The sequence below is a fragment of the Chiloscyllium plagiosum genome, unplaced genomic scaffold (genome assembly GCF_037043375.1).
Source record: "Chiloscyllium plagiosum isolate Xiang-an unplaced genomic scaffold, Cpla_swu_hap1 HiC_scaffold_28, whole genome shotgun sequence".
Lineage (NCBI taxonomy): Eukaryota > Metazoa > Chordata > Chondrichthyes > Orectolobiformes > Hemiscylliidae > Chiloscyllium > Chiloscyllium plagiosum.
The window spans coordinates 14505756-14628176 of record NW_028270166.1 but is presented as its reverse complement, the minus strand read 5'-3'; the positions used below and the strand labels follow the sequence as shown (position 1 = coordinate 14628176).

The window sequence follows — 122421 nt, the reverse complement described above, 5'->3', positions numbered from 1 at the left end:
AGTGGGTTTGCTTGTTGGGACTTGTATATATTTGGGAGAGCGTAATTAAGACTAGTTTGGATAGACTTAATTCTGTTCTTTGTGTTTCATTGTGTAATTGGACCGAAGGGTCTGTTTCCATGCTGTACATCTCTATGACTCAATGAAAACCTCGTAGTCAACCTAGCTAACTTATTTAGGGTAATTTTCACTGTACACTTACCAAAACAAATTGCAAAGTTATGGTCTGGGCTGCCTGATTAAGAATGTTTTGAATAGTCTGGCCTCGTCCGTAACAGTTTGTTCTCACGTTTTGAATATAACTAGTTCCTTTAGACTTCCAAAAGGGCATCCATAACTTGCTTGTAAGGCAAATATTGGTGACAGTACGAGTGTGTGCGTGATGAACATTCACCTAAAGAATGCAGAGTTTGAAGATATGGACAGCAATCAGTGTCTAATGCTGATTTGTTGCCAGTGTTGGCATTTTCAAGTTCCAGTTCCAACTCATGCCTTCTCTTAACCTGACACAGCTGAAAATGTGCTTAGCGTCTGCAAGGACCCCTCCCAATAGCAATCCTTAACATCATCATCAAATGCAAACAGTATCATTACTGGTTGATTTTTTTCTACTTTTTCGATTCCACAAGTGTTAATAATTTTTTCATTGTTTCAAATTGGATCTTCCTTTTACTGTAAATGTTCGAATAAAGATATATTAATTGCACCAACATCCAGTTGTAGACTAAATCATCTCCCCAAACTCCTTTGTGAAAATGATTAGCTAAATTGTCAAACCCTTTTAGAAACACATTGGTAGATTTACCCAGTTTCTGACTTCACTGGTTGATCCTCAATCATTCTGTAATTAAAACATTTCTTTGGATTAAAGTAACTATCAAATGCTTTTGATATCTCTTTGATTCTTTACCTTGCTAGAACATTGTCAGCCTTTGTTCCTAGAGGTAATAATATACCAACCTGATACTAATGAGCCTTGACAGCAATACTGAGGTTGTTCTGTGCCTCTCAACTGGTGTCTCCAAAGGTCCTGTCTCTGGTCTTGTAGAGTGTTCCTCAATGAGCTGCTGACATTATGTTATGGTTGCTCCGCGGGTGTGATCATCTTGTGAGGGGTCAGCTCCTCTTAAAGTCTTTTCTGTTCCCAAATGTTTCATTACACCCAGGAAGTCTTATTTATTTATCCCTATTTCTCTTCGAGGTTATGCTACTTTTTTTTTCTCTCTTATTCTACTCTGTTCTTTTTTCAATCCTTGCCATTGGTTGCTTCTAATTGTTGCCTGCTGCAGTATGGGTGACCATAGAATGGAAGTCTGTTTTTAATCAAAGGCTTGGTTTGCATTGATCCCTTAGTGCTGAGCCAGTTGCCCTGATCTGCTCTGCTTGACCAGTAATGTGGACATAGGCATACTAAAGTAATTCCAACTCCTTACTCACACTATCCTTATTTTTAATCAACCTGTTTGGATATGTTGTGACACACCTCGAGAACCTTCTAACCAGGGGTAGGTACACAACCATTGAGCTACAAAGTGCCCTCTCAATCACATCATGCACTGTTGCATGATGAATCCTCACCACTACTCACCATATTGTATGCATTAGCTGGTCTCTTGGTCACCTATCAGGTAGATTTACTGGCACCTTTCTACTTTTAGGTTGGGATCTTCACAGAATCCCTGCAATGTGGAAACAGGCGCTTCAGCCCAACAAGTCCTCACTGACCCTTCGAAGAGCAACTCCACCCAGACCCATTCCCCCTACCCTATTACTCTATATTTACCCCTGACTAATGCACCTAACCTACACAATACTGAACACAATGGGCAGTTTGGCATAGCCAATTCACCTAACCTGCACATCTTTGGACTGTGGGAGGAAACTGGAGCACCCCAAACAAATCCATACAGACTCGGGGCTGGAATTGAACCCGGGTCCCTGGCGCTGTGAGGAAGCAGTGCTAACCACTGAGCCACCATGCCGTTCCATTGTCTGATGTGATAGAAAAAAACTACTTGGTAGTCTACCAAGATCAAACTCTTGTCCTAAACAAAATGTGGCCATTGCAATCCAGCAATTGGCTACGCAAAATATTCGGCTGATAGACATTGTTCCAAAGACCGTGAGGGAGACCTCAAGGGGTTGGTCTGTTTCATTGAGACCCACAGCCATTCTCTTACTCAAGTCCATATGTCCTCATCATATTGGATCGTTCTCAATGCACTCCTCAGCATTAGCCCTTTCAGAACCGAACCATTATACAACATATATATGCACTGCAGACAAGTACAAAGTGTTGCTTTTCTCACAGTTTCCATCTCAGACTCTTCTCTGTGAGTGTCCTGCATGTGACATCATCAGTTCCATGATTGACTTATTGATATTAACTGCTTACATCACAGAGATTGAGCTTTAATCACGGTCATGGACTCAAAATGTTTAGTTATAAAACAGTTTAATATTAAAAAAAGTCACACTATAGTATGTCCAACTACAACAATAAACAAACTAATCTGTGACCCCTAAAAAGGTGAAACTGCTGCAATAGCCAGCCTCATTTTTTTTTTCAAAAGACCTTTCTCTTCCCCATCCTTCCTGCTTACCTCTTCCGTCACTGATCCCTTCTGTTCTCTTTCTGATCACTCCTTCCCCTTCTCTCTTCCTTTTTCCCTTCATTGCTCCTCTTCCTCCTCTCTCCCCATCCCCTCTTCATCCTTTTACCCTTTTACCTTTTCTCCCTTGTTCTTCCTCCCTTTTCCCTCCTTACCGTCTTTCTTGAGCTAAAACCACTGGGGCAATCAGGACAATAAATGTAACCTCATCAGTGAGGCCTATAACCTGAAAGACATATGTAAGTGAAGGGTTAGGAGCCTCATACTGCGAACTAATTTGGAAAAGCTGAACTTCAAGTTGTATTGATCAAGATAGCGCTGGTACTCTACAATCCTAATTCTCTGACCCATACTCGTTTCAAGCACAACTTCCTGAGCGGAAGATGGGATTAGTGAACCTTTTTTTGTTGTTGCTGTAATTGTTATAAATGTGTATAAATGGGATTGGAGAGTGTGGGGGAATAGGGGATTATTACAGATGGGCAGGATGGCCTGATTACCCCAGTTTGCTATGTGTTAATGCCATTAAGACAAAGGTGAAGACAATTTTTGCTGGCCAATAATGTCACAAAACCATTCTAAACAAAACCAAAATTCTTATATAGCTGCCAATTATTGTCACTATGTTTACAGGGATGCTAACATAGCTATTTGTCTTGTTCTTTTTATAAATTACTTGGCATCTGCTTGGCAAACTCTCAGCCAATCTGCATTAACTTGCCAATCAGTTAGCATCCTTTTCTCCCATGGGACAAATTATTGTTATTATTTGACATTTGGCATTCTTGCATTTGTCCTGATCATTTCAGACAAAACGAAATCAGCAACATGTCTTTCATTCTGCAAGAGAGATAGCTAATACAATATTTGTGACTTGTATTTCGAAAGTGCCCTCAGTATAATAAAATATTTCACAGCAATATCACAAAATTAAAACTTGGCATGAAGAACATATTACGGCAGATGATCAAAGGCTTGGTCAAAGTGACAGGTTTTAAAGAACACGTTCATGGAGAAAAGGCAGAGATAGAAAGATTCATATATAAAAAGATAAAGCAATTAATCGTGGGGATGTGCAAGATGCGAGACATACAGTAGCATAGATATCTCAAAGGTTTGTAGGGCTAGAGGGGTTTACAGAGATAGGAGGGGTAAACCAAAACAAGGATTTGAAATCAAGAATGATAATTTTCAAATCGAGTCATTGATCAAGTAGCAGATGTTGGTCAGTAAGCAGAGGGATGTTGGTGATCATTGCAAGTGATTTGCTGGCTTTTTTTTCATTGTTGGGATGTGGGCAATGCTAGCTAAGCCAGTATTTATTGCCCATCCTCATTGCCCAGAGGGCAGTTTAAGAGTAAACAACATTGCTGTGGGTCTGGAGTCACACGTAGGCTAGACCGAATAAGGATGACAGTTTCTTTCCCTAATGGACATTAGTGAACCAGATGGGTTTTTACAACAGTTGACAGTAGTTACATGGTCACCATTAGGCTTGCTTTCTCCTCAAGATGTTTGTTGAATTCAAATTTTGTCATCTGTCATGGTGGGATTTGAACTAATGCTCCCAGATTTGCTTTGATTCCTAAGAATGAAACCAATGGAGTGCACTCCACCCAGTTGAAGGACATTGGAGAGACATTTCAGGAGGATGGGATGGTCAACCATGTCAAAGGCTGTAGCCAAGCTGCGAAGATTATTTATTTTTCTCACAGTCACATAGGATGCCACTTGTGATATTCATGTGAGCCATTTGGGTGCCACGCAGGGGCAGCAACATAATCAAAGGGATTCCAATATGGAATCTGGGAAAGGTGGACATGGATTAGGGAGACAGTACCATATGGGAGTCATCCTTGAAGACAGGATTTGGTTTGGCTATAAAGCAATCCACAATCCCTTTGCTTTTTACCATGGACACTCACATCTACTTGTACCAGCTACAGGGAGAAATGTACTTCAGCAAGCAGGAGAGACAAAGAGGAAATCCAGGTGGAAACAACTGCTTCAAATTAACAGCAACATAGAGGCAGCAATTAAGAGGGCAGCAGCCTGAATTCGAGTCAATAACTTCAGGTTGAAGATCATGGTCCTAAATAATGCATTGGTATTGACACTTTGTTAGATTCCCTACAGAATGGCAACAGTTAGAATCCAACAACTTTGGAAGAAGGGATTAAAACTGGGACATCAAGGAGTCGGCAAGTTCACTGCTTCACAGGGACGTCTGGTCAACTTAACCTACATGAAAGAGATTTGGCAACAGGTTGCAAGAAAGTTGCCCAGATCATATTTCAGAGAAGAGTCAAACATTAAGTTTTATGGACTTATTTTGGTATCTATAGCTGCGCCAAAATCAGTTACAGTGTCTGCTCACTGTAGAGTTTCTGAAGCTTCGGCTGCGAACTAGTTACCGTAAACCAGCAGAGGGTGACATCACAATCGTAAACCTTTCACTGCAAATGTCACAATATGTTATTGCAGTCTACGTTTGTACAGAGAGCAGCTGCCAGCACAAAACGTCAATGTTTGCATGAACTGGATATTAACTAGGCAGTTAAAAAAAAGTAGGTAAATTGACCAATATCCTGGGCTAATTTCAAGGAAGCAGTCTAATATCGAGGATGACAATCGCAGATTGCTCAGGTTTTCTCCTCTTTGCTTTTCATATCGATTGCACGTCCTCTTCCTCAATTAGATCATTTCTGAACAAACCTTTCTCTGCAATCTACATCAGTGTCATACATTGTGGTGCAGGGCATGTAGCCTCCACCTGAAAGAAGGGATAGAAGAGTTGTAGTTTATGTATCATTGTTCAATGGTGATTACATTAACAACTAACTATTAACAACTTTCTGATATCTAGCATCTTCAGTACGAAAAAAATTTTCATGCGCTTCACAGGAACTCACTCAGACAAATTTAATATGCAGTCAAAGAAAGAAATATCTGGACAGAAAATAAAATGATAGGTTTTAAGCGGCCTCTTAAGGAAGTACAAAAAGGCTGAGGTTTACAGAGTGAATTCCTTTAATGTCCCAGGCAGCATCCAATATTAGGTCATCACCCATCTTTTCATAAAATAGAGAACTTTATGTACTTCTTAAATTTAAATTAGAAGCATGTTTCTTTAAGACCCTTACAGCCTAACAAAGTAATCATGACTTTTATAATAAAACCCAAGTATTCATGCACCCAGCAATCTTCCCTGTGGCTCACATCGCCCACCTCCTGCTGTTGGCAGAGAATCATTACAAAAATATCAAGGTGCAACCTCCAAATGAAAAAAAGAGACTGGTTGCTGTTGGATAAAATCCAATCAATATGTTTCTGCCAGAATCATACTCATTATTTTGACAAGGTTAATGCTGGGGGCTTGTGTGTGTGTGTGTTTGTGTGTGTGTGTGTACAGAGTGAGGAAATATAGTGTGTCAGTATTTGTAAGGGTAGGTGGGTGGAGCACATAAAACCCAGTGAGTACCACACATGCTGCAGACACATCCACCCACAGAATTGGAACAGTGGTGGTGTTGGTGGGGGGGAGAGTCTGTCAGACATCTTGCCCACATGCTAACTGAGACCCCGAAGTGGCCAATTACTGCCCACTGAGGACTTTGCTTCCCGGTGCTGATGAGATTTACCCAGTGGTTTACTGAGCTAACCGACCCTGCAAGTTGCTGTTAGCAACATTAGTCTTTCATGCATGTTGTATTCCAAAGCTGTAGTGTTGGTAGATGCTCCATCATATGCCTTAGCAGGAATTCATTCCACTCTAAAGGTAACCTGGGCTGATTTATACGTTGACACTCAACTAACGTGAGACACCTTCCTTGGCCATCAATAATGAAGCAGGACTTGGACAGAATCAGGGACATTAATAAGGCACCATCATATGGAGGTTACATGGATATTAAAAGCTCTTTAAGGGCATTGTATTTTAAAGTTGTTGATCAAAGCTTGTTGCTCAGTTGGTTATAGTCACTCAGCACACTTGCAGCTGTGCAGGTATGACTCACCTGAAGGTGTCACTTGGACAGTTGATAAATCCCTTGCAGTATCGCCAGCCTGATGCTGTGTAGAATACATGATGCTCTGGGTTCCGAAACAAGTTGGAAACATTCCAGAGACTGAAGTTGAAATTGAGTTATCACCAAGTAGGAAGACATTGAGGTACCATTTGCTCAATCTTCTCAGGTTTCCTTGCTCTCTTCCAATTACAAACATTAAAGCACCATGTGAAAGCCCAATTGAATCATTTTTATGTGCTGCGACCTCAAGTTTTTTATTAACAGAGAATTAGAATGAATCAATATTTTAAAAAACCTGGAGTAATTGAAACTGTTGAGTTGCGTTATATCATTTTATGTGCTTTCAGATAAAGCAGTCTGTTTTGAAATTTATGACAGTGAACATAACTGAGTCATAAGGGTCAGCTTTGCCTTTGTTTCGCACTCTCATTTGTGAGTTTATTGTAACCCAACGTCCAAATTCAGCTTTATTCAGATATGGTCCCCACGGACACTCCACAATCAGTGAACTTACCTTGATGTCAGAGAGGAAAATAAGATACAAAGCTGTCTAGAAATGGACATTTCTGCTGTAAGTCTCCCCTGTTTTAATCAAATGAATTACACCATCGGACTATGAGATTTACAGGCAAAAGAAGAATTACATCAGAAATTATCTCATAATTTTGACGTGTTAAGACATGCAAAGTTGCATTAAACACTAGATAATGATGTCCAGGGTCCCAATTTTAACAGAGATAAGCAGGAGCTGGAACAGACTTTGTAATAAATCTACAACTTCAGAATGTAGTAAAGGTGTCTGATTTTAATGGGCGGGTCTTACATTTAAATGAGGCTTCGATGTTCCATACCAAGTAATCTGTCTGCTGTTATACAGGTCATTTTGCTGTAACACAATTGTTGCATTCCTCTGCAACCTCATGCTATATAAAATTTCATTATTGGAAACCCCTCTAGAAAATCGCGCTATACAAGATCACTAATAGACAATCACTATCTCTGTTCAGTAGAAAGTTCACATTGTCTAAACAGGGTCCACAATTTATCAGTTGCGTTATAGGCAATTTGTGTTGACAGAACGCGCACTAAACCAGAACGCACGCTAATTCCTCACAATGCAATCTGCAGTGAGACTCCTGCCCATTGTGGTAAGGATTGGTGCACCAAGGGAGGCTACATTTAGTCAGGGTTCAAATCTGAGCCATTGTCCATCTCTGTCATAAATTCTTAATGTGGTCTAATTAAGTGTCTTCTCTGCGCTCCCTCTGGTGGAAGCTTTGGATCTTTGAGAAACTTGGTGGTTGAATTATTTATGCTTCCTGAAATCCCAATGGATTTGGGGTTGAGATGTCGACATTGAGATGTCAAATATGAGTCTCAACTGTGATGGTACAATGCCTTTAAGAGAGAACTGTTCTGTCTTTTTGCCACAGTAGTGTCAAAATGTCTCCTTCGGCCAGGCAGTTGGTAAACAGCTTTGCAGTTCCACTTGGATGTACTTTTTAAATTAGACAAAAGAATCATGAGTAAGTAGGATCAGGGCCCACACAGACCTAGGAAGAATTTTAGTTTTGCTTTCAGTTAGTTGAAAGTCTGTGGGCTACTGAAGCTAAAAGTATGAGCATTCTTCTGTTGGAGTCTTAGATAGTGAGGCTTTCTCTTCAAAAATCCAAAGACACAGACTGTTGCTTTCTTCCTGACTGGAGAGACACAGCATGTGTGAACCAGAAATGTTTTGCTGAATTCCGTTTTTGCCAAAGTATGTGTTCACGGGATGCTGCCTGTATTGGAATAGTTGATGGCTCAAGGTTAAATAATACATTATATTGTTAAGTATTTCAACAGAGTTAAAGTTATGTCAATTTTTATTTTGTATTTTAACTGTGTTGTAAGTAAACTGTGTTTTCTTTAAAGCCTAGTCGTGGACCAATTGAATTCCATCTAGAACATAGCACCTTACATTTGCTTTAAATATATATAAAAGTTAAGGTCTAGGCTATCTCCCTACTACATTTTGGGATATCTGACCTGGTCCATAGCATATCCGCACCCCCCTCCCCCCCACCCCCTTCACTGTGCAGACAGTAATCATCCAATAAAGTTTTTGTCAGAGTGGCCAGTTTATGGTCAGAGGGCGCGCTTGCAGTCCAATTAAAAATAGCAGGTGGAGATTCACAATGCTTGAGGGCAACGAGAAAAGGGAGACAGAGTTGAAAGCATGCTCTCTGCACTTTCACTGTTTCATTGGTTATGGGTTTGCAGGCTAAGCCAGCATTTATTGCCCATCCCTAGTTGCCCTCCCACTGACTGACTTGTTAAGTCATTTCAGAAGGCAGTTAAGAGTTGCTACATTGATGTGGGTCATGTCAGCCTAGATTGGCAGATTTCCTTCCCAAATGGGTAAAACATCAATAATGATTGGCCCTCAATTATAGATTTGCTAATTGGAGTTAAATTTCATTACATACCATGGCCTATAATTTTGCTCACAAGTCCATTGTGAAACACTGCATCAAATTCCTTCTGGAAATCCACACAGACCACATTGTAAGCATTGCCCTTATCAATGGGTGGCACGATGGCTCAGTGGTTAGCGCTGCTGCCTCACAACACCAGGGTCCTAGGTTCAATTCCAGCCTCAGGCAACTGTCTGTGTGGAGTTTGCACATTCTCCCTGTGTCTGCGTGGGTTTCCTCCCACAATCCAAAGATGTGCAGGTCAGGTGAATTGGCCATGCTAAATTGCACATAGTGTTAGGTGCATCAGTCAGAGGGAAATGGGCCTGGGTGGGTTATTCTTCGGAGGGTCGGTGTGGACTGGTTGGGCCGAAGGATCTGTTTCCACATTGTAGGGAATCTAATCTAATCAATCCTTCCCATTACCTCTTCAAATAAGCTCCAGCAAGTTAGTTAAGAATGATTTCCCCCCTTAGAAATCTATGTTAAATCGTCCTAATTAACCATTTTCTATCCTGAATAATTGCTTCCAAATGTTTCCCCACTCCTGAAGTTAAACTAACTGGTCTGTAATTGCTGGGATTATCCTTACAGCCTTTTATGAACACGGCTGTAATGTTCACAATTCTCCAGTCTTCTGGCACCTCACCAGAGTTTACAGAAGATTGAAATATTGCAATGTGACCTCCACAAGTTCCATTCTCACTTCCTGCAAAATCCTTGGATGCATCTCACCTGCTCCTGATGCCTTACTAACTTTAAGTGCCAACTATGTGCCCTTTTCATATAATGTAGATAAATAAGAGATAAAAATTATAAATTATGAGGATGCGCTCAAAAGAACAGGGTATGATGCTCAACTCAATGACTGCCAGTTCTGATGTGCCACAGCAAGAAACCATAATGACCTCCTCAGGAGACAGACACAGGCTGCAGCAGACAGGGTACCCTTCGTTGTCCAGTACTTCCCAGGCACTGAATGACTACACCATGTTCTTTGCAGCCTGCAACACACTATCGATGAGGATGAGCACCTCGCCAAGATCTTCCCTGCGCCTCCACTTCTCGCCTTAAACAACTACCAAACCTTAAACAGATCATGATTCATAGCAAACTGCCCAGCCTTCAGGACAACAACACCATATAACCCTGCCATAGCAGCCGCTACAAGACATGTCAGAGTATCGACACGCGTAACACCATTATACGTGGAGACACCTCCCACCATGTATGCTCATGTGACTCGGCCAATGTGGTCTATCTTATACGCTGCAGGCAAGGATGCCCTGAGGCATGGTACATTGGCGAGACCAAGCAGATGCTCTGACATGAATGAATGGACACCGTACAACAATCGCCAGACAGGGGTGTTCTCTCCCAGTGGGGGAAAACCTCAGTGGTCAGGGACATTCGGCCTCGGACATTTGGGTGACCATCCTCCAAGGTGGACTTCAGGACAAGCGACAATGTTTAAGCAGAAGCTGATAGCAAAGTTTGGTAAGCATGGGAACGGTCTCAACCGGGATCTTGGGTTCATGTCATACTAAAGGTGACCCCACTGCACAAAACACACACACACACACACTCACTCACTCACTCACTCACTCTCCTACATACTCAGACCTTCCCTCACACACAAGCTCTCTCTCATATGCACACACAGACACCCTCTGCACTCAGACCAACACACTCACCCTCTTGCACACACCCCATCACACTGACACACACATATGACCAAGCTTACACACACACATATATACACACACACTCTATCACGTGCACTCACACCCACACACTAACACTCACATGCAAACTCAATCTGTTGCTCCTACATGCACATACATATAAGCTTGTGGGTTGAATTTGTTTTTTCAGAATTACATTTATTTCGCTCACAAGCTGCACGAATCCATGTAAAACTCTGTAAAACTACACAGAAGGTTTTGTCAGTTTGACATAGCATTGGGACACAGACAGACTTCATACCTATTGTGTAAAAAGCTGAGCTATAATGAGAATGTAATTTAAAAGAAGTTCTGAGATCTACCTGTCAAAGAACAGAAACTAGTATATCCCATTCTAAAAGATGAAAGTTTTAATCTAAGATTGTTTGCTTTATCACATCTCCATGACACTAGACTCCTTTGGCTATACATTCCGTGAACATGATCTTAACGTCCACAACCACCTGATAAAGGACCATAAGACCAAAAGACATTGGAGTGGAAGCAAGGCCATTTGGCCCATTGAGTCCATTTAATCATGGCTGATGGTTGTTTCAACTCCACTCTCCCTGTAGCCCTTAATTCCTTGTGAGATCAAGAACTTATCAATCTCTGCCCTGAAGACACCCAATATCCTGGCCTCCACTGCACACCGTGGCAATGAATTCCACAGGCCCACCACTTTCTGGCTGAAGAAATGTCTCCTCATTTTTGTTCTAAGTGGACCCACTCTAATTTTAGGGCTATGCCCACGAGTCCTAGTCTCCACGCCTAACGGAAACAACTTCCCAGCATCCATCCTTTCTCAACCATGCATCATCTTGTAAGTTTCTATTAGATCTCCCCTCAACCTTCTAAACTCTAATGAAAACAATCCCAGGATCCTCAGCCAATCATCATATGTTAGGCCTACCATTCCAGGGATCATCCATGTGAATCTCTGCTGGACACGCTCCAGTGCCAGTATGTCCTTCCTGAGACCAGCACTCTGAAAGCTAGTGCTTTCAATTAAACCTGTTGGACTATAACCTGGTGTTGTGTGATTTTTAACTTTGTCCACCCCAGTCCAACACCGGCACCTCCAAATCATGATAAATATGAGGTTATACACATTGACAACAGAAACAGGAAGGCAGATCTGAATGGTGACAGATTTGGAAAAGGCGAGGTGCAACAAGACCTGGATGTTATTGTACACAAGTCGCTGAAAGAAAGCATGCAGGGGGAAGCAGGTGGAGAAGAAGTCAATGCTCTATTGGCCTTCAGAATGAGAGGATTGAAGTAGAGCAGCAGGAATGCCTAGATGCAATTGTACAGGGCCTCGGAGAGACCACATTTCAAGTATTTTGTGCGGGTTTGGTCACCTTTGAGGAAGGATGTTCTGACAATGGAGGGAGTGAAGTGAAAGTTTATCAGTCAGATTCCTGGGATGGCAGGACTGACATATGAAGAGAGACTGAACCAGTGAGGGCTATGTTCACTGGAGTTTAGGAGAATGAGTGGGAAACTCACAGAAACTTATAAAATGCTAACAGGACTACCAGGGTAATTGCAGGTTATTGTGACTCAATGACTGGAGATTCCAGTACCAGGGCCACAGACTAAGGATCCAGGGTAGGCCACTTTGGAGTGAGAGGAGGAGAAATGTTTTTGCCCATAGAGTGGTGAGCCTGTGGAATTCACTGAAAAGAAAGCGGTTGAGACCAAAATATTGAGTGCTTTCGAGAAGGTGTTAACTATAGTTCTTTGGGCTAAAGAGATCAAAGGGAATAGGGAGAAAGTAGCAACAGAGTTGGATGATCAGCCATGATCATATTGAATGGTGGAGCAGGATCAAAGAGCTCAAAGGGCCGAATGGCCTACTCCTGTGGCTGTTTCTTTGTTTCTACATTTTCAACATTCTCCAGAAAGAGAGCAGAATTGAAGTCAACCAGCATTAGTAAGAAAATGATGCTGGGGAAATTAATGGGGTTAATAGCTGAAAGAAATCTACATCCTAGAGTACAAAGGAAATGTCCCTGGAAATACTGGATGCAATAGTGGTCATTTTACAAAACTATATAGACTCTGGAGCAGTTCCTACAGATCAGAGGATGACAAATGTAACACACTAATTAAAAAGAGAGGGAATGAAAACAGGAAATAACAGACCCGTTAGTCTAACATCAGTGGTGGGGAAGATGCTAGAGCTTTATAAAAGATATGATAATGGAACATTTTGAAAGCTGTAGTTGATTTGGACAGAGCCAACATGGATTTCTGAGATGCAAATCATGGAGTTCCTCAAAGATGAAATAGAAGAGGGAGAATGTGGTGCATTTAGATTTTCAGAAAGGCTTTTGAGAAGATCTTTCCTAAGAGGTTCGTTGGTAAAGTTAAAGGACACGGTATGGGGGGGGGGGGTAATATATTAGCATGGGTCAACAATTGGTTAACAGACAGGAAACAAAGAGCGGGATTAAATGGGTCTTTTTCTGAGTGGCAGACAATGACTAGTGAGGTACCGCAAGGATAGGTGTTTAGGCCCTAGGGTATTGACAATAGACATATACGTCCTGGATGAAGGAGCTAACAGCAACATTTGCACATCTGCTGATGTCACAAAGCTAGATGGGATTGTGAGTTGTGAGGAGGATACAAAGAGGCTTCAAGGTGATTTAGACAAGTTGAGTGAGTTGGCAAACACATGGCAGTTGCACGACAATGTGGTGAAAGATGAAGTCATACATTCAATGTGAGAAACTGAAAGAAAGAGTAATATTTAAACGGTGATATACAAAGAACAAAGAGTACAAAGAACAAAGAAAATTTACAGCCCAGGAACAGGCCCTTCAGCCCTCCAAACCTGAGCCAATCCAGATCCACATTTATTAGGAAAGTATGAATGTACAAAAAGATCTGGATATCCTTGTACACCAGGCAATGAAAAGAGACAGGCAGATGCAGCAAGTAACAAAGGAGACAAATGGAATATTGGCCATTATTGTGTAAAAACATATGAACTAGAAGCATGGGTGGGCAGTTTAGCCCCTCAAGCCTATTCCATCATTTGATATAATAATGGCCGATCTTATCTCAGCCTGAACTCTACTTTCCTACCCACTGTCCATGACCCTTTAACCCATTACTAATCTGTCTATGTCCTCCTTAAATTTACTCAATCCCAGCATTCACCACACTCTGGGGTAGGGAATTCCATGAGTTCATGAATCTTTGAGAGAAGTAATTTCTCCTCATCTCTGATTATTCCAAAATCCCCTTATCCCAAAATTCTCATTCTAGGTTGCCTTATATAAAAAAAAATCCTTTCTATGTCTACTTTGTCAATTTGTTTTAGCATCTTCTATACCCCAATTAGATCTCCTCCCATTCATCTAAACACGCTGACTCCAATACATTCCTCCTTCAGTAAGGGGACCAAAATTTCACACAGTCTTCCTAATGGTTGCAGCAACACGTCCCAACTTTTATACTCCATTGTTTTAGCAATAAATGCAAGAATTCACTTTTCTTTCTCCTTTATGACACTATTCCTGCATATTCATTTTCTGAGATTTATGAACAAGGGCACCTAATTTCCTCCACACTGAAGCATTAACCTCAGATGTAGGAACACCTTATTGCAATTTTACAGGGTCTTGGTGAGACCACAGTTGGAGTATCAAAGGCAATTTTGGACTCCCTGTGTAAGAAAGGATACACTTACCATAGAGGGACTACAGCGGAAGTTCATTCAGCTGAATGAACTTAGGTTTGGCAGGATTCTCCAATGACAATATCCTCCTGTATCCACTAGAGTTTATAACAATGAGAGGGTATCTGATTGAAATGTATTATGTTCCATCAGGGCTGGACAGACTAAATCCAGGGAAGATGTTTCCCCCGGTTGAGGGAGTCTAGACCACGGGGCACAGTCTCAGGATATGTGGTAGGACTCTCAACTCATATCCCTCTAAACCTTCCTATTGATTTACCCATCTAGATGTCTTTTAAGTGTTGTAATTGTATCCGCCTTCTCCACTTCTCTGGCAGTTTGTTCCATACACACATTTCCCCCGTATGAAAAGATTGCCCGTTAGGTCCCTTTTAAATCTTTCCTCTCTCACCTTAAACCTATGTCGTCTAGTTCTGGATTCCCCCACACCAGGGAAAAGACCTTGACTATTTATCCTGTCCATGCCCCTCATAATTTTATAGACATCTATAAGGTCACCCCTCAGCCTCTGATGTTCCAGGGAAAATAAGCCTCTCCCTGTAGCTCAAACCCTCCAACCCTGGCAACATCCTTGTAAACCTTGTCTGAACTCTTTCAAGTTTCACAACATCCACCCTACAGCAGGGAGACCAGAATTATAATTAAAGTTCCTTAAAAAGAAACTATTAATCACCGGACATTTTTATACCTGTATACGGCTGTAACTTAGTTTACATTGAACATATTGTCTGCAATTATCTGATGAATTTTACAGAAATATGTAATGATCACCAGTTTGTCCAATAAACTGTTGGAAATGGTGCACAATATTGAGATAACGAGGTGTTTCATTTCAGAGGTGTGACAAGAGACTACAAATGAACAGTTGAGAATAATTGCTCACAAACATTTCTTATTGACAGAAGTTCTCCAGGGGTACTGGCTGATGAATATTCGTCAGCCCACACAGTTTGTTATGTCATTAGGACCACACTCTCAACTCTGATCTCCAGCATCTGCAATCCTTACTTTCTCCTTAGAGGGATATGGACTCCCTGTGTAAGAAAGGATACACTTACCATAGAGGGACTACAGCGGAAGTTCATTCAGCTGATATTAGGTTTGGCAGGATTCTCCAATGACAATATCCTCCTGTATCCACTAGAGTTTATAACAATGAGAGGGTATCTGATTGAAAGTAATTTAGAATGTCTGGTCGGCATGGATGAGTTGGACCAAAGGGTCTGTTTCCATACTGTACATCTCTGTGACTCTACAATTGTTTCTCTTTCCACAGGCGCTGCCTGATCTGCTGAATACTTCCAGCGTTTTCTGTTTTTATTCCAGATAGATTGCAGCAAACCCTCACTGTATGGGGGGAGATGCTGGTGTCAAGGTAATATCATTGGAATCCTTTTCTAGAGGCCCAGATAAATGCTGCAAGTTCATAGATTTGAATCTCATCATGCCATCTGATAAGTTTTGGTTTCCCACTCAACTGACTTTCTGTCAATGTATTATGCAGTAATGCCTAGATCATCATCTCTTTGGGATCTTCTAGGCCCCACCATTAATTCTCGTTCACGTCCAAACTGATACACTGAAGCTTATCAGCAACATTTACATTCTATCAAGGCTATTGGTAGATGATTTAGCAGCAACTTTGCAAATAAATTCTGATGGACTATTCAGCTGCAAACAGAGAACATTTTCTCTTTTGGGAAGAGTCCATCAGCATAAGATAATGGCCAAAAGTTCAAAAAGGGGATTTGAAGGAGACTTCTTCCATCTAAAAAGTGGGAAGACTGTGGAACTAAGTACAAGAGGGAGTGGTTGGAAGTATAGATACATTAAAAGGCAACTAGACAGGTGTATTGGGAAGAAAGGAATGGATGGTGGTTTACTTACGTGAGAAAAGATGGAAGGAGACTCAAGTGGACTATAAATGTCAGCATAATCCGGTTGAGCCGAACAGCCCGTTTCTATGCTGTATGTCCAAAAGAATCTTATGCAACACAGCCAAGCTTCTAAAAAGGAAGCCTGCTTAAAGGTATATATCTGTGTGTTCCTGAGAGTATACGAAATCAGTAGGGAAATATAATGTTCTTTTAATATTCAGTTAGTGTAGAGCAGCAAATTAAATCCATGTAATTATATGGCTACAAGTTTCACAGTATCAATTTGGTAACAACGCCTTTATCTGACAATATCATTACAGTTCCCTTTTTGGATTTTCTAAGTTTTGGTAGTTTAAATTGTATAGTGCTGGTGTAATTTTACACATAATGTATTCTAAGTCATTTTTTGTACACCATTTGTACCAATAAAGAATTTGCATTTATACAAAACATTCACATCTTCAAATTAACCAAATAAATCAAGTACTTTCATAATGTAGTTGTTACATATTGTATAAGCAACAAATGTTTACGAAATGAGGTCCTAATGATATAACAAACTGTGTGGGCTGACGAATATTCATCAGCCAGTACCCCTGGAGAACTTCCTGCTCCAATCACCATTTACATCTCGTTAATACACCAGGTAGGATCGGATCTGAAACATAGCACTTCCAACAGTACAGCACTCCTCAGTACTTCATTGAATTGTAGTTACTGTTTTGGTATTTAAAGCTACAATTTTCAGAGGAAACAGAGGAAACAGCACAATGACTGAGTCAAGGCTAAGACATTATTTTCGTGTCAAACATATGGTTCCAAACAAAAGGAGTTAAAGACAAAAATTATGAAGGATTATAAACACACACAGTAAATATATTGAAAAGTAAACTGTCTGTGTTAACTGTTCATTACCAACACAAAGACACATTTCAGCCAACTTAGTAACTACCTTTCTTCTTAAAACAACTTTAATTATTTTTCTGTATTTTGTTGGCAGTGTCAGAAACATAGTGAAATACACTGAGACCCAGATGGCTGTCTTTACTAGTGGCTGGTGATTGTTTAATGTTTATTTGGATGGAGATAACATATTCTAACTTATCTCACTTCATAATTCTGAACAGTTCCACCAATGATGTGCTGTGGTCCCCTGTAATTGCTTATGTCATAAACACTGGTGCCACTCCACAAAAAGTGAAGAACAAACAATTTAGAACGAACACCTCCATGGTTGGAACAGAAACCTTCTCAATGGCTCCATTTTTCTTGCCGATGAGTAGTATCCTCACCAGCTGACTGTGCATATAGGAAATTCACTGGCATGCTACAGTTCCCCTGCCTATTAGTGTAAATGTAAAAGAAAATGAGCAAAAATCCAGCTCAGAAAACTCAACAACTCAATGACAGGTTCAGATCAAGCACCCTTTCTGATCTTACTCTATAACAAAGTCAATGAAAAGTGAAGTTGTGCACTGAACAATAGGAGCAGCTGACCCAAATCCATTTCTCCCACCCATCACACACTCATCCCCATGTACAGGGAGGTGATGGCCTGGTAGAAATATCATTAAACTCTTCATCCAGAAATTCAACTCATGTTCTGGGGACCTGGGTTCTCATCCCACCATGGAGAATGGTGAAATTTGAATTCCATTTAGTTTTAAAAATTGAAATTAAGAACCCACTGATGATCATGAAACCAGTGCTGATTGTCAGGGGGAAAAAAAAAACATCTGGCTCACTGATGCCCCGTAAGGAAATCTGGCATTCTCACCTAGTCTGGCCTACATGTGACTCCAGACCTGCAGCAATGTGGGTGACTCTCAACTGCCCTTTGAAATGAACTACCAAGCCACTCAGTTCAAGGACATCCAGGGATGGGCAATAAATGCTGGCCAGCCACTGATGCCCACGTCCCAAGAGTGAATTTTAAAAATCTTCCCAACTCTTCTGTTTCCTGCTTGAGTTGGTTGACTTAAAATCATCCCTGCATAAAAATATATTTCTGAGAGAATCACTGCCTGAATCAAGGGGCTGTTACCAATAGGGTTTATAATAGAACATGCTATACTGAGACATTACTGCATTAAAATAGGTGTTAGCCAAGAGGTTGGTGTAGCAGTGAGTCAGATAATGACAACGAGTTGGAATGTTCACTAAAATTATAAATCACACAACACCAGATTATAATCCAACAGGTATATTTGGAAGCATTAGCTTTTGGAGCACTACTCTTTCATCATACCTAACCGGGTGTTCTTCATCATACCTAACTTTGCCCAACCAGTCCAACAGCGACTCCTCCACATCATCACTAAAATTATAGCAGACGAACAAGCGATCTCTGATGCTAGTCTGGACTGAGTAGCAACTGGAAGCTCAAGTTGAGAAATTAATGAAGTGGAAAAATGTCACCTTGCTACAGTAGAGGATTCTTTGTCTTGTAATTTGATGCCCACATCTGAGAGCTTGGGCTTAAGACAAACTAGTTGCAGAGAAGGCAAAGTCAAGAATGTCCTCAGCCTTAGGCTGCTTTAGAACATCTCTGTGTTGCATATTAAAACTTGGCACAACTATATACGGTAATCTGAGGTCCTGTATACCAGTCTCCAATCTTTACGTTGCATTATTAAGACAATTCTCCACAAGTGCTTCAGTCTTCACTCACACTAATCTTCTAATTGATTAACTCTGCTCACACTGTGCTATTTATGTCAGTAGGCAGCAGCTCTGTAATGTCAGTAGAAAGTTGCTCCTAATGCCCTGGCTCAAATGAGGGCAATCTTCTCGCTCTGGCAAAATAGAGTGATCCCAGCAATCAACTACATTGCACTTAACGTGGAAGTGCATTCCTATGGACTTCTAAATGTCTGAAATTGACTTTTATTTTGCTTTTCTACAACCTTAATAATATTTTTCTACTTCATCATTCACACACAGGATGTGGGTATCGATGTTTAGGCCATCCCTAATTTCCTTTGAGAAAATGGTGGTCAGCTACTTTCTAACTGACTTGCTGGGGAATTTCAGAGAGTGGTTAGGAATCAACCATGTTGCTGTGGATCTGGAAGTTACATATTGACCAGACTGGTTAAGGCTAACAAGCTTCCTTCCTTAAAGCACACACTACCAAACCAAATACGTTTTTATGATAACCTGGTTGATACATGGACACCATTACTGATGCTAATTTATCATTTCAGGTTTCTTAATGGAATCTAAGTTCCATAGCCACAGCAGTGGGGTCTAGGTTTCAAGGTCTTGGGACCATTAGTCTTGTCTTTTAGATTTACTGTGCTCTTTTGATGGCACAATAACTTCAACTCAGTGTCACTGTTCCTGTCATTGTTCCCCCTGTGACTGAACAAGCCAATGTCTGGAGTATTCTAACCTCTAGATTACTGGGTCCACTAATATAATTGTAACCTTAGCTCTCATCATCATTTTGATAAAACTTCCAATAAAAACATGACACAGCAGTTCAATAATCAAGAATATGTAATTTCTTTCAAAACATGAATCTTTTGGTTTGAACATCACCACATCATATTGTGGGAATGTTGACATGGTGCGATCTTAGCACTAAGATGATGGGACTTAAAAAAGAATGCTTTTCCATATTCGTTTCAACACATCAGTCTTTGATGTTATGATGCACTTTCTGTGTAGCTCCTTATCAAATGCTTTTTTGGAAAGAAAAGTGCTCTATATCTACAGGTTCCCCTTTATCTACCTTAGCAGTTACATACTCAAAAAACTCAATAAATTTGTCAAACACCATTTCCCTTTTGTAAAACCATGTTGACCTTGTTTGATCACATTGATACTCTAAGTGCATTGTTAAGACTTCCTTAATAACAAATTCCAGCATTTTCCTGATGATTGATATCTGGTTAAGTGGGTTCTAATTCCTTCTTTGATGTGAAATTGCCAAGGTAAAATGGGAGTAATAGTCAATTTGTGTTACTATTGTGGCATTCACTGGTAAGGTACATTCTTGTCGGGCAATGGCAAAAAAAATCATTGAGTATTACACTAATCTATTATGCACACTGAATATTGGCAGATAAAATTAGCCATTCAGGATCCAGAACAAATTTGGATGGAAGATAATTAACATAATGAATTACCCTTAACAAGTAAGAGTCATTACCTTTCCCTTGATGAACAACAGATTAATGGCAACAAAGGAAAACTGTGATTATGTTGAATATATTTATTGTATTTGTAGGTTTGCCTGTGTTGAAATTGCATTGATGCTGACTACAATACATGCCTTCACAAACTCACTTTTCTTTGTTGACTTTGCCTGTATGATCAAATGTGATTACTGGACCAAGCAGCAATCCTGAGATAATGTTGTACTGAGGGAATTCTCCAGGTGAGACGTTAAAACCAACGATCCACAGTTCATTGTAGCAGAGCTCCTACCACAACAGGAAGTAAAACAGGAAGGTCCTCTGCTGTTCTGGCCAATAACCAACAAGGCATCAACATCAGTCGTGTTGGTGTCGTTGCTATTTGTGGGATCTTGCTGTTAGCACATTGGCTGCCATGTTTCCCCATTTTACAACAGTGATTATATGACTAAAGTACTTCATCTGCTGTAATGTGTTTACGAACGTGGTGCAGATATGAAAGGCACTATACAAATGCAACTTTTCTTTTAGTCCTCTTTCTCTTAAAATCTGAAATTAGGTTTTACCTGAAATCTCTTAATTGACCTCATCTTCCTTCCCACTCTTTTCCTGCTTCTGTTTTGCCAACATAGAATTGTTGCAATTATTTACTGAATGAAAATAAATGGAGCAAACCTCAGCACCACTGAATGCATAACATTTAATACAAATAAGTGCAGTGACACACCTGGTGAATCCTTTATGAGATAGGGCAAGACCAACTCGTAGAGAGTCTGCACAAGGTTAAGCCTCAGGTTCAAGTCCTCACATGTCCTGCTCAATCAGTTATGGAGCAAAGCTTGAAAATTAAGGTTTACATTTGTTTTTCCCTTCCTTTGATATCTTTGGTTAGGAACGTGAAACCATGAAAATTCTGCTGGGATGGCATATGAATAAATCATTGGTAGGCTTCTCATGAATGTACCCATTATTATATACAAAAGAGAAGACTGAGTGAATTCTAGGCCTGTGCGCAGATTAAGCAAATACAGGTACAATGCAATGCATGTGAGGGAACATTATGAGCTGCATTGGACAGTTCACGATATGCATTTCTAAAATTTTCCTATGTATGTTATATCTTTCTTTGAATTCATTTATTGCTTATTCCTAAATTAAATGTAAATACCCTGCAGCTGATTTACTCACTTACAGTGCCATAGTCAACAGAATAAAAATAGAGCATATAGCACACACATATAGCATGATGAGGGTGTCAGTTCCTGGGTTGGGGAGGTGGGACGTTGGGGAGTTGTTGGACCCCAGTGGGTTAGTTCAGGACTGGGGAAGGTGATGAAGCTGGAGGAAATGTACTTGTCTAAGTGTGAGGTAAATATGAGATCAGTTAAATAAAGATTTTTGTTTATTCATTCATGGGATGTGGGTGTTACTAGCATTTATTGCCCATCCAAATTAGACTATGTATTTAGTGAACTAACTTGAGTAATTATTCTACTTAATTTCATTGGAACATTCCAAAGTTTCTGATTTAAATGGATACTTTTGGATTGTTCTAGGCATAAAGATATTCAAAACAATATTCCATGGCAATTTGTTCGAAGTGCGCCATGATAGGAATCCCAATGGAATGACAAGTGTCTGGAAATCTCAAAATGTGGGCCAAAGTTTCATATTGATGACCTTTGATCAGAAATGCTCCTCTGTATCTTTTATCAAATATCTGAGATTTTTTTTTTAAATTACAGAACTTTCTAGCTTTGGAAATGTTATCCTTACCTGATGGTATCAAAGCTCTGCATGATTTTGAATACCTCTATCAATCCTTTCTTTAGCCGTCTTTGCTCTCAGGAGAACAATCCAAGATGTTTGAACACTCTACATAAATACATTTCACAGTGCATCCTGAAAAATATGCAACGCACAGTAGAACAGGATCTATGAAGTTTTAACTTGTATTCTATAAATCAGTAGCCATCCCCTGCCTTTCCATCTTTACAACAGCGTTCCATTCTCAACGAAGCTATTTATCCATCTCCAAAGCATCAGTACTTGCACGTAAAAAAAGATAGAAGTCATGCCGTGTATCATAATAAATATCTCTAGATGTCAGGCTGACCAGATCTATCATAAAACAAAGAAAAGGAACAAGTCCCCTCGAAGTTGATCTCAGATACGCCTGTTGGATTAATATATTTGCTGTTGTTACTCCACACAAATATTGTCTGGACACAGCACTTCTCAATTGTCAACAATATGATTGTAAATCATACTAAAGTAACAGAATGTGCATGTGAATATTGTGTACCAACAATGTGGAGGTCAGTTCAGATTGGACTGTTACAAAGTCAAATTAAAACCAATAAAGGCATGCTATAAAATACGCATTAATTAATAATGGATATTTGGAAATAACCAACCTCATTATTCTCTTATTGAGTGATTCTCTTGACACTGGAAGGAGTGGGATTGTGCACTCTTATCATTGGATGTTTAAAACAAATAAAAATCCAGGAGGCACTTTGTCTACCAATTACAAACAAAAGGGATAGAATTATATTTTGGAAAATCCCTCTTGACTTGTTCAGTTAGTAGATGCCTGGAAGAGAAATGTTTCATATTCCATCATGAGTATATGCAATGTTAATGAATCACTGATGAATAGAAATGTCATCACAAACCTTGAATTTGTGAGAAACCCTTTATTGTCAATGATGATGATGATGCCAACACAATACACTTACATAAATGTTGGGTGGGAATAGCTTCAGATTCATCAGGGAAGTTCCAACAAAGGAATATTTTTGGGAATCTCATCTTCTTTGCCACATTTTACCTGCTTCCTTCCTCCTCTGCTATTCTGCTGCAGGGGGGAACACTTCCTCCAGACCCAAGTACTTGTCTCATAACCACCTCCTTGTTCCATCATCACCTTTATTATTCAATGAATCCTGCCATCCATTCTCTGATCGTAAAAGCTGTTCATCTCTAACCTCTCTCTGTCCTGATAAGAGGTTGGCACCCTGAAATAATATCCCCCGTTTTGCTCTCCATGGATGCTTTCTGGTCTGGTGTATGTTTCTAGAATGCTCTGCACTGCATTCAGTTAACCTGTAATATATCTTCACTTCAAGCATAAGCAAGAAGCAGAAACAAGTCTGTCCCCACATTGCTAGTCCTGTTACATTCAAAAGAAATCAAAACAAAGATTTTCCTTGTCACAATTATTTTTTATTTATGCAGCACTCCCCTTCAATGTAATCTACTGATAGCTACATACAGGAAACAAGGTAGTTCACATACGACAATAAAGAAGTCAACATTGTCATCATATTGAATAGTAAATGCAACTGCTCAAACACTGCCTGCCCATTTTTATCAATAAAAAGTATATTTATATAACTCCTCCAACATAATAAAATGTCCTGAAGCACCATACTGAGGCATTATAAAACAATGTTTAATACCAAGGAGATATAAAGGTCAGATGACCCATAGCTTGGTCTAAGATGGATCTTAAGGAGTGTCTTAAAGGGAGGAAGTGAGGCAAAAACGGTGGAGAGACCTACTGTCGGAATACTGGACCTTGGGGCCTAGGCTTCTGAAGACATGGCAACCAATGGCCTAGAGGCCAGAATCAGAAGAGCACAGATACCTCAAAGAATTATGGGATTGCAGAGGATTGCAGAGATAGTGAGAAAGGTGAACTCATGAAAGGATTTGAAGTCAAAGATGAGAACTGTAGAATCAAGACATTGTTTGGCTGAGAGCCAACGTAGGCAAGCACAAGGCTGTTAGGGAGCACGTCTTAGTGCGAATTAAGATATGGGCAGTGGAGTTTTGGAATAAGCTCGAATTTAAGAGAATGCTGACAGAATATTAAAGTCGTCAAGTCTCAATGTAACAAATGCATGAATATAGGTTTCAGCAGTAGGCGAGCTGTGAACAGGAAGAAACTCGGATGATGTTACTGAAATGGAAAGAGGCTATCTTAGTAATGACACAAATAGGAGGCCATCAGCTCATCCTAGGATTAAATGTGGTACCAAGATAGCAAACAGACTGACTAAATCATACGTAATCTGATTTAATTATAAGTCTTAGGTAAGTGTTTTCAGCGTGGCTGTGGTGTTCTGGTGCAATGGAAGGTTTTGGCTTTTGCGCAGTGGACCTAAGATGGATCCTCTGCTGTTTCACTGTGAATCTTTTTAGATCCTGGTTGTAACCAACTCATACAAGTCAGACACAGGTTTCGGTTCACAAAAATCTTGGTTTGCATTTGGGACTTGTAGCTACTGTTTGGATATAAGAAATATTTTAGGGAGAAAGGCCAGCCTAGAACAATCACATCAAAATGTCTCCAGCCCTGTCACACAACAGGTTTAGAATTTAGTCGCTGTTTATCGAGGGCTATGCTGTGAGATCTATAAACAGCATTGATGGAAGGGACCAACTTGTCTGATTTTGTTTTAGGTGGTACTAATTAATGTGTGTCATGGCACTTGGCAAATTTTAACAGAACATAGAACATAGGACAGTACAGCACACAGGCCCTTCAGCCCTTGATGTTGTGCCAACCTTTTATCCTACTCTAAGATCAAACTAACCTACATCTCCTTCATTTTGGCAGTTTTCTAAGATCTCTCAATTGCTCTCAACGGGCCCACCTGATTGATATCCCCACCTTCCTCCTCCTGTCTCTCTTTCCCTCTTCTGCTCATTATTCTGCCTTCTCTCACTTTGCTCCTTTCCTGTGGGGAGGTTTAGAAGACTGAGGGAAGATCAAATTGATGTGTTCAAGCTGTTAAAAGGTGTGGATAAAATAGACATGGAGTGGATGCTTCCTCTTGTGGGGCATTCGAGGAAGAGAGGGCACTGTCTTAGGATAAGGGGAAGCAAATTTAATACAGAGTTGAGGGGAAACTACTTCTCCCAAAGGGTTGTGAATCCGTGGAATTCGCTCTCCCAAGGTGTGGTGGATGCTCGGACAGTGAGTAAATTTAAGGAGGAGTTAGACAGATTTTTAATTGTTGATGGACTGAAGAGATATGGAGAGAAGGCAGGAACATGGGAATGAGGAGCATATCAGCCATGATTGAATGGTGGAGCCAACTCGATGGGCCGAATAGCCTAATTCTGCTCCGATATCTAATCAACTTATAAATTTTGGACTAGGTGACACTACTTTAATATAAGGGCATATTCCATTTAAGACGCAGATCATATCAAATTGATTCTCAATGAATATTGAGAGACTTCAGAAATCTCTCCGCTCAAGTGCACTGGAGAGGACCTGGGTCATTGAATATTTTCAAGGCACTGGTAGATAGATGCTTGACCAATAAAATTCGCCAATAATTACTGGGGGGAGGTGCAAATGTGACTTTGAGGCCAGAATAAGATCAGCCATGATCTCAGTGAATGGTAAAGCAGCTGAGAGGGGCCGAATGGCCTACTCTTGCTACTAATTCATACGTTTGCGTTTACTCTTCCCTACCACCTCTTCCTCCTCTCATCCTTCCCCCTTCTCTCCCTCACACACACACATTTATTTCTAACCATTATCGAGGAGAGGAGCACTTGATGTACTTCTCATTGCCTTACCAAGTGTCACAGTCACTGAGTTACAGGAAAACATTGCACAACGGGCTGGAGATACTTACCAAATTCTGGCAACATTTCATTTGGATCTTTAACCAACCACCACCCCTCGCGAAACAAAAGTTCTCAGTTTCTCAATCCCGTTTTAATACCGTTGGCAAAGACTTTAATATTTGGAATTTTATGGCATTCATTTCTCACAACCCTCTCTGGGTATTGATTTCCACTGTATTGCAATGGTGTTCTTTGATTTCCAAACAATGTACTTTCAGGCACTACAGGGCTGAATAAAATCACATCATTCAACACAAGCTAAATATGATTTCACCGTGGGCGTGACCCTGACTCCTGGCCCCTGCTAGTTCGTGTGAAATATTTGAGGTTTGCTTCCAATCCGCGAGTTTTAAAGGAGTTAGATTCGGCCTCCCTCTCTCTCTCTCTCTCGGTGCTTCGCTTCTTGTGAAAGGAGTGAAGTTTTGAGCCATTCTGGGAGATGTGAAGCATTGCTCTCTCTCTCTGACAGCTCTGCTGCCTGAGTTCAGGGAAGTTTCGCCAGGAGGTGTTTGCTGAGTTTCAGCTGTATGTGAACACACCAGGGATGGCTTCGTGTTGGCGCTGTCTATCCTGTCGCCGCTGTTTCTGCTGTCTCTCCGAGGACGAGAAAGTGGCGTTTGACATCAACAAAAAAATCAACAAGGCGTTAAAACAACAGAAACAGAGACGGAAGCGAGAACTCAAACTCCTGCTGCTGGGTAAGTGCAGAGAGAGACTTCGTGAAATTTACCCTCTGCCCAGACCCCAAGCGCTTCCTTTCACTTATTCATTAATAACGTTACTTCATGTTGTACACTGAGGTCTGAAACGTCCACTGAACTATCCCTTTTCGGGGCAAAGGGACGAGTTTGCCAAGGATTTCGCTGAAAAAGTCGAAAGTAAGACAGAATCTCCACCTTGCAGTTTAGGGTTTACGAATTTGAGTTCCTAATCGCCAGAACTTTGCACGTGGGTGGGGATCTCAGGCGCGAAAAGGCTGAAAGCTTTGCTGTTCCTGGGTGATCCCTGTGTATCCATGTCCAACATACAACCCTAAAGGGAACAGAAACGACAACATAAAACACAGTTATGTTTTGAAAGGTATCACATGTACGAAACATGGGAGCAAATGACTGCAGATGCTGGAATTTGTACAGAAAACAGCAAACGCTGGAGATCACAGGCTGACTGGCCAGCTGTGATTTCCAGCATTTTTTTTGTGTTGTGAGAGTTAGCACGTGTTTTGCTGATTTTTCTCTCTCTCTGCTGCGTAAAGTAAACTGGAACATTGGTCTTGAATCAGCTCTGAATAAAGATGTCACACATGTTGTGGGGGCGGGTGGGGGGGGTGCAGAGAGAATTGCATTTCTGTGAACTTCACAAAATGCTTTAAAGGCGCTGAAATGCTCCTTGATGTGTAGTTACCGCAGGAGCCAACTCGCCCAGAGGAAGCTCCAACCAGCAGCCATTCCCTGATGGTGAGAGAAGCAACTTTTGGTTGTCAGTTGTGGGATGAATATTATTAAAAATCACACAACACTAGGTTATAGTCCAACAGGTTTATTTAGAAGCACTAGCTTTCGGAGCGCTGCTCCTTCATCAGGTGAGCAGTACTTAGTGGGCGGCATGGTGGCACAGTGGTAAGCACTGCTGCCTCACAGCGCCAGACACCTAGGTTCAATTCCCGCCTCAGGCGACTCTCTGTGTGGAGTTTGTACATTCTCCCCATGTCTGTGTGGGTTTCCTCCGGGTGCTCCAGTTTCCTCCCACAGTCCAAAGCTGTGCAGGCTAGGTGAATTGGCCATGCTAAATTGCCTGTAGTGTTAGGTGTAGGGGAATGGGTCTGGGTGGATTGTGCTTCGGCAGGTCGGTGTGGACTTGTTGGGCTGAAGGGCCTGTTTCCACACTGTAAGTAATCTACTCCGAAAGCTAGTGCTTCCAAATAAACCTATTGGACTATAACCTGGTGTTGTGTGATTTTTAAGTTTGTACTCCCCAGTCCAACACCGGCGTCTCCAAACCAAGAGATGAATATTGGCCTTGGACACCAGGGAGACTTCCTTAGGAACAGACCTTTCATGTATCTGAGCAGGGAAAAGGAGCTTGGTTTAATATCTCATCCAAAAGAAGGCACGCCACTCCATCAGTACTGTACTAGCAGTATCAGCCTGGATTACAGACTGATGACCCATGAGTAGATCTTGAATCCACAATCTATGACTCAGAGGAAATCAGGGCTCCTTCTGAGCCACTGATGACATGTCATCACACGCATGTTGATGTGAAAAACATTTTTGTCAATCCAAAGTGCCCCAAACTGCAGTCAAATAGCACCAGATCTCAGCAGAGGTTCTGTTGTCTTTAACATGTCTCTGGCCATGTGTGAAGCCACAATACAAAGTTACTTTGGATATCTGTGTATGGTTGATGCATTGCCTGGGAATATCTTTCAATGTTTGGATCAGATGGGATACGCCCACCCTCACCTTATGTCAAAAATTAGATCACTGGCAAAATGAACCAAAACAGACATTGCTAGTCAGCTTCAGGCCTGTTTACCTTCTATAGAAGGCTGCCCCACACAATTCACAAACCAATAGCTGGAACATAATTGCAACCAGAGTTTCTCTTCCCTTTACCCGTGGAAGGACCCAGATTGGAACATCACAAACTCAGAAAGGAAGCAGCTCCTACAGCACTACCAGCTGCAGAGGCCGAGTCTCACCCAGTGCCAGAGTAGGGTGCCACACAGCTGGATAACTAGGGGTGTGCGGACGGGGACATTTTCAGTTATCACTTATTTTATAGGCTGAGAAAAGGACTCAAGTCCTCAATCCAGCAATAATAATTATTTCTTTTAATCTATTCAGATTTTAAATAAACCTTATTTCGCATTCATACATTTTGCCACAACATTCTGTTCACCTTTAAAACTTGCTGGAAAGTACCTGTAACTGCTGTAATGAACGTAAAGGTTTACTTTTAAAAAGACAGCGTGCTTGGCTTCTTTCCACCCCTTCACACAGCTTTTGACTCATTATAGGGTGTGGTTTTCAATGAGACCTCTTTCTGGTCAGTGAACCTTGGCAGGAATTCAGCTTCAGGGAGTCACAGAATTAAGCTAAATCCTGCTCTCACCCAATACTCACATACACATTTCCCAGCAGGGGAGTGAAGTGGGTCAGAGATAACAATGGGAAACAGACACCTGGACCCCTCCTGCTTGCCCTAGCATCAGCGGCTGAGGCAATTTGAGACAGTCTAGCTGCTGCTTTAATTAGGATTAGCTAACTGGACTCCAGACTTGGGTGAAAACCTGGCACCTTCCTGGCATTTTTAACCTAATAAGGGTTATGAACCCCTACAGGTTAATAGCCCAGTCACAGGAGTGAATTAATTGAGGTGAGAATATTGTGCCTCACTTTCTGATTTGAATGCGGATGATTGGGGTGTTCATATCAATACAGTTACAACAATATGGTTTACATGGCTTCAAGGCTCCTTTCTGTGCACCAAAATTGAACAAAGCACAGGGCCGCATTGCACCCAGGATGCACTGCTGAGCTGGAATAGACATAGTTTAACTATGGGGAGATAGTGAGGACTGTAGATGCTGGAGGTCAGAGTCGAGAGTGTGGTGCTGGAAAAGCACAGCAGGTCAGCCAGCATCCGAGGAGCAGGAGAATCAACGTTTCAGGCATAAGTCCTTCACCAGGAATGAGTGGCTCTTGAAGGGCTTATGCCCGAAACATCGATTCTCCTCCTCCTCGGATGCTGGCTGACCTGCTGTGCCTTTCCAGCACCACACTCTTGACCATAACTTAACTACAGCCTGGATAGAGTGGTTTTTCACATGTGACAGAGTCTGCGTCTTTTCGTTCCATTTTATTCTTGGGATAGGAGTGTTGCAGGCAATGCCAGTATTTAAAGCCCGTCCCTGATTGCTCTTGATCTTTGATGAGCTGCCTTTTTGAACAGCTGCGGTAAATGTAATGTTGGTCCAATATGACTCTTTTTTGGAACTCGTATTTGAACTCATGTCGGACTGGAAACATTAACTCCCTCTCTCTCTTTCTTGCTTTTCTCTCCACAGGCTTGCTGAGTTTCTCCAGTACTTTCCGTTTTTATAATGCAATGTTCTTGAATGTACTTCCTCTAAACAACATCTCAGCATCAAGCTCATCATCTAATTATATTCAGCAATGAGAGGTTGCTGTTCTGGTGCTGTAGATAATGATGAAACTCACGAAAATACAAGTTAGGGCTTGTTATTTCAGTATAATCACCCTTTAATAGCACGGTAAATCTTAATTGCCAAATATTCTTCCTGGCACTGAAAATTACCTTCTACAAACGTGGAGTTTCAAACCTGCAACATCTAATTATGGTTGGAGATTCAAATAATTGCAAATAATACTTGTTTTTAAAAACTCTGCTTTCTGTCTCTTTTATCTCTTTCAACTTTAATATAATTTTCTATGCATTTCTTTATGCCACGTTCCATCTCTGATTTGATAATGAATGCACTAATTTACCTGGCACCAACTGTTTCTCATGCTGTTTCTTAGCTCTTTAGTCTGATTATGTATGGAGATGTAGAAAATTTCACATAAGTCCCACAGGCCCGTGTTTAATGTTGGGATGACAGTAAGCTGCCATCCAAATCCCCATAGAAAATGTCTAAGTACAAGTCTAACAAGGAACTAGCACTGTTTGTTCATCTGTGATAATTCCAGACAACATCTCAGTTTTGTATCAGTGGTGCGTGTTACGACATGGCCAGGAAGAAATTAATTTGATGTTGCAGAATGCAGCTGCCTCCAAAGACTGTCTATGTTCATTTATAATTGAAAAGGCAAAGGAACGAAGTCAAGAAATCTGACTATGCTTCTGTACATTTGGAATTTGTAGCAGTCTGAACTTGCTCCAGCAGCCAACTTGGCTTTGTTTAGCAGAGTGTCTTCAGAGAAGGCTGTTCCTCAGCTGCAGTTGCTTCACACTTTCCAATACAATAATGATGCTCCTTTTAAACATCTCTGGCATATGCGAACTAACATGTCCAAAACATTTGGTGCTAATAAGCAAACGTACGTAACATCTACAGCACAGTTTTACATCAGACACCCCATTTGTTTCTCTGATCTCTATGGTAAAACAATGGGTAAATTGAATTTCTTCTTGAAATGTTTTTATAATGATGGTGGACTTGCAGCTGTGTTTCATAGTAAACTGCGCCTCAGCTAAGAGATGGTAATCTTACCTCTGAGCTAGGGAGTCATGAGTTATCACAGAACAATTGCATTTACATAGCACCCTTCAGATTAACAGGGCATCTCAATGCAGTGTCGTCACTGTGATGCAGGAATCACAGCAGTCAAAATGCACACAGCCAGCTTTCACAGTGTAATATTGATGAAAGTAATTGAAATGACAGTGTATCTAATACATTTTCACTTGCATATTATGACTGCAACTATCCCTGCTGTGCTATGCGAACATGTATAAGACACAGTAGCATTAAGAAAGTGACCTTTACTGAACTTGCTAGCTTGACTCTGTGAGAACATGTGAAAAAAGTGGAAAGTAAAGACCTACTTCCCTGTGTAAGCAAGTACTTAACAGGAAAGCAGTCTGAAGTAACTGTGTGCTGCAGTCCAACAGACTGGATGCAAAGAAAAATGATTTTGAGCAAGTAATTATAAATTCAGGTATGGGTCAGGGTCTTTATTCCTTTCTAATAGTAACAGTGTCTACAAAACTCCAAAACTCTGGTCAAGACTGATTTTTAGGACAAAACTGAAACTCATAAGTCATCACTGGGTGAGAAGAGAACAATGCGTAACAGAAACAGCTCAGTGTTGTATATCATACAATTGGAATTTAAAGCTTCTTTGGGAGTTGCACAAATGGACAGTTAATGTCCAAAGGTTTGCAAGTGAAGGAAACCAGGATATAGATAATAAAATGAAGACTGTAATTACAAGGAACTAGGATGTGGGTAATAAAATAAGTTTATCATTGCTAGAAATGAATATCAAAGCGACTTGGTATGGTGGACATAATTGAAATATGTATGGGGTCATATGGGCAGCAGTTTGAAGAAATCGGAAGAGAAAAATCTTGCACAGTTTGTGCACAATCTTTTCTGAGTACAGAGGAAAAGACCCTATCGCTGACATGGTGCTCAAGGTAAGGATGAGGGTTACTTCTGGATATAAGGCACTGTCCTCTTTACCAGACACTGCAGTTGGGATAATGTGACCACATTTGGAAAATGATCCAGCCTGAGTGATTGATCATTGATCAATGGGAATTTAGTGAGATTACAGACAAGGATTTGCTAGGAGTCTCTTGGTACCATTTGCTATATTGATTTTACAGTAATGTTCATCCAGATTTTGATGCTATTTTGCCAGAATTCTATGTGACATAATTTATGTGTAAACTTTCATGTTTAATGTATTTTTATTTCAATTTGAAAGCCCACACAAAGTGAAGACATAAGATACTGCCCCAAACTAGGAAAAGGTGAAGGGTTTGGTATAATAGAGACAGGAGACCTTGAAACTGGGGAAACAAACATAAACTGGGTGGCTGCCTTCCAGAACAGATACATTATATTCACAAAAAAGACCCTGAGCTTCCAGTTGCCTGCCACTTTAAGAGATCACCTTGTTCTCTGGCCAACATCTCTGTCACAAGCTTTCTGCGGTGCTCCAGTGAAGCTCAGTGTAAGCTGGAAGAACAGGAACTGTTTTTCCTCTTGGGAACTCTACAGCCTTCTGGACTCAATATTGAGTTCAGCAATTTTAGGGCTTGACGCACCTTGTCCCATGCCCCTACCCCCAACCTCCACACACCAAGCTTTGTTATCACGTGGTTTGCTATTACACACAAACCATTGTTGGCTACAAATCATCTCTATTACCAGTTATTCATTCTCCTAGGAAGACTGTTATTTGCTCCTTTATTTATGTATTGTTTACTCCTTACCCCCTCCATCCACCTCATCATCTGCATAAAAAAACAACTTTTTCCTAGTTACCATCAGTTCTGAAGAAGGGTCATTGGGCCTGAAACGTTAACTCTGATTTCTCTCCACAGTTGCTGCCAGACTTGCTGACATTTTCCAGCAATTTCTGTTTTAGTTTCTCATTTACAGCATCTGCAGTTCTTTTGGGGGTTTTTTTGTGCTAGATCTGGTATCGTGGAATGAGACAGGATTATTTAATTATCTCAAAATGAAATACTCCACCACCACCCACTAAATGACAGTGATCATAATATGATTGAATTTCATATTGACTGTAAGGGAAAGAAGCGCAGATCGAAAACTAGACTTTTAAACTTAAATAAGTACAATTATCACACAGTTGGGAAAAATTCCAGAATATGTGTCCTGCAATAGTTCAGTTGCCTGAATTTCCACTGGCTTTTTAATCACAGTAGGCAGCACTCCTACCAGTGAATCAGCTATGTCATTAACAAGAAAAATTGTATTCCTGGAGCTGACAGTTTGTCCAGTACTCCTATCACAAATTCTCTACTCTTCCCTGGACACTCTAACCTCACTTTACATAATTGAGCGCTTCTTGTCTCACCTTGAATTCCTGTTACTAGTACCTTTTCTGGCAATAGTCCTTCAGAAGTACATATCTCCTCATCTTTCAACGTCACAGATTGAGAGGACCCTGTACCACTTAATATTGTAACCTCTTTATCTGCTACTCCTGGCGTTTGCTAATAAACTCTACCTACCAGGTATATGGTTTAAGAAGATCTGGCACTTCCTTCTTAACCAACCTCCGACCAGGTTGTACATTCTGGTGCAGCTTTCTAGCCTCCATGTGCTTTCCATTACCATTCCAACAAAATTCGCTGGTTTATCCTATTTTCAGACATCTGGCTTCCCAGTGCTTCTCCTAGCCCACCAATACTGTGATTTCATGTAACTTACTTTATTGCAGTAAAAACACCGGAGTTTTTTAACTTCTCTGTCCCCTTCAAGGGTTTCATCTTTACCCTGTGGTAAGGTATCCTTATGATCTTCACCGAGATCTACCTTTCCCTTTCCAAGTGATGATTTCTCTTTTCCTCAATCTCGATGCCTCATGGAATGAAATTGATTCTGGAAGCCAAACTTAACTTTATTGGCCAACTCATAACCATCAGGCATTTCAGCTGCTAATCTTGCTGTTTTAACTCTCTGCTCTTCCACATGAATTCTCCCTACTTCACAAAGTGAATTTTTGAACTCCTGTCAAAGTGCCAATTTGTGAAGTTCAAACTCTCTCTTTCTCTCTTTTCTGCTGAAGCAATTCGTTCTTTTTCTCTTTTCTCTACTTTGAATCGTAATTCCTTGTCTCTCGCCTCTAACTCAAGCTGCTTCATTTTCAGTTGAACTATAGCCATCTCTAAAGGTTCTGATGGTGTTTCCAGCAACTTTAAATGCTGAGCGACTGCCGTAATTATCTCTCCTTTCCTCATGGAAGGAGGCAGCTCCACCCCCAGCTTGTCTGCTAATTCCAGCAGCTTGGCCTTAATCACCTCCAGTATCCCTGATGAAGGGCTTTTGCCCGAAACGTTGATTTTACTGCTCCTTGGATGCTGCCTGAACTGCTGTGCTTTTCCAGCACCACGCTAATCTAGACCCTTAATCACCTTTTATAAAACTCTCAAGGTCACTTCTTCCACCCCTAGAAAACTCTTGGTGATTGAAAGAGCCATTGCTATCCCAAGCACTGTTTAAACCAACCAAACCAACACCCATAACAAAAGGCACTAACACATACCACTCACTGCTTTCGAGTCTAACAACTCTAATCCCAATTTGGAACTAAAAAGAAAATCCCAGACAAGCTCCCAATTGGTTATGGACCAGGCCAGACCGCCTCAAAACATTTCAAGAAGGTAGCCCAGATCCTAACTTTGCAAGGTGTTTTAGGTAGGTGTAACGTGGGTATTCCAGGAGAGAATCAGTTGGTCAAACCACTTAGTTTTAAACAAAACAGAACTTATTTACAAGATTACTGAATGAAACACAAAGAACAGAAAACAGAATACCGAATAACGTATCCTAACCAATAATCCAACAAACGAGCCCAACTAATGATGCTGTTCCAAATACTTGCAACAATCCCCATAAACACCCCTTTGACACAAAAGGTAAAATCAAACACAGGGTCTTACAGGAGAGAAGTCAGAGAGTGAGAGATTACCAGCTTGGATCTGTTTCTTTGGGTCCAATAGCTATTCTTCACACCACTGCTAAAAAAAAAACAAACCAGAGAAAAGTTGAGCTGGGAGAACTGGCCACACACCTTTCATTGTACAAGTGTTTTATTTTTAACTTCAAAGCCTCTGCCTGAGGCAGTATCTGTTAGCTATTATCAAATTTGCCCTAAAACACTACACCCCAGACTTTTCAGAGTCTGTGCCATTTATGACCTCTAAAAAAAATGCCTAGGACAGCGTAATCTTGTTAAAGGAGCAGCTTTGTCACAAGACTGAGCAGCTAACATGAACTAGGAAATTAGATTAAGGGTTGGCAATAATACAATAGCACTTATTTTGAGGAGATATTTCAGAATACACAGAAAAAAATACATCCCTAGCTTTTTAAGGAGGTTAAAGGAGCAGAAAGCAAAAATGCATCCTTTTACAAAGATGAGTGGCAAGTCAAAAACTGGACTTGATACACACAATAGCAGAGAGTAACTAAAAGATTAAAAAGAAAGGGGAAATTAGAGTACAACAGAAAACCAGCTAGAAATATAAAAAGAAGATAGTTTCTATGGTATTCCAAAAAGAAAAAGCATAACCAAAGTGAGCTTTGGTCTTTTAGAGTGAGGTTGGGGAATTAATAATGGAAAATGAGGGAATGGCAACTAAATATTCACATCCTTTCCTCACTTTTGTGGGACTCTCTGTTCTTTCCAGTCTGGCATTTAGAAATACCATTGTTCTGCTATTCTCACATTCCATTCACTTAATCTGAACAATCATGATCCTATCTCCCCCAGCAGTCTACACCCTGCTGGGAGAAAGTGAGGATTGCAGAGGCTGGAGTTCAGAGTATGGCACTGGAAAAGCACAGCAGGTAAGGCAGCATCTGAGGAGCCGGAGAATGGATGTTTTGGGCATAAGCCCTTCATCAGGAATGAGGCATGTGGGCCAAGGTGGCTGAGAGAATGGGAGGGGGTAGGGGTGGGGGGCGGAAAGATAGCTGAGAATGCAATAGATAGATGAAGTTGGGAGGTCAGGTGATAGGAGAGGAGAGGAGTGTGGAGCGGATAGATGGGAAAGACGATGGAGAGGTCAGCAGGGCAGTGCTGAGTTGGATGCTTGGGCTGGGATAAGGTGGGTGGAGGGGAAATGAGGAAACTGGTGAAATCCACATTGATCCCGTGTGATTGGAGGGTTCTAAGGCAGAAGATGAGGCGTTCTTACTCCATGTGTTGGGTGGTAAGGGTTTGGAAATGGAGGAGGCCCAGGAGCTGCATGTCCTTGGCAGATTGAAGTGGTCAGCCAAGAGGTGGTGGGGTTGGTTGGTGCAGGTGTCCCAGAGATACCCCCTTAGTCCAGGAACTCCCCACCTATATTCGGGACACCACCAACACTCTTCACCTCCTCCAAGACTTACGTTTTCCTGGCCCCCAATGCCTCATCTTCACTATGGATGTCCAATCCCTGTACACATCCATCCAGCACGATAAAGGCCTCCAAGCCCTCTGTTTCCTCTTCTCACGCCGTCCCAACCAGTACCCTTCCACTGACACCCTCATCCACCTGGCTGAACTGGTCCCCACCCTTAACAACTTCTCCTTCCAATCCTTTCACTTCCTCCAAACCAAAGAGGTAGCCATGGGCACCTGCGTGGGACCCAGCTATGCCTGCTTCTTTGTCGGGTACGTGGAAAATCTATCTTCCACAACTACAGCGGCACCATCTCCCACCTGTTCCACTGCTACATCGATGACTGTATTGGCGCAACCACGTGCTCCCACAAGGATGTTGAACAGTTTATCAACTTCACCAACACACTCCACCCCAACCTTAAATTCATCTGGACCATCTCAGAACCTCCCTCCCCTTCCTGGACTTCTGCATCTCCATCCCCAGCGACTGACTAACCACGAACATCTACTACAAGCCCACCGACACCCACAGCTACCTAGACTATACCTGCTCCCACCCTACTTCTGTAAAACACCATCCGTTATTCCCAATTCCTCCGCCTCCGCCGCATCTGTTTCTAGGATGACCAATTTCATCTTTGAAAACTCCTTTTTCCAAGATTGTAATTTCCGCTCTCACGTGGTCAACAATGCCCTCCAGTGCATCTCCTCCACTTCCCACACCTCCACCCTTGAATCCCACCCTTCCCAACGCAACAAGGACAGAACCTCCTGGTCCTCACCTTCCATCCCATTAACCTCCCTATACATCACATGATCCTCTGTCACCTACAAATGGCCCCACCACCAGAGATATATTTCTCTCCCTACCCCTATCAGCATTCCTGAGGCCTGCACCTAGGCCTTCTCCTCACCTCCTTCCAAGGCCTCAAAGGATCATTCCACATCCAACCTGAAATTTACCTGTACCTCTACCAATATCATCTTCTGTATCTGTTGCACCCAATGTGTTCACCTCTACATCAGGGAGACAGGCCTCCAACTTGTTGACCATTTCAGAGAACGTCTCTGGGACACCCACAGCAACCAACCCCACCACTCCGTGTCTGAACACTTCAACTCCCCCTTGCAATCTGCCAAGGACATGCAACTCATGGGCCTGCCCTATCGCCAAACCATTACCATCCGATGCCTGGAGGAAGAACGTGTCATCTTCTGCCTTTGGACCCTGCAACCACACGGGATCAATGTGGATTTCACCAGTTTCCTCATTTTCCCTCCCCTACATTATCCCTGTCCCAAGCATCCAACTCAGCACCACCCTCCTGACCTGTCCGTTGTCTTTCCCACCTATCCACTCCACCTTCCTCTCCGACCTATCACCTTCTCCCTCACCTTCATCTACCTGTGGAATTTTTAGTTACCTTTCCCCCAACCCCAACCCCCCCTCCCATTTATCTCTTGGCCTCCCCGGCCCACAAGCCTCATTCCTGATGAAGGGCTTATGCCTGAAACATCTGTTCTCCTGCTGCTCGGATGCTGCCTGACCTGCTGTGCTTTTCCAGCACCACACTCTCAACTCTACACCCCGTTCCCTACTTTTGCATAAATGCTCCCCCCTCCACACTGAACTATCAACATCATTTCTCCATCAGCAGCTACACCCAATACCCCAATCTCCACCCGGCCCAAACTATAGAATAAATGCTGTCCCTGCACACTTCACGCCAGCTCTGATGAAGAGTCTTCCAGACTCGAAACATTAGCTTGCTCTTTTTCCACGGATGCTGCCTGATTCTCTGTTATTTCCAGCATTTTCTGTTTTCAGTAAATATTTGCATCTGTCTTCACTGTAAAGGATACAAATAACATCCCACAAATAATTGTGAATAAGTAGGTAAAAGGAAGTGAGAATATTAAACTGATTACAATCAGTAGGAAACAGCTACTGAGAAAATTATTAGTGCTAAAATCTGATAATTCCTCTTGCCTTGATGGACTTCATTCTTGGGTGATTAGAAATGGTGGCTTCTGAGATAATGGAATGTTTCTTTTAGTTTTCTGAAATCTCGGCATTCTGAAAAGGTCTCAGCAAATTGTGAGATAGCGATAGCACTTCCTGGACTCAAGAAATGATGGAGCCTGGAAATCAGGCAACCATCAGCCAGTCAGGATAATATCTTTTGTAAATAAAATACAGAAGTCTTTTTTGAAGGAGGTTACAACAGGGCACGTAGAAAATCTTAAAGCTATGAGGCAGACTCAGCATGGCTCTGAAAATGGGAAAATTATGTTTGACTAATTTATTCGAGCTCATTGAGGAAGTAACTAGTAACGTAGGTAAAGCGGAACTGATGGATACGCTATACTTAAATTTCCAGAAGTCATTTGACAGAAGTCCCACACTGAAGGCTACTATTCAAATTAAGAGTACAAGGTGAAGGGGTGATGTATTAGCAAGGATAGAGGATTAGTTGGCTTATAGGAAGCCAAATCTAAACCATTCGATGCCGGGAGGAAGAACACCTCATCTTCTGCCTTGGGACCCTTCAACTACATGGCATCTACATCGATTTTGCCAATTTACAAATCTCCCCTTCCCCCCACCTCATTCCAGATCTATTGTTCCTACTCGGCACCGCCCTCTTGACCTGTGTTACCTGTCCACCTTCCTTCCCACCAATCTGCTTCATTCTCCTCACCAACCTAGCACAATTACCACCCAGAATTACCACAATTATCACAGAATGTTACCCCCCCCACCTGCATCCACATTGCCTTCACATCCCCCCCCACCCACCGCCAGCCCCACCCTCACCTTCCTATTTATCTCTCAGCCCTCTCCCCGCACCACATTCCTGATGAAGGACTGTCCTGCTCCTCAGATGCTGCCTGACCTGCTGTGCTTTTCCAGCGCCACACTTGAAAACTCTGACTCTCTGGCATCTGCAATTCTCAATTTCTCCTTATAAGGAGTAGAGGCTGGGCATATAAAGGTCATTTTAAGACTGACAATTTGCAACAAGTGGTGTGCCAAAGGGATTGGTTTGGGGGTCTTACTTACTTACAAATTAGATGAATGATTTGGATGAAGTGACCTAAAATATGGTTGTTACTTTTATTGATGATACAAAGAAAGATCGGGAAGTGAACTGTGAAGAAAACGTAAACATGTCCTCAAAGGGTTATGGGTGGTTTAAATGAGTGGGAAAAAATGTGTAATTGACAAATGGAGTACAATGTGGGAAAATGTGAACCTGACCACTTTGGGAGGAAGAACAGAGATTATTTAAGTAATGATAGAGCACAGAACTCTGAAGAATTGGGGGATCTGGATGTCTTGTCATTTGAGTCACAAACTCTTAGTATACAGTTACAGCAAGTGATATGGAAGGCAAATGAACATTTTCATTTACTTCAAGGGGAATGGAACATAAATGTAGGGATGTTTTGCTTCAATGGTGTAGAATATTGGCGAGCCACATCTGTGTACATTTTTGGTCTCCTTATTTTAAAAAAGGATGTAAATGCATCAGAAGCATTATTATCATGTGAAATTCTGATCTCCCTGCTGCAGGAAAGATAGAACATAGAACATAGAACATAGAAGAATACAGCGCAGTACAGGCCCTTGGGCCCTCGATGTTGCGCCGATCCAAGCCCACCTAAACTACACTAACCCACTATCCTCCATATACCTATCCAATGCCCTCTTAAATGCCCATAAAGATGGAGAGTCCACCACTGTTATTGGCAGGGCATTCCATGAACTAACGACTCGCTGAGTGAAGAACCTACCCCTAACATCAGTCCTATATCTACCCCCCCTTAATTTAAAGCTATGCCCCCTTGTAATACCCGACTCAATACGCGGGAAAAGGTTCATACTGTCGACCCTATCTAACCCCCTAATCATCTTGTACACCTCAATCAAGTCACCCCTAAACCTTCTTTTCTCTAGTGAAAACAGCCCCAAGTGCCTCAGTCTTTCCTCATACGATTTTCCTTCCATACCAGGCAACATCCTGGTAAACCTCCTCTGCACCCGTTCCAATGCCTCCACATCCTTCCTATAGTATGGCGACCAAAACTGCACACAATATTCCAGATGCGGCCGTACCAGAGTCTTATACAACTGCATCATGACCTCAGGACTCCGGAACTCAATTCCTCTACCAATAAAAGCCAGTACGCCATATGCCTTCCTCACCGCACTATTTACCTGGGTGGCAACTTTCAGAGATCTGTGTACATGGACACCAAGATCCCTCTGCTCATCCACACTACCAAGTATCCGACCATTAGCCCAGTACCCCATCTTTTTGTTATTCTTCCCAAAGTGAATCACCTCGCACTTAGCTACATTGAATTCCATCTGCCACCTTTCTGCCCAGCTCTGCAGCTTCTCTATATCCTGCTGTAACCTGCCACATGCTTCCTCACTGTCAACAACTCCTCCGACTTTCGTATCATCCGCAAACTTGCTCACCCAACCTTCTAACCCCTCTTCCAGGTCATTTATAAAAATGACAAACAGCAATGGTCCCAAAACAGATCCTTGCGGAACACCGCTAGTGACGGCACTCCATGAAGAAACTTTGCCATCAACTACTACCCTCTGTCTTCTTCCATCCAGCCAATTCCTAATCCAAACCTCCAACTCACCCTCAATGCCATATCTCCGTATTTTCTGCAGTAGCCTACCATGGGGAACCTTATCAAACGCCTTACTAAAATCCATATATACCACATCTACCGCTTTCCCCTCATCAACCTCCTTCGTCACCTTTTCAAAGAATTCAATAAGGTTTGTGAGGCACGACCTGCCCTTCACAAAACCATGCTGACTATCCTTGATCACATTATTCCTATCCAGATGTGCATAAATCCTATCCCTTACAATTCTCTCTAAAAGATGTTGTGAAACTTGAAAGGGTTCAGAAAAGATTTACAAGGATGTTGTCAGGGCTGGAAGGTTTGAGCTCTGGCGAGAGGCTGAATAGACCAGTGCTGTTTTCCCTGGAGTGTTGGTGGTTAAGGGGTGACCTTATAGAGGTTTATAAAATCAAGAGGGGCACGAATAAGTTGAATAGCAAAATTCTTTTTCCCAGGGTCATGAAATCCAAAACTAGGGGGCAGAGGATTAAGGTGAGAGGAGAAAGATTTAAAAGGGACCTGAGGGACATCTTTTTCATGCAGAAGATGGTGAGTGTATGGAATAAGCTGCCAGAGAAGGTGGGAGAGGCTGGCACAATTACAACATTTAAAAGGCATCTGATTAGATAAATGATAGGAAGGATTTAGACAGATAAGGGCCAAGTGCTGACAAATGGGACTTGATTAATTTAGGATATCTGGTCGGCATGGATGAATTGGACCTAAGGATTTGTGCTGTATATCTCTAAGACTCTATCAAATAGCTCTTACCTTACAATCTTGCTTCAGTAACTTAATTTTGCCAGACTTGTTTTCTATAGAGTGTTAGTAACCAAGAAACTCTGAATTCTGTTTGACCATTTCCTGTTGATTCTTAAAGTTTAATTTTAAGTACCTGTAAAGAAACAAGGAAATGTTGAATAGGCTAAGCCTGTATCTCTTGCAGTTTAAAAGAATGAGAGGCAATCTTATTAGCATATATAAGATGCTGCAGGGATTTGATTGAGCGTATACTGAAAGGATCCCTACAGTGTGGAAACTGGCCATTTGGCCCAACAAGTCCACACTGACTCTCCAAAGAGTATCCTACCTAGACCCATTCCCCTACCCTATTACTCTACATTTACCTGCGACTAATGCATCTAACCGACATAGCTGAAAATGTGTTGCTGGAAAAGCGCAGCAGGTCAGGCAGCATCCAAGCAACAGGAGAATTGACGTTTCGGGCATAAGCCCTTCTTCAGGAATGAGGAAAGTGTGTCCAGCAGGCTAAGATAAAAGGTAGGGAGGAGGGACTTGGGGGAGGGGCGTTGGAAATGCGATAGGTGGAAGGAGGTCAAGGTGAGGGTGATAGGCCGGAGTGGAGTGGGGGCAGAGAGGTCAGGAAGAAGATTGCAGGTTAGGAAGGCGAGTTCGAGGGATTTGACTGAGACAAGGTGGGGGGAGGGGAAATGAGGAAACTGGAGAAATCTGAGTTCATCCCTTGTGGTTGGAGGATTCCTAGGCGGAAGATGAGGCGCTCTTCCTCCAACCGTCGTGTTGCTATGGTCTGGCGATGGAGGAGTCCAAGGACCTGCATGTCCTTGGTGGAGTGGGAGGGGGAGTTGAAGTGTTGATCCACGAGGTGGTTGGGTTGGTTGGTCCGGGTGTCCCAGAGGTGTTCGCTGAAATGTTCCGCAAGTAGGCGGCCTGTCTCCCCAATATAGAGGAGGCCACATCGGGTGCAGCGGATGTGTGTGGAGATGCAGATATGTCTAACCGACATATCCATGAATACTATGGGCAATTTAGTATGGCCAATTCCTCCCTTTTAGGAGAAACTAGAACTAGGGAGCACAATGTTAAAAATAAGAAGCCTCTTATTTAAGATAGGGATGATGAGAGCTTTCTCCTATCTAAAAATTGTGAACCTTTGGAACTCTTTCTGGAGAGAGGTGTAGCTATTGAACACTTTCAAGGTTGAGGTAAACAGATTCTTGTTCTACCATGGGAGAAATTAGATTAGATTCCCTACGGTGTGGAAACAGACCCTTCAGCCCAACCAGTCCACACCGATCCTCCGACTAATGCACCTAACACTATGGGCAATTTAGCATGGCCAATTCACCTGACCTGCACACCTTTGGACTGTGGGAGGAGACCGAAGCACCTGGAGGAAACCCACACAGACATGGGGAGAATGTGCAAACTCCACACAGACAGTCGCCCGAGGGTGGAATTGAACCTGGGACCCTGGTGCTGTGAGGCAGCAGTGCTAACCACTGAGGCACCGTGCCACCCTATGGGAAGTATTGCTAACAAATGGACCTTGGAGTACAGGTTCATAATCCCTTGAAAGTAGTCGCAGGTAGATAGGACAATGAAGGTATGCTTTCCTTTATTGGTCAGAGTATTGAGTACAGGAGTTGGGAGATCATGTTTCGGTTGGACAGGACATTGGTGGAATTTGCACATTCTCCCCGTGTCTGCGTGGGTTTCTTCCGAGTGCTCCGGTTTCCTCCCACAGTCCAAAAATGAGCAGATCAGGTGAATTGGCCATGCTAAATTGCCCATAGTTTCGGTGCATTAGTCAGAGGGAAATGGGTCTGGGAGGGTTGGTGTGGACTTGTTGGGCTGAAGGGCCTGTTTCCACACTGTAGGGAATCTAATCTACTCTGATTTGCTTTCCCAAAATGCAACACCTCGCATTTATCAAAATAAACTCCATCTGCCACTCCTCAGCCCATTGGCCCATCTGATCAAGATCCCGTTGTAATCTGAGGTAACCTTCTTTGCTGTCCACTAAACCTCCAATTTTAGTGTCATCTGCAAGCTTACTAACTATATCTCTTATTCTCACATCCAATGCACATACGCTGTCATTTCATTTTCAGTTCTGAGAGTGGTGCTGGATTGTTTGAAGTTTGTTTACTTGCATTTAGATTAAGCTTTAAGGAGCCCTCGAGGTGAATAGTTCATTGCTACTGAAGCTAACATTAGGAGAAGGAATAAAATTTGACTAGTGACAAGGTGTTCTAAACATAGGACAGACAGATAGAAACAGGTTCCTTTTAAAGACAGAGAACCGTCCAGGTGTTCCGTGAGTGTGTATATTTCTTTCAGAGAGAAAAAGTCTGTCCAAGCCTTGCAACTTAGCAGTCTCCAGTGTAGGCAGGGCATGAGAAAGAAGCCTTGAGGCAATCTGTAAACAGAAGACAGTGGAAGAGGAGTTTAATGAATCAATGTTGAGAAATAAATGTGTTAGCACTTTCTTTAAAGTTGTCACAGAGATATTAATGAAAGAAGCTAACATTGATTGAATGTAGAGTAATGCCTCAAAGAAACCCAAATACAGTTAACCAAACAAGGAACTCTAAAGGTGACCCTTCACTGACACTTCAGTATTTTTATTGCTGATGCTTGCACTCATACAATTCCGACAAATTCTTACATAATGTAAAATAATTTGAATTTTTAAAATCATTTGCATGTAATAAACTCAAATGGCAGTTGCTTTGGGCTTTTCTGCTTCACTCATGTACAAAGATGCAGGTATGTGGGACATCACTGTGTGCCCCTTATAAAGTCCACTGTGATGTCCTGTGTTGCTGGGGGGAGGGGCTCAGGAGTCAGTAGAGATAATGGCCTCTCCAAACATCTGCCTGATGACCTCAGAATGTTGAGGAACTCTTCTGTGCAATAGATGAGCTGGTCTCTGGGAGGGTGGGTTCACTTGTGAAACATAACTGGCAATAGGTGTTGTGGTTACTAATTGGTTGTGGTATTTGACATCTGGTTTATGTGACCATTGCAGTGGATGACTGGTGTTACTTACTCAGGTGTCGGTACAATAATTCCCTGATGGAGCGATCCCTGACTTCTCCCACAAGCGCAAGAATCCCTTGCTCAGAGGGGAGTGAGGACACAGATATCTGACTTTCTTCCCCTCCTTCAAACCTGTATGGTATTGCTCAGGCCTGTTATGGGATGGTTTCTCCTGTAATAATTTGAAGGGGGCGAATCTTTAGATGCCAGCAGGTCACATGTCTGTTAGCGCTGGTGCATGTGTGAGAGAGGTGTTGAGGGTTCTCTGAGGGAGTGAAGAGGCAGAGCGGAGGGCATGTGGGGAGTTGTGATGTGGGCATATAAGGAGTGATGGGATCAAGTGAGGGAAGCTGCTGCATACCAATAGTGAGGGTGTTAGAACATTAGCATTGGTGGGAAGCGGGTGCAGTAACACAGAAAGCGTGAGGCAGCAGAGAGCAGAATTTTGCCATGGTAGAGCGGAGAAGATCATTGACCTTTTCTTGCAGCACTGCCCGGTGCTCCTCTCCCTGGAAGTGGCCCTGCCCCCCAGTTGGTAACTCCCGATCAGAGAATGTTGGCATGGCCTCCTTTGTTGGGCCTCTGACCCCATGCACAAGGATCTCCACGTCCCTTTCCAAGAAGTGTGATGTCAACTGTCCCCTTTCTCCTGATGCCTAACATGGCTAAGCAGCACAGTTTTAAGATGGCCACCCTCCGCAGGTGTGCAGCAGGCTTTGAAGGACAACAAGGCCTCAAATGATGATGTTAAAAATCACACAACACCAGGTTATAGTCCAACAGGTTTAATTGGAAGCACACTAGCTTTCGGAGCGACGCTCCTTCATCAGGTGATTGTGGAAGGCTCGATCGTAACACAGAATTTATAGCAAAAATTTGCAGTGTGATGTAACTAAAATTATACATTGAAGAATTGATTGTCTGTTAAGCCTTTCATCTGTTAGAATACAGTGATAGTTTCACTTCTTTCATGTGTAAATCACAAAACCCTTTTTTTTAAAGCTGCATTCTCGGGTTAGCTGTTAACAATGGTGATAGCTAGACAATATGTTGAAGGTGTTAGCCCCCTGTGTTCTCTGTCTATGGCCTGATTTTTAGATTGATTCCAATCTAAAAAGTGAGATAACAGGGTTTTACATAAATTCATGCAGTTTTTGAGCTCAGAGTTCTACATGAATGTATGTGGTTTTTGAGCAAAGTGCAATGTAACTCTGAAAGTACCAAAAAAATTCACCACACAAAATATATGTGTGCATGTGGGTCTTTGTCTGTCTGTGTGTGTGTCTGTCTGGGGTGGGGGTTGTGAGTGTGAGAAAGTGTGTGTGTGTGTGTGTAGTGAGTGCAGAGTGTCTTAAGTCTGTGAGGGGGTGCATGTGTGGGAGGCTGTGTGTCTATAAGAGTGTGTGTGGGTGTCTGTGTGCGCGTCTGTGTGTATCCGAATCAAATGATGATGGTGGTCTTATGGAGGACCCTGCTGAGTGGTGAGGTCCTCCTGGAATGGCATGTTCTAAGATGGGCGACTCATGCTACAAAGGCTCAAATGCCAAGTAATGTGGTGGGTTTGTGGAGATACAGCAAGAAAACACACTTGGCCTCAAGGCAACACCATTCCACCAAACTTAACACAACAACAATAAAATCAGTCAGCAAGTCCATTATCTCACAAAATGGATTTGAATAGAAATATACTTCACTATTGAGGTTCTGAAATTCCACAGTAGATGATCCAACTCAGACTTTGATTTCCCATCACTGTAAATCCTGACTATCAAAGTGAGGGCACCAGCAGCCAAAATAAACACAGTTGATATCCCAAGTCTGACTGCCTGCCGTTTTCCTATCCTTATATGTGCTGGAATTGAAACAAGTTGTAACAGCACTGCACTATCTTATAGCACAAACTGAAATGTTTTAACAGTTCTGCTTCTCTTGGATTGCTGCCCCTGAATGTGCAAGTGCAATATTGGCACCTGTAAGGCCTGTCAAAGTTCATAAAATATATTTTTCATTCAGCCCAATTTATGGCCTAGATAAAGCTGCATTGTGTTAGTGAAATGAACTTGGCTGAGTTTGTTGTTCTCTTTCTTCATGCTCAGAAGGCTAAAGGTTTACGTCCCTCTTCACAACGTCTAGGTTCAAACTTTAATATGAAAACCTTTTGCGTGGGACAGATGACAAATCAAGGAGTACTCTCCCTTCTCTTGTTGGTAGTCTGATTCCATTACACTTCTTGAAGAGCAGCAGAAAGATGTCTTGGTCACAATGTCAATTAACTAATCAATGCTATTTGTGTGGTAGCACAGTGTTTTTACAATGTCCGCTATATTCTCATACATTGTCAAGTGTTTTGGAATGTGATAAATGTTGTACAAATGCACATCGCTGTGTAGTAACGCAATAGTGAGGACAACAATCTTACTTAGTTGCTCACCATCACTATAGCCTTGATGCAAATTACTAATGGACTGTTTGGACCAAAGGGTCTGTTTCCTAGCTGTACAACTCTATGACCCGATGACTATTATAAGATGTAGTTGCTGAGAAAAGCCATTCAGTCCATCGATTCTGCTGCATCATTGAAAGTGATCATGTCTGATCTGATCATTCTCAACTCCACTTCCCTGACTTTGCCTCAAAACCCTTGATTCCTTTACTGATTAAAAACCTGTCTATCTCAGCATTGAATATACCCTCAGTTCTCTGGAAATATAATGGAATGTATTTCAAAGTTCATGGAATCAGATGGCAGAGAATGAGGCCTTGCAGTCCATCATACATGTGCTGACTCTTTGAAAGAGTTATTCAATTCATTCCACTCTCCTTTTCTATTCTCATTGCCCTGCAATTTTTTTCCTATTCAAGCATTAATATCTCTCCCAAGAGGTGCCTTCATACTTTTTTTTTGCATGAAATACCCTACATCAGTTCAACTTGGTGTTATATTACCAATTCCCTGGGCTTGAGGCTGAGATGATGGAATTACATTATGATGTTTAGTGAACATGGGAAATAGACTGTTCTTCACAATTATTTGAATCATTGAGGTCTAAAGCACAGAGAAAGGTCCTTATATTGATGAGTTTGCACCAGTCAAAAACAACCACCTAAATATTCTCATTTTTCCAACAATTGTACCATAGCCTTGTATGCTTTAGAATATAGAGCAGTATAGCACAGTACAGGCCCCCCAGCCCACGATGTTGTGCTGAGCATTTATCTTAATCTAAGATCAACTTAACCTACACACCTCTTAATTTACTGCCATCCATGTGCTTGTTCAGCACTTGCTTAAATGTCCATAATATCTCTGACTTAACTACTATCACCGACAGTGTATTCCATACACCCACCACTCTCTGCGTAAAGAACCTACCTCTGACATCTCCCCTATACCTTCCTCCACTCACCTTAAGGATTGCAAGCACACATCTTAAATACTTCTTAAATTGCATATTTGAAAGGAGAATATTTGCATGTTTTTATCCTTGGCTATTAATTTCAAAGAGGTAGGTGTTATTCCTGACTGACTGAGAGAAATCTTACCTTTTTTTGAAATTATATTTGCAAACTTTTAAGTGCTTTGTATATTATGTTTGCGTTTGATGACTTTATCAAGCACAGAAATACTGTGTTCTGTGGCAGGTCAGAAATTGGTGATTCTGCAGCAGTAACTCACCTCCTCATTCTCCAAAGCCTGTCCACCATGTACAAGGTGCATTAGAGTACTCTCCGCTTACCTGGATGAGTACAGCTGTAACAGTACTCAAGAAACCCAGTACTGTGTGGAATAGAGCAGAGTGCTTGATTGGTAGCTCATTCATGACCTTAAACACTCAGTACCTCCACTACCAACACTCAATAGCATCAGTATATACAATCTATAAGACCCTCTACAACAACTCACCAAGGGTCCTATGATAATGCCTTCCAAACCTGTGAACTCTACCATCTGAAGGACAAGGGCAGCAGATTCATGGGCACACCATCAACTGCAAATTCCTCTCTAAGCCCTACCATATCCTGATTGGAAATCCAATGCCGTTCCTTCACTATCATTGAGTAAATATCTTGGAACTCTCTTCCTAACAGCATTGTTGATGTGCCTACACCAGACAGACTGCAGCAACCCACAACCAAAATAGAAGTGAACAATAAATGCTGACCTAGTTGTGGCATTCAGCAAATAGATAAAAACAATGAAAAAGGTGAAAAGCCAAAATGTTAATGAATCTCTTTCAGGATACCAAACTCTTTCATTAACAAAATAGTTGTGTTTCTTCAAGCAACAATATATCGGTTCTGAGTTGTCGGCATTATGTACTTGTAACTATAGTGACATTTTATAATAATGGCTATGATTTTGCTGAAATGTCATGTCTTTGCAGTGTGCTCTTTCAATTAGACTTGAATGAATAATGGGACAAACGGTATATCTTTACAACAAGTGGAATATGAGGACTGAGTTAGGAAAAGGGGAAGGCCAGACAAGACAATGCAATGAAAAGAGATCAGATTGAGAAAGGAAAAAGAGACAAAAAGGAAAAGTAAGAAAAACAACTTTGAAATCTTTAACAACAATTCAGTATATGAACAAGTGACAGATTAAATTGTTCCCTTTCTGAACTGCAGACCTACATTGCAGAAATATGATCTGCTTATCAAAACAAATACTTAATATATGATTGGGTACCGGCCCAAACTTAGTGGGGTGAGTTTACTTAGCAGCAAACACTTGAAACTCACAGGATGTTTATGGGAGAGTTGTCATTTACAGGAAGCTAAAGGCAGAATACTGTCAATTATACAGCAAAATATATCACCCTGGAGAGAGTCTGCTGTAGGTGAGGATTCAAAGGCAGAATTGATTTGGTATAGATAGTAAGTTTGATTTGGTATAGATAGTAAGTTTGATTTGGTATAGATAGTAAGTTTGCAGATGACACCAAAATTGGAGTTGTCAAAGAAGGTTTTCTCAGAGTACAACAAGATCTTGATCAGGTGGGCCAATGGGCTGAGGAGTGTCAGATGGAGTTTAATTTAGATGAATGCATGGTGCTGCATTTTAGAAAAGCAAATCAGGGCAGGACTTAGGCACTTAATGGTAAGGTCCTGGGGAGTGTTGCTGAACAAAGAGACCTTGGAGTGCAGGTTCATAGTTCCTTGGATGTGGAGTCGCAGGTCGATTGGATAGTGAAGAAGGCGTTTGGTATGCTTTCTTCATTGGTCAGAGCATTGAGTATAGACGTTAGGAGGTCATGTTGTGGCTGTACAGGGCATTGGTTAGGCCTCTGTTGGAATATTGCGTGCAGTTCTGGTCTCCTTCCTATCTGAAAGACATTGTGAAACCTGAAAGAGTTCAGAAAAGATTTCCAAGGATGTTTACAGGGTTGGAGGAATTGAACTATAGGGAGAGGTTGAAGAGGCTAGGGCTGGATTCCCTGGAGCGTCGGAGGCTGAGGGGTTACCTTACAGAGCTTTATAAAATCATGAGGGACCTGGATAGGATAAGTAGAGTCCAGAACTGGAGGGCATGGATTTAGGGTGAGAGGGACAAAGTTTAAAAGGAACCTATGAGGAAACGTTTTCATGCAGAGGGTGGTACGTGTATGGAATGAGCTGCCAGAGGAAGTGATGGAGGCTGGTACAATTGCAACATTTGAAGGCCATTTGGATGGGTATATGAATAGGAAGGGTTTAGAGGGATATGAGCCAAATGCTGGCAAATGGGACTAGATTAGGTTAGGATCTGGTCGGCATGGACGAGTTGGACCGAAGGGTCCATTTGTGTGCTGTACATCTCTGTGATTCTATGGTTAAAATTAATGAACAGTAGATTGTCCATTATGACACATGATATATAACACAGGCCAGTAAATTGTGCATTGGAGATTGAAGAGAAAATACGAAAGTAAATTATGAAAGACACAGTAACTATGGAGTAGTGATAAAGGGTCATCAATTGTCCTGATTTGGTTAGGACAATAATTGTGTCAAGAATAAAAAGAAGAAGAAATTTCTGAATTGTGCACAAGATAACTTTCTTGATCAATGTATTTCATGTTCAGAGGAAGATGCAGCACTGTATCTAGATCTGAAGAATAAAGTGTGACAATGGAAGCATGTTTCAGTGGGAGAGCATTTTGGGAACAGTGATCATAACATCTTCCGGTTAATAATATTTATCGAAAAGGACAAGGAACAATGAAGTGTAAAACTACTTAACTGGTGAATGACCGAATTCAGCAAGTTGAAAACGGATCTGGCCCAGATAAATTAAATTTAAAAATTGGTTGGTAAAGAAATGTAATTGACAAATGGGAGACTTTCCAAGATGTAATATCTTGGAATTGTAATAGACAAGTTCCCATTGAGTGGAAAGGAAAGATATTCTAACCAGGATTTCCACGAAGAATAATGGCATTGACACTAAAATAAGACTGAAAAGGGGGGAGCTTATGACAATGGAAGGTTCATAACATCCTATAGTAGGATTTCTTAATAAAAGAGAACAAATAAAGACAAAGGGAGTTAACAAATTAACAACCAGTATAACATTTACAAACTGTAAAAGGATAGTCAGTGAGAAGGTGAGGATGATAAAGACCAAAAAGGATCAAAGCGTCACCTGTTAATGGAAGGAATCCAAGAAATCTCACCCTCAGATAATAGCAAAAGGTCAAAATGAATTCCTAAGAGATTTGGCACATTTGCTTTGTTCCCAGTAGAAATTAAAGAACCTGAGTTAACCTGGGTTAACCTGAGAATGTAACTTTTAAACAAAGTTTTGTGATTTACATATGAAAGAAATGAAACTATCATGGTCATTCTAACAGATAAAAGACTCAACAAACAATCAAGGTATTTTTCAATGTATAATTTCAGTTACATCACATTGTAAACTTTTGCTATAAATTCTGTGTTTTGCAATTGTGTCCTCCACAACCACCTGATGAAGGAGTGACGCTCCGAAAGCTAGTGCTTCCAATTAAACCTGTTGGACTATAACCCGATGTTGTGTGATTTTTAACTTTGTACATAGACTGAGCAGAGGAACAGGAAGACCTAAGAGAGTATACACACAGATTTTTGATTGTGATAGGACAAATTGAGAAGTTTGTTAAAAAAGCCTTTAAAACGCTTGGTTTTACAAAATAGAGGTAAACAGTATGAAAGCAAAGACATCATGCTATAAAACACTGGTTAGGTCTCAGCTGATGAATTGTATCTAATCTTGGTCACCACACTGTACAGAGAATGGATAAGGCTTTAAGGATGCATAAGAGGCCTGCTGGAAGGGATATTAGATGTGATCTTCACATATCTTCAGATGGGTAATGAGACTAGAGAAGTTATGCCTGATCTTATTGAAGCTTAAGAGGATATTTGAAAAAGTTGTTCAAACCACAACTATTTTGCTAAAATAAGTAAGGAGAAGTTGTTTCCAGTAACAGAAAAAAAAATGTTAATTAGCCTTATGAATAAAAGTCATTAGGAAAGAGAACTAGAAGTAGCATAAGAAACATTTATTTTTACATGGAGAGTTATAATCTGATATGTACTGCTTGAATCAGAGGTAGATTCAGTTGTTATATTAAAAAGGGAAAGAAAAGAAATTGCAAGGATTTCAGAATACAGCAGGGAAGTGGAATTGCTTTGATAGTTCAATAGAAGAGCTGGTACAAACATTGTGGTTCACATGGCATTCTGTGCTGCATTATTCTGATTCAATGAATTTGTACAGATTTGTAATTCACGCTATATCTGCTCATTGCAAGCTGATAGCTGAGTTGGACGTTAATAATAGCAACTGCCTTTTGACTCTCCATTAGTTGCAGCAAATTGTAGCCCAGTGGGTTTTCTTTTTGTAAAATCAGGCACCACAGCAGAAAAGAAGTTGACAGAAACTTAAAGGAAATTGGACCAATAGGAAGTGTTTTTCATTGCTTCCTTTGGGCAGCAACACTCTAAAAGTTATTGCACTATTTCTGCTGCCAGAAACACATTCAACAGGCCTGAAAATGAGTTGACTGACTAACTATTCAAAGTATGGGACTCCAGTGAAAGGGGTATTTTGTTTAATTCATTCATGCCAGCAATTATTGTTCATTCCTAATTGCTGCTAACTGAACAATGTACAAAGCCATATTGGAGGCAGGCAAGTGTCTACCACACTTCTGTGGGTCTGGAGTCACATATAGGCAGACCAGGTGAGGGCAGCTGATTCTTTAGTGAACCAGATGGATTTTAAATGGCAATAGTTACTGTTATTGTAACTTTTATTTTATTAATTGAATTTAATATCCCTAGCTCCCTGTTCGGGATTTAGAGTTCATGTTGCCACAGATTAAAAGTCCAGTCAATTAGCCACAATGCTGCTGGCCCCTCATGTACACTGCCATTCAGATGTAGATTAGATTGCCTACAGTATGGAAACAGGCTATTTGGCCTAACAAGTCCACACTTATCCTACGAAGAGTAACCCACCCAGACCCATTCCCCTACCCTATATTTACCCCTGACTAATGCACCTAATACTATGGGCAATTTAGCATGGCTAATTCACCTGACCTGCACTTCTTTGGATTGTGGGAGGAAACCAGAGCACCCGAAGGAAACCCACGCAGACACGGAGAATGTGCAAACTCCTTACAGACAGTCGCCCGAGGTTGGAATCAAAGTTGGGTCCTTGGCGCTATGAGGCAGCAGTGCTAACCACTGAGACACCGTGCCGCCCATCAGAGCATACTTAACTACTGATCCTTAGAGGCGTTCAGTTCTGTTCTCCCTGCTATAGGAAGGATATTGTGAAACTTAAAAGGGTTCAGAAAAGATTTACAAGAATATTGGTGGAGTTGGAGGATTTGAGGTTTAGGGAGAGACTGAATAGACTGGGGCTGTTTTCCCCTGCAGTGTTGGAGGCTGAGGGTGACCTTATAAAGGTTTATAAAATCATGAGGAGCATGGATAGGGTGACTAGTCAAGGTCTTTTTCCCAAGGTAGGGGCATCCCAAACTAGAGGGCATAGATTTAAGGTGAGAGGGAAAGATTCAAAAGGGATCTGCGGGGCAACTTTTTCAGACTGAGAATGGTGCGTGTATGGAATGAGCTGCCAGAGGAAGTGGTAGACATGGATACAATTACAACATTTAAAAGGCATCTGGATGGGTACATGAATAGGAAAGGTTTGAGGGATATGGGCCAAATTCGGGCAAATGGGATTGGGTTGGACTGAAGGATCTGTTTCTGTGCTGTATGACTCTATGGCTGCTGCACATTACTTCATAACCAGTGTACCATATGGATTCAGAATGATTTTATGCTGTTGTCTCACCCCACAAAAATTTATTGGCACACTGCCACCTCTCTCATTCACCATTCCACCCTTCCAAGTTTGCTTCTCCCACTCTCCAAGGCTGTGCTTTTCAGTACACACAGTTTCCTCTTTCTCATTTCTGTATACTGCATCTGTTTCTCATTTTCTTACAGAGTTGCATCTGATCGCTGCCATTTCATTGATCTCTATCTTTCCAAAATGTTTCCTCTCTTTTGATTACTGTGCATAATATTATCACCAGCTTCTTTTAATTTCTCTCACACTAGAAAATTAGAATGTAGAAAATTTTAGGAACAGGTTCAAAGGTCACTTAGTTCAACAAATCCTGTCATTTTATCAACACAAGCTACACTTCCCCATCTTATCTATCAAATTCAGTCTTTTCAGAAAACTGTCTCACCAATTCTTGAGTCCATTTCACAATTTCTTCAATGATCAGCCTTCACCTTCATAGAATCTCTACAGTGTGGAAGCAGGCCATTTGACCTATTAAGTCCACACCAACGCTCCAACGACCATCCCACACAGACCTACCCAACTACCCTATCCCTCTAACCCTGCATTTCCCATGGTTAATCCACCTAGCCTGCCCATCCCTGGATACTATGGGTAATTTAGCATGGCCAGTCCTCCTGACCTGCACATCTTTGGACTGTGGGAGGAAACCAGAGCACCCAAAGGGAACCCATGCAGACACAGGGAGGATGTGCAAACTCATCACAGACAGTTGCAAAAGGCTGGATTCAAACCTAGGTCCCTGGCACTCTGAGGCAGCAGTGCTAACCACTGAGCCACCACGCTGCCCCTTAAAGAATCATGATCTGATTTCCATAAGAAAGACCATAAGACATAGGAGTGGAAGCAAGGCCATTCGGCCCATTGAGTCCACTCCGCCATTCAATCATGGCTGATGGGCATTTCAACTCCACTTACCCGCATTCTCCCCATAGCCCTTAATTCCTTGTGACATCAAGAATTTATCAATCTCTGCCTTGAAGACATTTAACGTCCTGGCCTCCACTGCACTCCGCGGCAATGAATTCCACAGGCCCACCACTCTCTGGCTGAAGAAATGTCTCCACGTTTCTGTTCTGAATTTACCCCCTCTAATTCTAAGGCTGTGTCCACAGGTCCTAGTCTCCTCGCCTAACGGAAACAATTTCCTAGCGTCCACCCTTTCCAAGCCATGTACTATCTTGTAAGTTTCATTCTATATTTTTCTAATTTTTGAGTTTTGACCCCATTGAACAATTGACTTTGCTTATTTTCTCATTAACTGTCCAATCACTGGCAAATCTAACATCCCTAATTGCCTTTGAACCTAATTCCATACATGCACCACTGTCTGTGTCAAAAAGTTGCCCTGCAGGTCCCTTTTAAATCTTTCCCCTCTCACCTTAGACCTATGCCCTCTAGTGTTGGATTCCCCTACCCTGGGGAAAAGACTTTGACCAGTCACCCTATCCATGTCAAAATGATTTGTTTGGCCATTTTGGAGGGCAGTTAAGAACAATCACATTACTGCAGACTATGAGTCATAATTATAGAACATAGAACATAGAAGAATACAGCGCAGTACAGGCCCTTCGGCCCTCGATGTTGCGCCGATCCAAGCCCACCTAACCTACACTAGCCCACTATCCTCCATATGCCTATCCAATGCCCGCTTAAATGCCCATAAAGAGGGAGAGTCCACCACTGCTACTGGCAGGGCATTCCATGAACTCACGACTCGCTGAGTAAAGAACCTACCCCTAACATCTGTCCTATACCTACCCCCACTTAATTTAAAGCTATGCCCCCTTGTAATAGCTGACTCCATGCGTGGAAAAAGATTCTCACTGTCGACCCTATCTAAACCCCTAATCATCTTGTACACCTCTATAAAGTCACCCCTAAACCTTCTTTTCTCCAATGAAAACAACCCCAAGTGCCTCAGCCTTTCCTCATACGATCTTCCTACCATACCAGGCAACATCCTGGTAAACCTCCTCTGCACCCGTTCCAGTGCCTCCACATCCTTCCTATAATATGGCGACCAAAACTGCACACAATACTCCAGATGCGGCCGCACCAGAGTCTTATACAACTGCAACATGACCTCAGTACTCCGGAACTCAATTCCTCTACCAATAAAAGCCAGTATGCCATATGCCTTCTTCACCGCACTATTTACCTGGGTGGCAACTTTCAAAGATCTGTGTACATGGACACCAAGATCCCTCTGCTCATCCACACTACCAAGTATCCCATTAGCCCAGTACCCCATCTTTTTATTACTCTTACCAAAGTGAATCACCTCACACTTAGCTACATTGAACTCCATTTGCCACCTTTCTGCCCAGTTCTGCAGCTTATCTATATCCCGCTGTAACCTGCCATATCCTTCCTCACTGTCTACAACTCCTCCAACTTTCGTATCATCCGCAAACTTGCTCACCCAACCTTCTAACCCCTCCTCCAGGTCATTTATAAAAATGACAAACAGCAATGGTCCCAAAACAGATCCTTGCGAAACACCGCTAGTAACGGCACTCCAGGATGAACCTTTGCCATCCACTACTACCCTCTGTCTTCTTCCAGCCAGCCAACTCCTAATCCAAACCTCCAACTCACCCTCAATGCCATACCTCCGTATTAGGCCAAACCAGATAAGGATGGAGGATTTCCCTCCTTAAAGAACATTAGTGAACGAGATATGTTTTACAAAAAGCAATTTTTAACAATTAATTGTAGTTGTGAATTTTCAATTCTAAACATTAGATTCCACCAGTGACCATGGTGAGTTATATAACCTATCTGTAAAGTATCATGCCGTGTCTTTAAATGACCAGGTTAATGAGATTACCATCACACTACCATCTCTTCCAACCTGCTTGAGCTGCTTTTCACAATCCCAATTCTAATCTTGAAAATGTCAGTTGGATCAGCTCAAAGCCCTCTCTTTCCAAAATTACACAGAATGAATTTCCTTGTTTTTGATTCCTGATAACATCCTTTTGTAGATGGCAGCCTGTCCCCGAGCCCGAGAGCTGTGATATCTTTAGGTGATCATATATGAACTAATGTGATTCCTTGTCTGCGAAGATTTATAGATGGTCCTGATTTATCTACATGATGCTTCAACTGGATTGCTGACAGATTAGGAGAAAGTGAGGACTGCTGATGCTGGAGATCAGAGTCAAAAAGTGCAGCACTGGAAAAGCACAGCCGGTCAGGCAGCATCTGATGAGCAGGGGAGTCATTTCGAGCGTCAGGAATGATGAAGAGCTTATGCTTGAAACGTCAACTCTCCTGCTCCTCTGATGCTGCCTAACCGGCTATGCTTTTCTAGTGCCTCACTTTTTGACTGCTGACAGATTAGCAATAGCAGGCAGGCCAGCCTTAGATTAATTACAGTGTGGAAACAGGCCCTTTGGCCCAACAAGTCCACACCGACGCACAACCCACCCAGACTCATTTCCCTACATTTATCCCTTCACCTAACACTACGGGCAATTTAGCATGGCTAATTCACCTAACTGTGGGAGGAAACCGGAGCCCCCAGAGGAAACCCACGCAGACACGGGGAGACAGTGCAAACTCCACACAGTCAGTCGCCTGAGGCGGGAATTGAACCCGAGTCTCTGGCGCTGTGAGGGCAGCAGTGCTAACCACTGTGTCACCGTGCCGCCCACTACCTGCTGTTGAACTTCCCGTCCTCTGACTAAGAAAGTTTTCACATTCATGCACTTGGCTATGTTCAAGAGCTGACCACATGGGGAATTGTTGGTGCAAGCTGGCAACACAATACCCTGTGCACGACATTTTGGATCCCAAGTACAGTGTTACCTGGGTGCTATCCTAACCTGCTTAACCGGAAATTGAACAGACAATGTAGGAATAACAAAACACGTTTGCAGTTCAGCATTAAAACTTGAGTCAAAGAATTAGCTATTGTGAACATAAAGTTAATGCAAACAAGTGAACCAGTTAAGCTTTTAGAAGGTTGGATAAATTGAAATAAAACCCCCTCTGATTCATTAAACTTGTAATCAGAACCAGGAACAATGAATACATACTGCAAAACATGCAGTGTCATTGGCAACAAAATCTTTTAGAAGTTTGAAGGCTTTGTTGCGAGTCTTAATGCTGGCCTAGATTAAAGCAGAAATCTGGCTCACTATCAATTGTACCTGAATAATTGAATGTTGTTGAAAAGAGAGATATGTTTTATTTTATCTTGTGCTCATCACAATAAAAACAAGAATACTAAATTTCAAAAGCTCCCAACAATTAGAGAAGAGGCTACCAGTGGTTGGAAGTCAACAATGATTGGCCATCCCGTTACCATAGAGAAAGCTATACTCCCAAAGCTCTCAGATAATTCACAAAAGGCTGAACATGATCAATTTTTTAGTTCACAGTTCCCTGCATATGAATACGTGACACTTCCAGAAAATGTAAATGGGCTACATATGGGTATCAGTTGAGCAGGAATCATTACTAGAAGCAACGTACATTCATACACAACTCAGGTCTTCTGTAAACAAAAGGGATGTGGTTAAGCCTTGAGCCTTTCTTAAATTACCTGGGAATTTGGGTGTGTTATAGTTCCGTTACTATCTCCACAGCAATGCCATGGCAAATCAGTCTCTTTTTCTCTTTTAGCATAAATTATTTGGTCATTAGAAATTTGACATTCTTGTGTTAGTGGTGATAAGCCCAAGATGAAAAATTTGGCAACATGTCTCTCTTTTTGGCAATATTCAAGTTCTGTATTACCAAGCGAGTAAATAACTGTCTCCATGTCACTTGACAGAATCTGTTAAAGACCTTTGATTCACTGTCCATGCAACAAAGTCCAAATGCACTGGTGTACTCAGCCGGTCTACTTCTTAGTTTCTTTCCTTTTTATTCTCCAGCAGGACGTCTAGGTCAAAATTTCTTCTCAGCAGCATCCTCATTAAAGCCTTTATTCAAATGATTCACATTCTGTTAACATTGTGCGTTTTTGTTTCATTCACTCACAGGATGTGGGCATCTCTGGCTAGAACAGCATTTATTTCCCATCCTTAATTACCTGGAGGGCAGTTAAGAGTCAACCACATTGCTATGGGTCTGGAGTCATATGTAAGCCAGTCCAGTTAAGGATAGCAGGTTCCTACCCTAAAATGACCAGGTCATGTGTTAACCTGTATCTTCTGAGGCGCCCTACCAAGGTTGTAAATCTGTGAAAATGAATTAAACAATTTAGGTCATTACATTATTGACTTTGTCTAGTCTCGTAAGTTGACAGCATTAATATAAATCAGTGTATTCCCCCTCTGAAACAATAAAATGCTTCTCTGGGGGGATCTAAGCATTTGTTGTGTTATGAACCTATCCTTGTTCATAACCATTCATGAAAATTTGGAGAAAAATGTTAAAAGGAAACAGATATTGCTGGAAATGCTCAACAGGTCTGGCAGCAAAAGTGGAGAGAAATCAGAGTTAACATTTCTGTTAACAGAACATTTCTGAGGAAGGGTCACCTGACCCAAAATGTTAACTCTGATTTCTCTCCACAGATGCTGCCAAACCTGCTGAGCTTTTCCAGCAGTTTCTAATTCTGATTTATAGCATCTGCAGTTCTTTTGATTTTTATTGAAAAAATGTTAACACTGAATCAAATAAATATATATATATATATATATATAGTATACACAGTCAAGAGTATGGTGCTGGAAAAGTACAGCAGGTTAGGCAGCTTCCGAGGAGCAGGAAAATCGACGTTTTGGACAAAAGCCCTTCATCAGGAATGAGGCTGGGAGCCTTGGGGGTGAGAGATAAATGGGAGGATGGATAGCTGAGAGTGCAATAGGTGAATGGAGGTGAAGGTAAACGTGAAAGGTCAGAGGGGAGGGCGGAGCCGATAGGTGCAAGGAAGATAATCGGCTGGGATGGGTCTTGAGGGTGGTGCTGAGCTGGAATATCGTAACTGGGATAAGTTGGGGGTTGGGGAAATGAGGAAACTGGTGAAATCCACATTGATTAGAGTGGTGCTGGAAAAGCACAGCAGGTCAGGCAGCATCTGAGGAGCAGGAAAATCAATGTTTCGGGCAAAAGCCCTTCATCAGGAGTGCAATTCCTGCAGTGGCAGGGAAAAGTGCCGGGACCTTTCTCTCATCCAGCTCCTTCTCCTTGACCCCCACCAACCCACCCACCTCTCCCGGCACCTTCCTCTGCCACTGCAGGAATTGCAAAACCTGCGCCCACACCTCGCCCTCCACCTCCATCCAAGGCCCCAAAGGAACCTTCCACACCCCTTCCACTCCGCAAAGGACATGCACGTCCTGGGCCTCCTCCATCGTCACTCCCTCACCACCCAATGTCTGGAGGAAGAACGCCTCATCTTCCACCTCGGGACCCTCCGATCCCATGGCATCAATGTGGACTTCACCAGTTTCCTCATTTCCCCTCCCACCACCTTACCCCAGTTCCAACCTTCCAGTTCAGCACTGTCCTCATGACCCGTCCCATCTGTCCATCTGTCTATCTTCCTTCCCACCTATCCCGCTCCATCCTCCCCTCTCACCTATCACCTTTACCCCCATCTCCATCTACCCTTTTCCAGCACCACACTCTTGACTCTAATCTCCAGCACCTGCAGTAATCACTTTCGCCTCGATTATATACACAGTGCCAGACTTCAGTGTTACAAATTTGTCAGTGGATGAAAATTGTATTGTTCTTATCAGAGATTGGACTCGAGGTGTAATTACAACAATTGACTGTAACTGTTTTGTTTCAAACAAGGGAAAAAGTTCTGTTGAGACTCGGCTGATTTCATTTATATGGCTCAGGAATAAATACTTTACTTTCAGATAGTCCAAACTGAACATTAGACATAAAGCTCACTAAGTTCTGGCTAAAACTAACCAAAATGACCCTGTTTTGAGTTTCATTTCTGACCCAAATTTGCGCTGATCACTAGTGATTAATTGATTTGTCAGGTTGAATTTTAGAACAGAATGGTGACCAGATGTTACTGGTTTTTGTGTGGGTAGTATGTAGCTGATGGGAATGCTGATTGTGATTCAGCTCTGTGTTGTTCTGCCAGTCACTATTTTTGTGTCTGGAATAGCCTTGAAAACAGACTTGAATAATCCAGTTAGTTACCATGGCAATGCCATTGATATGATGTCATCTGCTGTATATCAGACAAGGAGATGTAGATAGAAGTTTTAACTAACTTGGAAACTTACCAAGTATTTCTCAATATTAAATAATTCAGGTGTTCGGTCTTTGGAGCTAGAAACATTGTCGACTATAACATACTCAAGGTGGACAGTAACTTAGCAATACAGTTATTGGACTGGTTGACCAGGGACCCAACTTAATGATGTAGGGATGTGAGTTCAAATTTCACCATAACACTCGACCATCATAGGGACCAGTCTCTCACCAAATTGATTCACTCCACATTACTGATAATGTGTTGCTGGAAAAGCGCAGCAGGTCAGGCAGCATCCAAGGAGCAGGAGAATCGACGTTTCGGGCATGAGCCCGAAGAAGGGCTCATGCCCGAAATGTCGATTCTCCTGCTCCTTGGATGCTGCCTGACCTGCTGCGCTTTTCCAGCAACACATTTTCAGCTCTGATCTCCAGCATCTGCAGTCCTCACTTTCTCCTAACTATGTGTATATTCAGATTCCTGAAGAAGGGCTCATGCCCGAAACGTCGATTCTCCTGCTCCTTGGATGCTGCCTGACCTGCTGCGCTTTTCCAGCAACACAATATCAGCTCTGATCTACAGCATCTGCAGTCCTCACTTTCTCCTCACTCCACATTACATCAAGAAACACTGAAGGCACTGGATACAGCAAAAACTAAGTGTCCTGATGATACGTTGGCTCAATGGTTAGCACTACTTTCCCACAAAGCCAAGGACCTAGGTTCAGTTCCAACCCAGAGTACTGTCTGTATGGAGTTTGCACATTCTCTCTGTGTCAGTTTCCTCTGGGTGCTCTGGTTTCCTCCTGCAGTCCAAAGATGTGCAGGTTAGGTGGATTGGCCATGCTAAATGCAGGGTTATGGTGATAGGGTGGGGTATTGAGTCTTGATGGGATGCTCTTTGGAGACTGTAGGGATTTTATGATTCTGTGATCATATACTGCCAATTGAACTGGAGATTTGGTTTCCAGTACCGGCTATGCCCCTGGCCAAGATGTTCCAGACACCACAACATGGCCATCCATTCATGGAAATTACAGAGTTTTGACATTTCCATGTCCAGAAAATGCAGAAAAACTCTAACTCGCTCCATTAGTCTGCTCTCATTAACAGCAAAGTGATAGAAGATTCTATTGACTGCACTACCAAGTGGGGCTTGTTCAGTAATAGCTCACACTCAATTTGGGTTCTGTCCTGACCTTTTTAATGCCTTTGTCCAAATGTGGACAAACAAGCTGAACTCCAGAGGTACAGTGAGAGTGACTGCCTGTGACATCAAGTCCACATTTGACCTAGAGTGGTATCAAACCTGGAGTCAATGGGAACCAAGGGGGAGTCTCTCCACTGATTGTAGCCACCCCGGCACCAAGGAAAATTGTTGTGGAGTTGGAGGTCATTCACCTCAGTTCCAGAATAAAACTGCAGGAGTCCCTCAAAGTACTGTTCAAGGTCCAATCATTTCAGCTATTTCATCAATAAACTTTCTGACATCATAAGGTCAGAAGTGGAGATGGTCATCGATGATTGTACAATGTTCAGCACCATTTGTAACTCTTCATACAGTGAGACTCACCATGTCCAAATGCAGGAAGACATGGAGAACATCGAGGCCATAGCTGATAAGTGGCAAGCAGCATTAGCACCACATGAGTCCCAGGTAATGATCATCTCCAACAAGAGAGAGTCCAACCATCTCCTCTTGACATTCCATGGCATGTCCATCACTGATATCCTCAGTTTCAACATCTTGGAGGTTACTATCAAAATCTGAATGAAGCCAGCCATATAAATAGCATGGGTATAAGGGAAGGTTAGAACTCGGAATTCTGTGGCAAGTTACAGACCTCCTGTCTCATCAATATCTGTCCATTATCTACAAGGAGCAAGTCAGGAGTGTTTTGGAGTCCCCTCCACTCACCTGACTGGGTGAAGTGAGTATCAGCACAAGGCATTCTGCATGATTGGCACCTGATCCACCACCTTCACCATTCACTCCTTTCACTAACAATGCACATTGGCAGCGGTGGGTGCAATCCTTAAATAGCAGCTTCCCAACCTGTGATCTCTGTGACCTAGAACACGATCATCTGCAAGTTCCTCTCTGTATTGCACACCATCCTGATGTGGACATTTCTTTCACTGTTGCTGGGTCTAAATCATAGATCTCTCTTCCTAAAAGCACTGGTGGTGTACCTAACCCTCATGAACTCATGGGCAGCAACAGTGGTTAGCACTGCTGCCTCACAGCACCAGAGACCCAGGTTCAATTCCTGCCTCAGGCAACTGTCTGTGTGGAGTTTGCACATTCTCCCCGTGCCTGCGTGGGTTTCCTCCGGGTGCTCCGGTTTCCTCCCACAGTCCAAAGATGTGCAGGTCAGGTGAATTGGCCATGCTAAATTGCCAATAGTGTCAGGGGTGAATGCAGGATAGGGGAATAGGTCTGGGTGGGTTATCCTTCGGAGGGTCGGTGTGGACTTGTTGGGCCGAAGGGCCTGTTTCCATACTGTGGGAAATCTAATCTAATCAAAGTCAATTCTGGTGAAGATGGCATATGGCAGGACTCAGTCTGGGCTGAGGGAGGTGAACTGATTTCAACAGGCTTAGAGATATTAGGCAGCAGGAAAATGGATCTCAGGACACAACAGCAGCTGAGATGCCAGTGGATGGTATCAAATATAGCAAGAGGTGAGCAGGGAAAGCAAGTGAAATTCAAAATGACCAAACAGTGACCTCACATAAAACCAAACTTACTGGCATGAAATAACCTTTGGTTGCCAGGGCAATTTCTTTTCCTGTTTAGGTAATATTGAAAATTTATATACAATTGCAATAAATTGATGGCACTAAGGTGTGAATTCCTGTAGTTGATGCTTTTTAATATATACTAATTGTGTTGTTTTCATAAAACAGCTGGAGGTTATCACTTAAGATCATTGCAGTGATTACAGCTCAGGCATTTACTCGCCCTGGGACTGGTGCAGTATTCACACAGTCTAACATACCACGCGAAACCAAGAAACAGAAGCTGACTAGATGCAGAAGCATAATTTCCCTGGCAACTCCTTGGCAAGCATTATCGAACCGAGTAGAGTGAAACAACAACATTTTGGAGGCAGCAACCTCACATTGAAAGCTTAAGTTTGCTACAATTGATCCTGCCCCACCACCAAATGCGTTTTAAGGCTATTTCTTGGAGTTCTTTACCCGGCTGACTTGGGATTAGTTTGGATTGTCTGTGGGATGTGCCAACATTTATTGTCCATCCTTAATTACCCTGGAGATGGTGAGCTGCCCTCTTGCACTGTAGATTAGATTACTTACAGTGTGGAAACAGGCCCTTCGGCCCAACAAGTCCTCACTCACCCTCTGAAGTGCAACCCACCCACACCCACTCCCCTACATTTACCCCTTCACCCAATACTACGGGCAGTTTAGCAAGGCCAATTCACCTAACCCGCACTGTGGGAGGAAACCAGAGCACCCGGAGGAAACCCACACAGACACGGGGAGAATGTGCAAACTCCACACAGACCTCTTACTGTGTACCGTCAATCCTATCACCTGTAAATCCCATTGCACTGAAAAGGAGAACATCCATCCATGTATGCAAAGCTACAATTCTTTTGTTGTGATTCTCACTCCATTGAAATATGAGCTAACATTTGCCCCACACAAGAGCCAGGCAATGACCATTTTCAACAAAAGAGAATCTAACCATTTTGCCTTGACATTCACTGGCGTTACCATCACTCCCACTGTCAATATCCTGGGCATTACCATTGACCAGAAACTGAACTGGACATATAAATACAGCGACAAAAGCAGGTCAGAGGCTAGGAATACTTCAGTGAGTAACTCCCCAAAATTTGTCCACTATCGAGGAGGCACAAGTCAGGAGTACGATGGACTACTCCCCACTTGCCTGGATGGATGCAGCGCCAACATCACTCAAGACGCTGAACACCCTCCCGGTCAAAAGAGCCCACTTGGTTCACACCACATCCATAAAACATTCAGTCCCTCCACTGCCGATGCACAGGAACAGCAGTGTATACTATCCATGAGATGTATTGCAGTAATTCACCAAGGCTTCTGAGACAACTCCTTCCAAACCCACAATCACATTCATCCGGAAGGACAAGGGCATTAGATACATGGGAAAACAATCACCTTCAAGTTCCCCTCCAAGCCACTCACCATCCTGACCTGGAAATATGTCCATTCCTTCAATGTTACTGGGTCAAAGTCTTGGAATTCCCTCCCTAACAGCATAACATCTTAAACAAGATAAAATATTATAAGGCACAGGGTTATAAAAAGTGAAAGAGGTAGAAAAACAGAATGTTTCAAAAAAGGCTTTGTGTTTACATACAACGAAAAATGCTTTACAGACAATAGCACATTTTGAATTGCCATCGCTTTTACAAATTTTGAGATATGTGGTAATGGGCAGTTAATCTGTTCTAAATGACACTGTGTGGAGGTACCATTGTTGGACTGAGGTGGACAAAGTCAGAAGTCGCACACCATGAGGTTATAGTCCAAAAGGTGTACTTGAAATCACAAGCTTTCAGAGCGTTGCTCCTTCATCAAGTGGTGAAAAATTACTTGACGAAGGAGTAGTGCTCCAAAAGCTTGAGATTTCAAATAAACCTGTTGGACTATAATGTGTCATAACATCGTGTGACTTCTGACTAAGCGAGCGATAAATATTACCCAAGACCAGGCGGTATCTGCATGCTTTTGTTCAAAATAGCAGTGAGAGTAGATAGGCTTTGGTTTTAGATTTTATTCCAAAGACAGAACACTATCTCAATACTACCATGAAGTATCAGCCTAGACTTTTACACTGGAACCTCTACAGTGTGACTTTAACTCATCACCATTTAACTGCGAGGTTTGACTGAGTCACAAATGACATTGGTTGCAGATAAAATTCCAAGATTTAAGGTTTAAGCAGCTGGAAGGGCAGTTTATCAATGCACAGTCATCAGATTGTTGTACTCACCTGAGTATAACTTAAAATGTTAAGCTGTACCATTAAGAACTCTAGTGAAGGTTGATGCAAGTAACTATGCTTAGTTATAAATACGTCCCATGGATTGAATTTGAGCTGGTTGGGGTGGGGTGGTGGAATGGGCATGGGTGGATAATGTGGAGGTGGGAAATATGCTTTTGACAGCTGGATAAAGCAAAATGTTTTGTGCCAGGTTCATCACTGAGATTCAGCCTTCTTAGGATTATTTCAAACAACATTTCTTACTAAAATAAACATTGTTTACTATGGTGTGAAATGAAGTATACAATGAAATTCCCATGTTTAAGCATGGGAAGAGAGACATGGTCAATATGTTATTATTAATGTTTTTTAAATCACTAACATTTATTTTAGTTGGAACATATTCATCTAAAATATCACAGGATTGATAATAATCTAACAGTAACATTCCACAATGAGTAATGTCCCCTCAGGATTAGTTCAAAGGAAATTGTTCAAAATGTACATCTACCTTTGAAAAAATACAAATATTCTTCTTTCATATTTCTGATTTCTTAATCTGATACAGATAAAGCCTTGTTACATTCTGGAAGGGTTTTATTCCCTCACTTCAAACTCAATAACCTCCAACTGTAATTTCATGGTTGTCTGTTTCAGACATTTTTTAATCAACCTGTTAAGGGATGCTATTACATACCTGTTCATCGTGGATCTCCTAGTCCAGGCGTGAGGACATTACCACTTCATCAAAAGAATCCCCTTGTTCGTCTGTTTTATTGATAATCTGGAATATGTTTCTGAAAAGGATGATAGAAGTAGATACAACAGGAACTTTTCAAAAGGTCAATACTTGACAAGGAAAAACAAACAGAGAGCTATAGGGAAACAGCAAGGGATTGGGACTAATTAGATGGCTAACAGCTAGTGCAGACACCAGGGCTTGAGGAGCTTCTTTTTGTGCTGTGAGAGTCTGTGGTAATACAGTCGTTACTGCCTGTAGGCCTCTATGTTATTCTTCTTAAGGATTCTTCAAATATTCTATTGCAAGTAATCCTTCTATCAATATTCTTACTGGATTGTGATTAGGAACATTGTAACTGTCTGATTCTTTCCCAGGACCTCTCCCAGTTTTTGTTTCCCTTGGTAATTTACATTCCATCAAAACCTCATGTGTAAGATGGGTTAGCTGGTACTTGGTTTTTTGCAAAGTTCAGCACAAGCTGGAAGAATAGGACCTCACTTCTGCTTGGGAACTTTATATCCTGCTGGACTCCAGATTGAGTTCAACAAAGTTAAGCCTTGAGCACCTTCGCCACACTTTCCCCACATAGGCTTTGTCATCATTTCTGATGAAGGACACGTGCCCAAAACGTCAACGCTCCTCGGACGCTGCCAGACCTGCTGTGCTTCTCCAGCGCCACGCCTTTTGACTCTTGTCATCACAATGTCTACTATTAAACACAACCCATTATTAGCCAGTAATAGTCTCCATTAGCAGCAATTCATTCTCCCAGGCTGACCATTATCCACTCCTTTGTCTGTTCAACTGTTTTACATTCTCCTTGGATTGTTTCTCCACCTATCATTTACTCCTTACCCTTACCCTATCGTCTGCAAAAAAGACCTAACATTTTCCTAGCGCCCATCAGTTCTGAGGAAGGGTCACTGGACCTGAAACATTAACTCTGATTTCTTTCCACCGATGCTGCCAGACCTGCTGTGTTCTTTCAGCAATTTCTGCTTTCCTTTCTGAGGGGAGTTCTGTCCTGGGACCTGACTAGTTTTTGTCCCTCAGCAACGAACAAAGAGACCTAAGGTGCAGGTGTATAGTTCCTTGAAAGTGGAGTCACAGGTAGACAGAGTGGTAAAGAAAGCCTTTGGCACACTTGCCTTCATAGGAGTTGGGATGTCATGTTGCAGCTGTACAGGACATTGATGACACCACGTTTAGAATATTGCGTGAAATCTAGTGTCTCTTCTACAGGAAGGATGTTGTTAAACTTAGATTAGATTACTTACAGTGTGGAAACAGGCCCTTCAGCCCAACAAGCCCACACTGACCCATCGAAGCGCAACCCACCCAGACCCATTCCCCTACATTTACCCCTTCACCTAACACTACGGGCAATTAAACATGGCCAATTCACCTAACCTGCACATTTTTGGATTGTGGGAGGAATCCCACACAGACACGGGGAGAATGTGCAAACTCCACACAGAGAGTCGCCTGAGGCGGGAAGTGAACCTGGGTCTCTGGCGCTGTGAGGCAGCTGTGCTAACCACTGTGCCACTGTGCTGCCCATTGAGAAGGAGCAGAAAATATTTACAAGGTTATTGCTGGGACTGGAAGGGTTGTTCTAAAGAGAGAGGCTGAATAGGCTGGGGCTTTATTCCCTGCATGGTTGGAGGCTGAGAGGTGAACTTATAGAGGTTCATAAAAATATGAGGGGCATGGTAGGATAAATAAACAAGGTCTTTTTCCTAGGGTGGGAGAGTCAAAAAGTAGAGAGAATAGGTTTAAGGTGAGAGGAAAGATTTAAAAAGGAACTGAGGGGTGACCTTTTCACACAGAGGATGGTGCATGTATGGAAGAAGTTGCCAGAGGAAGTAGTGGAGACTGGTAAAATCACAACATTTAAAAGGTAAATGGATAGGAAGGATATAGAGGGAGATGGGCCAAATGCTGGCAAATGGGACTAGGTCAGACTGGGATACCTGGACAGCGCAGATAAGTTGGACCGAAAGGTCTGTTTCTGTGCTATATGACTCTATGACTTCTAATCTTGAAATCCTGATGGGATTTGGCAGTGGAATGTTTGGGCCTGCAGTGAGACTTCTGAATGAAAACAGATAATACCACAAGAATACAAAGAATAACAAAATCAAAATCAAGCAGTTACAAAAACAAAGTTCAATTCTGAGGTAAAGAATCATAGAATCCCAACAGTATGGAAGCAGGCTATTCAGTCCTTCTGAAGAGCATCCCAGCCATACCTGCCCTACAAACTTGCACTTCCCATGACGAGCCTGCACATCCCCAGACAATTCCCACCGACTCCCACAGCTACCTGGATTACACCTCTTCCCACCCTACCTCCTGAAAAAATGCCATCCCATATTCCCAATACCTCCGCCTCCGCCGTATCTGCTCCCAGGAGGACCAGTTCCACCACAGAACACACCAGATGGCCTCCTTCTTTAGAGACTGCAATTTCCCTTCCCACATGGTTAAAGATGCCCTCCAACGAATCTCGTCCGCATCCCGCACCTCTGCCCTCAGACTCCACCCCTCCAGCTGTAACAAGGACAGAGCCCCCATAGTGCTTACCTTCCACCCTACCAACCTTCGCATAAACCAAATCATCCAATGACATTTCTGCCACCTCCAAAAAGACCCCACCACCAGGGATATATTTCCCTTTCCACCCCTTTCCGCCTTCCGTTCCCTCCGTGACTGCCTGGTCAGGTCCACGCCCCCCTACAACCCACCCTCCCATCCTGGCACCTTCCCCTGCCACCGCAGGATTGCAAAACCTGCAGCCACACCTCCTCTCTCACCTCCATCCAAGGCCCCAAAGGAGCCTTCCACATCCATCAAAGTTTTACCTGCACATCCACCAATATCATTTATTGTATCCGTTGCTCCCGATGAGGTCTCCTCACAGAGAACTTTAGGGAACATCTCTGGGACACCCGCACCAATCAACTACACCGTCCCGTGGCCCAACATTTTAACTCCCCCTCCCACTCAGCCGATGACATGGAGGTCCTGGGCCTCCTTCACCGCCGCTCCCTCACCACCCGACGCCTGGAGGATGAACGCCTCATCTTCCGCCTCGGAACACTTCAACCGCATGGCATCAATGTGGACTTCACCAGTTTCCTCATTTCCCCTTCCCCCACCTCATCCCAGTTCCAAACTTCCAGCTCAGCACTGTCCCCATGACTTGTCCTACCTGCCTATCTTCCTTTCCACCTATCCACTCCACCCTCCTCCCTGACCAATCACCTCCATGCCCTCCCCCACTCACCTATTGTACTCTATGCTACTTTCTCCCCCCCCCCCCCACCCTTCTCTCATTTATCTCTCCACCCTGTAGGCACTCTGCCTCTATTCCTGATGAAGGGCTTTTGCCCGAAACGTCGATTTTCCTGCTCCTCGGATGCTGCCTGAACTGCTGTGCTTTTCCAGCACCACTCTAATCTAGAATCTGGTTTCCAGCATCTGCAGTCATTGTTTTAACATAACCTGCACATCTCTGGACAGTGGGAGGAAACCAGAGTACCCAGAAGAAACCCACCCAGACACAGGGAGAATGTGCAAAGTCCACACAGACAGGTGTTCACCAGGTGGAATTGAACCCAGCTCCCTGACCCTGCGAGGCGGCAGTGCTGACCACTGAACTATCACGCCATACACTGTACATAACTACATTTGAGCTCAAGAACAAAACACTACTGCTTGCTGCTGTGCTACTTATTGGTGTCAATCAGCTTTGTTAACTGGATCCAAGTTTGTAGATAAATTAGAAACATAGACATGGAGCTTCTCTTGGACAGAATCTATTGATCAGATCTACGTCTTACAGCTCTGACCCAGCTGTGGCCTCTTTATCAGCACATAATTAATTAATCAAGTAACACACATTACCCTTTTCCATTTTAATGTTAATAGCTTGATATTAACACATTTTTAGGGATACTGTGCAGGTTAGTGCATTGTCCTTTACTTTCAGCATTGAAGGTGAATTCCACCAAAGACAAATTATCTGAGTAATGTCTGACACAATGATCTCAAGTGAAACCAGTTTGGCTGCTCTCACCTTACATTCCATCAATCTGACTGAACTGCAGAAAATTATTATATTGTGGGTCACACTCAGTTGAAAATGTCACTAGTAGATATGATGCAAGTACAGAAACACCTTTTATCGAGGGAGGAAGTGCTATTCAGATCCCAGGTTGTTGGCTTACTGTGGGTGGTAACTTATCCTGAATCCTTAACTTCTGCTATAGGTTGACAGTGAAGGATGTTTCATTCTTTGTATTCATCCTGGCTATATACTTGGGTCCTGCTCTTCATTTAACCAGGGGAGATATCACTGAGCAAGTTCCTCAGGCCCGATATTCAGAGAACGTGGGATGCTACTCAATTTCTTTGCTTTTTGTGGCTGGCAATTGTACCTACTTAATCCTCAAAATGTTGCTCAAGGCTGTGGTCATACACCAAGTGATCACTCATTCATCTTCTGAAAAATAGAGGGGGTGAAATCAGTTTGTGCCAGCAATAGAGTCATAGAGATGTACAGCATGGAAATAGACCCTTTGGTCCAACTCGTCCATGCCAAACAAATATCCTCACCAAATCTAGTCCAACTTTCCAGCACTTGGCCCATATCCCTCCAAACCCTTCCTATTCACATACCCATCCAAATGCCTTTTAAATATTGCAATTGTACCAGCTTCCACCACTTCCTTTGGCAGCTCATTATATACAGGCACCACTGTCTGTATGAAAAGGTTGCCCCTTAGGTCCCTTTTATATCTCTCCCCCTCACCCTAAACGTAACCCCTCCAGTTCTAGACTGCCCCACCCCAGGGAAAATACCTTGTCTATTTACCCTAATCATGTCCCTCATGATTTAATAAACCTTGATGAGATCACCCCTCAGCATCTGACACTCTAGGGAAAACAGCCCCAGCCTATTTAGCCTCACCTTATAGCTCAATCCTTGCAACATCCTTGTAAATCTTTTCTGAACCCTTTCAGGTTTCACAACATCTTTCCGATAAGGAGGAAACCAGAATTGCATGCAATATTCCAAAAGCGGCCTAACCAATGCCCTGTACAGCCACAGCATGACCTCTCAAATTTTGTACTCAATAAAGGGAAGCGTACCAAACTTCACTGTCTTAGCTACCTGTGACTCCACTTTCAAAGAACTATGAACCTGCACTCCAAGCTCTCTTTGTTCAGCAGCAGTCCCCAGACCTTACCATTAAGTGTATAAGTCCAGCTCTGATTTGCTTTCCAAAATGTAACACCTCACATTTATCTAAATTAAACTCCATCTGCCACACCTCAGCCCATTGGCCCATCTGATCAAGATCCCATTGTACCCTGAAGTAACCTTCTTCGCTGTCCACTACACCTCTAATTTTGGTGTCATCTGCAAACTTACTAACCATACCTCCTATGTTCACATCCAAAGCACTTATATAAATGACGAAAAGCAGTGGACCCAGCACCGATCCTTGTGGCACTCCACTGGTCACAGGCCTCCAGTCTGAAAAGCAGCCCTCCACCACCACCCTCTGTCTTCTACCTTCGAACCAGTTCTGTAACCAAATGGCTAGTTCTTCCTGTGTTCCATGAGATCTAACCTTGCTAACCAGTCTCCCATGACGAACCTTGTCCCCAGCCACAGTGTGTGGTTCTGAAGTCACATGTAGGCCAGAACAGGCAAGGAGAACAGGAGGATTTCCTTCCCCAAAGGACACCAGTGCACCAGATATGTTCCTCCGACAATCCACAATGCTCCCATGGTCATCAGTAGATTCCCAAATCCAGAATATTGTTTATTGAATTCAAATTCTGCTGCAGCAGGACTTAAACCCAGGTCCCCAGAACATCAGCCGAGCCTCAAGATCAGTATCCATTAGGTCACTGACTCCCCTTTTGAATGTGTCCCTAAGGAAACATCTGCTGGAGGACGATGAGAAGCAAAATAGATGAATTCTCAATATGAATTTCAGGAGAAGCTTGCAGTGAATTGAAAGGGTATAGCTCAGTCCATTCTGCCTCAAGGGAACACATGGGAGCACACTTGTTGCTGTTGAAGACATGTTTCTGGTGGTCATGAGGCCCTTGCAGCTGTCCCCAGCTGAGCAGGGCCACACTGAGTGAGACTTTCAAAAGTTGCCTTTGTCACCTCCTCTTATCCACTGGCACAGTTCTCATTGCCCCAATGCCACCCTTTCATACCCTATACGAGAACCCACTGAGGAGACAGTGTCTGCATGATGCAAGGTGTTTTTGGTAGGGTGTAAGGTTGGTCCTTCTAAGTTTTGCAGCTGAAGCTTGACCTAATGACAATGAGCAAGTTGGTCCCATTGCTTGGATGTTCCCACCTGCGGAGAAAACGGGAAGAGGTTACAAGAACTCGCGTTGGACAGTAGAAGCCTCTGCAGTGCTGAGACCTCCCAAAGTTAAAAAATCACACAAAATCAGGTTATAGTCCAACAGGTTTATTTGGAAGCACTAGCTTTCGGAGTGCTGCTTCTTCATCAGGTAGTTGTGAAGCAGGACCATAAGACACAGAATTTATTGCAAAAGATTACAGTGTCATGCAGCTGAAACGATATAGTGAACAAACCTAGATTTGTTCAATAAATCATTTGTTCAACAAATCTAGGTTTGCTCAATATATCATTTCAGCTGCATGACTCTGTAATCTTTTACAATAAATTCTGTGTCTTATGGTCCTGGTTTACAACCACCTGATGAAGGAGCAGCGCTTCGAATGCTCGTGCTTCCAAATAAACCTGTTGGACTATATCTTGGTGTTGTGTGATTTTTAACTTTGTTCACCCTAGTCCAACAGCTGCTCCTCCAAATCATGGAACCTTCCCAATGTAGCACATTGGAATACTATCAGACAGGGTACACACTTAATGAACACATTGGCCCAATAACACCACCAATCTTCATCGTGCCACACCCGCATTCTGCATGATCATGACCCTGGTGGTGTCCATAGCTCGTTCTGTTCCATGGCTGCGATCACATGAAGTTAGGACCCACACCCCCCTATAAATCTGGGGCTCTCACAGATGTGATGAATCCAGTCACAAGGACAATGGAGAGCCAAGTTAAGGCATTGCTGTTATCTCTGGCCAATGCCAGCTTCTGCTATTTATTAGAAGCTGCATATATCAGTGCTAGCAGATCCTCACCAACACCATGGCTCTGAGCTGTTCTGAGGAATCAGTAAGTACCCTGAGCACAAACCCCTCCCCTGTTCAGAGACAGGGTTCAGGTTGTACCCTGAGTTTCAATTTATATTTCTCGCTCCTGGAAGGAATATCCAAGCCATAGTTCATATTTTGTGAACCAGCTGGAAGGATCCAATCAACTGGAAAGATATGATAGTGTTGAATTAGCTTTATTGTCACATGCACTCAAACTAGTACAATGAAAAGTTTACAAGTCGCTGCCTACAGCGCCCTCTCAGGTATGGGAGTATAAGCAATAAATTTGTACAAGTTCAGAGACATTTATAATTTATTTATTGAATGCCAGGAAATGGATAAAAACTGCCAAAGGGTTTCCATGAATCAGCCAACGTACCAATTGTATCACTGTAGAATCCTTTCTTGAACCTTTCGGGAGATCTGTTGACAACTGTATATGACACATGTGACCTTGTTATGCAAGCTGCTTGCTCAGCGATTCACCCTGTCTTTTCCTTAAAGCTAAATAACCTAGCTGTCTCAAAGCTGCATTGACAATGGACTACAATCCGAGAGTGTGAAGGACAGCATGATTTCTGTAACACTAGCATCTCATCACTTTGATTTAAGCTGAAAGTAAATGTTTTTGCAATCAGTGAATGCCTTTAACTCCTTCAGGGCCATGTCTGAACTCCTGATTTCTTTGCTTTGTCTGCTGGGAACACAATGTGGTTAAACACTTTCTCTCACTGGTGTGAAATCAAGACGACTGCTTGTTGTCATATTTTTACTTAATGTCACCGGTTTTCTGGCAGATGAAATTATTCCTGCTTCTGTTTACTTAAGGATCATCTGACTGTGTTCCGATGTGCACATCAAGTTTCATGATGCATTTTACCACATTGCATCTTCAGCATTCAATGGAAACAACACGTCAAACACAATTGTAATGGGCAGGCAGGGTTCTTAATGCACAGAGGACAGCAGAAATGAGGAATGTCCATTCAGTCTATCAGGCTGCATCCAACAGTTCATGGATGGGCTACCCTGAAAGTTCCACTGGCGTGTCTCCTCAGGGACATGGCCTCAAGATTAGGGGGAATAGATTTAGGACAGAGATGGGGAGGAACTGCTTTTCCCAGAGAGTAGTGAATCTATGGAATTCTCTGCCCAAGGAACCTTCATTAAATATATTCCTGCTACTTCCCAGTTCTGGATTACTTTGCTTTTACAGGCAATGTTGAAGTGAGGAAAGTGCTTCATGTTTACATTGTTTCTGCTCCCCAACAAATTTTGTCCATGACTTGAGAAAAATCTCACGAGCAAGAAATGTGCCTTTCTCAAATTTGAACCTGCCACCTAGCCCTACGAGAGCTTTCATTTATCCTTTTGATATTACTCAATCAGGCCCCTTTATGTCATCTCCTTTAAAAACTGAAGAGAACCTGGGTCTCTGAGCTCTCTCCCAGCAACTGAAACTCCTGTTACGCTAGAAATCCAGGGGCACTTCACAGGCTGATCTGACCACAACGCCATACCGTTTAAATACACAGCCTCCATGTGGAAGTGAAGTATATCGTGTGAGCAAAAATTGACCATGTTTGTGTAGAACAGCCACAAATGGCACCAAACACAAAACCACTTAGACAGCCGGTGACATTGAATTGTGTAAAAGGGGAAAACAGAATATATAAAAATGGGAAGTGATTCTGCAGATAAAATTCTCCCTCTCCCTTATGTATATACAGAAACAAAATTTTCATTTCATAACAGGTACCCATTTTTAAAAGTTTTCATTTATCACATTCTTCATTATTTTTGCATTGTCTGTGTTGACCTGGTGGTAGGGGAGCTACAATTAACCACAATTGTAGATTTGTACACAAGAAAGTACTTGAATTACATTTACTTGAATATTGTTATGGGAGAGTGCCTATGGCAATGTGGTAACATCGCTGCCGCTAAGCCTAGGTTCAGTTTCCCTGCCCCAGCGGTGTCTAATAATGTCCCTGAATAGATTAATTAGGCAATCTCTAAATTATTATGGTCTGAGTCTATAGCTGTGTTAATAAATTGGTATTTGTTTTGTGCAGTGGAGTACAGTTTTGAATTGGATTACAATCTTAATTTCAATTTATTTACCAATATCAGAATTGAAAATTATTTGGCATCACACACACCCGTACATTAAAACAGAAATGGACCTTGATAATATCTCCCAAGTATTTCATATGTATTTACTGTATATTAAAGTGACTCTATGCAGATTCTTAAGATACAGTATTTCAAAGTCAATGATACATGTTGCTAATGGCAATATTTTATCATAAAGAAGGAAAAACCAGTAAAACTGGTGAATATTGGTCCACTTTGTCTTGTACACTATAAATGGAGAACTAGTGTGTTCAGTTTTAAGTATTAGTTTCCAAACTGTTATGCCGCCTCCAGTGTACTGAGAGTGCACTTACTTCCTTGCCTGCAGGTGTCAATGTTAGTATAACAGATGAATGTTTTAACTAATTTATTTTAATTGTACGTGACCCAGGGAATATTTAAAGTAGCCTTAAGCATGGAAAGTTAACCACAAAATGTTTCCCATTTATTTTAGTGGGAGGAGCTAAGTGTGGCAGTAGCTGATGCTGCTTCTCCAACCATCTGCTGCAACCATCCTCTGTTCAAAACATCCGATGCTCTGGGTGTTTTGAGGGGCTGCGATAGCAAGAGGACGACATCCTCATTGAGTCGTTCTGCAGCTCCCTGTGTGCTGCAGCATGCTTTTTGCATTGTTCCCACTTTTAAGAGTCTTTACCCTCCTCAGTTTGGCACAATTGTTAAGAACCAAATAAAAGCCATCCAAAATTGTGTTCTGTATATCTTATCCAGAAGTAGTAATCATTAAATAATAAAGGCATTCCTACAGCACCTTCTCAGCCTCGGGATGTACCAAAGCTCTTTAAAGCCAGTGTATTACTTGTGAATTGTTTTTCATGTTATAGTGCAGATTAATACAGGAAACATTTTGTATGAAGCAAGTCCTGGAGGATTTGAGCTATAGGGAGAGGTTGGGTAGGCTAGAGCTGTTTTCCCTGGAGTGTCGGAGGCTGAGGGGTCACCTTATAGAGGTTTATAAAATCATGAGGGGCATGAATAGGATAAATAGACAAAGTCTTTTCCCTAGGTTGGGGGAGTCCAGAACTAGAGGGCACAGGTTTGGGGTGAGAGGCAAAAGATATAAAAGAGATCTAAGGGGCAGCTTTTTCACTCAGAGGGTGGTACGTATGTGGAATAAGCTGTCAGAGGAAGTGGTGGAGGCTGGTACAATTGCAACATTTAAAAGGCATTTGGATGGGTATATGAATAGGAGGAGTTTGTGGGGATATGTGCCGGGTGCTGTCAGGTGGGACTAGACTGGGTTGGGGTGTCTGATCGGCATGGACGAGTTAAACTGAAGGGTCTGTTTCCGTGCTGTACATCTCTATGACTCGAAGTCCTCAAAAGCTGTGATGTGCTAATGATGAAGTCATTTGTTTACAGCGTTGTTTGAGGGCTAATTTTTAGCCAGGACAGTAGGCAAACCATCTTGACTCTTCTTCACATAGTTCCATGGGATCTTTTAAATTCACGTGAGAGGGACGGTACTGCCTTGATTTAAGTCTTATTTAATAGATTAGCACTACCTCAATACTGTACTGGAGCATCAACCTAGATTTTGTGCTCAGACTCTTAGAATGGGACTTGAATGTGCAACTGTGACTCAGAGGGAAGGGTTCTACCAGTTAAGCCTCAGATAGCTCTTTGGCTGGCAAGCCTGGCACATATTATCTATTTATAGTGATCCTGAAATAAAAGTGGGATGAGCCATTCTTTTAAATTCTTCATTTTGAACTTGAGGCAAGTGAGTTAATTGCCTTGGAATATGTGTTCGAGATAATGTACCATTAGGATTATTTGTTCTGAAACCAATACACCAAATTATGTTCTCTTTCATAACTAGCCTTAATTTGTGTGGTATATTAGACTTGGGGATTGAGAGTCGAGCACTATAAACATTTCAATAAAATACATTTTAATAGATGTGTTGAGGATCTTGATTCTGGGCTGGTCAGCCCAGGATTCCAGAAATAAAGCACCATATATCTCAATCCTCACCCTGACCGAAAGCCACTTACTAATTATAACCTTAGAGCTCCATAGCTTCCCTGTCTCTTCACACAACATTGCACTTTCCAAGTGGACACAGCAGGCTAGAGACATGAACCAAGGTCTGGGCTTCTTGAACTTCCAATCTCTTTGCTTTCCGTTGACAAACACCTTCCTTTCTGGCCATGTCTTTCCAACGTCAGATTGTCTCTGAAACCAGGGACTCACCGTGTAGCAGATTTGTGTGCAGGATGATACAACAGAACAATGCACTGCTCGTTGTAGCCGCTTCTGGCTGGTTTCTGTGATCTGTCACAGTTGAGGATTCTAATTTGTACCTCACTTTCTCTTTTAAACCAGGCACTGGAGAAAGTGGCAAGAGCACATTCATCAAACAGATGAGAATCATCCATGGGTCTGGATACTCAGAGGAAGACAGGAAAGCATTTGCAAAGTTGGTCTTTCAGAACATTATCACTGCAGTACAGTCCCTTGTCAGAGCTATGGACACATTGAATATACAATATCAGCTGCAGGAGAATAAGGTGAGAATAAAAGGAATGATGTTAAAAAATGGCTAATGTAAATCTTTTAATTTTTGATTGTTCTGTATTGAGATTAGATTGCCTATTTTATGAAATGATGTTTCTGCTGTCTACACTTAAACAGTTTCCATTTCATCTTATGGAGAGTATCCTAATAAATAAGAACAGGAATAGGATTCATTCTTAAAGTCAGTCCAGTGGCTTCTCTGCCAGCCAAAGCTTTTGAGAGATCGCATTGGTGCCAAAATTAATGAAAAAGTATGATCAAATGGTAAAGTTGGCAGTTGTTCCTTTCTATCAACATCCCACAAACAACAGATGATGAATGAACAGTTAATCTTTTGTTTCTGGTGTTGTTTGAAAGAGGAATGTTGGCCAGACACTCGGAGAACTGGTGACTGATTCTCAAATAGCTGCATGAGATTTTTAATGTTTACCTGAGACAGGCAGACAGCAGCTCGGCACACTGAGCTGGCTAAAGGGCCAGACCTACCCTCCCCCCCCCCACCCACCACCACCACCACCCCGCCGCCTCCGCCACTCCAACATTATAGTGCCTCAATATTCAGCAGTTTGATTTACAGATGCCCCCGCCAATGGGATCCATCGAGCTGTTCCATTGCCAATGTTTATATAGTTATCTATCTGTATAGATAGCTATATAGATATGTTTATCTATACGATGCACAGCAGCACCTACAGTGTGGAAACAGATCATTTGGCTCAACCAGTCCACACCGACCCTCCGAAGAGTAACCCACCCAGACCCATTTCCCTCTGACTAATGCAACTAACACTATGGGCAATTTAGCATGGCCAATTTACCTGACTTGCACATCTTTGGACTGTAAGAGGAAGCTGGAGCACCTGGAGGAAACCCATGCATTCCCCCAAGAGAATGTGCAAACGCCACGCAACCAGTTGCCCGAGGCTGGAATCCAACCTAGGACCCTGGCTCTGTGAGGCAGCAGTGCTAACCACTGAGCCACTGTGTTCTATACAATGCACAGCAGCGCCTGCTAATGTTGCTTCGACAGTCCCTCACATCCCCATAACGTCTCCACCAAGATGGACAAGGGCACCTCAGAAACTCCATCTTCCCCAGGTTACACTCACCCAGCATTCTTCCTGTTCCTTTATTGGTGTTGGTCACTGTCCTGGAATCCTTTGTCTGGCATCATCTTTAGAGGGTCATGACCATCAGCACTGGGTGGTTCAGCGGTTCACATGGAGAAGGCCCATCAGCACACTGTCAGGGCAACTAGAGTCAGCAATAAACGAGGCCTTCACAGTAAGACCTACATCCTCAAAAACATTTTGTTTTGAAAGTTCAGCATTTTGATTCATGGCACAGGTTCCTTGATAAAATATTAGAATGTTTTCTTAAACATTTGGAATGAATGATGCACCATTAAAGATATGGCTTTTCACCGCAGAATGTATCTATAAACAAGAGGTAGTTAGAAAAAGGAGGAAGATGAGGTCAGGGAACCTCAGTGACAACAGGCAATTTTGTTTCAATATTAAATTGTATGTGCAACAAGGAACAGGATCCTGACAGAAATATTATCTGTTTGGCAGAATGAAGCATTTGCTCAGACTAAATTATTTTCTTGCCAGACAATCTCAAGTAGGTAACCTCACACCATATATCCTCTATCTGCTTTTGCCAGTAAAGTGTATTAGTTCAGGTAGCCAGCATTTATCAGCTGTGACAACAAGCAGCATGGAAAGGGAGATAGAAAGGGAAATATTTCATTTGAGACTTATTCATAAAGTATTTCTCTTATAAGTGCTATACAGGAACAGTTAGGCTTCAGAAATCACATTCTAGGAGGGAAAGCCATTCTTGCTTCACTTCTGAATTATTCCATTCAGTAAGAACGATTGTGATGGAGACTATGGAAAGATAAAATACTTAACATCCTGAAAGGTTATCAGTGCTCTGGAACCAGACAGTGTTGATGTCTCTCTTCCATGCTCACTTATATGAAGCATATGTTATCTCCATTCAAAGAGCAATAAATTACTTTAAAGTAAGTGATCTTTACCTGTTTTCCTTTAGTATTTATTTGTTGATGCCCGAACTACAGAAGGTGCACTCCCTCCTCATGTGAAGTTGCTGTACCTGTATTGCCCACATTTTCTATGCTATACTTGTTCACCAACAGGGGGTTCTATCTGATCACATTTGCTATGTTTAATCCTCGTTGGCCTATGTTCCAGTGTACCAGGCAATGCAATCTGTATGTTTCTACTGTATATACTTATTCCTGGGATGTGGGCATCACCACCTTGGCTAGTGTCTATTACCCTTGCCCAATTAACCCTCAAACTCTTGTTAGAGACATCCCAGCGGGCATTTAAGTGTCACCTACATTTCTGTGAACCCAGAGTCGCATTTTGGCTAGCAGATTTCCTTTTCTAAAGTGCATGAGTTAACCAGATAGATTTTTAAAACAATTGATCATAGTTTAATGGTCACCATTACCATAGCAATGGTCACCATGAGACAAGCTTTTTAATTCCAGATTTTCTTGAAATTCAAATTTCATTATTTCCTATGTTTAAATTCAAATCCACAACCCCTAAACAATAACCTAGGCCTCTAGATTATCAGTGCAGTGACATTGCCACTAGATCACTGCCTCCCATTATCATTGCATTCCATTCTCCATCCTCATAACCCTGTAATCAATTGTCAGTTTCATATATTTTATCCCCCTTAATTTGTGCCATAAAAATTCCTAACGCGGGCTGGACGAAATCCTTATCCTCTTTCTAATGACATATTCTGTTTGCATTGTGGTACTGTAATTCATTAAGCCCCAATAAATTTGATTTGTTCTTGATCATTTCAAAATTTATGTTGTGCCTTGGACCTGGGACTCTCCCTCAAAACTAATATATGCTCAGCCTTAGGTAGAGTCTGGTCTTGAGCAGATACAGTGTGAGGCAAGTGAAATAACTCCACAGAGGCTGGTATCCTGTCACCAAGTCATCCTTTATTTACACATGAACAGTCCTTGACTTTTGTACTGCCTCATTCAGAGTCAGGTACCAGAGTGTCAGTATCTCTGACACTCATCCTTTTTATATGTCAGCCAGGGCTCCCTGATTGAACCTGATTAACTGCCCCAATGAGAGAATACATCTTCCATGATGTCCAGTTGACTGACATTGTTACAGTCACTACATAAAGGCACCTTCAAGTCTGTGTAGCTAAGGTCAGCTTTGGTGGTGATAGAATGTAATTTTGGTGACAAACTAACAGCAGGAACAAAGGTTATACCAGCTTGTGATTAAACAGGATGATCAAGCAAATCTCCTAAACTAATAATAGAACAATGGAAGTGAAATTCTTCCTGTAGATAATTGGACTGAAAAAGGCAGTGTGTGAAGGAATTTTCTGTTCATCTGTGCTTTTGTATTAGATTCTGAAAAACAGTAATAATTCTTTTGGCCACATAACATACCATACATAACATACATTTGGTGGCATGGTGGCACAGTGGTTAGCACTGCTGCCTCACAACGCCAGAGACCTGGGTTCAATTCCCGCCTCAAGCAAATGTCTGTGTGGAGTTTGCACATTCTCCCCGTGTCTGCGTGGGTTTACTCCGGGTGCTCCGGTTTTCTCCCACAATCCAAAAATGTGAAGGTTAAGTGAATTGGCCATGCTAAATTGCCCATAGTGTTAGCTGAAGGGGTAAATGTTGGGGAATGGGTCTTGGTGAGTTGCTCTTCGGAGGGTTGGTGTGGAATTGTTGGGCTGAAGGGCCTGTTTCCACACTGTAAGTAATCTAATCATCCTGAAGACTGGATCAAAAAACATTTCTCTGTTAACATCTTGATAAACATTTTTGGTTAATTGTTGAAAAATTTAAATAGCTAAAAACAAAAGGACTCTGAAAAGCTTTGGGTTGTTTACGAAGCAACGTTCATTGTTGAACATAAAATATTAACAAGAAATTTTGATTGAGGCAAAAAGAACCTTTTAATTAAAATTGAGTTCTTTTTTACTGTTCCAGTACCCTCTCTTTAACAAGGAAGAATTGCTTATGCCCCAAATCAGCCAACATTTGGAAAGGAGAGATAGTTTAATGGGAATTCCAACATTATTTTTTCCAAATTCTGTCGACTTTCACCTGCTCTTTTACTTCAGATTCCCAGTATCCATGGATTTAATTTTAGCTAAAACAAAGTGATGACACTCGCAGATAGTTTCTGAAATGAGTGCTGCTCCCCATGTTCAGAATGGTAAGCTTCCCATGGAGAGGAGACTGATGGTAATGGAAGAGGATCTGGAAATTCTATCTCATGGCCCAGCTGTAGAGCATAACCGTTACCTCATATTCCAGCTGTGTGGAGGGTGTTAGTCAGATATTTAATGTCAAGCATTTTAGAAACAATGGAATGAACCAGATTTCAATTAACAAGATCTATGCAAACTTATTGCTTAGGGTCCTCTTATGGCATAGTGATAGTATCCCTATCCCTGAACCAGGAAACCTGGGTTCAAGTCCAGCCCACTCCGGAGCTGTGTAATAACATCTCTGAGCAGGTTGGTTAGAAAATAAGATTAAATTTTTAAAAATCAAATTTACTGCTAAAAAGGGCCTTGTGGAAGTATCCTTATATTTTAGTCAGAAGGCTTGGGTTCAAGCCCGACTTCCTCCAGAGATGTGTCTTAACATGTCTGACCAGTTGATTAAAAATATTCAAACTTACTACATTGACATTGTGTAATAATATGCATGAATAGACTTGACAAGTAAAAATGCAAACAGAACAGCCAATTCAGAATGGGAATAACTGTACTTCTTATGGAAAAGAGAACTCATATAATATTAACCACATGCATTGAACTTCTTAAACATAATAAAGATGTGACTTGTTTGTCAAGTATTTGTCATTCCCACTCACATTTTGTTAGGTCTTGAAAGTTAATTTCACACATTCTCCTGAAAGGTTGAGTGATGTCGTCGCTGTTGCTGAAGCAGGGTTGTGGCTCGGTCAACACTGAGTTAACTAAATTCAACTAGAGCAGTGGTATGGGGACAACAATTAACCACCATATTGGCTAATAAGAGAGAAAATGTCTGTTTTTCAGCAACATTTATTGGAATTACACATGCAGATGTTCATTAGCAACAAGATTGGGTTCACTTGTGATCTTCTTAGTATTGAGAGTCTTGTTGCTGTGATGGCAGTCATAGAAATCATCCATGCCAACCAGATGTCCGAAAGTAATGTAGTCCCCTTTCACAGAACTTGGCCCATATCCCTCAAAACTCTTCCTGTTCTTATACCCATCCATGAAGCATGGATTTTGGGTAAAGGGGTGTCCCTGCATTCCACTGAGCAAGCCTTCGGTAAGGGATTAACTTCTAGTAAGGAAATAAAACATTTCCAGGTGAGGTACCCCATAGATCTCTACCATATGACAATTCAATCTATTGCTGCAAGTGCTATGCACTATGCTAATACAACAGCCAGTTTCAGAGCCTCTGTGTATTATACTGAAGAGCTTATAAAGTAAATACAGACGAGGAATGTGGTGAATTGGGATGAGAATGATGGGTGAGCAGGATTTACCTTTGGACAAACTGACAGTTGAACAGTGGCAGATCTTCAGGCAGCTGTTTAGAGTAGTGTAGGGTCATCCATCTTGAAGTTTAACAGGGCTGTGAGTGGTGGGAATGGATTGGTCATTGGTTATACAGAGCTGAAAATGTGTTGCTGGAAAAGCGCAGCAGGTCAGGCAGCATCCAAGGAACAGGAGAATCGACAGTTCGGGCATAAGCCCTTCTTCAGGAATCTTCGGGCTTATGCCCGAAACGTTGATTCTCCTGTTCCTTGGATGCTGCCTGACCTGCTGCGCTTTTCCAGCAACACATTTTCAGCTCTGATCTCCAGCATCTGCAGCCCTCACTTTCTCCTCATTGGTTATACACCCAAACTCGATTTTACTTTCTAAGGAAGTGAATGTGGAAAAGGCCTCCCATTGAATCTCAAACTGACAAGGTCCACGAACCAGAATTTCAGCAGCAGAAGCGAAAAGAGGATCAGAATGATTTCAAGATTAGAGGTTAAGGGCAATGTTCAGGTTCTGTGTGAGATTGGCATTTGGAGTCATCCCACTGGATGTTAGACTTTTCATTGTGAAACAGTTATTTTTGCGAACTCAAGTGTAATTCTCCATGTTGTCACATGATGTTTCCATCATGTGTATGGGAATAGGAATATAAGGAAGAAAAGCAGTGCTCCTGATGCAAGATTATATATTCATTGCTCAGTAATATTCTGTGACATTTTTCATGACAAATAACTAATCTTTGAATCAAATGTAATTGTAATTAGGAGACAAAGAATAATTGACCAGAGTGGCAGACCTAATTTGATCCCAGTTTTCAAGTTACCTATTCAGTAATGTTTATATCTCTATTACAAATTCGCATCACCACAATTAAGGTGGCTTTACGTATATAAACTTGCCACACTATAATCAATCGTGTTGCTATAGCAGGTCTTTCTGTTTAACTTCAATTTATGTAGCCATTTAAAGCTTGTTGAATTTAGGGAATCCAATCTGTGTTAGTGCTACAATTTGCATTCCTATTTAATTCACAGGAAAATTCTCAGGTAATAAAGGATTTAGAAGCCTATAAAATCACTACTCTTGAAAGGCACCATGCAGATGCAATTAAAAGCTTATGGAATGATCCAGGAGTGAGAATGTGTTATGAACGACGTCGGGAGTACCAGTTGCTTGACTCTACAAATTAGTAAGTCTTTGTTATTTTAATTTCCTTTCTGAGGTTCCCTCCTGTTCAGGAATTCACTTAATGTTAGCAATTGTGCCAATAATTGCAATGCAAACAGAAAGTACTGGAGAAACTCAGCAAATTGGGCAGAATCTGTAGAGATGGAGAGAGGAGAGTTAACTCAATCACTGTACATTAGTTCCATTTGTCTATGCTTACTTTGATGGTGGAGGAAAGTAGGGAAATTTGCTTTCACAATTCCATTGTATTTTTGCTTTGTCTCAGACCCCAGGCACTTGGTTGGTCTCTATCCCAGCAGTCGAAGAGTGTGGTGCTGGAAAAACACACCTGGTTAGGCAGCATCCAAGGAGTAGGACAGTCGATGTTCGGGCATAAGCCCTTTGTCAGGAAGGACTTATGCCCAAAGTGAAATCCTGATGAAGAACTTATGCCCAAAACGTCGATTCTCCTGCTTCTCGGATACTGCCTGACCGGCTGTGCTTTTCCAGCACCACACTCTTCGACTGATCGCCAGCATCTGCAGTCCTCACTTTCTCCACTTTCTCTCTCTCTATCCCAGCAGTCTTCAGAATTACACCTGGTTGCCTTTTGAAGTGAATTATATTATGAAATTTAATGCTCTTCTGTGCTAACTTGTTCCATGCCAGTGTGAAATAATTGCCCCTAATCCTTTCTAGTGGAAATGATAGATGGGATTTTCATCTCAGGACTACCCTGTTCATAGATATAGCCTAAATTACAGCTGATTTTAAATATGCTTGCCGCCTGTTCCAATCTTTGTCCCACGCTTCATTTAAGCAATTGGCAGCTCTTCAAGAACACCTTATTAATATTCCATAATGACAGTTAGGAGTCCTGTAGAAATTTCCTGTCAGTCAGTGCTGTTACCTCTGTGTCATGAGCCTTGGGTGTGACAGGTTGGGAAGCAGCCAATGGGAGTGCTATCTGAAAGGGATTATAAACTGCAGTCACGCCAAGCTGTAGAATTGGTCATTTGTTTATTCCTTGAGGGAGTTTTAAGCCTTAGAGAGTTCCACAAGGTGAATTGCCTGTTCCTGTTTTGCATGATTGCATAAGGGGAGGTGATGGCCAAGTAGTATTATTGCTAGATAAAAGCAAATTATTACGGATGCTGGAATCTGAAACCAAAAAAGAGAAAATGCTGGAAAATCTGAGCAAGTCTGGTAGCATCTGTAAGGAGAGAAAAGAGCTGATGTTTCGAGTCTAACTGACCCTTTGTCAGTTAGACTTGAAACGTCAGCTCTTTTCTCTCCTTACAGATGCTACCAGACTTGCTCAGATTTTCCAGCATTTTCTCTTTTTTAGTATTATTGCTAGACTATTAATCCACAATCTCAGCTAATGTTCTGGGGACCTGGGTTCAAATCCTGCCATGGCAGATGGTGGAGTTTGAATTCTATTAAAATAAATCTGGAATCTATTGATAACCATGAAACCATTATTGGAAAAACCCATGTAATTCACTAATGTCCTTCAGGAAGGAAACTGCCATCCTCACCTGGTCTGGTCTCCATGTGACTCCAGACCCACAGTGATGTGGTTGTCCCTCAATGCCCTCTGAAATGACCTTTCTTCCATCATAAGATCAGAAGTGAGGATGTTTGCTGATGATTACACAAGCTTTGGACTCCCCTACTCTGGGGGAAAGACCTTGGCTATTCATCCTATCCATGCCCCTCATGATTTTATAAACCTCAATAAGGTCACCCCTCAGCCTCCGATGCTTCAGGGAAAATAGTGCCAAGCTATTCAGCCTATCTCCATAGCTCAAACTCTCTAAAACCAGCAACATCCTTGTAAATCTTTTCTGAACCTTTTCAAGTTTAGCAACATCTTTTTTATAGCAGGGAGACCAGAACTGAAAGTGGCCTTATCAATGTCCTGTACAGCCGCAGTATGACATCGTAACTCCTATACTCAATGCTCTGATCACTATCCTGTCTACCTGGACTCCATACCCAAAGCAGTGGGGTTGACTCTTAACTGCCTTCTGGGATGGGCAATAAATGCTGGCCCAGCCAGTGACGCCCTCACCCCGTTAACTCGCAAACCCAGATCTTAACAGTTGCTGGAGAAGCGCAGCAGGTCAGGCAGCATCTAGGGAACAGGAGAATCGACGTTTCGGGCACTAGCCCTTCTTCAGGAATGAGGAAAGTTTGTCCAGCAGGCTAAGATAAAAGATAGGGAGGAGGGACTTGGGGGAGGGGCGTCGGAAATGTGATAGGTGGAAAAAGGTCAAGGTGAGGGTGATAGGACAGATTGGGGTGGGGGCGGAGAGGTCGGGAAGAAGATTGCAGGTTAGGGAGGCGGTGCTGAATTTGATGGATTTGACTGAGACAGGCTGGGGGGAGGAGAAATGAGGAAACTGGTGAAATCCGAGTTCATCCCTTGTGGTTGGAGGGTTCCTAGCCGGAAGATGAGGCGTTCTTCCTCCAACCGTCGTTTCGCTGTGGTCTGACGATGGAGGAGTCCAAAGACCTGCATATCCTTGGTGGAGTGGGAGGGGGAATTGAAATGTTGAGCTACAGGGTGGTTGGGTTGGTTGGTCCGGGTGTCCCAGAGGTGTTCTCTGAAACGCTCCGCAAGTAGGCGGCCTGTCTCCCCAATATAGAGGAGGCCACATCGGGTACAGAGGATGCAATAGATGATATGTGTGGAGGTACAGGTGAATCTGTGGCGGATATGGAAGTTTCCTTTGGGGCCTTGGAGGGAGGTGAGAGGGGAGGTGTGGGCGCAAGTCTTGCACCTCCTGCGGTTGCAGGGGAAGGTGCCGGGAGTGGAGGTTGGGTTGGTGGGGGGTGTGGATCTGACGAGGGAGTCACGGAGGGAGTGGTTTTTACGGAATGCTGATAGGGGAGGGGAGGGAAATATATCCTTGGTGGTGGGGTCCGTTTGGAGGTGGCGGAAATGACGGCGGATGATGCGCTGTACATGGAGGTTAGTGGGGTGGTAGGTGAGGACCAGTGGGGTTCTGACCTGGTGGCGGTTGGAGGGGCGGGGTTCAAGGGCGGAGGATCGGGAAGTGGAAGAGATGCGGTGGAGGGCATCGTCGATCACGTCGGGGGGGAAATTGCGGTCCTTGAAGAAGGAGGCCATCTGGGATGTGCGTTTTTGGAACTGGTCCTCCTGGGAGCAGATGCGGCGGAGTCGAAGGAATTGGGAGAATGGGATGGCGTTTTTGCAGGGGGCAGGATGGGAGGAGGTGTAGTCCAGGTAGCTGTGGGAGTCGGTCGGTTTGTAGTAGATGTCCGTGTTGATCCGGTCGCCTGAGATGGAAATAGAAAGGTCGAGGAAGGGGAGGGAGGAATCTGAGACTGTCCAGGTGAATTTGAGGTCGGGGTGGAAGGTGTTGGTGAAGTGGATGAACTGTTCCACCTCCTCGTGGGAGCACGAGGCGGCGCCGATACAGTCATCGATGTAGCGGAGGAAAAGGTGGGGGGTGGGGCCAGTGTAGTTGCGGAAGATGGATTGTTCCACATATCCTACGAAGAGGCAGGCATAGCTGGGGCCCATGCGAGTGCCCATGGCTACTCCTTTCGTTTGGAGGAAGTGGGAGGATTGGAAAGAGAAGTTGTTCAGGGTGAGGACCAGTTCAGTCAGTTGAAGGAGGGTGTCAGTGGAAGGGTACTGGTCGGTACGGCGGGAAAGGAAGAAGCGGAGGGCTTTGAGTCCTTCGTGATGGGGGATGGAGGTGTACAGGGACTGGATGTCCATGGTGAAAATAAGGCGTTGGGGACCGGGGAAGCGAAAATCATGGAGCAGGTGGAGGGCGTGGGTGGTGTCCCGAACGTAGGTGGGGAGTTCTTGGACTAAGGGGGACAGGACGGTGTCAAGGTAGGCGGAGATGAGTTCGGTGGGGCAGGAGCAGGCGGAGACAATGGGTCGGCCGGGGCAGTCAGGTTTGTAGATTTTGGGCAGGAGGTAGAAGCGGGAGGTGCGGGGTTGTGGGACTATGAGGTTGGAGGCGGTGGATGGGAGATCCCCCGAGGTGATGAGGTTATGGACGGTCTGGGAGATGATGGTTTGGTGGTGGGGGGTGGGGTCATGGTCAAGGGGGCAGTAGGAGGAGGTATCTGCGAGCTGGCGTTTGGCCTCAGCGGTGTAGAGGTCTGTGCGCCAAACTACTACCGCGCCTCCCTTGTCTGCTGGTTTGATAGTGAGGTTGGGGTTGCAACGGAGGGAGTGGAGGGCTGCGCGTTCCGAAGGTGAGAGGTTGGAGTTGGTGAGAGGGGTGGGGGCCTCTTGGACTCACCTTTGAAGTGCAGGTTTATTGACTCTTACACTTCCCAATCATTTCTTTCATTCCTATAGGTTGTAGGCATTGCTGCTTTGAACAACATTTATTGCCCATTCCTGATTTCTCATGAGAAGGCAATGCTGAGCCTACATTCTGAACAGCTGTAATCCTTGGGGTGTAGGTACAGTGCTGCTAGGTAGGGAGTACCGGGACTTTGACCTGACGCTAATGATGCAATGGTGATATCAGGACTACACATGGCTTGGGAGAAAATATTCAGGTGGTGGTGTTCCCATGAATCTACTTCCCTTGTCCTGCTAGGTTGTAGAGCTGGTTGGATAGTCCTGTATAGGATCCTTTGTGAGGTGCTGTACACCTTTATAGATGGGACACATTGCTGCCATGTTGAAAGTGGTGGATTGGACAGGAGCTGCACTCAAGTGGCTTGCTTTGTTCTGGATAGTGTCAAGCTTCTTGAGTGTTGTCAGAGCTGAATCCATCTAGGCAAATGGGGAGATTCCATCACACTCCTGACTTGTGGCTTGTAGATGGTAGATTGACTTTGAGGAGACAGGAGGTGAGTTATAATTGCAGATTGTCCAGCTCTTGTAGCCAATGTGTTCATATGGCTCATTCATTTCAGTTTTTCATGGTCCCACAATGTTTATATTGAATGTCAGGGTGAAATAGTTAGATTCTCTCATTTGAGAAGGAGATTGCTTGGCACTTGTGTGACATGGCTGTTACTTGCCACTTATTTTGACCAAACTTGGACATTATGTAGTTTTGCTACATATGGACATGGGCTGTTTTGGTACCTGAGGAGCCAGGCATGATTGTGTAAATTGTACAATTAATTATCAGCAAATATCCCCCTTATTTCTGACCTAATAGTGGAGGGAAGGTCAATGATGAAGCAGTTGGCTTTGGACAATACCCTGAGGAACTCCTGCAGAGATGTCCTGGAGCTGAGATGCTTGACTTTCAACAACCACAACCATCTTCCTTTGTGCTAGATACAACTTCAACCAACAGTGAATATTCCCCTAACACCCTTTAACTTCAGATTTGTTCTGGCTCCTTATTGTCATGAAACCAGAAATTGTAAGCAAAGCACAGAAGATCTGGCAACATCCATGGAGAAAATGCAGAGTAAACATTGTCTTCAGAACTGTTTGTTTCAGATTTCCAGCAAATGCAGTTCTTTCTTTTTTAACTCCTCAATTCCAGACTCCCTCAAATGTTGCCTTGATGTTGAAGGTAAATGTTTTCATCTCACTTCTGGAATGCAGATCCTTTATCCATATTTGGGCGAAGGCTGTAATCAGATCATGAGCTGAGTGGTCCTGTCCGAACCCAAACTGAGTAACAGTGAGCAGGTTATTGCTGAATGGGTGCTGCTTGATGGCACTGTCAGTGACCCTTTCCATCACTCTAATGGTTAAAAGTGGACTGTTGCATCAATAATTGGTGGGATTAGATTTGTCCTGCTTTTTTTTTATGTCCAGGACATTTTCCACTTTGTGTAGGTGCCAGCATTGTAGCTTGGCTAAGGGCATGGCAAATTCTGGAGCACTAGTCCTTGGTGCTATTCATTGTAATGTTGTAAGGACTCATAGCCTTTGTAGTATCCAGTATCTTCAGTCATCACATGGAGTGAATCAAATTGAGAGATTATCAGCATTTATGATGCTAGGACTTCTGGGGGAGGCCGAAATGGTCAAATACTCAGCACTCCTGGTTGGAGATGGTTGCCTGATCTTTTAAACAGAGGTAAAAACTGAAATTGCTGGGAAAACTCAGCTGATTTGGCAGAATCTGTGGAGAAAGAACAGAGTTAACCTTTTGGGTCCAGTGACCCTTATTCAGAATGGAAAAAAGAAAGGTCAGCAGAAGGGCCACTGGACTCTGCTTTCTCTCCACAGACGTTGCCAAAGATGTGCAGGCTAGGTGGATTAGCCGTGGGAAATGCAGGGTTACAGGGCTGAGATTCTCCAGCAATTTCTGTCCTTATTTCTGATTTCCAGCATCTGCAGTTCTTTGGGGTTTTTATTTCCACACCCAGGTAATGTGTTGCCCCGGTCATTGAGAATGGGTCATTTGTGCAGTCTCTTCCTCCAATTGGGAGCCTAAATCACCCACCAGCATGCATCATTGGATATGGCAGAACTGCAGAATTTACATCTGATGCGTCAGTTGCTGGATCACTAAGCCTCTCTATTATACCGTGATCTTTGGTAGTATTAAACCAGAAGCTGGCTTGTTGGCGACTAGATGGTTTCAGGTTCCAGGTTTTTTGAAATTCTAAGCCCCAGTTTCAACCCCAAGACTTCACCACCTATAATTCTGCCCCCAACCAAAACAATATGAGGATTTGGTTCTCAGATTTGAAATGTTTGAACTTCTTAGTGAAAGTTCATATTTACTCCTGGTAAACAATCTCTCTTTTAAAATTATTGATGAACAGTTTCCATATAGAATCGCCAACTCAGGCCATTTCTCAGATGCTTACATCAAGAAGAAATGGGAAATAGCCTGGTACTGTGCACTTTGGAGATCAAATGACCCAAATTGGGAGATCTTAATGATATATCTTTCCTGTAGTTCCCTCCCTTGAACAGACAGTCTATATTAATGTACTTCAGTGCGTAACTTGAGGACACAAGTCTACTCATTCATCCTTTCCATTCTACTAACTCACAGGGGTCTGTTTATTTCTTTTGCAGTTACCTGACAGACATTGATCGTATTGCAGCCAGTGCTTACATCCCAACAGATCAAGATGTCTTGAGGGTTCGAGTACCAACAACAGGCATCAATGAGTATTCATTTAACATGCATCAGGTCTCGTTAAGGTAGGCTGAAATCACTTTGTGGGAAAGAGAACAAAATTGCAAGTTATTGAAGCTACAAGATCCTTGCTCAATAATATTTGCAAAAGATGTTAGCAAAATAACCTCTTTAATCGCTCTCATTTGTTTGCTAATTGTCATGAATAGAGTAAAATACATCTTTTGGAATGGAGGTCATCAATATTTCTAAAATGAAACAAACATATTGTTCAGTGATGCGATTATGTTTTATATCTAATTTTCCATGTGTCTGCTGCTAACTCACACAATAACTAAAGTATGCTTTGCTAGGGAGTTTGAAATTCAGCCCAGCAATGTAATTTTTAATGTGTTTTATTTCCACCTCTCTCCATTTCATTCCTTTTTTCCTCTCTCATTCTTTTTCTATCCTTTCTTCTAATGAGCCCCAGTTATTGGAGCCTAATCTAGCCTGAGGACAGCACAGTGGCTCAGTGGTTAATACTGCTGCCTCACAGTACCAGTGAACCAGGTTCAATTCCACCTTCAGGCAACTGTCTGTGTGGAGTTTGCATGCTCTCCCTGTGTCTGCATGAGTGTGCTCTGGTTTCCTCCCACAGTCCAAAGATGTGCAGGTTAGGTGGATTGGCCTTGGAAAATGACTTGAATTGAATTTATTGTCACGTGTACAGAGGCACAGTGAAAAGCTTTGTCTTGCGATCAATACAGGCAGATCACAGAGTTAAATAGCAGAGATAAGTAAATAATAGGTAAATAGTGGCAAAAACAAAAACACAGGTACAGGTGAATGTTAAGCGTCTGAGTCCATTCAGTATTCTAACAACAGTAGGATAGAAATTGTTTCGAAACTGGCTGGTGTATGTGCTCAGGCCTCTGTACGTTCTCCCCGATGGTAGAGGTTGTAGAGGTTGTCAAGGTGGGGTGGACTTTTGAGAATGTTGGTGCCCTTTCCTTGACAGCGGGCCTGGTAGATGGATTCCATCGATGGGAGGTTAGCCTTTGTGATTGTCTGGGCTGAGTTCACCACTCTCTGTAACCGTCTCCGATCTTGAATGGTACAGAAGCCAATGGTTTGTTGTCTGTTCATTTAGTTGGTTCACAATTTTCTGATGTGTGCGATACAAATCCACCAGGAATTTCCCATTATAGACTCAGGTTTCAATGCTGTTCTTTGGCTATGGGTAACCCATAATTAAATTTCCATAAAATTAACTGAACTAGATTTATTTAATTGATATTGGATGACGTGCTAATAAATCTCACTGGAACCACTGAGTGTGATTTAAGGAATCTAGAAATTTATCTTAGTTTTTGTTTTATTCCTTTAAAAAAGTATCAACATTTGATGCTGAACCAAATATCCTATGATTCATATTTAAAACTTGTATTTTTGTGACTAATATTAAAAGCAATAATAACTTGCATGTGTTTGGATCTTTTCTCTGGAACACCACAATCTATTGTTATGCCTGATTGAATCAGTTGTCTTCAAAATTTCTAAGTCCTTCTCTAACTCTTAGAATTGTGGATGTTGGAGGACAGAAGTCTGAGAGGAGGAAATGGATTCACTGCTTTGAGAATGTCATATCGGTTATATTCCTGGCCTCTCTCAGTGAATATGATCAAGTCCTGGAAGAGAGTGAGAATGAGGTAAGATTTCTTAAACCCTTGGGGACTACATGGTGTGAAGTTACCTTGCCAGAGACCTCTGCTTTCTTTATGGACTGTTGGGAATTAACTCCTATGTGGTCATTTTGTAAGTCTGTCTTGTCAGCAGGTATCCTGGCAGCTGACATTGTGAATCCGAAATTCGAGTGCATGCAAAATATGATTTTTCAGACTACTTGATTTTAATGGAAATTCATGGCCAACATGTTCTTGGATTCCTGCAGTGCTCTGGTAATGGGGAGACCCTTCATCAGCAATCAGGTTATTGCAAATAGCTCTTACATATGGTGCAGCTTGAACTTGGTTTAAATACAGACTTTGAGGGCATATTAATATGAATATAACTTAAGCAAATGGGAGTATGGAATGTAGTTCCTTGTCACTCCCCTTTAATATTTGAAATAGTTTTCAGTGACATTTTTTTATAATGAGGTTCCTTGACATTTTTATTGTCCATTCAATTTTATAATTGATGAGACAATGTAATTACTGGAGATCCACCCTTGTCAGTTTCACATGCATTTCATTGCAGTGACAGGTTTCCTGGCAGGGATGAGCTCAAGGCTAAATCAAATAGCCCACCATCTAATTCCTTAACCACCTCACCAATCCAAACAACTACCCATCCATGCAACCACTGAGCTAACTACCTACCCATCCCAGATCGCCGCTGTGATTAGAGTTCTTACAGCACCCTTCAGTTCATTGTGTCTGTGCAGGTCCTCAAACATCCACCTGTTTTCATCCAATCTTTCAGCATTGTAAGCTACGGAATTTCAAGTGTTCATCTACGTAATTCTTAATTGTCTTGAGGGTTCTTGCCTTGATGCCCCTTTAGGCAATGAGTTCCAGATACTTATAACCAGGTGAAAACATTTTCCCTCAAATCCCCTCTGAACCCACTTACTACTTAAGTTAAAACTGTGACACCTGCTAATTGACCTCTGTATTGAGGAGAAAGGTTTCTCCCTATATACCTTGCTTATGCTCGTCAGAACTTTTTACACTTTGTAATGTATTATCATTATTTACAAACTTGGTTCCTGAAGTAGAGACAAATGGATTTTTGATTTGCATGTCTTATTTTATAAAGATACAATCAAAGCCATTTGAGACAGAGTTAAAGACAACCTGGATGGCTTTCTGTGTGGGAAATTGTGTCTCACTAAATTGATTGAGTTTTTTGAAGAGGTGACAATGAAGACTGATGAATGTAGATTGGTAGATGTTGTCTATATGGACTTCAGCAAAGCGTTTGACAAGGTAGACTGATTAATAAGGTGGGACATGGGATCCAGGAGGACCTTGCCAATTTCCTACCAAATTGGCTTCAAGGTAGGAGTCAGAGGGTGATGGAGGTAGAGGGTTGCTTTTCAGACTGGAGGCCTCTGACCAGTGCATAAAGGAGGTATGGTTAGTAAGTTTGCAGAAGGCACCAAAATAGGTAAGGAAATGGATAGTGAAGAACTTTACCTCCGAGTACAATGGGACCTTGATCAGATGGATCAATGGGCTGAGATTAATTTAGATAAGTGTGAGGTGTTGCATTTTAGGCAGGACTTATACAGTAAATGGTCAGGCACTGGGAAGTGTTACCAAATAAAGAGATGTAGAGTTTCAGGTGCACCGTTCCTTGAAGGGAAAGTTGCAAATAGACAGGGTAAGTCAAGACGGTGTTGTGAGCTATATTAAATCTTATAAATACTCTATCAATGTCCACATTAAGAATGACAATTCAGTTTCTTGTGAATTATCACTTTAAGTCTCCATAGTTCCATCACACCTCTCGTCAGCAAAGATCATTAATGAAGTCATCTATAAATTTTCCTAGATATTGTCCTTTTTCTGTGGAATCTTGTTCTTTCAAGAATTTTATTAGTTCTAAGGTTGAACTAATTGTCAAATGATTTCAGTATCTCTTTGAACACATCTATCTTTTCTTTTACAAGCAATTGTTATGGACTAGGCCAGACCACTCAAAACATTCTTAAGCAGGCAGCCCAGACCATAACTTTGGCAGTTTGTTTTGGTAAGTGTACAGTGAAAGTTACCCAGAATAAGATTAACTACCAGGTTTTAAAACAGGCAAAAATTTATTCACAAAATTACACAATGAAAAGAAAGAACAGAATAAAGAATCCCTACAGAACTCAGTCTGTCCAAACTAGACTTAATTATGCTTTGCGAATATACACAACAGTCCCAATAAGCAAACCCCTAAAACACAGTAAAAATGAAACAAAGACTTACAAGTCAAAGTTAGAAGGGCAGAAGGTAAGAGAGTCTAGCAGCCTGTTTCCACACAGCCTACAGGAGAACTCCCTAACTAGTTCTGGACTGAAATGACCAGCTAGAGAGCAGACCACGCCCCCTTGACTTATACAGGTTACTTCTAAAAACATAAAAGCTTTGCCCTAAAGTCTCATTTGTTTATGTAAAAACAAAATGGCCTTTCACCTCTATAAATCAAACCCAGCCGTTTCAGAACCCAGCCTGTTTATGACCCCCCTGGAAAACCAAGGACGCAGTAGCCTTGAGAAAAGGAACAGCTTTTAGAAAAAAGGACCAGCTTTGTGAAACCTCCCCCCTTTTAAAAAAGAATGACCTATCAATATCAAAAGATGGCTTCATTTTTCAAAACCATTCAAAAACAAACTGGTTATTGGTCTAAAACACACCTATACACAATACGATTAACATTCAAACATGCACAAGGCTTTGTGTTATCCGTTGTGGCTCATACTGGGGCAGTGGTTAACACAGTTTTTAGGCTGTCTAATGCCTTTTGATAGTCTGCTGTCCACTGAAACATCTTGCCCTTTTTTAACAATTTGGTGACTTAAGCAGCCACACTGCTCAAGTCCGGCACATACTTTCGGTAAAATCCACTCAATCCCAGAATCCGTAATACTGCCCTTTTCATCGACAGTGTGGGAAATTCCCCAATTTATTTCATTTTCGCATCCCATGGGACCATTTGTCCATGTCCAGTAACATGGCCCAGGAAGGTAACTTAGGCTTTGGCAAATTAACTTTTATCTAGGTTTACTACCAAGCCTGCCTTCCAAAGTTGATCGAACAAATCCGATAAATGCTGTAAATGTTCCTTCCATGAGTGACTATGAATCACCAGTTCATTAATGTAAACAACAGTTGGGTAACTCAGCAATGACCTTGTTAGTCAGTCTCTGAAATGTGGCTGGAGCATTTTTCAACCAAATGACATTACTTTAAACTGATACAGTCCATTTGGCGTTAGGAAAGCTGGAATTGCCTTTGCTCTCTCTGACAGAGGTACTTGCCAGTAACCTCTGAGCAATTCCAACTTAGAAATGTAAGTTGCTTGTCCCACTTTTTTGACACAGTCCTCCAACCGCGGAATTGGATATGCATCAGTCTTTGTAATGGAGTTGACTTTGCGATAGTCCACACATAACCGTTGGGTACCATCTGGCTTTGGCACCATGACTGTAGGTAAGCTCCATTCAATGTAACTCACTTCGATTATGCCATCTTGGAGCATGCACTCTATCTCCTTCTGAACCTGTGCCGACGTTAGAGGATCATGCCTAGAAGGATGTTGCTTAATCGGAACAGCGTCTCCTATCTCTACATCATGCACAACTAGGTCAGTACTTCCCCATGTGATAGTAATATTAGGTAATATTACTATCCCCATATGATAGTAATATTAGGTAATTTTGATTTTCTTGTGGAAGGTAACTCAATGAGTTATCCCAATTTTTGACAACTTCCTCATTGTCCAGTTTGATTTGAGGAATGTCCGATTCAGAATCCTCTGAACTTGGTTCTTCCTTCTGTGCTGTAATCATGAACACCTTCTCCTCTTGCTTTCCTTCCCTAACAAAATACCTTCTGAGAATATTCACGTAAGGACTGTCTGGAGTCCTTATCAGCTAGTTCACCTCACTCAACTTCTTCTCAATTTGATAAGGTCCACTAAACCTGGCTTCAAAGGTACACCTATTACTGGAAGTAACACCAATATCTTATCCCCAATTGCAAAATTGCGAATTTGTGATTTCTTATCGGCTCCCTGTTCATTGTGTTCTATGATACTTTTAAATGCTGTCTAGCCAACTCCCAGCTCTATTTAATTGTTCTCTAAAATTTGACACATAATTGAAATGGGTGACCTCTGAATTCTGACTTATTAATTTCTCTTTAATCAATTTTAATGGTCTTCTTACTTCATGCCCAAAAACTTAATTCAAATGGACTGAATTTGGTTGATTCATTTGGTGCATCTCTGATCGCAGCAAATACAAATGGAACTCCCTTATCCCAATCATCTGGATAATCCTGACCATAAGCCCATAAGATGGTCTTTAATGTTTGATGCCATCTCGCTAACGGTCCCTGCAATTCTGGATGGTAAGCAGTAGATTTTAATTGCTTTATTCCCAAGTTATCCATAACCTCCTTGATAGTTTGGATGTGAAGTTTCATCCTTGACCTGACTGGATCTCTATTGGTAGTCCGTATCTAGTAAAAACAATTTGATTAATTTTTCTACAACCGTTTTAGTTGTGATGTTGCGTAATGTGATTGCTTCTGGAAATCTAGTCGACACATCCATTATTGTTAATAAATACTTATTCCCACTTTTTGTTTGAGGTAGGGGACCTACACCAATCCAGACTCTTGTGAAAGGTTCCTCAAATGCTGGAATAGATATTAAAGGTACAGGTTTTATTACTGCCTGTGGTTTTATGGTTAGCTGACATGTATGACACATCTGGCAAAATTCAACAACATCTTTGTGTAGTCCAGGCCAGTAAAAATGTCTTTGTATTTTAGCCTGTGTTTTCCTCACCCCTAAATGACTTCCAAGTAGTAGCTCATGCACCACTTGCAGCACGTCCTTTCTGTACCCTCCTGGCAAAACAGTCTGGTGAACTTCTGCCCATTTCTCATCTGCTTGAATGTGTCATGGTCTCCATTTCCTCACAGACATAATTTGGTAAGTAATAACACACAGCGATGCATTCACTCTCCTCTGTATATGCCTTTTGATATAATTGTTTTAAATCCTCATCTTTTTGCTGCAACTCAATAAGCTTAGCAGAGCTAAAGATACTTGCATGTTTACCTATTTGCTCCTGTTCTGTCCCACTTATCTGATCAAAAATGTTCCTGATAAAGCTATGTCAGCTTCCTTATCTGTGCCATTTGGTCTCTCCTGCTTCAGCTTGTGACTCTGTGCTCTTGTGACTACACAATCTGGGAAGCTCCCTGGATAAACATCCTGCATTTCTTCCGTTGTTTGAGTCTCCACGGTTTTCAACTATAGTAGGCAGCATGCCTACCAGTGAATCAGCTATATCATTTGCAAGGACAAATTGTATTCCTGGAGCTGAGTTTGTCCACTACTCCTACCACAAATTCTCCACTCTTCTCTGGACACTCTAGCCTCACTTTACATAATTGAGCACTTTTTGTCTCATCATGAATTCCTGTTAACAGCACCTTTTCTGGCATTAGTCCCTCAGGAGTACATATCTTCTCATCCTTCAGCATCAGAGGCTGAGAGGATCCTGTGTCTTTTAATATTGTAACCTCTTTACCTGCTACTTCTGGCCTATGTGAATAAGCTCTACCATCATGTGTATATTTTTTAAGCAGATCTGGCACTTCCTCCTTAACCAACCTAATATCATCTTGTACACTCTGTGGCAGTTGTCTAACTTACCTTATGCTTTATGTTACCAGTCCAACAAAACTCCCAGGCTTGTCCAGTTTTCCTACATCGGGCTTTCTCCTAGTCCACCAACGGTGATTTCGTGTGGCCCACTTTATTATAATGAAAACGCTGGAGCTTTTTAACTCCTTTGTCCCCCGTCAAGGGTTTCTTTTTACCCTGTCGTAAGTTCTTCTTATGATCTTCACCGAGATCTACCTTTCCCTTTCCACATGAGGATTTCTCTTTGTGCCAACTTGTATCCTTCATGGACTGAAATTGATTCTGGAAGCCAAACCATGTTTTATGGACCAGCTTGTAATCATCAGCCACTTCAGCTGCTAATCTCACTGTTTTAACTCTCTCCTCTTTCACATGAGTTTGTATTACTTCCTCGCTAAGGTTACCTTCAGCTTTTATTTCCAGCCTTTTAAGCTGACTTTCCTTTATGAGTGCTGGAAGAGCACAGCAGTTCAGGCAGCATCCGAGAAGCAGTAAAATCGACGTTTCGGGCAAAAGCCCTTCATCAGGAATAAAGGCAGCGAGCCTGAAGCGTGGAGAGATAAGCTAGAGGAGGGTGGGGGTGGGGAGAAAGTAGCATAGAGTACAATAGGTGAGTGGGGGAGGGGATGAAGGTGATAGGTCAGGGAGGAGGGTGGAGTAGATAGGTGGAAAAGACGATAGGCAGGTAGGACAAGTCATTGGGACAGTGCTGAGTTGGAAGTTTGGAACTAGGGTGAGGTGGGGGAAGGGGAAATGAGGAAACTGTTGAAGTTCACGTTGATGCCCTGGGGTTGAAGTGTTCCAAGGCGGAAGATGACGCATTCTTCCTCCAGGCATCTGGTGGTGAGGGAGCGGCGATGAAGGAGGCCCAGGACATACATGTCCTCAGCAGAGTGGGAGGGGGAGTTGAAATGTTGGGCCACAGGGCGGTGTGGCTGATTGGTGCGGGTGTCCCAGAGATGTTCCCTAAAGCGCTCTGCTAGGAGGCGTCCAGTCTCCCCAATGTAGAGGAGACCGCATCGGGAGCAACGGATACAATAAATGATATTAGTGGATGTGCAGGTAAAACTTTGATGGATGTGGAAGGCTCCTTTAGGGCGTTGGGTGGAGGTGAGGGAGGAGGTGTGGGCGCAGGTTTTGCAATTCCTGCGGTGGCAGGGGAAGGTGCCAGGACGGGAGGGTGGGTTGTAGGGGGGTGTGGACCTGACCAGGTAGTCACGGAGGGAACAGTCTTTGTGGAAGGCAGAAAGGGATGGGGAGGGAAATATATCCCTGGTGGTGGGGTCTTTTTGGAGGTGGCGGAAATGTCGGTGAATGATTTGGTTTATGCGAAGGTTGGTAGGGTGGAAGGTGAGCACGAGGGGCATTCTGTCCATGTTATGGTTGGAGGGGTGGGGTCTGAGGGTGGAGGTGCGGGATGTGGACGAGATGCGATGGAGGGCACCTTTAACCACTTGGGAAGGGAAATTGCGGTCTCTAAAGAAGGAGGCCATCTGGTGTGTTCTGTGGTGGAACTGGTCCTCCTGGGAGCAGATATGGCGGAGGCGGAGGAATTGGGAATACGGAATGGCATTTTTGCAAGAGGTAGGGTGGAAAGAGTGTAATCCAGGTATCTGTGGGAGTCGGTGGGTTTGTAAAAAATGTCAGTGTCAAGTCGGTCGTCATTAATGGAGGTGGAGAGGTCCAGGAAGGGGAGGGAGGTGTCAGAGATGGTCCAGGTAAATTTAAGGTCAGGGTGGAATGTGTTGGTGAAGTTGATGAATTGCTCAACCTCCTCGCGGGCACGAGGCGGCGCCAATGCAGTCATCAATGTAGCGGAGGAAGAGGTGGGGAGTGGTGCCGGTGTAATTACGGAAGATTGACTGTTCTACGTAGCCAACAAAGAGACAGGCATAGCTGGGGCCCATACATGTGCCCATGGCTACCCCTTTGGTCTGGAGGAAGTGGGAGGATTCAAAGGAGAAATTGTTAAGGGTGAGGACCAGTTCGGCCAAACGAATGAGCGTGTCGGTGGAAGGGTACTGTTGGGGACGTCGGGAGAGAATAAAACAGAGGGCTTGGAGGCCCTCGTCATGGCGGATGGAGGTGTAGCGGGATTGGATATCCATAGTGAAGATGAGGCATTGGGGGCCAGGGAAACGGAAGTCTTGGAGGAGGTGGAGGCCGTGGGTGGTGTCTTGAACGTATGTGGGGAGTTCCTGGACTAGGGGGGATAGGACAGTGTTGAGGTAGGTAGAGATGAGTTCAGTGGGGTAGGAGCATGGTGAGACAATGGGTCGGCCAGGGTGGTCAGGCTTGTGGATCTTGGGAAGGAGGTAGAACCGGGCAGTGCGGGGTTCCCGGACTATGAGGTTGGAAGCTATGGGTGGGAGATCTCCTGAGGTGATTAGGTTCTGTATGGTCTGGGAGATGATGGTTTGGTGATGGGGGGTGGGGTCATGGTCGAGGGGGCGGTAGGAAGAGGTGTCCTCGAGTTGACGTTTGGCTTCAGCGGTGTAGATGTCAGTGCGCCAGACTACCACTGCGCCCCCTTTATCTGCTGGCTTGATGGTGAGATTGGGATTGGAGCAGAGAGATTGGAGGGCTGCACGTTGTGAGGGTGAGAGGTTGGAGTGGGGGAGGGGGGGTAGACAGGTTAAGGCGGTTAATGTCCCGGCGGCAGTTGGAAATGAAGAGGTCGAGGGCAGGTAATAGGCCAGTGCGGGGTGTCCAGGTGGATGCAGTGTGTTGGAGGTGGGCAAAGGGGTCCTCGGAAGGTGGGCGGAAGTCCTGATTGTGAAAGTAAGCTCGGAGGTGGCGGAAGAGGTGTTCGACGTCACGGCGTGTATTAAATTCATTGATGCGTGGACGGAGGGGGATTAAGGTGAGTCCTGTGCTGAGAACGGATCGTTCTTCCTCAGTGAGGGGAAGGTCTGGAGGGATGGTGAAAACTCTGCAGGGCTGGGAGCTGGGACCTGGTGTGGGTGTGGAGCTGGGAGTGGGGGCAGAGCCGGTAACTGCAGCTTGGTTTTATTCACCTTTTGCAAAACTTCCAAAGTCACCGCATGCACTTTCAGAAAACTCTTGACAACTGAAAGAGCCATTAGTATCCCAAGCTTTGTCTACCCACCCAAACCAACACCCAGAATAAAGACACTAGCATCTCCACTTGCTGTTTAAAATCCCAAAAAGAGCCCCCAGTCTGTTATGGACTAGGCCAGACCACTCAAAACATTCTTAAGCAGGTAGCCCAGACCATAACTTTGTAATTTATTTCTGTAAGTGTGCAGTGAAAACTACCTGGAGTAAGTTAGATAGGTTGACTGCCAGGTTTTAAAACAGATAAAACTGTTCACAAAATTACGCAATGAAACAGAAAGAACAGAATAAAGAATCCCTACAGAACTCAGTCTGTCCAAACTAGACTTAATTATGCTGTTGTGAATATACACAACAGTCCCAATAAGCAAACCCCTAAAACACAGTAAAAATGAAATAGAGGCTTACAAGTCAAAGCTAGAAGAGAGTCTAGCAGCCTGTTTCCACACAGCCCACAGGAGAACTCCCTAACTAGTTCTGGACTGAAATAACCAGCTGGAGAGCTGACCACGCCCCCTTGACTTATACAGGTTACTTCTAAAAACATAAAAGCTTTGGCATAAAGACTTGTCTGTTTACACCTCTGTATCAAACGGTTTCAGAGCCTGGCCTGTTTATGACCCCTCTTGGGAAAAAACCAAGGACTTCGTATCCTTGAGAAAAGGAACAGCTTTTAGACACTATAATATCTGCTCTAATCACAATTGTGCGCAGAATTGTATTTACTTGTTCAGCTTCTGACTTAGTATTCAGTTTAGAAGCTATTCTACATCTCCTGTTTTGTCTGCGCTGTCCAATTTTGTGTTCTGTTTGGCCCATTTTGAAATTAAATCTTCCAGGGAGCACCATTTCTGATGCTATGCTCTTCTAATGCGATAAGATATTTTAATGTCTTTAAAGATTTCTGTATTGCAGTAATTGAGGTTTACTTGAACATGGCTGTCCTGGAGGATTTTTCTGCTCTTTGCACCTTTTAATGGAGGATTCTACACTTTTGTAGCTGTACGGGAAGATTCCTGACTTTCACGGTTATATGTTTATCTGCCTTTTGTGGCTTTTCTGGAGGTTTTCCTGCCTTTCCCAGCTGTACTGTAGTCTTCCGAAATGGAGTAATTGGCCTGAGTGTAAAAATGGCTGTGAAACTTTCAATAAAATCAGAGCAATACTTCTTTGCATAATCTAAACACCTGAGGACATCTTTTGAGGTTTTAAATTTCATAGGTGTTGATTTCAGTGAATGGATTCTCAGATGTTTGATTCTGTCCTGCACTGTGATTATATGGGCAGTGCCATCTTTGTTCCACTGCCAAGCTGTGTCTGTGTACTTGTGTGCTGCCACTATGGGAAGTCTAAAGGCAGAGTAATCAATGTTGAAGAAATTCCTCATGTCCACAAACCCACTTCGATATAGAAGGCATCGTGTTCTGCACATACTATGGCAAAACAGCCAAACTGAGCTGAAACTTATTTTTAAAATTCTCATTCTTCTAGCCTGAAAGCCTGTGTTATTTAAAGATTCCCCTTTACACCAGGTTTTGACTTAGCCAGTTTCCAATGTTTGTTCACTCACTGGCTGAACTTGGACTCAGCACCCCTCCCATAGAACCACACCTCATGATGCAGCCTATATCTCTAGTTTGGAGCTGAAAATTTCTTCTGTTTTAGTCCATTTGTTATCAAATCTGAAATTCTTTGTGTCATTCAATTTTGGTGTTGACACAAGATCACTTTGGAGTTTGCTGTCCTCAGCAATCTGAAGTTTCGATTTCCTTTGCCCTCTTCTGTGTTACCAGCCTGTTTCCCTCATTGAGTTGGGCGCTGCTAAATTAAATCTTTTAGATCCCACATTGATCAGCATATTGTACTGGATGCCATCTATATCTTCCAAATACGAGGGTTCTTTAGGGGCTCACGTGGTCTATGTACATGTGAGTAGCCAATTTCTGATCTAACGAGAAGAGTCATGTAGAACAAACAAGATGTAGATCATTGCATTTCTGCACCTGTGTACCAGTATTAGCTTAGTTTCTACAGTATGGGAACAGGTCCTTCATTCCAACAGGGCCACGCCGATCCTCCGAAGTGTAATCCACCCGGACTCATTTCCCTACTCTATATTTACCCCTGACTAATGCACCATGGGCAATTTAGCATGGCCAATTCCCCTGACCTGCACATCTTTGGATTGTGGGGGTAAACAAGAGCACCCAGCAGAAACCCACAAGACGCAGGGAGAATGTGCAAATTCAACACAGTCACCCGATTGGAATTGAACCTGAGTCCTTCGCGCTGTGAGGTAGTAGTGCTAACCACTGAGCCACCATGCTATCCAGGTTATAAACATAGGCTTGACATGCTGCAAACGCTGTTGTGCCATTCCATAGTTCTGACCCCTACCAGATCCTCCTTTATTCTCCCACCAAGCCTTCATGGCATCATCACAGTGCATGGTCCTTATTGAACTCAAATAATTATTAACCCTTCCACATTTATGGATAACAAAATGAAAGGGGAGCAATTTCAATTGAAATTTGAAAGTATTCTCTATTTGATCTGAGTTTTCTTTGTTGCAGAATCGAATGAAGGAGAGTCTTGCTCTTTTCCATTTTATTTTGAAGTCTGACTGCTTTGTGAATTCATCAATGATTCTTTTCTTGAATAAAAAGGATATTTTGGAAGAGAAGATTCTTAGATCACATTTAGGAGACTATTTTCATGAATTTGATGGTAAGTAAATAAATAACTTGGCTTTTTCTTCCTTTCTTTATGTAAGTCCTCGCTGTGTAATTGCTTTGCTTTTATTAAAATAAGTCGATATTTATGCTCATTGAGATGAAAGTGAAAGATGTCCTACTGAATGCAGAGAGCATGGCACATATGAAGAGACATGGGAGTGGGCAAAGGCATAAGTTGGTAGGAAGGAAATATAGGTAATGGACTAGAAGGTCTAATAGTTTTTAATCTACTGGAATAATGTCCCAAAGAGTTGAGATGAGTCTTTTAGGCATCTTCTGGGGCTGGCAAGGTATGATTCAATCGCCTCCCTACCAACTCCAGAGTAAAAATTGTGAGCAACAGTGCCTTTTATATTGAAGTGGGTTTGTGGTCTTGAGGAATTTGCTCAGCATTGAAAATTCTGCCTTTAAATTCCCAAGCAGCTTTACAGTGTTTGGATGGCTATTTCAGAAATGTCCCCATTATACCTCCTTTATACAATACTCCTAACTGAGAACTGAAATACAATTAAGGCACTTTTGTGGTAACTTCTAGTCATCAATCACTGGAGACTGAGTACAGGTTTATGATTTGGTTTATTCAAGCAGAGCAGGGTGAGTATCAACACAGTTAGATCAGCACAAGACTCTGAAGGATACAGAAAGAATGAGAAACTTTCGCCACAGGCATCTCCTTACTCCAATTCCAGTCTTGCTTCAGACACACATAAGAAACAAACTGTCTATTCTAGGTCCATTGCTGTTTTCCCCAGTCCTTATCAATCTCACACCCTCGTCTCTATTTGGAGATGCCAGTGTTGGACTGGGGTGTGCAAAGTTAAAAATCATACAATACCAGGTTATAGTCCAATAGGTTTATTTGGAAGCACTAGCTTTTGGAGTGCTGCTCCTTCATCGGATGGTTGTGGAGTATAAGATCGTAAGACACAGAATTTATAGCAAAAGTTTACAGTGTGATGTAACTGAAATTATGTATTGAAAAAGATCTGGATTGTTTGGTAAATCTCTCATCTTTTAGAATGAACATGTTGAGCTCATACCTTAAATGCATTATCTGGGCCGACATGACACCAATTGTTAAAATTCACTTGAGAATGTAACTTTTAAATGTTCTGCGATTTACATATGAAAGAACTGAATCAACATGTTCATTCTAAAAGACGAGAGATTTAACAAATAATCCAGGTCTCCAAATCTCCCCTTTCAGGAAGGCAAGGAATGTTTTTGTTAACATTATCTCCTATTTGTACAAGGTTCCTAAATGTTCCTGCTGTCACTAACCTCTAGGATACATAAAGTTCTTCTGGTACAAGGCTCATTAATTGATGTCTGCTCTTTACCTTTACTATAGCAATCTCCATTTAACCTTTATAGTCTAAATTCACTCTAACAGCACTGAGAGCAGAATTAAATTGTAGGAACTCCATGGTATCCTTTTCTTTTCAGAAGGAATGACTTTTAATCTGATGCCAAGGTGTGTATATAAAATATATAATATTATACACATACTTTATACATTGCAGAGGTGAGGACTACCTGGAATAAGGTAGTTTTAACAATATCAAAAATTGTAGAATACCTTCAGTGTGGAAGTAGGCCATTCACCCCATCAAGTTCACACTGACCCTCTGAAGAGTATACCACTTGGGCCACCCTATTCCTGTAACCCTCATTTCCCATGGCTAGTCTACCTAGCCTATACATCCTTGGACATTATGGAGAATTTAGCATGGCCGATCCACCTAACCTGAACATCCTTGGGCTGTGGGTGGAAGCAAGAGCACCTAGAGAAAACCCAAGGAGAATGACTGACTGTCTGGAAATTACACAATTGTTCAAGGGTGGAATTGCACCTGGGTCCCTGGTGTTGTGAGGCAGCAGTGCTAACCACTGAGCCACCGTGCTGCCTCTGATTGAACAGAAACAAAACAATTTAAATAGAAATCCATCAACAATCAGAGTCTGAATCATTCAACAAAGGCAAGAATTTATGGATCATAAATTAATCGTTTTCTGGGATTGTGGAGCAGATGTTAGTTTATTCCATCGTTTACCGCCCCTGTTTAGATAGAGTAAAGCTCTCTTTACACTGCATCCAACAAGCAGTATCAGGACAGATTTGGCTCAGGGTTAGAAGCAGAGTAATGTGCCACCTCCTCTTTTAAAATGAAAGTAAACATCCTAGCTGACATATGTGAACAATAGGGACTGATGTGTCAGCCTCCAGTTCCATCTAGAAGGACAAGGGCAGCAGATACATGGGAACACCACCACCTGCAAGTTCCCCTCCAAGCCACTCACCATCCTAACTTGGAAATATAAGGCTGTTCCTTCACTGTCGCTGGGTCAAAATTCAGAAGTTCCCTCCCCAATGGATCGTAAGTCAACCTACAGCAGATGACCTGTAGCAGTTCAAGAAGGCAGCTCACCACCACCTTCTCAAGGGCAACTAGGGACAGGTACTAAATCCTAGCCAGCCACATCCCACAAATGATTTTTTTTTTAAATTGAAAGGTTGTGATAGTAACTTGTTGTTCCATTTGATGCAGATGGCCCTTTCTCTCCAAGATCTGGGTTCTTCCAATTTTGGGCTCTTATGATTAGATTAGATTCCCTACAGTGTGGAAACAGGCCCTTCGGCCCAACAAGTCCACACCAACCCTCCGAAGAGAAACCCACCCAGACCCATTCCCCTACATTCACCCCTGACTAATGCACCCAACTCTACAGGCAATTTAGCACGGCAAATTCACCTAACCTGCACATCTTTGGACTGGGAGGAAACCGGAGCACCCGGAGGAAACCCACACAGATACGGGGAGAATTTGCAAACTCCACACAGTCGCCCAAGGCTGGAATCGAACCTGGGTCCCTGGTGCTGTGAGGCAGCAGTGCTAACCAGTGAGCCACCGTGCCGCCCGTATGCTTTCTTAATTTTTATTGCTGCACAATTGGCAGCTGTGGTACCCTGAGCCTTAAGCAGTGGAGTTCACTTCCTAAAACTCCATGCTTTTCTCTCATTTCCCCTCCTTTTAAGGCGTTTCTTAAAGCCTACCTTTTTCTCCAGGTTTCTAGTTATCTCTCCTATTGCCTCTATATGTGATTCGGTGTAACATGTTTCATTATATTCCTGTGAAGTGCCTTGGAAAAGTTTACAATATTAGAGATACTGTATGTTGTTCTTGAATCAGCAACAACATTCATAGGAGGACAGCATTGCTATTTCTTTGCAGAATAGGTTGTTTCTGCAACCGTGTAACCATTCAGAAGTTGTCACTTAGGATCCTCTAAAGATGGAGACACATGTCCTGACAAAGGGTTTCGGCCCAAAACATTGACTTTCCAGCCCTTTGGATATAGACTGACCTGCTGTGCTTTTCCAGTTTCACATCTATTGACTATGGGGACAAGAGTGTAGTGGTATTGCTGAAGTAGTAATCCAGAGAGCCAGGTATTGTTCTGGGGACCTGGCTTCGATTCCCATCATGGCAGAATTTGAATTCAATTAAACTCTGGAATCAGAAGTTGAACGCTAATCAAAAAGTCATTGTTATGAAAACCCAACTGCCTCACTAGTGTCCTTGGGGGAGGGAAATCTGCTGTCCTTACCTGGTCATGCAATGATTTGGTCTCAAATACTTCCTCTGGTAGAGAATTCACAGATTCACTTCTCTGAGTGAAAAAACTTTGCCTCATCTCAATCCTATCCCATATGCTCAGATTGTGATCCCTGATTCTGGATACCAGTACGTCATTTCTTTGCCAGCTTGAACAACCAGACTTCACTTATGCATACCTGAGGGGAATTTATACAAATTTGATTTGATTTATTTATTGTCACGTGTATTTTGTTACAGTGAAAATACAGCAAAAAATGTTATGTATATAATTAGGCTTGAATCTCTAGAATGTAGAAAGTTAAGGGATCAACATCTTCAAGATGATAGGGGGAAAAAAAAACAGGGTGGATAAAGATAAGCTATTTCCACTGGTTGGGGATTCAACAACTAGGGAGCATAGTCTCAGAATTAGGGACAGACCAATCAGGAGAAACGTTTGGAAGTACTTCCACACAGAGTGATAGGTGTTTGGAACTCTCTTCCACAAACAGTAGTTTTTTTTTATAATTCATTCACAGGATGGGGACATTCCTGGCCAGACCAGTATTTATTGCACATCCCTAATTGCATAGAGGGCAGTTAAGAGTCAACCACATCGCTGTGGGTCTTGAGTCACATGTAGGCCAGACCAGGTAAGGGTGGCAGATTTCCTTACTTAATGGGTACTTGTGAACCAGATGTGTTTTCCCCCATTAAATTTGTGGTTATCATTAGACGCTCAATCATGCGGGGTATAGATAGAGTGAACAGCCAAGGTTTTTTCCCCAAGGTAGTGGAGTCCAAAACTAGAGGGCATAGCTTTAAGGTGCAAAAGGAAAGATTTAAAAGGGACCTAAGGGACAACATTTTGATGCAGAGGGTAATGCGTGTGTGGAATGAGCTGCCAGAGGAAGTGATGGAGGCTGGTACAATTACAACATTTAAAAGGCACCTGGATGGGTATATGAATAGGAACGGTTTAGAGGGATATGGGCCAAATACTAGCAAATGGGATGAGATTTATTTAGGATATCTAGTTAGCATGGATGAGTTTGACCAAAAGGTCTGTTTCCATGCTGTATAGCTCTATAATTCTATGATTTAATAGATGAATTTGTTTCTATGGACAGGGAATTCAGTAATTGGAAGGCTCAGGCTTAAGGATGCTAACCAGAGGGGAGATGAGAAGAAGTAATTTTGTGCCACGAGTTGTTTTGGTTGCAGAGTAACTTTCAAAAGGGAGTTCGATAAATAATTGAGGGAGGAAATCAGAAGGGCAATTCGGGAAAGAGCAGGGAAGTGGCGCTAGTTAGATCTTAGAAAAAACCAGCATGGACAGGATGGGCCAAGTGGCCTGCTCCACTGGAAGTGAATTCCCTTCAAAGTGAAATAACTGGGCCCTGATATTCAAATAATTCAGAGTTGATGTTTCAAGTCCAGTGACCCTCCTTCAGGAACTAGCATTGAATGACTCTTACCTTCTTCCATGCTTGAGTTGACCTGAACTCTGGTTTGACATAAATGTGACCTTTCTTTGTCTTCAGGTGCCAGAAGAAATGCTTCCGCCGCCATGAATTTTATTTTAAAAATGTACCTGAAGCAAAACGAAGAGAAGCGAAAAATCTACTGGCACTTCACCTGTGCCACAGACACGGAGAATATCCGTAAGGTCTTTATGGACGTCAGGGACACAGTCTTATTGCGGAGCCTGGAAGAACTGGACTTATTGTAGTCCGACATGAGGAGATTCCAGTGACCATTGCCCTTAAAGAGGCAAAAATGGGATTTTTTACCCCCACTCCCATGCAGCACAGCTGAGAACATTAGCAAAATTCCTCAAACAAATACAGACTGATGCTCCCAGCAATGGTATGCGGCTCTTTACCCTGTTGGAGCACCAGTTTGAAAAGTACCTAATACCAAAACAAAACATTTCTGGAAATATTTTCTTGAATATATTAATGTGCACCCCAGAGAGCAACAAAAGCCCGACAGAAGGTCAACCAAGGTGCGATGGCGAACTGATAAAGAGATTATTATGTTGCATTCTGCATTTGCTAAGGCAATTGTTTGATCATCACAATGTTCTGAAATATGTTTTTAAAGGCTGGGTTGTTCCACTGCTTTTCGCATTCAGAAATGAGAGTTTGAACAGTGACTGACTGATTGCAGAATCAGCAGTAAAGGGCTATATCCCAGTATGTGAGAAGGCCAGGGGGAAAGAATGTCACTCACAGTTTGTAGGCAGACAATGTGCAATTTTTGTATAGTGTCTCCATGTCAATGTAGCTTCGTAGAGCCACAGAGCTATACATCATGGAAACAGATCCTTCAGCCCAACTGACAAGGTATCTTAAATTAATAGAGTCCCATTTGTCAGCATTTGGCTCATATCCCTTCCTATTCATGTACCATCTAGATACCTTTTAAATGTTGTAATTGTACCGGCCTCCACCACTTCCTCTGGCAGCTCATTCCATACACACACCACCCTCTGCGTGAAAAAGTTGCCCCTGAGGTCCCTTTTAAATCTTTCCCCTCTCACCTTAAACCTATACCCTTTAGTTTTGGACTTCCCTACCCTGGGGAAAAACCTTGGCTATTCAGCCTATCCATGCCCCTCATGATTTTATGAACTTCTATAAGGGATATGAATAGGGTAAATAGCCAAGGTCTTTAGAAAGTTGTCAGTACCCAATATTGCATTGATACTACACCGTGCAACTCCAATTTGGTGAATAGCTGTGCCTAAGCTCTACTTTCTGCTCTGGTACACAGTTTTATGGATCTACAGTGTCCATAATATGATGGCAACCCTCCACACTCCCACCATTGACTACCTAATGTGGCCATTCTCACAGTGCCCCACTTTGATGCATCTAACAGAAATTGTACAACACAAAGTCTTTTACCTGGGAGATACCTCAATGTTGGTCAAACAGCCTTTTCTCCCCATCTCCAATACTTTTAGAACTAAGTTTTGAAAGAAAATGAAAAAAAAAATTTTTCCATTGATCCCCGGTCTTCCTCTCATATTGCTTTGCAGCAGTGACCTGGAGATTAGTCCTTAATTCTTGGAGACTCCAGGAGAAATCTGGAAGTTTGGCAACCTTGGCAGATAAACTGTCAAATGTCGACAACTCCCTTTGTGAAGAGCTAAAGTGGTGGCCAACTCAGTTGTAGTTCATACAAATTGAAGATTCTGAAGTGCTGTACAGCCAATGTTTGGCAGCATGTCAACTCTGGATTCTGGACCAGTGAATGAAAATGAGGACAGCTCATGAGACAGTTCAGCTGGCCTCCTTTTCTCTACTTCAATTGCCGCCATTGTCAGTTGACATTCCAGAAGCATGTGGGATCACATGGACCTGGGCTACAGGTGTCACACACAATGCTGTGCAAGGCAGAAAGAGACATTTTGGCCCAAGTGGCAATTTTGTGCCAGTATTTTGTGCTCCTGATGCTTCTTTCCCTCCCCCAACTTTACCTAATTCTCTGAACCCTCATTTGTTTATCCACCTTCCTTTTCTGGTAAGGTGTAAAGTCACACTATTGTATGTGAACAGCAACAGATTACATTGAACACACTCTAAACAGAGGATGGTGAAAGAGGCATGGAGTCGGTAACTGTGCCGTGGGTAAGTTTATCACTTTTTTTATCTCACACCCTGTAAACACATCTATAGAGGAGACAGTTGGGTTTGTGGTAATCTCATTGGACCTAGGGATATGTGTTTGGATCCTACCATGGTAGATGGTGACATTTGAATGAATTTAACAAAAATCTTGCGTGTAAACAAGCCTGGCCCAATGGTGATTATATAATCAGTGTTGATTATTATAAAAATCCATCTGGTTCATTAAAAATCATTAGGAAATCTGTTGTCCTTACTTGGTCTGGCCTATATGTGACCCCAGACTTACAGCAATATGGTCAGCTACTAACTGCCCTCTGAGTATTTAGAGAGCGATAATAAATATTAGCCTGGTCAGTGACATCCCATGAACATTTTTTTTTAAATTGCCTCAGATACTCTTTTGTGGTAACAAGTTTCACATCGTAACTGTTTTCTGATGAAAATGTTTCTCTTGAATTATCTGCTGGGATTATTAGCAGGTGGCAGATATTTACAGTCACTAGCTTTTGCCTCCATAGCATCAGCCTTCATACCGCTTTTCAGGTACCGACTTGATTGGGCCTCTTCTGCACTGGACAAAGTTAAAAATCACGCAACACCAAATCACACCAACCTGGTGATGTGTGATTTTTAACTTTGTACACCCCAGTCCAACACCGGTTCCTCCAAACCATTTGATGATGCCTGTAGCTTGATCCCTGTAGGATTGGTTAGCTCTTTTGGTTGGAAAGTGGGTTTGCAATGTTGAGTAATGCCAAAAGTGTGAGTTCAATTCCCATGCAGCTGACATTACCATGAAGGATTCTCCCTTGCCTGAGGTGTAGTGCCTCTCAGATTAAACCATCACCAGTTACCTCTCTCTTATGAGAGAGCAGTCCTGTGGTCTGGTAAGATTATATGGTGACTTTAGTTTGCATTTTCACATCAGAAATCAGAGTAAGGTTTTTTTGCAGCAAAAACATTTAAGGGTTACATCTAAATAAGTATCATTGTGTTCTTACAGTTCCATTGACAGCAGTGGTGCAATAGCATAAGGTAACACAAAGCTTGTTTGTTTCAGCATCCAAATGCAATATAACATTAAGTGAAGGTATTTAACTATCTATCTATCTTACTGCATCTTAAATAAACTTTTCTAAGCTTCCAGGATGGAAATGCTGTAAAGAGAACTGTTTTCAAACTAGCTCACAAAAGCAAACAACGTTAAAGAACTGGTAACTCTGGATTTTAGTATTTAACGAGGAATAATGTGTGCTTTAAGAGATTCTTCCTTCCAGATATCTGATTCAATCTTCTTTGAAGTTTGAGACCTTCTTGATAGTCCTGTTTTGTACATCGTCAAATTAAACAGGAATTAATTTTGATAGATTAGAGTGAGCAATTGATGTGACAGGCCAAAATCTGCACAATCTTGGTTTAAGACGATAATTAATACAACATGAAGTCTGTGAGCAAAAGGCCTCAGGTCTTTGCCAAGTTGTTCCTGGAACATTCTATGACAAAAGAAAGGAACAGCATAGTTTCAGCTTCTCAAAACTGCCCAAAGGTGGCTTCAGGCTTTAATATTTTTATTACTTAGGGATTGTTATGTCTAATTTTCGCCACTTCATCATTAATTGTTCACCTCTGCCATCTGTCCATGTAAGTGTCAACTCCGACACCAGCTATTGTTCAATGGGCACTAACCACCATTGAGCTGCCTAGTCCAGATTGTTCATTTCTTACTTGACTGCAGTAACTTCACATGCCAGTCAGATCCTGTTATTATTCAATTAGTTAAATACAGCTGCACTTCCGGTGGGGAAATCAGCAGACAGCATGCAGGAAACGGTGCCAGTTTTCTTTTTCTTAGTACAGAGTCATTGAACATTAAATGGTTATTAGATTGTGCATGCCAGCTGCAAAGGTGTAGGAGATCAACTGAGAATTACACCAGCCGCCAGCAGTTTGTAACCATACTATTTGAATATGGTGTGCTGAGAATCTTTTCCAAATGGATGATAAAAAAGGATTGATTAATTTAACTATTGAAGGCACCATATAAATGCACCTTGTTGCTATTTGCAAATGGTAGAATAAGATAAAGGAATAGAATGTGAAATGCACTCGACTAAAATGACAATGTAAGGTATTGAGGCTGTTGTTTCTTTCTCCACCTTCTTCTCCATATTGATATATTAATGGAACTGATTGTGTTCAACATTTTTGATAACTTGTAAAACTTCTAAATTAGATTGTGAAAGTTTCAGCCCAGCAGATAAAGTCTTTTTAGTGACACTGACTCAGTGTTGGAAGGCTGAAATTTTGAAATAGCCAGCTGGTGCTCCCTTAATTAGATCGGTACCATTGACAGTAGAATTTTAAGCTGCCTGTCTTCCTGTGGAATGCATAACAAATAATTACTGCAAGGAAAGGATTATCATTTAATTAATTATAATTCCGTTTAATCCTGTCATAAATATGTAAGCAATAGCCTGTGTATTATATAAATATTGTTAAATATACAGAACATTTTATAATATGTGGTTTTGTATACATTTCCCTCTGTATTCATGATTAAATGTATTTCTGTACAAAGTGACCAAACAACTGTATCTCTGAAAAGTTCTATTACCTGTGAACCATACATTTTCAGACTAGCCACTGAAATGGGGACCAGAATTGCTTGATGTAAAGAGAATGAACAATGTTATGATTATATTTTAGAGAATTGACATTTTTATAAATAAATAGTTCACAAATACTTAAATCATTTCAGCTCATTCTTTCCCAGGACATCAACACTGAAGTAACCCTTACTTCCCTTAGCCGTATCTCTACCTATTTGCAGGCTTTCAAAACCCAAGTTTGGCCTGACCTGAACTCTGCTTCGTGATTTACTTACTTCCCGTGCTTTTTATCTGTGGTGGTAGTGGATGGGGTCTTGTGCCCTCACTGGTGGTGAGCATACAGGATGGAAGGGCATTAAATGTCGTGGGTTGTTCCAGGATTTGAACCCTGCCATCTTCTAGTGCAAGAGGTGTAGTGGACAGTGAAGAAGGCAAATGAGGGCATGGTTTATACACTTAATGGTAAAGTCCTGGGGAGTGTTGCTGAATAAAGGGACCTTGGAGTGCAGGTTCCTTGAAAGTGGAGTTTCAGGTAGACAGTGAGCAAGGCTTTTGGTATGCTTGCCTTTATTGGTCAGTACAGGAGTTGAGAGGTCATGTTGCAGCTGTATAGGAAATTGATTAGGCCACTTTTGGAATATTGCATGCAATTCTGGGTTCCCTGCTATCGGAAGGATGTCGTGAAACTGAAAAAAGTTCAGAAAAGATTTACAAGGATGTTGTCAGTATTGGAGGGCTTCAGCTGTAGGGAGAGACTGAACAAGCTGGAGCTGTTTTCCCTGGAGTGTTGCAGGCTGAGGGGTGACCCTTTTATAGAAGTTTATAAAGTCATTAGGGACATGGATAGGGTGAATAGCCAAGGTATCTTCCCAAGGGTGGGGGAGTCCACTACTGGAGGGCATAAGTTTAAGGTGAGAGGGGAAAGATTTAAAAGCAACCTAAAGGGCAACTTTTTCAGAGGGTGGTGTGTGTGTGAAACAAGCTGCCAGAGGAAGTGGTGGCGGCTGGTACAATTACAACATGTAAAAGGCATCTGGATGGGTATATGAATAGGAAGGGTTTAGAGGGATATGGGCCAAGTGCTGGCAAATCAGACTAGATTAGGTTAGGATATCTGATCAGCATAGAAGAGTTGGACCGAAGAGTATATTTCTGTGCTGTATGTCTCTATGACTCTATAATCAAGTTAGAAACAGAAAGGTCCATTGTCAACCTCCACCTATGTAGGTGGCATGGTGGCAGTGGTTAGCATTGCTGCCTTGCAGCACAAGGGACCCAGGTTTGATTCCAGCCTCCATGGAACTGGTGACTGGCTGTGTGGAGTTAGCAAGTTCTCCCCATTTCTGCTTGGTTTCCTCTGGGTGCTCTTGTTTTCCTCTCACAGTCTAAAGTTGTGCAGATTAGGTGAATTGGCCATGCTTAATTGCCCATAGTATCCAGGGGTGTGTAGGCTAGGTGAATTAGCCATGGGAAATATAAGGTTAAGGGTGGGGGGAAGTGGTCTGTGTGGATGCTCTTTGGATGGTTGGTGTGAACCCGATGGCCTGAATAGGCTGCTTCCACACTGTAGGGATTCTATTTTTCTCTTTTACCAACTCACCCTTTATTTAAATGTGCATAGTTGATTCAAGTCTGGCTTCCTCAGAGCCACCTTTCAGAGTTTACAGAACCTCTGTCATTCCTTTTTTTTATTTATATAGGATGTCTGACATTCCTGTTGTTCATCTCTCTTTTTTTCTCCCACACTACCACCTAACTGCAGTTGTGCTTATTTTTACTGTAGGTATTCTATGATGCTATGAAATAAAGACTTTAAATGGCTAATTAATGAGCACTTGAGAGTCACATTGCATCACTGCTGGGATTAAGTCATCTGCAACAGGACAGCTCAGTAAATCCACCTCCAGGGATTGGCTTGGTAATGGTGGGGGACAGGGGTTTGATTCCCTTGATCAAAAATAATTGGTGGTCGATCAATGGACTGGACATCAAGAAGGGCTTCTGGACATCGGACCCTCTGATCTATTCTCCCTGTTAACCCGACTCCACAAATGCCTGCTCTGCCTGTGCGCAGATTCAGAATTCTGCTTTCTTTATGAGATAATGGCACTGGAATCAATTGGCTGTCCAATGCATGTTGTTCTAAATCATTTAGGTAGCTGTCTGTGCTATGATGATATTCTTAGATATACTTTTTCTGGCATTTTACACTTCACCAATTTGTGTTGCATAAAGACATGATTGCGATGAGAAACTTAATCACCTTCTACAGTTATGTATTCCACTCTACATTATTAAAAATCACACAGCACCACTATGTTATAGTTCAACAGGTTTATTTGGAAGCACTTTCAAAGCGCTGCCTCTTCATCAGGTGGTTGTGGAGCAGGACCATAAGACCCAGAATTGTGTTGTGATTTTTAACTTTGTCCACCCTAGTCCAACACCAGCTCCTCCAAATCATTCTACACTATGAAATCATGTAAACATATATTTCATTACTTTAGTAAATATCTGTGTTTCGTACTAGTTTGCATTGTTTTCAGAGATGATCTTTCGATCATTACTAACGTAACCATTAGGCAGCTGCACAATCTCTGTGAAATGATATTTTCATATTCTGCTCTTTCCATTCAATCCCATGTCATGGTAAATCCTGCAACAAGTTCAAATAAGAGCTATACTTTGGCAGGACCGAACTGCAATCCTGGAGACTTAAATGCACTATATTGTTTTGTTCCTTAGGCTCAGCATCTATGACAGAGTGGTTTGTTAATCTTAGCTAGAATTTCTTACCCCATTCGCAGCACTGCTGTCCACTACTTTAGTGTAATGGATTGTTATTTTCAAGGTTGAATTCTGTTTGAAGCCATGGATGGTTGACATTAAAATGTAAACTTCCTACAACAAAATCTCACAAAATCCAAAGCCATCCTTTCCAAACAACCCTCGACTTCATCAACTTCTGAGACTGCCACCTCAGATGGAGTGCCTTAGTACAGTGCGAGCTCAGTTCCATCGGCTACCCTCCATGTTCTTTCACCTCTGTATGGCTGCTTTTCTCTGATTCTCTCTTCACCGTCTGCTGATGTATCTCACATCTACATCATTCTGATTTTGAAGATTAGCCTCTGCAATGCTCTCTTTGCTGGCCTTTCTTAACCCTAAATGACAGCTAATTGAAACCATTACAGGCCATGTCCTGATCCATTCCCAGGATGCACATCCATTGGCCCCATCCTCACCAAGCTCCACTGGCATCCACTGTCCCATAAATGATTCCTCACCTTGAAATCCCACCCTTGGTCTCACTGTAACTTACCTCCACAATGTTCTCCAGCTCTACATCCTTCTCCACAAAAAAATGTTTGTTGAAGATAATCTATTCCTCATTACCTCTGCCTCAATCTCATTAACTGTTTCATTATGAACAATATTGCAGTGCCAGTTTGGATGTTTCTCCCCAGAAATATCACCTTTCCACAGCACAGTCTGCTTTAAGACATTTCTATTTAAGCATTCTTTAACTCCTATTCCTCCTTCTCTCAGTTGATTATTGCCCACATTTTGCCATTAATATGCTGGCATGATTTCAGAGGCATCATTCTACATGTGAGAAGTGTTAGCTTGATCTGGACCAATTCAACATGACTTTTCTCAGGGAATCATCTCCTCAACAGAAGAAACCTTTGAGGCATAGATAAACAGGAGGAGCTCTCTTGTGTCAGGTAGACCTCCCAACCACAACTGAGTTATAGCATTTTTGTTCTTCTCTTTGGCCTGTATTCTTTGTGACCTGCTGACTATTGAATTTATGACTCAAAACAAAATCACCAGCTATTTAAAAATTAATTTCTAGTCAGATATAATGTCTCTTCAAAAGCAGCTTTAAAGTGGCTAACTGCTGAGCTTTATCCTCAACTGGGCCTTGGCTTGTTGAAAAAAATAAGCTTTTTCAATGTAGCAATAAATCACAAATTCAGGTTTTTCTTTGCTCTAGATTAGTTATTTTCAACTCTTTGCATTACTTTATGGTTGGTTGAGCTAAGCTTCCAGTTCCCCACTCCCTAGGAATTTTGGGATCACTAGGTCATTCCTCCTTGACCTTGACACCTGCTATCTCCCTAAAACACACATTGTACAATATGACAAACATCCAGAAACAAACAGAAATATATAATTTGTTGAACCGTACTACAATCCCTTTTAGAGACCAATAACTTTTCAATGAGACAGGAGTGCCCGTGCACTAAAGTACTGGACAAGACTTCACTTGTTAAAACTTTTTCTGAAACAAGCCAACTAAAATCAATATAATACAAACATTAATTAAAAGACAAAGGATTTTTCAAATAAGCAATAAATTTCACCTAACTAGTCAATGCACCAAAGGTACACCTCACATAGTTACAAACACTCCCATTATTTTCTGCCTAAATGTGGGACCAGGTGTAACCTTACAGACTTTCCACTTCTATGGAGATATATGATCTCTAATTTCTCGCTCAATCATTTCAGCCCTTCATACTTCATCAGAAGCCCTCAGATATTTACCACCTACAAGGTGCAGGTCTATGAACCCTCTCTCATTTAGGTCATGACAATCCTAATGGCACAGAATCTCCAGAGACTCTCTTCCTGACCCCTTTAAAGAGGGTTGTGGTTTCTGGCAACACCAAAAGTGCAGCAGGGACTCTTGTCCAACCCATAATCTGTTGTTCTTCCTGTCTTTAGCTCTTTGCTGTTTCCAACAATATAACACACATTCTCAAGAGACCTGCATCAACACCAGGATCTGTTCAAAGACTGCCAAACAGAAAATTGTCCTGTTTAGAAAGAGCCTTCCTTGTCTTTTGCTTACGTGAATTCTGTGTTGTGAACAGACAAACAGAAAATGCAACCCAATCCAACCACAATGCAATTTGCTTCAATTTCACCCTTTGCTTTTATCCCCATAGTAACATCAGGTCATATGAACATTTCTCAGAGTCATATGATGTCATAATCAGAAACCAATTAATGCTCTTTCAGAATATTCCCCAGCCCTTTGATCTTAAAGAGACCTTGCACAAAAGGAAGTAGAAGCTTTACCAAGCACTTGAGTCATCATTGTGAAGATTAAGATACTTTAATTTTTCACTGCCATGTGAATTCAACTGAATTTTAGTTCTATGTTCATGTTTGCCAAGTAAAATTATTGAACTCAATGCCAAGTCCTGAAGGTTATAATGTCCCCAAGTGGAGAATAAGGCGGTTCTTCCAGCTTGCATTGAACCAAATGACGACACTTCACTGTGTCAACTACAGCCATGGTGATAGACTGCCAGTCTCGAGGGCACATTCAATGCATTAACTTAAAGTTTAATTCAGTTAAGGAAGATGGTTTGCAAGGATGTCCATGTCAACGCTTTATAACTGAAATTGCTTGCGCATGGTGGTGATGTGATTGTGTAAAAACATTTTCCATCTGTTGATATTATCCTGAATCATGATAACTGTGTGGCTAACTGCCCAGGAAATGTTCTGGTTATATCAGCTCAGTTGATAAGCCATTTCCGAATGACAAGCCAAGTCGTTGAGACCAGTAAGATCCCATTTTGCGATTCGGTGCGCACTGGTTTTGCAAGAGTAGGGGGGGGTGTGGGTGAAGAGTGTTAGAGAATTGTAGGCTGAGGATGTCTTTGATTTGTTCTCAAGTACATGATTAGTGAGCTGATTTCAATTTGGACTGTCGTATTCTTATAGAATGAGGGAAACTTTGGGACTGAAGGTGATGATTTGACGATCTGTGCTTGCGTCAAGCTCTACTGTAATGTCCATTACTGCGATTAATTTATGTTTAGATCGTTCAGAATGTTCCCATCAAAGATTAACAAAACCCAATGCAAGGAAAGTGTAATTGTTACAAAGTGATTACTCCAGATAGGTAGCCATCTAGTGTTCGGTTAGCAATACAAAAATACAAAACCATAATATTGCAATTTAATTCTAAGTGCCGTGCTTGAAGAAAAATGCCAAAATCCTACAGGGGGTGTGGAGAAGCTGTACCCAAATGCTGCAAGAGCT

The 122421-nt window shown here is 42.3% G+C and overlaps 1 protein-coding gene across 1 annotated transcript; it reads left to right on the top strand.

The window, feature by feature from the left end:
* The first annotated feature begins 23772 nt into the window (after window positions 1–23772).
* Window positions 23773–116495, top strand: LOC122565385 (guanine nucleotide-binding protein subunit alpha-14-like). The gene is made up of 7 exons (XM_043721313.2): window positions 23773–26904; window positions 79263–79447; window positions 86081–86235; window positions 93220–93348; window positions 94845–94974; window positions 106348–106501; window positions 111653–116495. Exons 1-7 carry the CDS (start codon window positions 26751–26753, stop codon window positions 111838–111840), a joined length of 1095 nt encoding a protein of 364 aa, XP_043577248.2. The 5' UTR covers window positions 23773–26750; the 3' UTR covers window positions 111841–116495.
* Window positions 116496–122421: the final 5926 nt, after the last annotated feature.

Coding starts and splice junctions, on each gene's coding strand:
- LOC122565385 (XM_043721313.2), top strand. CDS start 26,751: ATGGCTTCGTGTTGGCGCTGTCTATCCTGTCGCCGCTGTTTCTGCTGT. Junction 26,905..79,262: donor ACTCAAACTCCTGCTGCTGG/GTAAGTGCAGAG, acceptor CTTTTAAACCAG/GCACTGGAGAAAGTGGCAAG. Junction 106,502..111,652: donor CTATTTTCATGAATTTGATG/GTAAGTAAATAA, acceptor CTTTGTCTTCAG/GTGCCAGAAGAAATGCTTCC.